The following is a 121,896-nucleotide window of genomic DNA, read 5'->3' as shown; positions in this document are numbered from 1 at the left end:
TTTCTCTCCCAAGGTTTTCTTTCTTTTAAAACTGAAATCTGTTTCTTTATCTGGTAATATTTAAGGTGCAAATACTCTAAAGGTGTATCTTCAACTTGCAGTAAAATGCTGACTGGGACTGACAAAACTGGCTGAACTATAACTCCTTAGCAGAGATTGAGAAGATGGTTTGTTCTAACATCTTGAATTACTTTGAGATCAGAAGGAATACTTGAAATGGGTTTCTTGAAAGGTCATTCAGACCAATCGCCAAATCTCATTACAGCAAAATTGCACCAGATATTATTTTCATGTCATGCTTAATTGGTGCATTCCTATATGCCCAGATGGTTCTTTGTCATTTAATCTCCTCTACTGCTGCTCAGCTCCCTGCCTGGTTCCAAAACAGTCCAACTTTTAAAAGCACATATGCTCTCACCTTAAAACTTCCATACCACCATAGTAATTTTACTACACCCATCCAAACAAATTTAGAAGAAAACGGAGCAAACTTCCTTTTTTTAAATAAAAGTTTTCCGAAACTTTTCTTCATAATTTTGAATTATTAGTATGCATTGCAAGGACTGCCACGTTGCCTTTCTTTTTGTTTGTATGTTACATTCTTAAAAGTTGTTGTGGAGCCTCTGTAGAGGGGGTTTGTTCCCTAGAAAAGAAGAAAAACACTATATGTAACAGAATATTTCACCTCTGATTTTGTGGCTTAATTAAACAAACCTAACATATCAACTAACAGGGACGTAGTGGCTCAGTGGCGAAGACGCTGAGCTTGTTGATCGAAAGGTCAGCAGGTCAGCGGTTAGAATCCCTAGTGCTGCATAATGGGTGCACTCCCGTTACTTGTCCCAGCTTCTGCCAGCCTAGCAGTTTGAAAGCATGTAAAAAATGCAAGTAGAAAAATAGGGGCCACCTTTGGTGGGAAGGTAAGAGCATTCCGTGCGCCTTTGGCAGTTAGTCATGCCAGCCACATGACCACAGAGACATCTTCGGACAGCACTGGCTCTTCGGCTTTGAAACGGAGATGAGCACCGCCCCCTAGAGTCGGGAACAACTAGCACATATGTGCAACGGGAACCCTTACCTTTATCTTTAACATATCAAATGATTTTTTTGGGAGGGGGTATGATTCATAATTTGCTGAATTTAAAATAATATTGATTTTAAAATTATTAAAACCAAACAGTAATATGGACATAGCTAGACTTTATCTATTCCTGTAATTCCTTCACAATAATTAAACAGCAAAATCTTAATCGGAGCCTCTTCAACAAAAAACTGTTCACAACGAAGAGCAAAATGGGTGCTGATCTTTCTTTTCACTCCCATTGTTGTTTGCACACCAGTGCCTGGGAAGCAAGAGGTATGGTGTGATGGGAATCAGCTACTCAGCATTATCAATAAAAACAAATAAAACCAACTGGTGCAGGCTTTCCTGTCCAGTATCTGTTGGGCAATGTTGAATTTCAGGGTTTAGTGTTTGTGGTGTAGGTCAGAGGTTCCCAGTCCACAGCTTGCCAGAAACCAGCTGTTGTGGTCCATCGGCAGCCTGTGGAGCTGGCAGCAGAGTCGGACAGTGAGGAGGCTGGGGAGGAACATGGGCCAGTCCTGGAGTCTGGGGAAGGCTCGGACGAGGGCTCTGTGTCAGAGGCAGAGATGGGGCCAGGGCCATCTGGGAGTTAGGTGCAAACTCCAGAGCCTCCAGAGTCAGACATCAGCGAGCCAGAGGAACAGGGGGAGCCTGTTCCCAGTGCACACATGCGCAGAGTTGCCAGAAGGCAACAACAGTTAAAAGGGATGACTTGGGAGTAGGGCTTGGAGATGATTGGCCCCTCCCATAAGACATAAAGGAGGAGCAAAGGCACATGAGCCTTTGCAGGAAGCAATGTTCTGCAACTCCATTTTGACTCTATGCTCTGTGTGGCCTTGCAAAGCAAATTGCCAATTAGATGTTGGCAGCGTTTCAAGGGAGATAAAGGTGGGTGCTTATCAGCCTTATCCCGAAGGACTGTGGCAGACTTCTGTTGGATTCTTTACGACTATTTGTGATTCATCTGTGAATGAACAGAGTGAGAATGAACAGAATTCACAGCCGTTGAAATATAAAGAGGGTATTTGGGACTAATTGTGTGCTTTTTACTGTCTCGGGAAGCCTAGGTCAGAACACCGGCCCCCAGGATGCAGGCAGTACACAAAATCACGCCCCCTCCGGTCTGTGGAAAAACCTCTGCCCATGGAATTGGTCTCTGGTGACCAAAAGGTTGGGGGCCACTGGTCTAAGTAACAGATTTCCTGAAATTCCATGAGGAACCAGCTCGGCCAGAAGTCAATTTACCTGGCTACAAAGGCAGAAGCCCAGTCCATGCCTGCTCAGTTGTCTGGGGTCTGCATAGCAAACCACCTTTGCCTCTGAAGATGCCAGCCAAAGTTGCTGGCAAAATGTCAGGAAATCTGTTGTCTAGACCACAGTCGCTAAACCCTGTAATCCAACCTGCCCCGAAGAACTGGAAACATAGGCTGCAGTTGGAGCAGCTGCCAGTGGAGCAGCACTTAAAAAGGAGGGAAAATGGCCTTGGGCTCCTGGGGGCTGTTTAATCTAAGCTCCGTCTGCTGTGCAGCTGGAGACGTGGGAAATGTATTCTCGTGTATGGTTGGGGCCTTGGTTGGCAAAGACGACTTATACTAAACATTTACTAAAACAAATAACTTTTTGCAGGTACCATTTATCCAAAATAAATGCTCATTTTTTAGAAACGATCTATGTCAGGTTTAAGTTCCATTAATGTTACTGACTTTTGCCATGTACGTGGCACTTTTATCACAAGTGCAAGCCACCTTACATGGCTGTGAAGTGTGAGGTAGATATAATAGCAAAGCATTGAGGATTCAGTTTCTTGGAAATAATTTAAATGCATTCTTGCATCTCTCCAGCAGGAGGCATTATATTACCTAGGACTCTTAGACTTGGCAAAAAGATTGATTGAGTGTGGGAGATCAGGTTCTAGGTTTACAAAACCGTGCATGGCATAAAATGGACAGGGATGTTTTACATCCTTTGCCATAACAATAGCCAGTGATTACAGCCAGTGATTACAGAAGACAGGGAGGAGATTTAGAACAGACAAAAGGAAGTTCTTCTTTGCATAGTACATAAGCAAACTTTAGATTTATTTTGGTACTAAACATGGTGATGGCTACTATTCTGATTGACTGTAAAAGATTATAGAAATTCACAGAGGACAGGTCTTATCAATGGCTATTGGATACTAAGGGGTCTTCTGCGTGGCAACACTAAAGCTGCTATTCAGCATAGAACTGGGAGAAAATTGCGCTGGCTTAAAGAAGAGTGAACTGTGCTTGCAATCCCTGGTTACCCTTTGTTGGCCACAAAGCACAACAGAAGTTCTGCACACACAAAAATCCAGGGGTAAGAGAGAAGTGGGGCAGATCATTCTTCCTCTGATTCCAGTCCTGTTGCAATAAAGGAGTCATTGCCCCCTCTTCCCTTCCCTTCTGTCTTCTACTTCAAACTTCCCAGCTGGATAAGTCCATTTCTAGGGGAAATGTCTGTCTGTCTGTCTTTCTTGCTCTCTTTTTCTTCCCTAGCATTGGCATTAGGGTTAGGATTAAGGTTAGAGTTAGTGTTTCTTGAAGTCCACCTCAAAAATCAATGGTTTTTTTTTTTTAAATTTGATTTATATGCCGCCCTTCTCCGGAGACTCAGGGCGGCTTACAATGCGTTAAGCAATAGCCTTCATCCTTTTGTATATTTATACAAAGTCAGCTTATTGCCCCCACAAACTGGGTCCTCAATTTACCTACCTTAGAAAGGATGGAAGGCTGAGTCAACCTTGAGCCTGGTGAGATTCGAACTTATAGTAATTGAAGACAGCTGGTGTTAATCACAATGCTATCAGTCTGCTGAGCCACCAGGCCCGTGTTAAATTAGGGTTAGGCATCCCTGATGTGACAGCCAAAAGCCAACATTAAGCTTAAAGACAGAATTAGGGTTGGCATTGACATTAGTGTTAGGAATAGAGTGAGGGTTAAGTTTAGGGTTAGCATTAGGTTTAGCATATTATTTATTTATTTTATTATATTTTTATACCGCCCTTCTCCCACTGGACTCAGGGCGGTGAACAGCCAAGAATAAAAACATCACATACAAAATTTAATTTTTTGTATTTAAAATTTAATTTTTTTAAAAAAAGAATTAAAAAAAGAATTAAACAAATTTTGGCCCAATAAATTTAAAACACCCCAACTAAAATCAATTAACAATTAAAAATATCTAAGGGGGGTGGGGTTAAGCCAGCCCGGCTTGATGAAATTAAAAAGTTTTAAGGGCACGGCGAAAAGCACGGAGATCTGGGATCCTACGTATCTCTGGGGGCAGGTCGTTCCAGAGGACAGATGCTGCCACAGAGAAGGCCCTCCCCCCTCCCCTCCCACCAGCTGACATTGTCTGGCCGACGGCACTCTGAGAAGTCCCTCTCTGTGGGAGCGTACTGGCCGGTGGGGGGATATCGGTGGCAGAAGGCGGTCCCGTAAGTACCCAGGCCCTAAGCCATGGAGCGCTTTAAAGGTGGCAACCAACACCTTGAAGCACACCGGAAGACCACTGGGAGCCAGTGCAGCTCGCACAGGAGGGGTGTCACATGGGAGCGCCCCATCGCTCCCATTATCCCCCACGCGGCCACATTCTGTACCAGTTGGAGCCTCCGGTTGCTCCTCAAGGGGAGTCCCATGTAGAGAGAATTACAGTAGTCCAGGAGGGAGGTGACGAGTGCCTGATTGACTGTGTGTAAGGAGTCCCGATCCAGAAAGGGATGCAACTGGTGAATCAGGCGGACCTGATAAAAAGCCCCCCTGGCCACGGCTGTCATATGCTTTTCTAAAGACAGCTGTACATCCAGGAGGACACCCAAGTTGCGAGCCCTCTCTGTGGGGGCCAGTAACTCGCCCCCAATAGCCAGCCATGGCACCAGCTGGCTATATCGGGATGCTGGAAGCCACAGCCACTTGGTCTTGGAAGGGTTGAGTCAGAGCCTGTTTCTCCCCATCCAGACCCACATGGCCTCTAGGCACTGGGACATCACTTCAAGGGCATCATTGGGATGGCCTGGGGTGGAGATGTACAGCTGAGTATCATCAGCGTACTGATGGAACTCCACCCCAAAACCATGGATGATCTCACCCAGCGGCTTCACATAAATGTTGAACAGGAGGGGTGAGAGGACCGACCCCTGTGGCACCCCACAAACAAGGTGCCTCGGGGTTGACCTCTGCCCCCCTACCAACACCGACTGCAACCGGTCAGAGAGATAGGAGGAGAACCACCGTAAAAAGGTTGCTCCCCACCCCCAACCCCTCCAACCAGCGCAGTATGATGGTATCAAAAGCCGCTGAGAGGTCTAACAGGACTAGGATAGAGGAACAACCCCTATCCCGAGCCCTCCAGAGATCATCCACCAATGCGACCAATGCTGTTTCTGTGCTGTGCCAAGGCCTGAAGCCGGACTGGAGCGGATCTAGATAGACAGCTTCATCCAGGTACTGCGGAAGCTGTTGCGCCACCACACTCTCAACAACCTTTGCCACAAAATGAAGGTTGGAGACTGGACGGTAGTTAGCCAAAACAGTCGGATCCAGAGAGGTTTTCTTGAGGAGGGGCCTCACCACTGCCTCTTTCAAGGCGGAAGGCAAGACACCCTCACTCAAAGAAGCATTAATAATCCTCTGGAGCCAGCCTCGCGTAACCTCCCGGGAGGCCAGCACCAACCAGGAGGGACACGGGTCCAATAAACATGTGGTCATGTTCAGCCGTCCCAGAATCCTGTCCATATCCTCAAGAGCCACAGGGTCAAACTCCTCCCAAATAACATTCTCAAGACCTGCCTCCATCATCCCGCCTGAGCCTACCCAGTCAGAGACCAAGCCTTCCCGAATTTGAGCGATTTTATTGTGCAGATACTGCACAAAATCCTCAGCCCAACCCTTCAAGGGATCCTCCCGTGCTCCCAGATGGAGAAGGGAGCGGGTCACCCTAAACAGGGCAGCTGGGCGATTATCTGAAGATGCAATAAGAGTGGAAAAATAATTACATTTTGCCGTCTTTATCGCCACTAGGTAGGTCTTAATGTGAGACGTCACCAGTGTTTGGTCAGATTTGGAACGGCTGCTCCTCCAACCACTCTCCAGGCGTCTTTTCCGGTGCTTCATCTCCCTCAGCTCCTCGGAAAACCAAGGAGCCAAGTAAACTCGGCGACGGGTCAGAGGCCGCAAAGGCACGACTCGGTCCAAAGTGCCAGCGGCTGCCCTGTCCCAGACAGCCACCAGCTCTTCAGCCAAGCCCTGAGTCAGAGCCTCAGGAAATGGCCCAAGCTCCGTCTGGAACCTATCAGGATCCATCAGGCGCCTGGGACAGAACCACCTAGTCTGTTCCGCCTCCCTGTGGCGGGGTGTGGCAGTTAGAAAGTCAAGCCTAAGAAGGGAATGATTTGACCATGACAGGGGCTCAATTGCTATATCCCCTATCTCAAGATCATTCATCCACTGACCAGAGACAAAAATCAAGTCCAGAGTGTGTCCTCCCGTGTGAGTAGGGCCATGAATTAATTGGGTCAGGTCCATGGCCGTCATGGAAGCCATGAACTCCCGGGCCGCCTCAGATGCTTTGCCGACAGATGGCAAGTTGAAGTCTCCCATGACCATAAGCCTGGGGGTCTCCATCGCCACCTCGGCAATCACGTTGAGCAGCTTGGGCAGGGCCGCTGACACGTGGCAGGGAGCCAGGTATGTAATCAGCAAGCCCATCTGCCTCCCATGTTCCCACTTCACAAGGAGGGACTCACATCCGGGTATCTGAGGTACAGTGGCCTCCCTCAGAACAAGTCCTTCCTTTACAAGAACTGCCACCCCCCTGCCCCTCCCCTGGGACCTCGGCTGATGGAATGCATAGAAACCCGGTGGGCACATCTCAATGAGGGGAACCCCCCCTCCTGGCCCAACCAGGTCTCCGTAATACTCACCAGGTCCGCACCCCCCTCCTGAACCAGATCACAAATGAGGGGGGCTTTATTTACCACGGACCTGGGGTTGCACAACATCAACCAAAGGCCCAGGGCCTGAGGGCCTGCACAACCTGGGGGAATGAGAACAGCATTGGGGACCGGGGCATGCCACCGCTCACAAACAGCGGGGGCGCGCCCCCACAGCAGGATACGGCCCCCTGCTCCTGCCATATCTGCCCCTCCCACCCACAGTACTGATGGAAAAACCCTCATTGGTACAAACTCTAGCCCCCTCTTCGATCCCCAATCCTGCACCCTCTAAGCCGTGCATAGGCATCAGACTTAGTGTTGGCATTGATGTTAGGATTTGAATTAAGGTTAGGGTTTGGGTTAGAGGCAGGTTTTGTATTGGCATTATAGTTTGGATTGGCACTAGGGTAAAAGTTAGGGTTGGTATTAGGGCTAGGACTTCTATTGCTGTTAGGGTTACTGTTAGCATTGGCATTGGCTTTACAGTTAGAGTTGGCATTAGGGTTAAGGTTGTGGTTAGTGTTAGGATTAGAATGAGGGTAAGGGTTAGGGTTGGCATTAGGTTTAGGGTTGAGGTTAGCGTTAGGGTTAGATTTTGACTTCCCTAATGTTACAGCCAAAAAGCAACATTAAAGTTAGGGTCAGGGTTAGTCTTCAGGTTAGCATTGGTCTTAAGGTTTGGATTACTGTGAGGTAAATTGGGATGAGTGAGAGAGTCATCTAGCCAGCTTTATGCCTAAATGGGGCTATGACACCCAGTCTCCTAGGCCAGTGGTTTTACCACTACACCAAACTGGCATCACTGTGGTTACAGTAGCAATTTTTATCTTGCTACTATTTACAATAATGTTATCCTGAATCGTGTTTTTTTTTTTAACATACCGTTTGCCATTTGGCCTTCGACCTTTCTGCTTCAAATTTAGCCACTTCTTTACGGTCTTCAAATGAAATAAATAATTTCCACATGGAAAGTAAAACAATCCCAGTGACGACTACTGCAGTAGAAACCCCCAACATAATCATTGTAATATTTGGAGGCTGTGGATAATCTGTAGGGAAAAAGAGCAAAAATTGTGAAAATTGTTAAATAAATAAATAGCTATTAATATGGGAAAAAGGGAAGAAACTTGCAACATAGGTAAATGTTACTTTCATCTATAATTATCAGAATCCTGGAAATGTTGGAAGGAAAAATTTGGAAAGTTGATGTGGACTTTTCAGTTTTGTATAGGTTTTGTTTAAAGATGGTTCAAATCCCAATCCTAAATCTTTTGTACACACGCAGCATTGGCATGTATGATAGCTGCCTCATTCATTTAGGTAGAGATGAGCTATATCAACAACCTCAGATATGCAGATGATACTACTCTAATGGCAGAAAGTGAAGAGGAACTAAAGAGCCTCTTGATGCGGGTGAAGGAGGAGAATGCAAAAGTTGGCTTGAAACTCAACATTAAGAAAACTAAGATCATGGCATCTGGCCCTCTCAATTCCTGGCAAATAGATGGGGAAGAAATTGAGGTAGTGACAGATTTTATTTTCCTGGGCTTCAAGATCACCGCAGATGGGGACTACAGCAGGGGTGAAATGCTCCCGGTTCGGACCGGATTGCCCGACCTGGTAGCAATGGTGGCGGGTGGTTTGGAGAACCGGTAGCAAAAATCCCTGCTCCCCCCATACCCCAGCTGAGCCCCGCGATCATCAGAGGCTTTTTTTTTAATTTTAAAAGCATTTTTTTTGCTTTTAAAAGATAAAAAAGCCTCTGACAATCAGGCAACTCAGCTGGGATCGTCAGAGCCTTTTAAAAGCATTTTTTCAACCTCTTCGGCAGAAGAGATTGTAAAACGAATGCTTTTAAAAGGTAAAAAAAAGCCTCTGACGATCACAGCTGAGCAGCGCGATTGTCAGAGCCTTTTTTTAACCTTTCAAAAGCATTTTTTTTACAACCTATTTGCCCAAATAGGTTGTAAAAAATGCTTTAAAAAAGTAAAAAAAAAAAAAAAAGTTGGCCACGCCCACCCAGTCACATTACCCCCCCACCAAGCCATGCCCACAGAACCGGTAGTAACAAATTTTACATTTCACCACTGGACTACAGCCAAGAAATTAAAAGATGCTTGCTCCTGGGGAGGAAAGCTATGGCAAATCTAGACAGCATACTAAAAAGCAGAGACATCACCCTGCCAACAAAAGAGTGTATAATCAAGGCTATGGCCAGTTTGACATCACTTGTGTTGGGGCGTCTGTGGCGGCTCCAGTGCTCTGCCAGTGAAAACGGGCTCCCGAGCTCTGTTTTCGGTTGCCATTGCTTCCTGCAACCCTCCAGTGAAAACGGAGCTTGGGAGGGCCGCATGCAGCTCTCCCGAGTTCCATTTTACTGGCAGAAGCACCACGGTTTGGTCCTTTGCTGTTTCCAGGGCAGCACCGCGGGCCAGATCTAAGTACCCCACGGGCTGGATCCAGCCCCCAGGGCCTTGAGTTTGACACCTCTGGGATATATTTTAGGAGGGTTCATATACACCGACTTTCCTTAGCTTACCAAGACTAAATGTCTTCTTACCTTTTTGCTTTATGTTGTGAATGATGACTTTCCCCTGTTCATTAGCTGTCATCAGAAATGTGACAACAGATTCATTTTTCCCTTGTAACACACAACGAACCCATTTATCTTCCGTAATATCTGAGGATGAGGAAAAACCCATTTTACAGTTCAGAGAGAGACGTCTCAGGCAGTTATTACGAAGATCAAACAATTTCTAACATCCGGTTATTTTTAACAGGCACTAAGAAACAAAGCTGGAAATATACTAAAGGATTTGCAAATAATTGTTCTACTGTTGGAGGGGGCGGTTTCCTTTTTTTTTTTTTGGTTGTTGTTACTCTTTGTATTGATCAGATGAGACGGTCCAGATGTTGCCAATCTGTGATGACCATCAAGTTGGTCAAGTATGGGAAATTTATTGAATTGGAAATGCTTCTAAGGAAGCTGCAAAAGCTATTGGGAATAGAGTACAGGTAGTCCCTGACTTACAGCAGTTCATTTAGTGACCGTTCGAAGTTACAACGGCACTGAAAAAAGTGACTTATGAACATTTTTCACACTTACGACCAGTGCAGCATCCCCACGGTCACATGACCAAAATACATACGGTTAGCAACCAACTTCTATTTATGCTGGTCGCAGTGTCCCTGGGTCTTGTGACCTTCTGACAAGAAAGTCAATAGGTAAGCCAGATTCACTTAACAACCATGTTACTAGCAATAGCAATAGCACTTAGACTTATATACCGCTTCACAGTGCTTTACAGCCTCTCTACGCGGTTTACAGAGTCATCCTATTGTCCCCAACAATCTGGGTCCTCATTTTACCCACCTCAGAAGGATGGAAGGCTGAGTCAACCTTGAACCTGGTGAGATTTGAATTGCCAAATTGCAGGCAGCGGCAGGCAGTAGAAGTAGCCTGCAGTACTGCACTCTAACCACTGCACCACGGTGGCTCAACAACTGTAGTGATTCACTTAACAAATGTGTCAAGAGAGATTGTAAAATGGGGCAAAACTAACTTAAGCAATGTCTCACTTAGCAACTGAAATTTTGGGCTCAATTGTGGTTGTAAATTGAGGACTACCTGTAATCTTCATTAGAGTAAACATGTCCTCTTTATCTTTTTGCTACTAGTAGAATATCTAGATGATGTTTCAGTGTACAGGATATTCCCTCATAAAAATACTAATCCTTTTCAAGAGAAATGCCATTTATTGCTGACAGAATGCTGCTATTAAAAAAAATTAACATCAGGTACCTAATAACTAAAAAGAAATCATGACAGGAATAAAGAATGCACTTCAAGGCAACACAGATAAAAGCAATGTAAGGTATTCCCAGATTGGTAATCAATGCTTTCACCTAAATTTCCTCAGACACAGTGCTTTTGATGTTTATTCAAGCGGCTTAAAAAGGGTGGAATATGCATGAGGGATCAGACAACATAAATAAGAACGGAATCTGCAAATGTAGACCCCTAGGCTAATACTACCAGAGATTCTCATGTCTCATCAATATAACTCAAAATAATAATAAAGTTTCTGTGAAATCTATAGACATGTTAGAAAAAGGATTCTATGGGGAGCCATTCTAAATAAAGTGATTTGTAAGTTTCATGTTGCACCACAGCTTATCTGTATTTTTGTAATATATGGCATTGTTCTCATTGCCTACCTACATTATATATTTTTTCAGAATAAGTTTTCACCAGTTATCAACCATACAGACATTTTCTCAAAGTTTAAAACCAGCAGGATATGTTTTTGAAAAAGTGAATAGGAAATAGAATACCCTTAAAAAAAAAGAGTATTTATCTAGAGAAAGGGACTTTTTAAAAATTATTCTAAAGACACCCCCACCCCCGTTTTTCTGGAAGAATTATTTTCATTGCTTTAGCAATGTCACTTGATCTCTTCACACTAGTTTTTTTTTGTTTATAAATTATGCTGATCCAGTCAAATAGTTGAGTATAATATCCTGTAATAGGTATATAACATGATATGCAGGTCATATAAACACTCACAAGATTATTTTACACCAAGCGGTTTTCTTTTCTCCAAATATTCTCAGGCTCTAAAAATAATATTTTTGTCACACCCGACATATTTAAACATTTGCATACCAGCACAACAGAATGCGTATATATTTTGGGTTGTTTCCATTTTTGAAAGTATGCTCTGCTGTGCTCTTAGCAATTTGTGGCAATCAGTTTCAAGTTGCAGTTGGTCTGGCAGCTGATTTGGATGTTGCACATTATTGTATTTGTCTGAATTAAAAGTGAGCTCATGTCTGCAAAGTGTGGATAGCAACTTTGATTGTCTTGCCTGCGACCAACCACTACAGTTACCTCTAGTATTCATTCTGATTACACATAACCTCATGTAGCAGATAAAATGTTCTCCTTTTTTCTCACTATTTAGAGAATTATATTTCTTGATTGGCAGATTAAGTCATATTTCTCTGGGAATCTCCATTGACATCACTGGTATAAGAACAACTGATGAATTTAGCTTGCATAATTTGAAACTCCCCTTAAATTGTGAGAGATCTCAAGAGAGTGGACAAACATCTAATTTGGAAGTATTATATTATATACCAGGGGTGTCAAACTCACAGCATCATGGCGTCATCACGTGACATATTGGGACTTTTTTCCCCTTCACTAAACGCGTGGGCATGGCCAGCACATGATGCATCTGGCCCGCGGGCCGGGAGTTTGACAGCCCTGTTATATACAATGTAACAAAGATGTAGATTGTAAAACACATCTTTCTATATACAACTATTTCAGGTATCACGGAGCATCATTTTTAAGGAGGCTGTCACTAGATAACTTAAGCGATAGTGGAACACATCACTGGAATCTTTTTGTACACTATAAAACACAGTAGTCTCAAGGATATTAAAGCAGTTCAGTGTGTTTGGATTAAGATTTACTGAACTGCTGGCTGCTATGGCTGTTGGCACCAGACAAGACTACATTTTTTTAAAAAAGCATCTGTTGTGTGGATTGGAACCTTTCAATCCGTGTGGTCAGATAAATAGGGTGGCTTACCTCTTCCTATACAAGGCCTCACTGTCCATCTCCCCAGAGGGGAGGCTGATGTAGCCGAGGCTTCCCAGAAACTCAGCACAACATGGTTGGATTGGATCTTTTTTATTACACAATAAAGTGAAAGCAGCTGGCAGTCTCAGATTATTAAGGCTAATTTCTTAATATTTAATTCCTTCCCTGAATTAAAAATCTATATCCTCTTCTCATATTTCCCCTTGTGTAACAATGGCTCGCTAGTCAATGTCCCTCCCTGGTTTATCTCCTTTGCATTCCTATCTGGGAATCTCTTGCTAGAAATGTAACACTGATGCCAAAGATAACGTCTGAGACAACCTTTAGGTTTGCCGATCACGCGCAAAGCGCGTGTGCGAAGCGAACCGGTGGTAACACTGGTTAGAACCTACCACTGCTTTACTCCTTTAAATTCTTTTAAACAGATAAGCATTGATTTGTAAATTCTTTCAAATTGCTGTTGTCCTTTATTCTGATTTCATTCTGTGCATCTTTTAATTTGCATTATTTACTTCTTCTTACATTTGCAGTACTGGTTTTGACTTTCCCTTTGTCCTTTCAACTGTTTAGGAGGTTTGGAAATATATTTCAATAAACTCAGCAAAAGAACAAATAATGAAAATTTGCTCTGTTCCTTTTTTTCTTTCTCACTAATACCCAGCTGAATTTTGGTCAATCTGGCACACTGAGAGGAAATATTTAATGTTTGAAATGTGGAAATAAAATCTGCCAGTAAAGACAGATTGAGAAGGGAGGAAGAGCAAGTAAGAGTAGATATAATAGCCCCGTTCCCATCTTTCATGTTGAAGTGAGTTTTCTGTGTACTTCTCCCTTTAGTAATAATCCATCTTTACAGCCAAGGATGTTCATAGCACAGAGATAGGGGGGAAAAACAGGACCAGACTGATTATTAGGAAGAGTAGGGCAACTATTCCATGCAAATGTATACTGAACACAGTTACTGATTCTTATTATTTTTTCAACTATTCAACTGTACTATGCAGTCCATCCTTGGATATATATTCCTACTCTGTTGTCTCAGGTGTGAAGAACACTATCTTATCTTATCAACATAGTTAATTAAAAAAAAAACCCTCAGTTGTCAGTCTTGTGATCTTTTGTATGCAGACTGAAGAGAGGAGGCAGCATTGTAGCCATTACAGCTTCACTTTCATTGTGATAAACTGCAAATAAATCACAGAAGAACATCAACAGACAAGCAAATGCAACATCGAAGCCCTGAGCCTGAGTAGCTTTAGCTTAATGCTATTGAAAAATGTTCCACGAGGGACAATTGAAAATATACATTTAAACACATATCCTATGTGCGCACCACACACACACACACACACACACACATACACACACACACACTCACCTATCCCATGCAAGCAGCAAGAACTAGTAAACTGATTGCTACAACTAATAATAGCCAAGCAATAAATTAAAGTACAGACCTTCATCATGACTGATCATTGCGTCAACCAATTTACATTTTTCAGCGCAGTCTTCCTGATGCAGTAGATCAGCAGAAGCTAAATAACATTCCACACAGCTCCTGAGAAAGATGGTGCAATGATTTATCAATTTCCTTTGCATTAAGAATCAAAAGAAAATACATACACAGTCGCCATTTTTTACCTTATGAAAGACCTGCAGTAATGAATAAGTAATTCTCAGCATTTAGAATGTACCACACAGAAAAGGAAAGAAAAAAATAATTCTGGTGGTAATAATAACCCTTACTCCTTTTCTCTCTTTGGATGCTCACCAGATTTAAAAAAAAAAAAAGCTTCTAAGGGGAACCAGAATTATTTTGGTTATCTTTCCTCATTACAATGATGAACGAGTTTTATGGTTGTAAAAACTGGACACTGGAGGGGAGTAGAGATTCTAAGAAGAAGAAGAAAAATGCACGTCTTCCTTTGTGCTGATTAACTTGGATTTACCAAATGATATAAACCGTCATAACATTGGAAATGTCAAAGGAGATTGTTGAAGAATGGACCCACAATTTAGTAGCCACAGTGTCAAAAGTGTCAATAATGATATCTGATGCTATGGATAAATTATATCCAAAAGATGATAATGAAGGAGTGACAGATGTAGAGCTAATTTTATTTGACAAGATGGAGAAAGCATGGAAGGTGGACTTATAAATAACAGGCCAAGAAAACAGTTTGGAAAGTAATGGTTTATTGGATATACAAAACAAATTGGCTGAAGTTTTGAAAATGAAAGCAAGAATACAAATGATAAACAAAGACGGTGACCTGGAAAATGTTTTCTTATTGGATCTAGAAAGAGGCTTATTAAATCCTTGAAGAAATCTGTGTGATCGGATAAAGAAGAATTGAAAAGAAATACAATCCTACCACATATTTGGATGAACTAATTATTACGTAGGTTAAAAGTAAAAGGAAAAAATATAAAGTTGGTTTAATTGAAAAGGATAAAATAAGGCTTTCTCTGTTTGCAAAGTTTTGTTACAGACATTTCACTGACATCAGGATTCAAAAATTGATGTTTTATGGATTTATTTTATAGATAAGAGATGGGATATGGGATGAAGAAATACTTGTTAATAACCTTACAGAGAATGAAGAGTTACTGAATTTGCCTATACTTGTAATTATGTCGCTTCTTTATATATTTCTTTTCTTTTTATCATATTTTTTCTTCCACTTTTCCTTCTCTCTTACTATTGCTTTTTTCCCCTTTAATTTAGTTTGTATTAGCTTTTAATACTGAAGTCTAAATCTTTAATAGAAAATTATATACAAGAACCTAGTCACGGCTGTGTCAGTACGTTATTGGTCAAGGAAGCATGCCAGACTGTTTTAAGATTCAGTAGAAGAGGGAAAAGACTATTTTAAAAATTGAACAGCTTAAGATGATTTTAACCTTCTACAGTATGAGCTGGGGATGAGAAGGCGGCAATTTCATGAGAACATGACACAAAAAACTCCAATAGCCATGGTACATTTGGCTTTGGTGCAGAGTAAAGAGGAAGCTTGATATCTTAGAAGTTAAAATTGATATATGATTTTTGAAAATGGATTGGTATGCTACATGATTTTCAGATATATAAATCAGCTGAATTATTTGAGCAGTAATCGAAATCCCTGAATTGATCCAACACCCACACAGGGTAATCAGAAAGTTTAATTAATGAGCAAACTGGGGTTAGAGCCAAGCCTGAGCTTTCTGGTTGAAAAAAAAAAATGGTAAAAAGAACAGAAAGTGGGCCAGAGTTATTCTCCCACAGCCAGTCCCAGCAATGACTAACAGTAATATCAGCTGGAGGTCAAGGAGGGCAGCACAATCCTCTCACTTCCACAACATGTTTCACTTGTATACCACCCAGAGTCACTCTGTGAGGGAGATGGGAGGTTTCTAAATGTGATATATAAATAAATAAACTATCAGCAGCTGTACTAGCAAATGTGCCTCACAGTCCTGGCTGATTGTGACTTGCCTGGAAAACATCCTGATGTCTGGCATTGCCATTATTTTGCAAATCAAGCTACAACATTGTAGTAGCATTGGCTGGTGTTTAGCAATATGGTTAAGATGTAAAACGAGTAATTGGAATTCGTCTGTGGCTTTGATTTAACAACTGCATTTATTTATAAAACAGCTGCCAGGCAACTTCCTCTCGGCTTGAACAGAAATAAATATCTGAAATTGTATCAGGAAATGTTCCCAGTGCTTCCGGATGTTTGAGGGGAAAAACAGCTTGGTTGTAGATGGGGAATGTAAAGTTCAGATAGGTTTAAAGAGGTCCAGTCTGATTTATTATTATTCTGATTTTGGCAAACTGGAAATACAGTACAAACTTTCCTGGAAATGTACACAGAGAATAAGAAAGCTAATGATGAATCTAGGAGGGCCCAGGTTCAGTTCCTCACACTTCATTGAGGAAAAAGATCAAGGGAAATCAGTAATAACAATTAGATTATGGATGTAACTAGGAATCAAATTGCTAACATAGAGAAAATGAAAATACTAGCCCTTTTCCTAGTTCACAGCAACAACAAAATGAAGTTTTTAAAGAGCAATTGAAGAAAGTAAATACTGTAGGGCTGCTTAAAGAAGAAAATTAAAATATCCTATACTGATGTCATTGATATCTTCATCATAAAAGACCTCTGGTGACATGGAACAAAACAACTGAATGAGCCTTTCTGAAGGCTGCTTTGGGCAACAGACTACAGCAGATTGGCCCATACCCAGTGGTGGGATTCAAGTAATTTAGCAACCGGTTCTCTGCCCTAATGATTTCTTCCAACAACTACTTTGCCAAACTGCTCAGAACTGGTTCTTCCAAAGTGGTACGAACTGGCTGAATCCCACCACTGCCCATACCCCATTCATTTCACTGCCCCTTGTCTCTCAGAGTAGTGGCTTCTAATTGGGTCTCTAAGCTTTGGACTTCTTGTGCAGCCATTTGTCACCCCAACATACTTTGAAGGGTCCTCAGAATTAAGTGGCTGGGCACCTGCCTATTGCTGGAGAAAGAGCAGGTAAAGAAGATCTGCCCTCAAGCGTCAGGTCTTCTTGGGTTGCATTTGTTTCTTTTTAAAAAGTATGCAAAAGGAGAGGAAGCCAATCCCAGTATGAGAAAAAAGTAAAACACCCTGTTCTCCAGCCATATTTTCCAGGCTGAGAATTATACATGATTAGCATGTCAAAGCCGAAGTTCAAAGAGTGGAAGATTAAAAACGACAGTTTAGCAGCAATATTTGGGAGGTATCTAGTATTTGCTGTATAACCAAGGCTTTGATAGGTGTATATGGGCCTGGGAAGGTAGGCTGTACCCCCTACTGCTTTACACCACTTCTCATTTTCTGACACAATACTCATGCATTGTTAGACATTTACACTACTTATAACCAACGTTACTGGAATTTCTCACATTATAGATTACAGTATCCTTTCAGGGTCAAATTACTCTGATTGATGAAGAAAACAATTAAAATGAACCTCAGCATAAAAAGATGTAAATACAAATAAATATATTAAATGTATAGATAAGAGAGTATCTAGAATAATGAAAGGAATACAAAATGTATTAGGATTTAATGGAATAAAGAATATACAATTACCAATATAAACAAGTATTCAGTTCCTCTGGAAACCTATTGTACATTCAGATATGTGAAAAAATAGACTTTTCTAACCATACACAAAGAAATAGCTTACCATTTAGAGTTGCAAGGATCATCATATGTAGGGTATTTTTCACAGATGTTGCCTGAAACCCCAGGATTTGTGCATACACATTTTCCACACACACATTTGCCTCTCCCACTGCAGATGATGCCATCATTAGAAATACAATTTTCGGTATCCGTGGTACAGTTACAATATTCACCTATCCAGCCATGGTGGCAAATGCATTGACCACAGGCACAGTTCCCATTGCCTAAGAAAAAATATGGAAATCAACCGTACTTCAAATGCCTTTCCTTCCTAATTCTTGAAAATTGCCAGCAATCCTCTGTAGAATATTGTGTCAAGACATTATTGTATATAATTGGAAAGAAACTTTCCAACTAAGGACCATATTAAAGTTTTTTGTTAAGACTACATAAAATCATGAAGTAGGGAGCCAACTGTTGAGTTTCAAACCCTATTTATTGGTAGATAGCAAGACAGACATCTCATGAGGTAGGTAGGTAGGTAAGTAGGTAAGTAGGTAAATAGAAATAGATGATAGACAGACAGATAGATAGAAGATACCGTATCTATCTATCTATCTATCTATCTATCTATCTATCTATCTATCTATCTATCTATCTATCTATATAAATATGACAGATATATAGATTAGATGATAGAAAGATAGATAGATGATAGATAGATAGATAGATAGATAGATAGATAGATAGATAGATCTCCTAAGATAGTGAGTCACAGAATGAAAATAAAATGGAACTGTTTATTCTACACACAGAGAACTCACCATGTTTCATTGCCTCACTGAAATAGCCTTTTACAATCTTTTGCCTTCCAAATATCATTGGCTATTTTAGCAATTCTAACAGTATAGAGTGAATTATATTTCAGCCTATCTACCAACCTTTGGTACATCTGGTGCTAGCTAAGATCTTTTCCACAGCTTACAGACCAATTCATATGACTGCTTATTCAGAGTAATGAAATTCAACACTCCAACCCTCAGAGAACTATAGATCTTCCAAAAGAAATCTGCACAAATGCTTTTGCTTCTTGTGGAGTAGTTGTGTAACACTACCAGCAAAGTGCCACAAGAGTAATGTGTTTGGAGCTACTATGAGAAAAGAGGACATTAAGGTTCAATCCTTAATCCTCAATTCAGCCAACATATCCAAATATATTTTGCAAATTCCTTAGCAATGCACAAATTCATTTAATATTTTCTTCCCAATGACCTTTTATCCTTCAATTCCTCCCTTTTGAAAAGATTTGAATACAGTGTTCAATCACTGTAATGACGTCATATTCCTATCAATTCCACAGAAAAATGGTTGTATTATTATTTTGTCATAATGTGAGCTCCTATATCTGTTTATCCAGAAATAAGTTCTGCTAGTTTCTATGCAGTATATTTCCAGATAGATGAAGGGAGACTAAATTTAGAAAAGCTTCCTTAGGAATATAAATGAAACAATACTTCATGGTTTCCAATAGGAAAAAAAAACATTAACATATTGTATATTAGAAGGTTTAGATCTTTGACTGCTATACCTTATGCACAATGAAACAAGAACTCTTGATCCACCTGGACATGTTTAAAAGCAAAATGAAGAAGTACATTACTTGAGTTTTTAAAAATAGTATTATAATTCAAAAGAAATTCAATGAGAAATTTCATAGTGGCCCTTCCACAAATATATACACATATTAACACAATGATTTAATTAATCTTTATTTAGTGGACTTTATGGTAGAAGAGCCCAGGTTTCCATCTGTGCATGGAAATCCCCAAATGACCAATTGGATTACACTTACATCAAATTAGGTTAATTGTGTAGCAATGTACAGTATATAAATTGGTGTGAATGATGTATTTTCTGATCATCAGGCTTTTCAGAAACATGAACTCCCATTCTCTGAAAGAATCCATTAAATCAAGCCTTCCTCAGCATGTCCACAGGCATTTATACATGATATACACAATTGCATAAGATTGTGTGTACCTGTATTGCATAATATAGGTAGTCCTCGACTTACAGCAGTTCGTTTAGTGACTGTTCGAAGTTACAACAGCACTGGAAAATGTGACTTATGACTGTTTTTCCCATGACCCTTGCAGCATCCCCATGGTCACGTGACCAAAATTCAGACTCTTGGCAACTGACTCATATTTAGGACGGTTACAGGGCCCCAGGATCATGTGAATAACTTTTGTGACTTTCTGACAAGTAAAATCAATGGGGAAACCAGATTCACTAACAACCGCATTACTAATTTAACAACTGCAGTGGATTCCCTTAAGTACTGTGGCCAGAAATATTGTAAAATGGGACAAAGTTCACTTAACAACCATCTCGCTTAGCAACAGAAATTTCAGGCTCAATTGCAGTGGTAAGTTGAGGACTATTTGTATATACACACTTTCAATACTTTACTGTATTCTTATTATGTAGTTAGAAGGAAAGTACAATTTAGAGCAGACTTACCTCCACAGACCAGCCCTCTAAATCTGCCACAAGAGAAATCATCGCATTCACAGTATGGCCCATATATATTTCCATATGCTGAAAGGTGGCAAATGCATTGTCCACAATAGCAGTCGCCTCTTCCGCTGCACAAGATCTGTTCTGGGAAACGTTTGCAGGACTCTGTACTCAGTGCATCTTTTTCGCTGCATTTACAGTCTGGACCCATGTAGCCAGGGTTACACACACATACCCCACACTCGAAAGAACCATTCCCGTAGTTGCACTTGGAGTTATTCACCTCCGCTTCCTTCTGACAATGACAGCTGCATTCGGGCTGGATCTCGATCTCCAACGCTTCGTTTAGACCGGTGGCCCTGATTAGGACTTTCCTTCTCCCTTCACCACAAGCCAAAGGGCTTAAACTTAAAGTCACATTGAAAGTGACCTAAATAAAACAGAGAGGAAAAACTATCCATGGGAATGACACTCTTCATCATTTTTGCATGCAAAGTAAAGATTTAAACGAAAACTAACTTGGAAATATTAACTGTATCAGTTTGTGAAATATAGGGTAGACATGTTTGACGTACTGTTTTATAGCATAAAATCTCAGAGCTGAGAAGTTAAAAGCTCTGGAAGTAGGCAACTCTTCCTGTATTGCTGCCAACAAAATAAGATAGATGCATCTCCAGGAGTTGAGATCAACTTGGGAACCTATTTATCTTCATTGGAATCTTTCTGGATAAAGATTGAAATATAAGTGTTTTAAATATATGGACACAAACCACAGGTTTCCCTGGAATCATCTGACCCAGGAGACCTGTGCATATGATGAAGTGAGTCCATGAAAATTTATGCCTTTTAATAAAATTTGTTGGTTGTAAACAAATAGTTCTACCAGAGTCCTGAATTTAGGTGACCTTATGTAGGAAAACTGAATTCCTGATTTGCTTCAATGAAACTTCAAGTAAAGCAGTCCATAGAGCAAAGCTACAAGCCAACCAACTCCCCATCCCATTTCCAAGCAATGGGGAATTTCCATTTTACTCAATGGGAAATTACATAATCTACTTACCTGTTCTCCGACTTTAATATGAGAGCATTTCTTCTGGTGTTGAAAGGCAGAACCGTGGCTGCAGATGGCAGTGAAATCAAGTTTTAATCCATCTGTGTCTCCCAACACCTCCAACTCTATCTCAGACCTGAGTGACTTAAAAACACCATATTATTGGAAAAGGAATGCCTTATAATTGTATAACCGATAACATCCTTCCTGGATCTGAAGATTGGCTGTGCCAGATCTTCTCTAAGAAAGAAAGTTCAAAGTCGCTGGCAGTCAGGCAGCATATAAATGTTGTTGTTATTGTTATTATTATTGTTGTTGTAGTTAAATATGGAGCAGCAGATGCTTATGGGAGACAAGGTCTTTTCAGAGGTGGCACCCTAGAAGAAGCACATAGTTTGGAATTGAACAACGATCAATTTTAAAGCATCTCCAGGTATTTTATCAGCGTTCAACTATTTTTGGATTCAGTGACTTTTAAGCCATATTTTATTTTTATTTTCTGTTTTATTTTCTTTCAAATAGTTTTATTTATAGTGAGGAGTTGCCATTGTTATACCTTCTGATAAAATATATACATATGAACAATGAAAATGGAAGTATTCTCCAATATGCATCCTAAAATGTTGTATAAACCTCAGAAAAAGTGCCAATACTTATAACGATCTTCTTGGTATCCTCCAGATGTGTTGGATTACAATTTCTATTATCCACAACCTGCATTACCATTTGGAAGGCAAGAGACTGAGAAAGGCTGCTTAGGGATGAGAAAGTGGATGGTTTCACAAACTGTATTAAGCCTAAATATGGCTTATTTGGCAAAGGACCATGTGAGAACATATTGTTTTTGTAAATCATAGTTTTATGGGTACTTTGTGTGAATCTCACCAATTCTGATTTATTCAACAAAGCAGGAGTAGAATGCATCGGCATTCTTTTGAACATTAACTGCTTAGTAAAAAGGAAATGTTGGAATAGCAGTCTTGCTCTTTTTAATAACTTGATTTTCTGCCAGTCTGGATTTTATATAGGGTAAACTTTGAATACTTCGAAGACATCAAACATTTGATTAATGTTCTTTACAGTTTTTCACTTCTCAAGGCATGTACTCATACGCTTGCTAAAATCTATGACTCAGATTGGAAGGGAGAAGACCGTACAACAAGTATTTTGACAATTCAGACTTCCCTCTTGTGCTTATTTTCTGTGGAATATTGAAAAGTCAACACATCTGTGAATAATAACCTCTTGAATTTCTGCCACAATTTTAAAATGCTTCTATCATTGGAGCAATTTTAAAATGGAAACCCCTAATCATTTAAGGAACTTTAAGTGAATTCTCTTTTTGAGTGCAAAGGACAATTGTGATTGCATTTTTAGAAAATGAGGCACAATATGACATTACTGTTACATTGGTGGGGGAGTGTCACAATATTTTTTAATAGCTTTAAAATACGAAACGTGGTGAAGTAGATGGGAATTACTTAGTCCATTAAGAATGGATGGCTGCCTGATGTATTAACAATGATTTGCCAACTCGGTTGTGGCTTCATGAATCATTCCCTTTCCTCCCTTTCACATAATGATGGAAAACTCTGTCTAAATGATAAGTTTTGCTATCAATAGCCATAGAACTGGCCTATGAAAATTAACAGATTAACAGAGTTGGAAGGGACCTTGTAGGTCATCTAGTCCAGGGGTCACCAACCTTTCGGACTTCAGGGACCACTAAATTCATAATTTTAAATCCTGCGGACCACTAATATGAATTTTTTAAAAAGATAAATAGTATTTAGTGCAATATAAAAATTGCAAATAATTTTTCTGCGGACCATCAAAATTTTCTCATGGACCACCAATGGTCCGCAAACCACCAGTTGGTGATCACTGATCTAGTCTAACCCCCCCACCCGAGCAGGAGACCCTACACCATTTCTGACAGATGGCAGTCCAGTCTCTTCTTGAAAGCTTCCAGTGATGAAGCTCCCACAACTTCTGAAGGCAACTTCTGTTCCACTGGTTGATTGTTCTCACTGTCAGAAAATTTCTCCTTATTTCCAGGTTGAATCTCTCCTTGATCAGTTTCCATTCATTATTCCTTGTCTGGCCTTCAGGTGCTTTGGAAAATAGATTGACCACCTCCTCTCCGTAGCATCCTGTTCTGTCCTCGTGTCACACACGCACACAAACAGATATCCAGGGGTTAAATAAAACTGGCAGACAACAAATTCTTTCGATAAGAGGATTGGCAGCAACCCAGTAGCTGCTTGCCAAGTACTTTATCCATAAAGGGAGGGGTTGTTTCTTTGACAGATTAAGCCAAACAAGATACACACAGTTCAAGAATTGTCAAGTCCAGTCCGTATTAATTCCAAGGCAGATATCGTTGTTGCAAAGATACAATGTGACTTGCTAGTAGTTAGTTTTGTCCATCACAGAGTCTGAATGGCCACCTCACCCCCTTATATCCCTGTGGGGTGTGGTCCAGTGACTCAGCTTAATCTCTGGAATGCCTCCTTTTCTGCTGTGTGCGCTTGTCTCTCCGACGCTGGCGTGGATCCAGCCAAGACTTATCTCCATCACTGTCCGACTGTGAGGAGATACCTGGCTCCTGGCCAATCTCTCCTCCCTCGGGAGACACCTGACACTCTGGCATTGCCAGAGAGGAGGGTCATGGAGAGGGAGGCCTGGCCAACTCCTCTCCTTCATGTTCGGAGCCTTCTCCCTCCGATAAGTCGGCCTCGGGGGTCGGAGTCACACATCCCCTCAAATATTGGAACACTGCTATCATGTCTCCCCTGGTCCTTCTCTTCACTAGCCTAGCCTAGCCTAGCCTAGCCTAGCCTAGCCTAGCCTAGCCTAGCCTAGCCTAGCCTAGCCTAGCCTAGCCTAGCCTAGCCTAGCCTAAATAAATAAATAAATAAATAAATAAATAAATAAATAAATAAATAAATAAATAAATAAATAAATAAATTCATGTAATTGAATTTGGCTCAGGTCAGCTCTGTAAGAGTAAGAGTCAACCTTTGCTCTGTATAGTCTGTTCTATTACTTAATACTAGAGATGTAAAATGTATCACTTTGGATTGAATGTTTTGAGAAAGATGAGATTCTATTTTGCTCCCAGGTCATACTGATCTGTTTGTTCTAGGGATGGTCCAACAGTTTTTTGGAAATAAATCTTCTAAAATGTAAAGTAGTTGATAGTGTTTCAGGGCCAGACCACATCCAAACCACTAGCTCCAAAAAAAAAAAAAGTTCAACAAACTGCCAGACCACCCTCAGTTCAGTATATCCGAAAGAAAAACAGAAAATGCAGCCAGTCTCTAAAATTTGACATTTTTGCACACCCGTATTTAACAGCTCATACCATCAGGAAATCCTTCCTAATATTCAGCCTGGATCTGTTTTCTTCTGCTTTCAACTGACTGGTCTAAAACATATTTTTAAAAAGACTAGGCTAAAGCAGTCATAAGAGAACTGTATAATATAGAAATAGCATTAGAAACTTTTTGCTTTATGAAATATTTTGCTTTAGAAACTTTATGAGTGGAGCCTCTGGCTAAAATCACATATTATGCTGAGAAAGGACTCTTTTTTTTCAACCATGATCCCCGCAACAAGCCATACTGATTTATGCTTGTAATCTATATTTTACAGTTTTTATGACTTTGTCTGAGTTTTTTATTTGCTAATGAAACATTGGACACAACCAATATTTCAGAGAGAGAAGAATGCTATGTCCAAATTAATTTATTTACATCAAAGTACAAAATATGAAATTTTATTTAGAGTATTATTTTATTTATTTAATTTATATGCCACCCATTTCCCCCCGATAAGGCAACTCTTATTAATTTTACATACCTTATATGCATCTATAATCAACTGGAGGACATTTCCAGAATCATGCTGTAGTGTTCCAACAGTAGCTCCAGGAATAAGATCCGCATATTGCTGCAAAATAGAATTATAAACTTCCCTCAGGGAAAAAAAAATCAAATATATAAGGTTACCTGATAGATTATAAAAAAATTAATATGTATCAATAAATGAGGGGACCAACTCTGATATTTTTTACCAGATACATATTGTTCTGCCCCAGCTACGGACCCCAAAGAACACAGCACACACAAAGTCTGTACCAAACTTAAATTTACTAAAATAACTCAGTCTTTTCCAAACAAAGGCTGTTAATAAACTTTCTTAACAGCCTACAAGAAACCAAAGATAAAGTAATCACAATCTTACTATGGTTGGCAGAAAGCCCAGAAGCAATTTGCAGAGAATCCAGACGTGAAGGAGAGTGAACTAAAGTTGTTCCCTACAACTTGCTTCAGTCGGTGTTCCTCCTTAAAAAGGCTAAGGTAGTGGCCAATTAGCCCCAAGCCTTACTCTTGAGGAGACCTTCTCCTGAGGAGCCACTCCTGCCTTTTGGCAGCTCTGTGCGCCCATGCATCGAGAAGAGGCTCCTCCTCTTCGTCCTCTTCACTTAAAGGAGCTTCTGGAGGTTCTGAAGGCCCTGGCTGAATCCCTGCCTCTGGCACCACATCTTCTCCAGCCTCCTCATTGTCTGACTCGAGTGCCAGCTGCACAGGCTGCTGGCGCAGCACCACACCAGCTTCCTCGTTGTCAGAATCAGTTACAATCCGCACAGCCCACTGACGGGCCACAACACTTATTTACTTCCAAAGTTAAAATAAAATTTAAAATATTAAAATATTTAAATTTAAAAGTTAAAATAAAATAAAATTTAAAAAGAAGGAAATAAGAGTAGATAACAACAAAAAAAGTGTATAAAACGGAATGTCAAACATGCACATAAAATCTCTCCCCTGGTTGAATACCTGGAAACAATCAATATCAATATAAATTGTAAGGATACAAGCAACAAAGTTACAGTTATACAGTCATAAGGTGGAAGGAGATGGGTGATGGAAATGATGAGAAGATTAATAGTAATGCAGACTTAGTAAATAGTTTGATAGTGTTGAGGGAATTATTTGTTTAGCAGAGTGATGGCATTTGGGAAAAAACTGTACTTGTATCTAGTTGTTCTGGTGTGCAGTGCTCTATAGCATCTTTTTGAGGGTAGGAGTTGAAACATTTTATGTCCAGGATGTGAGGGGTCTGTAAATATTTTCACAGCCCTCTTTTTGACTCGTGCAGTATACAGGTCCTCAATGGAAGGCAGGTTGGTAGCAATTGTTTTTTCTGCAGTTCTAATTATCCTCTGAAGTCTGTGTCTGTCTTGTTGGGTTGCAGAACCAAACCAGATGATCTGTCCCCGTCCACACACACACACACAAACACAGCCAGCCGAGGGTTAAGGAAGCACTTGGCACACACCCAGGTCTTTATCTCCAACTTGGCAGCGACATACACACCGTCTGCCAAGTGCTTTATTTCCACAGAAACAGAAAGATAATATACTCAGCGTACAAGAGTCCAACAAAAATAAATATTCCTCTCAGCAGTTTCGGACGAGGCTCTAGTGACTATCCAAGGTTTATTTTTGTTCATCACAGGGATCACTGGCCACCACCCTCTATTATATAGTCTCTGGGGTGTGGTCCAGTGACTCAGTTCTAATCCCTAGCACGCCTCCTGAGCTGCTGCAATCGATTATCACGCCTTTGGAGGCGTGCGTCCAGGAATGATGTCTCTCCTTCATTCTCATCCGAGACACCTGTCTCCCTGCTAATCTCCTCTCCCTCAGCCGGCACCTGAGACAGTGCCAGAGGGGAGGGGCCTGGAGAGGGAGGCCTGGCTGACTCCTCTTCCTCATGCTCGGAGCTTTCTTCCTCCGATGGGATAAGCTCAGAGGGCAGGGCCACAACACCAGACAGATGACAGACTCAATAATTCCTCTATAGAACTGTACTAGCAGCTCCTTGGGCAGTTTGAGCTTTCTGAGTTGGCGCAGAAAGAACATTCTTTGTTGTGCTTTTTTGATGACGTTTTTGATGTTAGCTGTCCATTTTAGATCTTGCGATATAGTAGAACCTAGAAATTTGAAGATCTCTACTGTTGATACTGTGTTGTCTAGTATTATTATTCCCCTCCTTGCAAAGCAAGTTCACAATTTATAACCTTCTACCTCTATATTTGCAAAATTACTACATAACAACAAAAAATATCACAAATGTAGAAATCTATTATCAATCAACTGATTTGACTTATTTAACTCACAGAAAATACACTAGCAGCTTCTAATCTCCCATAAACCTACTACAATCATTGTCTCTGATCCATCCAGAATCAAATACCGTAGGCTGATTCTTAACGGTAAAAAAAATCCTTCCAGTTTATCATCTTTACTTTCTTTAAAATTATAAGTGGGACCTTTCTAAACAACTGCTTCTCATTTCTCACAATTTCTCCATTGAAAATATCTCCATAACACTTGTTGTTCAGTTAATTTTCCTACAAATTGGCAGTTGTCTTCTGCTTGCATGTAGTAGCTTTATTCCACAAACTCGATCAGCTTCCTTTTCTTTCAAATCTGTTAATAGGAATTAATTTCCAGTCCACTGACTGCATAGCTAATTTAACTACTGTTGCTTGTATCTGGATATCTTCTTTAGGATGATCTGAAACTGTGGCAAATTCATGAAACCTTTTATCAAATTTTTCATTTAAAGTTTGTAATCAGGAAAACTTTTTTTTCCAAAATTTTCCAAAAAAGGCTTTAATGTGAAATCATCTAATTTTCATCTTCCTTTTATGTCTCTTTTTGGAAATATTGTAGAATCTATATAATATGTAATATTCAAAATCCTTAATTTATTGTTACTTTGATTTTAATATAGTCCAGATCTCTCTTATAGTCAAGCTTTTACAACAGGATGTAAACAGTTCCTTTCCCAAAACGAAGGAAGTAAATATTCCATAACAAAGTAACCAAAGAAGAAACTGGGATAAGAATTCCCACAGCAGAGAATAAATGAAAAAGAAAAAATTCCCAACTTTTAAAAATTAAAATTAAAAAAACAAGGATTTATGCAAAAATAAAATGAAGCAATGGAGTTCTTTTTTAAAAAACACGTAAAGTACAAAATCTTTAAAGCAAGAATCTGGTGTAAATCAAATCAAGTCATTTTCACTGCAAAGAAGAAAGGCCTCATAAAGCCAACTTCCTTGTGGTGAAAGAAAGTATTCCAAAGTTTACAGAAGAAAGTTCACAGTTGTAAACCAGCAAGAGAGTATCAGCATTCAACCAGGCTATTAACAATTACATTTCAAAGCTTCAAAAAGTGATACTAAAGACAGAGGTGCACCTAAAAATACAAACAGTGACAGGAAAAGATGGAGACCCAACCCTCCGGCTGCTCTTACTAAGAACTGCAAACCTCCCAGGCAAGTACATAATTGTCTGAAGGTCATTGTAGGTTGTTCCTAGTTGCTCTCATTCAAATCTGGGGACCCTATTGCCAAAGAACCGGCTTTGACAGCAAAGTCAGCTGTTTGTCAACAGGAAGAAAAAAGTGCTCTGCTGCTCAGTGCACCATTTTCTGGAGATCTCTAGGCACTTGTATTTCAAATTGTTCAAGCACTCCATAAGGCAATGCTGACCTTTGCTGTGAGTATTGTAAGATTCCCAGAGTCACTCTGGATAGTGAAAGAGTGACATATACATTTTATAAATAAATAAATTCATAATTCTAAGAAATGAGGGAGGGAGGGAGGGAGGGAGGGAGGAAGGAAGGAAGGAAGGAAGGAAGGAAGGAAGGAAGGAAGGAAGGAAGGAAGGAAGGAAGGAAAGTTTCCAATGTTCATTGCCAGCTTCCCAAGAAAACTCAATGGGGAAGCTGACAAGAACCTGGAAGCCATTCCCACTCCCACTAACTTTTTGCCTACCTGCGGTCATTCTGTTTTGCTTTTTTTTAGGTAAGAAAACATCTTTGAAAAGATGACCCAATGGATCATGGGCTGTCTAGTATTCTTTTAAAAGTACAAAATTAAGGAGCACTAGATAACTGTATGATACATCCTGTTAGCTATATTAAATGTACATTAGGAGCCATGTTTGAGTGAGTCTTATTCAGTGCCTTGGAATTGGAGAGATTTAACTAAGGCTGTAAGATTATATCCACATTTCTTGGAATTTGACTGAACTCAACTGGAATTCCTTCCATACAGATGTAGATAGGAAGGTACTATAAGCCACACATGGCATTGTTAATGAGGCAAATGTGGTTTGACAGTTTTCTCTGTAAAGCTTTCAGGCCATGATTGAACACTAAGGGAAATTCAGTCCATTCAAGAAATAACAGGCTGAGGGTGGGTGGGTGGAGAATGGATGGACAGGTTCTTAGATAAGGACTTTCTGGCTTTCTCTGTATATCATTTAATCTTAAAATAGTCACCATTCACTGATCACAAAATCACATTTTCTTTGGAATTCTACACCCTTTTCTATCTCTTTTGTACCTCCTCTATTATGTGAACAGTTTCATATTGCATTATTTTTATCATCATGCCAAAGTTCCCAGGTGTTGTTTTTTTTGTTTCCCAAGAACATTAAATCAGGTTTTGTCATGTTCAAAACTCCCATTTTTATTGTTTTCTTTGGATAGCTTGTTTGTTTCCCTTTTTAAAATGAAATCCCTGCTGTTTTTGTGTTTCTGCTATATCACTTTCCTTTCTACCATTGAGGGTGGAATTAGATTTAGTACCTGTATGTGTGCTAAATTTATCCTACTTCAATGAGATTAGGATTCTGAATCTAATAACATTCTGATTAGAATGTTGAATATTTTTTTTTGGTTACCATCCATCCCTTTCATCTTAATATTTATTTATTCGACTTAGAAGGCCGCTCAACTCTTTAAGTCTCTCTGTGTTGTATACCATTAAGAAAGTAGGAAGAACTTTGGCTGAAATACACAGTTCTTGTGCTAATGCTGCCTCTGCTTCTCCAGCTCCCCATTGCCTGTGGCTCTGACTAGTGATGGGATTCAGCCGGTTTGGGCTGGCTTAGGAGAACCGGTAGTTAAATTACTGACTGGCCCCGCCCCTCCCTGCCCCGCCCCTTCCAAGAATCCCCACGTGCCCCATTTTGGCTCCCAGGTAAGTGCAGGGGTGTGTCCCACCCCACCCCATTTTTGCTCCCGGGGGGTGCACAACCCCTGGCAATGCCCACCATGGCCATGCCCACCCAGCCGGTCATTAGGGCAGAGAACCAGTTGTTAAATTATTTGAATCCCACCACTGGCTCTGACCTACTCCTGTTTTCAAGTCAGTTGAGAACAAGTCAGTTGAGAACAAAGCTGTGATACAATGCCTTATGAGCCAATCAACTGTTCTGCAGCTAGCTAGCACAGCATAGTGGCAGCAATGGAACTGGCAGAGCTGCTTTTAAACCATTTGCCAGCACATTACTGACTTCAGGAGTTCAGGAGTGTGCAGGGACTGTATCAGTCTAATGTACGCTCCACAGTGTAAAAAAAAAAAGCCCGCCAAATTTTTCAGTGGACACCAGAAGACAGGCACTAACTAAATGATGTACTACTGGAGCCAAATATGGTGTCATAACCAAGCACCCACACCAAGGGCCATTGCAGAAACCTCCACAGTGTCCAAACTGACTGGGTCACTAGCTGAAATGGAAATCGAGATGTACCAGCCTTGGCATTGGCTCCTCAATCTTGATATCCACCAGGATAGTAGCCTTCGCCACAACTCAACGGGGGCAGGGCTACGGCCAGTGCTGCCAAATCTTTTGTAGTTTCCAAGGGTTCAGTTCAGCCCCAGTAATTCTTGAACTTCAGGCAACAAACAGTATGGCCCAACTTCAAATAATCTCAGTCCCCTTACCCCAAAGCATTTTTCAAACACCATCTTAAATGACCAATCTAAGAAGAATGTGAAAAGATTTGGAGATCTTACCTGATATAAATGAACTTGTTTCTTGGTGACTGCAAAAATTAATAGAATGTTGTTTTGCACAATCTTCTCTATCAATTGTCCTAAAGTTGGGTATTCCTGAGAAAATAAAAACGGAAAATCAATCTTTACATCAACTTTAAATTCAAAAATAACTTACTGGTGCATGGTAAGCACCTGGACAGTGCCAGATGAAAGGTTCACATATTGGGTGCAGACAGGACACAGTAGGTTAATCAAAGCATAGATCCTCCATAATACCTTCTTTCACCTTGCTAGAAGAAAGATATTAGGAATTAAACAAAGGCTACCCTTCCTTTATGGAAAATGTAAGTTCATGTTTAAGAAAAGCAGTATCCTTTTGGAAAAACACTGAGATTTCTATTAAGGAAGATATCTATCTCAAAGCTTCTTACAGGTTCTTATTAGGGAGTTTTAATGTCTAGACTCCTGGGAACAAGTCCTCTTGGTGGTAGCCCAATCCTCTATAGCAGGGGTGTCCAACTAGTATGGCTGGCTGGGGAATTCTGGGAGGTGAAATCCTCAAGTCTTAAAGTTCCCAAGTCTGGACACTCCTGCTCTATAGCCAGCATCTACAGATAAGGATGACCTTCATTCCTATCAGGGTTCTGGAAAGCAATGAAGAATTGGATTTTTGTGGATGGGAATGTAGGAATTGAATAGAATCCTGATTATTGCTTTTGAGTAAATGGCACCTTGTGGTGGGATAAGGCTGAACAAATTACAATTATTTGGTGATGTTTTTGTCTTGTTACATATTGTGTCTTTTACCTTCATACAGTATGGAATTAAAAGGCTTTGATGGGAGTGATATGGAAGCTTAACAAATAAATAAATACAGCTGTGTAGATAGAAAGGCAGGGAACAATACCTTATTTGGAGTTCATCTGCATCAGACAAACAAAATTATGAAGCCCAGGGGATAGAATTGAGGAAAGGCTGCATTCAGCACTTTCACACTTTCACAAATTTGGGGTGCTCATTGAAAAAGATTGTGTGAAGAAAAGTTCCTCCATCACACTTGGATAAGCATCCACACTGGAGCAAGAAATGACTTATGTTGAGGGGTCTTCAACAAATAATAAAATGTGTTTTTATAAAACATTCTTTAAAACCCTGAGGAAATCATTGAGAAGTGGACCTTCTATGCAAATGAATATGTATTGAAGGATTATAAAAATAGAGCAAGAAGTACAGTATAGGACATCCCCAACTTTAAGAATGCATGATACAAGAATGGAGTTAGAAGCCATCTCAATTTGATACAACAAGATGTTGCTTTTTAAACTAGATTTGGAATGCCTCTTATTTAGAAAATTAATGTCTCTGTAGTGGTAAAAGACTTTATTGCTTTCCATTCTCCTGAAGACAGGAGATATCCCTAACCCTGCATGAAATACAGTTCTGTGGTAAAAGGGTAATTTTATTCTAATTCATCTGAAAATGGCCTTGTACAAATTATATTTTCTCTGTTCATTTTAGAATACTTTAAAAGGCTGAGGTGGTGCAGTTAGAGTGCAGTACTGCAGGCTACTTCTGCTGTCTGCTGATTTCCAGCAGTTCGGCAGTTCAAGTCCCACAGGCTCAAGGTTGACTCAGCCTTCCATCCTTCCGAGATGGGTAAAATGAGGACCCAGATTGTTGGGGGCAATATGCTGGCTCTGTAAACCGCTTAGAGAGAGCTGTAAAAGCACTATGAAGCGGTATATAAGTCTAAGTGCTATTGCTATAATGCATGGAGTTATACAAATGCAATTTCTAACATGATTAAATGTACAAGACTAGAGAATGGGAAAGGATTGAATAAAATAAAATAAAAAGCAATTACCAAAACAGTTGACATGGAATATTCATTCTGTTGATCCAAGTGGCATTTTCCATCATTTGGAATAACTATTCCTGCTAATTTACTATCCATCCCAAAATGAGAATCAGCATCACTCACAAACACTAACAGATGTAATGAATCATTTCTCCAGCCAATTTTTTCCTGTAGTAAAACATTAATAAGTGATGACAGGGAAGATGGGGTAAAGCAATATATGCAATATTTTGGTATCACATGCAGAAATATGAAATATGATTTATCTTGTTCTGATGATTAAAAACATGCCAAGCTCTACTCTATAAAAGGATGAAAATTAGTATTCGAAAGAACTATCAGAGACAAATCATACGATTTTGCTGCCTGAGGTGAAGTAGTAAATACCACTCCTCAGTGAAACTTGTACAGCAATTAAGCTCAACCATATTATCTGAGTACTTGAGGTAAAGTATAATAAGTTATATACATAATTAGCAATTCAGAATATTATTTATTGGCTTTAAAAGGCTGCACAACTCTATAAGACTCTGGGTGGCATACAGCTTTTAGAGAAAAAGTAAAAATACAATTCACGTAATCTGCAAAAGGTAATTCTTTAAACAGATGAAATCCTACAGTTTAACACCCACTCTAACCCAAGAGTTGGGGGAACAGCCAGGTTTTTAAACTTTTTTTGAACATCGTGAAGTACTTTCAGATGGGATGTTCTAATCTAAAGTAAAGCTAGCAATAACAGTCTTCATTTATCCAAATCAACATGAAACACAGATATAGTTTCTTTACCTTACAAACAGTTGCCTGCATAATTGCATCAAATCCTCCTTCTGGAGTATCTAAATTTGCACTGATTTTCTGTTTTTTCACAATTTCATTGAATCTTTCTGCATCGTTTGTCAACGACAGAACATGCTTGTATCCAAATGTTGGCAAACAATCAAATGGGACATTTCTGTAAAGTAAAATGCTTATGTGCTTATAAATGACGATGGAGGTCACATTAAAAAGCTTTAGGGTTGAGGGGCATTTGGTATGGCCAAATGCAGTATTCAGCAGTATGATCTTCAGATGGATTATAGTATACAGTATATCTGTGATGGCAAACCTATGGTATGCGTGTCGGAAGTGGCATACAGGGCCATTTCTCCGGGCACACAAGCCATTGCCCATTGCTCTTGTTGGTTCCGGCATGCCAGCCAGCTGGTCTTCACTTACACGGGAGTGCCGAAAACTGGAAGAGCAGTTGCCCGGTGTGCATGTGCTAACCGGGCCAGTTTCCAGCACGCGCATGTGCACCAGCCCCCTGGCCTTCCGGTTTCTGGCACGCATGCGTGTGCGAAGACCAGCTGATACCGTTTGTCTGAAGTGGTGTAGGATTTCCTGCCTAAGCAGGGGGTTGGATTAGGAGACCTCCAAGGTTCCTTCCAACTCTATTATTCTGTTATTCCTTGCCAGATCAGAAAGTGGACTGTAGTTTCCTGTTTATTGAGATCAGTGGGATCCAGTGGGAACCAGAATAATTCTACAGCTGTACTCTCTATTCCTATTGTAGCTTTGAGTATGTTGAGGAATTCAATAAATCTTGTTAGTTCATAGACTCTGGAATGTCCTGTCAACATGTTCCACCGTAATTTCTCAGTGCCTCATGGAGTAGTTTGGTGCTGCATCTGATAAGTTTTCAGTTGCCCTTTCAAGGAGCACAGCATCCTTAGCTTAATTGCCAGAAATCTAGATAATCACCATCCCTACCCCTCCATAAATGAATAGCTTCTGGACAAACTGAAATAAATAATTATTATCCAGACCAGATTCTCTGGAATCTAGGCTAGAGACCATCCTAAGCGGAAAGTACTTGAATGATTAAAGCGGGACTGGAGACCCCATAAGGCCAATGTATCTGATCCATCAAAGCTTTCTGCAATCTTGAAGTTTTGGAAAGGATAATGAAAGGTGGGTCTAGAGTGTTGCCTTGAAAAGGGTTGATTTAGTATGCATTTTTTGTGTGCATAAGTTTGGGGTGGGGTGGGAATAGGATGGTTCTGGTTGCATGTGTATGAATGAAAGGGCTACTGGAGGTGACTTCTCACTTTCAGCAGCCCCTGACCTGTCTCCTGGGGGGGTGGGGAATCCCCTATTCCTGTATGAAAACAATGAATTCATCAAACTGCATTTAAGGGGAAACATCTCACTTAAATTCAAACCATATTTTTAAAGAGTCAGAAGAAATGTTTAAACTTTTCTACCAACCGGCACGGATTCTTCAGATCTTCCGTCAGAGTATTGATGAATGGTAAAACTGGTTTTTCAACAAAAGACCCGAAGCCCATCTGAAAGTTACTTGTGAGCTTAGACATTTCTTTGGACAAAGTAGACCCCAGTTCCTTTATGGTTTTCAAATCATCATCCATAGAAGCTGAAAGGTCCATGAGGTAGTAGAGATCAACTGGATAATCTTCAGTCTGACGAACATTGATCTGTATCGTTTCTTCATTTCCTTGTGGAGCCAAAGGGAAAACAGAAAACTAATCAAACCACTGTGGTTAAAAGGGGAAAGAGGAAGTACAAGTATTGACTGGGCTGCTTTATTCTCCATGCTGCATGGTGTTATTCTGTGACAAAGAATATCTTAGCAGTAGCATTAACTCTTTTAATAATTAATTGTCTGATATGGATAGTGAAAAACATCTGCAAAGTATAAATGCACAATATGCTTTATGGACAGACTACTACAAGAAACAACAAATTAAAAGTTGGAATGACTAGCTTGGTAAAAAAAAAATAAAACACCTGTCTTCCCCATCCCATTGGCCAGGAAGACTTCCTTGCTGTAGAAAACTTCCTTACTGTAAACTTTCTTACTGTCGAGTCCCCACGCGGCCCATTTTGGATGCAGGTAAGTGCAGGGCATGTGCGGAGGCTCGGGGAGGGTGATAAATGGGCCTACCGGAAGTTCAGGAAAGCCGGAAATGGGTCTGTTTCCGGCCTCCAGAGGACGTCTGGAGCCTGGGGAGGCTGTTTTCACCCTCCTGGAGACTTGAGAAAAGCCTCCAGAGCCTGGGGAGGGCAAAAATGCCTGCCCCCATGGTGCAGGTGGAAGACTAGGCCACGCCCATCATGGCCACGCCCACCCAGCAACCGGGCAGAGAACCCCTTGCTAAAAAATTTTAAGCCCACCCCTGACTGTATTTGATCTAATATTTTATGTTATTGGCAAAGTCCAATGCTACTAACTACTGTCACACAATAATCTTTGTGGCATTTCTTATCTGTCATGCACATCTTCAGGGGAACACCTGAGTGACAGAAGTGTACACATGTGATTCATTAATACTACATTAAATACAATAGATATGTATATATTTAATGTTAAACTAGTTAAATATTATCTTGGTACTCCCTAAATTCAAATACTAACATAAATCTATTGAAAACTATTTTCTGGTCAAGTAGTTAATGGTTTCCTCCATGTGGCACATAAAAACATTATACTCTGGTAACAGCTTTTAAAAGTTGCTGGAATGGAGCTGGTAGGGAATTCAGTGGCCATCTTAGTTTTATGAAATTCACACCTTGTCTTATGTTCCTTTTTACCCACACTGCCTCTCAGTGCTCTGGGGCTCCCATACTCAGTTTGCCTTATGGTTGCCTTATGGTCAGTTTGCCTTAACTACCATCAGGATTAGAAATTATTTATCCAAGAAATAAGGATCCCTGAACTCAGATTAGCAAGATTTCTTAGGAGTTAGAGTGACAACACAAGTGTTCAGTGAATAACATTACTTTCAAATAATAAATCCATATATCCTGTTCAAGAGAGCCAGTTTGCTGTAATGTTGAATACATTGGCTAGAAACTGGGAGGCCCTGAGTTCTAGTCCCCCCACCTTGGGCATAAAGCTAGCTGGGTGACCTTGGGTCATTCTTTCTCAGCCTTAGAAATATATCATCTATCTTCCTTCCTTCCTTCCTTCCTTCCTTCCTTCCTTCCTTCCTTCCTTCCTTCCTTCCTTCCTTCCTTCCTTCCTTCCCTCCCTCCCTCCCTCCCTCCCTCCCTCTCTTTCCCTCTTTCCTTCCTTCCTTCCTTCCTTCCTTCCTTCCTTCCTTCCTTCCTTCCTTCCTTCCTTCCTTCATTTTCATTTCATTTCATTTCATTTCATTAAATTTGTATACCGCCCTACTCCCGAAGGACTCAGGGCGGTGAACAGCCATGAAATAAAACATATAAATACAAAATTTAAAATAGAGATAAAACCAATTAAATAAATTTGGCTGAACCGTTTTAAAACCCCAATAATTTAAAACCAAATTTAAAATTCCCATTTAAAAGAGGAAAAGTTTAGGTCAGGACGGCTTGCTGGAATAGGAACGTCTTAAGCGTGCGACGGAAGGTACGCAGATCTGGAATCCTCCGTATCTCGGGGGGGAGCTTGTTCCAGATAGTAGGTGCCCTCACAGAGAAGGCTCTCCCCCTGGGGGCCGCCAGTCGACATTGTTTGGCCGACGGCACCCGGAGGAGCCCCTCTCTATGGGAGCGTACTGGTCGGTGGGAGGCTATTGGTGGTAGCAGGCGGTCCCGTAAATAACCAGGTCCTAAGCCATGGAGCGCTCTAAAGGTGATGACCAAAACCTTGAAGCGCACTCAGAAGACCACCGGGAGCCAGTGCAGCTCGCGCAGGAGAGGCCTTCCTTCCTTCCTTCCTTCCTTCCTTCCTTCCTTCCTTCCTTCCTTTCATCTGCCTATCTCCCTCATATCTGGATATTATGATGCTTAACAACCATTCACATTTATGAAGGTCACAGAATGAGTGCTTTACCGCTGTCATAAATAGTTGTGCCACTCCCCGCCACCCCCCCCATGGTTCACAAGTCAACATGTTGGGTATTAGGCAGCATGGGCAATTATGTGTCTTCCATGGAGTGCATATATTATACCTCTGCTTCATGAGCTGTATTGGTTAACAGTTTCCTTGTGAGTCCAATTCAAGGTGCATTTTTTAAAACAACAACAACAATAATTTAATGAGATTGAGTAATGTTGGCAAAGTACGAGAACATCACTTATTGAGAAATTATTTGAAAGGCAGAGAGTCTCTTTTGGAGAAAAAACATTAGTAAATTGTTTCTGCTTTCACCAATTACTATTTCCCCTGCTACAAATCTGTATATTTCTCAAATCTATTCATCAAATGTGCTGCAATCATAGCTAAACAAATAACCTATCGGGACTGAAGTAGCATTATAATATGTTCAGATGATAGATATTTGCTTGTAAGTTATGATGGATTCTATTGTTCTGTGCCATATTAATATTGCAGTAGGAAAAAAGGAAATTGCTAAAGCTATTGTGAACAAAATATTAACTTTACAGAAATGGTTCGGTGTCTCATACAGCCTCAGGTGTCACTTGATTAAAAAAAAAAATCCCCAGGTGTTTACTCAGAAATAGATTTCCTAAGTTGAACAAAGCTTACTCTCTAGTAAATAAAATCAGATATCTCCTTTCAAATCCTTACTGTATTTTTTGTACCCAAATTGTGCATTGACTTTATTGCCATGGCTTTTTCTAAATTCTTACAATTCATCAAGATTGAGGCAGTTCACAAATAAATAAATAAATAGATAAATAACCAGACTATTTAAAAAAGTTTTATAGATATGATGATGATGTAACTTACCTGGTCTCAGGAAAATAGTTATCTTTTGAGGAGAAATCTGAGTAACTTTTGAACCATTTATTTGTGGCCCATCACTCAGGGGCTTGTTTTCATGGATCTCTACTTTGGAAATGGGAAATTCAATTAAATTCAGATGGCATCCTTCTGAAATAAGCTTTTCAAGAGTGTCACACCTTTTATGAATTTCAGATGGATCAGTAAAATTCTACAAAGGAGTGGAAGAACAAAAAACAAACCGAGTAAAATACAAAATAGTTTAAATTAAATGATGGCTCTTATTATAAAGGGTATACAATAATGCTTTTCCATGAGATGCATCACGTTAGATGTGTATGTACTTGAGAGCATGAGACAAACAATGTGAAGGTGGATCATGTTGAAATTATCTTAATTTATAAATTGGTATATAGGTAGTCCTCAATTTATGAGCACAATTGAGCCCAATTGTTGCTAAGCGAGACATTTGTTAAATGAGTTTTTCCCCATTTTATGACCTTTCTTGCCACAGTTGTTAAGTGAATCACTGGTTCGTAACACAGTTGCTCAGTAAATCTGGATTCCCCATTGATTTAACCTGCAAAAGGGGATCACATGATTGCAGGACACTGTAACCATCATAAATATGAATCAGTTGCCAAGCATCTGAATTTTGATCGCGTGCCATCGTAAGTGTAAAAAAAAGGTTACAAGTCACTTTCTACAGTACTGTTCTAACTTTGAACAGTCACTAAACGAACCATTGTAAGTCAAGAACCACATGTAGTTCTAAGTGGCCTTTATTAATCATGTAAATGTGTGAGAACAAAGAAATAATTCTTGCAACGTGCATACAATGACATTTCATCATTGTGTTTGGGGACTTTCTTCGGGTTTCCTCCAGGGGTGAAATGCTCCCGATTCGGACTGGATTGCCCGATCTGGTAGCGATGGCGGCGGGTGGTTCAGAGAACCGGTAGCAAAAATCCCTGTGCGCCCCCCCCCCCCACGCCCAGCTGAGCTGCTCCATCATCAGAGGCTTTTTTTTTTACTTTTAAAAGCATTTTTTCTACAACCTCTTCTGACGAAAAAATGCTTTTAAAAGTAAAAAAAAAAAAAGCCTCTGATAATTGGGCGGCTCAGCTGGGATCTCAGAGGCTTTTCAAAGTATTGTTTTCTGCAACCTCTTGGCCGAAGAGGTGGTAAAAAAAATGCTTTGAAAAGTCTCTGACGATCCCAGCTAAGTTACCTGATTGGCAGACAGGCTTTTCAAAGCATTTTTAAAAAAGCCTCTCTGACGATCCCAGCTGAGTTGCCTGATCGGCAGAGGCTTTTCAAAGCATTAGAAAAAATGCTTTGAAAAGTAAAAAAAAAAAAAGTTGGCCACGCCCACCCAGTCACATTACCCCCACCACCAAGCCACGCCCACAGAACCGGTAGTAACAAATTTTACATTTCACCCCTGGTTTCCTCCCCTCTGTAGATGTAATGGGATGTGGGAATGACCTTGGAGGACATGGGGAAGCCTGGGCAATGGTAGGATAAGAGTCTGAAAAAGAGGTATGTGCATAGCAAGCATCCTAGTTTTTGGACTGTAAAGGTGAAGGAGTAGAAACGTAATTTCTGACTTGCCAAATTCTCTTAATGGAACCTTACAATAAAGTAGAATTAGTCTGAAAAAAAAAAGAAAAAAAAGGAGGGGTTTATGGATTGGATGTTTAGAAAGGGTAGATTGTGGAAAAAAGAAAATTATGAAGTAACACACACACAGAAAGAATAAAATAGAAATGTACCTATCACTGCTGTTAAGAAGATTGGAAGCCACCTCTTAATGACTTTTTCATTTTTTTTTTCATATTCTTTATTTTCTATTTTTTTTAACCTGCCAATTGCTTGTTTAATCTGAATGGGCTGGGACTAGGGAGGAAACATTCCATGTCCACCTATTTTCTTTGTTAAGTAAAGTTTGTCAACATCACTGTGTGGATGAAGGGCATGATTATTATTAGACCCTGTCTGGTTTTGTACATGTTTTCTTGTACAAGCAAAAAATCGTAATGTTCTGGAAGAACACTAAACCCACATCCAAAAGTAGTCCAACTATAAGCTCACATCAATTGATAATCAGATTCCTTTTAAAAGCATATACACATCATGATAACACTAACCTTGAAGTTTTATTTGTGTGTCCTTTTGGGGAAGGATGAAGGTTATTCTTCCCCCCTCCCTTCACCAATATTTTCCTACTAGGGCTGACATCCAAATATGAGTTTTCTTGGAAGTAAGCTGTTTTAAGATCCATGGAGGACAGATTTCAGCGGTAGAAACGTGCCTCAGGCTACACAATCACAACACAGGTAGGCAAAATATTTTTCCTATGCAAACCATACAAGCCTTTGCATGCCTTTAGGAATGAACTAAAACCAAGGATACAAACACTATGCAAACTTCAGTGAAGTGATTTTTAATGCTACCCTGGGAAGGTTATCCATGGAGTTGCTAACAGTTAACATCAACTTGATAACATATAATCAACGTTTTAATGATAATGATAGTCTAGGGAGATACAGAATCTTGAAAACTTGAAGAGGAATTTCCCAACCTCATTTATTTTGAGGTAATTAAGAAAGAGTCTCTCAGAATGATAAGCTATCATCTGACTTGCCTGCAGTTTCTTGTTTGTTTTGTCACCTCTCTGTTCCATTCCTTTCTCAGCCTCCCCACAATTTCTCATGCTGAGTGTGCTTCTTCCTTAATCCCCAGGTGCCTCTGTGGATGCCAAGGTCTCTGGCTACTCCTATTAAAACGGGAGGCAACCAAAGCAGAGAGAGTATGCCTGCAGCCCCTTCAAATGCCCTCTCCATTCCTGTCAAGGAACCATTCCAGATCATTCACACAAACCTGTGTTTGAAGAAGAGGGGAAATCGCCACTTCCAAACTGGAATGGCTACTTTGGAACATATATTATCTGCACAGTGGCTTGAGGAAGAGACAAAGTCAATGCCAGGAGGACATGTAATGTCCTTTAAAAGTGATTAATGAGCCATATTTAAGCTGCAGTTAGCAAGGTGTGAGGAAAAGCCCTAAGAAAATACCTTTAATCCCACAGGGGTTCCCACTTTAGGCACAAAGCCAGCTGGGTAACCTTGGGCCAGTCACTCTCTCTCAGCTCTAGATAAGGGGCAAGGGCAGGGGTGAAATGCTCCCGGTTCAGACCGGATCGCCTGATCCGGTAGGTTGGTTCGGTGAACCGGTAGCAAAAATCCCTGCCCCCTCCCCATGCCCAGCTGAGCCACGCAATCATCAGAGGCTTTTTTTTTTTTTTTTTACTTTTAAAAGCATTTTTTCTACAACCTCTTCGGCTGAAAAAATGCTTTTAAAAATAAAAAAACAAGCCTCTGATGATCGCGTGGCTCAGCTGGGATCGTCAGAAGCTTTTAAAAGCATTTTTTTCTACAACCTCTTCGGCTGAAGCCGTTGTAGAAAAAATGTTTTTAAAAGAAAAAAAAAGCCTCTGACGATCAGGCAACTCAGCTGGGATCGTCAGAGGCTTTTAAAAGCATTTTTTTACAACCTCTTGGGCAGAAGAGGTTGTAGAGAAAATGCTTTTAAAAGGCTCTGACGATCCCAGATGAGTTGCCTGATTGTCAGAGGCTGTTAAAAGCATTTTTTTTACAACCTCTCCAGCTGATTTAAAAATGGTTTTAAAAGTAAAAAAAAAAAGTTGGCCACTCCCACTCAATCACATTACCACCACCACCACCAAGCCACGCCCATAGAACCGGTAGTAACAAATTTTACATTTCACTCACTGGGGCAAGGGCAAATGATTTCTGAAAACCTTGCAAAGAAAAAGGATTTGTCCATGAGTTAACATTGACTCAAAGGCAAACACACACACACACACACACACACTTCTTAGGATTCTTTCTTGAACAGGGGAACTGCAGCACTATCCCATGCTTACTTACATTTATAGCATTAAGGGCTGTCTTGGCTATGGATCAGAAGAAGAAGAAAAGTTGCTCCACTGAGAAGGCATAGTGTATAAATATTTGAATAGAATATAAATATACCTTTACCAAGCTTACTTTCTCAACAACCCAATTTCTTTTAAGTCAAGATTGCCGTTGCTCCTATTCATGCTAAAAGCAAAAAAAGGGCCTGGTGGCTCAGCAGACTGATAGCATTGTGATTAACACCAGCTGTCTGCATTTACTGTAAGTTCGAATCTCACCAGGCTCAAGGTTGACTCAGCCTTCCATCCTTTCTAAGGTAGGTAAATTGAGGACCCAGTTTGTGGGGGTAATAAGCTGACTTTGTATAAATATACAAAAGTATGAAGGCTATTGCTTAACGCATTGTAAGCCGCCCTGAGTCTCCGGAGAAGGGCGGCATATAAATAAAAAATTTTTTTTAAAAAAATGTTTCTGAATTTATTCAAAATGGAAGTTGGCTTTTAGTTTTAGAAATCAGACTTTCAAAAAGGCATCAGACCAAATTGCCTACTGTTGGACTTCAAGGGAAGAAACGGAGAAGTGAGGATAGCTCTGCTAAAAGCACAGCCCAAGACAACGGTGGAATTAAGAGCCAGCAAGTACAGTAGCTCTTCATAATTCCTCTCTGGACAAGGAGATGACTTGAGATCACCTACAATTCATTAGTGGATTTCAAAATTTTTTACTGCTGGTTCTGTGGGTGTGGCTTGGTGGGTGTGGCATGACATGGCTTGGTGGGCATGGCAGGGGAAGGATACTGTAAAATCTCCATTCCCACCCCACTCCAGGGGAAGGTTACTGCAAAATCTCCACTTCCTCCCGATCAGCTGGGACTTGGGAGGCAGAGAATAGATGAGGGCAGGGCCAGTCAGAATTTTTACTACCGGTTCTCTGAACTACTCAAAATTTCTGCTACCGGTTCTCCAGAACTGGTCAGAACCTGATGAAACCCACCTCTGCTACAATTGCTCCGAACAATTGCTCCTTGCAAAGTCATTGCAAGATAGCAGTCTCTGGCAGGCTTAGAGTTCTGAGAGATGAGAGAATAGCCATATTTTTGCTGAAACCACGGTCAGCACCTTCAAAAGAACATTTGGTTCACATATTTCCTTTTGACTTATGGAAATAGCAACAGCATTTAGACTTATGTACAGGTAGTCCTCAACTTATGGCTATAATTGAGCCCAAGATTTATGTCGCTAAGTGAGAAATTTGTTAAGCGAGTTTTGCCCCATTTTACAACTTTTCTTGCCACAGTTAGTAAGTGAACCATTGCAATTGGTAAGTCAATAACCCAGTTGTTAAGTGAATCTGGCTTCCCCATTGACTTTGCTTGTCAGAAGGTCACAAAAGGGGATCACAGGACCACAGGACACTGCAACCGTCACAAATAAAAACCAGTTACCAAGCATCCGAATTTTGATCACATGACCATGGGGATGCTGCAACGGTTGTAAGTGTGGAAAACTATTATAAATAATCTTTTTCAGTGCTGTTGTAACTTCAAACAATCACTAAATGAACTGTTGTAAGTCAAGGACTACCTGTACTGCCCCATAGTGCTTTACAGCACTCTCTGGGTGGTTTAAAATGAAGAAGCATTATTTGCATATTGCTCTCAACAATCTGGGTCCTCATTTTACCAACCTTGTAAGGATGGAAGGGTGAGTCAACCTTGAACTGATCAGAATCGAACTCCAGGCTATGGGCAGAGTTTGCCTGCAGTACTGCATTTTAATCACTAAAGAATCAAGAAGAAGCTTCTTCAGCTCTGATAGGATGGTGGGGTATGGAAGGATTTATATTCCTTGCAGACAGCTGGTCATTTGCATTCTTTTAGAGGGTCGTTGAAGCACTTGGAGGTTTATCTGTGTCCTCAGGGTCTCCTGAGTAATGCTGCTGGTTCCTGTAACCCCACTATCCTGTCAGAGCTGAAGAAGCTTCTTGGATGAGAAATGAAACATCTTCAAGCAAGTCCAGTTGCCTCCTGAAAAAGCACCTTTGGGACAAACCATGACCTGGATGACTGAGAATCTCTACAGACTTCATGGAAAAAGATGTTACTCTGGAATCTGGACATACAAAAGAAACCAACTGATGTCTTAATAATTAAAAGGATAAACAAGCAACAAACCAAGAGAATGACCTGGATAATTTTCCTACATGGGTTGTACAAAAGAGGCTTGTTAAAATTTTGAAGAATTTTGTAAGAAGGACAAAGAAAAAAAAAAAGAAAGAAAAGAAATCAAGTTCTAAGCCATTATTTGAAAGAACATTAGATCAGGGGTGAAATGCTCCCGGTTCGGACCGGCTCGGGCGAGTAGGTAGCAATGGCGGTGGGCAGTTCGGAGAACCGGTAGCAAAAATCCCTGCCCCCGCCCCCCATGCCCAGCTGAGCCGCGCAATCATCAGAGGCTTTTTTTTCTTTTAAATGCCTCTGACGATCCAAGCTCTGACGATCCAAGCTCTGACAATCCCAGCTGAGTTGCCTGATCAGCAGAGGGTTTTTAAAAAAACCCTCTGAGGATCAGGCAACTCAGCTGGGATCGTCAGAGCCTTTTGAAAGCATTTTTTACATGGTTTTACATGTAAAAAATGGTTTTAAAAGTAAAAAAAAAACCTGGCCACGCCCACCCAGTCACATTATCCCACCACCACCAAGCCACGCCCACAGAACCGGTAGTAACAAATTTTAGATTTCACTACTGCATTAGATCAATAGATTATTAAAAGGAAAAGGAAGGAATATAAATTTGGTTTATTTTGATCAAGGTCAAAATAGATAGGTTGTTATCTCTGATACTCCTTAATGGACTTTTGCTGATCAGAACTAAATGATGAGGCTTTAAGGAAAGTTGCTTTGAAAGTGGAGATGGGTCACATATAAATTAAACAAACAAACAAACAAATAAGAATTCATTTAGAATTAAGAGAGGGGATAGGGCATGAGGCCATATCTCATTACATCAGCTGGTCCCACCTGGTCAGGCAGGGAAAGTAAATTGCAGATCCCATCAGCCAAAGGGTTCTGAATGCCACACTAGATCTCCATAGGTGGTCTTGCCATAGAGGTAGTTCTTGACTTATGATCATTCGTTTAACAACCATTTGAAGTGAGGACAGCTCTGACAAAAGTGACTTATGACGTGTCGCACACTTACGACCTTGGCAGCATCTTTGCAATCATAGTGACCATAATTCATAATAATCCAATTTATTTCCTCGTCATTGAGGTTCCTGATTTCCCCCCCCCCCCCTCAAGAGGACATTCCAGACAAAGGCAAAATTGTATAAGTCAAGTTTTCCATAACTAACTGTGAGTTTCTTTCACAGGGTCAGGTTTGGGATTTACCAAAACAACAAATGCCAAATAATGGAATGTGGAAACAGGACCAAGCATGATTTCTTCATTTGAAAATTTCTGAATATAAGAAAAAGTTTTACTGTTTTCTGTAAGCACAATCAAGATTGTGTAAACATTAAGTCATATGGTTACTTAGAAACAGTCAAACTGAAGCTACTAATTTTCTGCAGTTTTGAGCATGCACAATTTCACACAGAAGCTGGTGTCTGGCACCATATTTATATTATCTCATGAGTTCTGTTTTCACTTACAAAGCAAAGGAGATGCCCCAGTCTTGCTACATGAAGCATATTCCGTTCTCTATGACTTGGGCTCAAGAGAACCCAGCATATGCTTTAATCACTAGGTCAGCTGAACTGAGCCAGAGGTTTCTAATTTCTTTATTGGCAGAGACAGATGTGAAAATATTAGACAATTTCTAGGCTACAGTTAATAAATCCTAAATAAGACAATGTATTTCAATGTGTGTCCCCCTGGCCAGATATTAGACTTATTTCTTCTAATTCTTTATTGCATGGTTTAATGGACGCAAGATCAGATTCAGAATATTATCTGTCTGAGAAAGATGTTCCTTGGTAGAACATCTTTTTTTGGCTGTTATGTAACTTCTCTGTACACTAGTTTTTGCCTCAATTATATCCTATCTATTTAAATTGTCTCTTATTTTTTCCATAATATTCCTCTTTGCCCCAAACTTGTTAATTATACATATGAACAATCCTTTGAAAAGTGAGTTTGAATGTGATTAATGAGCCTGGTTAATAATCCTTAAAGCACATCACTGTGCAATTCAGGGTTGCTTTTCTTAAGCAGCTGCTAGGTCACAAATTAAAATTTTTGTTAAATGGAAAGGTGTGTAAAAAGCTTTTAAGATTGCTTAGAATCAGAGTTAGGGCCTAGAGATTAAAAAGAAAAGAAAGTAATGGATATGCTAATTTCCACTGATTCTAAAGTAGGCATTTTGACCCACTCTTTGAACTACTTTTCTCCTGAAAAATGTGGCTTGGAGCAGAGAGTTCAGAATATGAATAGTATGTTATTTAGTAAACATATCATTCGTAATTATATCAAATCATTATTTTTGTGTGTTTGAAATAATTCACCTCTTGGAAACACCAGCCGCAGCTTGGTCCAGAGAGCAAACAATCTTCACAGTTCATGGCACTCCCTGAATCACAATTTCCTACATGGCAAATCAAGGAAATGTATTAGATTAGCTCATACTTTAATTATGTCAGGTACATAACATTCTGGGCAGCGTTCTGACTTCCTCAAAGTTAGTTTGTCAGAGAATCCCGTTTTACTTGTTTGTTTGAAAAGCCCTTAGGTATTTACAGAAGAGATGGAAGCGATCGTTAAAATTTCAGTAATTAAAGAAATAAACCTTGTGGAGCAATAGTTTTAACTGGAATCAGTGTCAGGCTTTATACAAGAGGATAATTAGCATAAAGCAGCTTTTAATATTATTTTTATATTAATCCTTGACCTGGTCTGTCTACCTGACACTGAATCATTCTTCATAAACTCAGACCAAAGTCCTTAAAAATTTTTTTTTGGGGGGGGCTATATTTCTTTAAGATGTTTATCATAATTACAGCGATCAGATCCAGAACCACAAAATCACACAGCTCACATCAATAAATACACACTCTTAAATTTGTAATCCATATATAAAACGAGCCTTACCTTGTACATTCTTATTCCTTTGTAGAAATAGGAAAAAAATGCAGAGCAATTCAATCCCCATTCGCTTTCAGTTCTGGCTGCAGGCACAAAATATATCAAACATTAATTAAGCTCAGAAAAAGGAAAGTTCGGAAGCCGTATGGTATGGCTGAAGGTTTTCAAACTATGGAGGTTTTCGAAGACTGTAACAGAAGGTTACATTGGTATAAAGGAAACAATAACAACAAAAAAATCCTGGTACCTAAGCAGGTAGCCTGATAGATAGGCAAGCAGCATGGTTATGGAATTTAACACAGTCCTTTTACTTCCTGGTTTGCCTTATAAGGAAGAGAGGTACGCAGTGAAAGGTGGAACAATTCTCACAGGTGAAGTACTGAACTTTTTCTTTTCTTTTTCTTTTTAAGATCAGAGATTCGTTTTATAGAACTCCGAAAGGTTCGTATCTGCTGCCCATAAATATTGGAACACAATGCACGTAGTTTTCCTACGCAGGCCTACTGCTTTTTAAAGCTTAATACGTTAGCCAAACTCCCTAATTTCTTAGCTGAACTCCATTCTAGGGATTTTATTTTGAAAAGGAATCTATACGCAATCCTCATCTTCAATACGGTCATTTTAAAACATAATTGATAAAATCCTACCCAGTTTTGTGTTGTTTGCACATTGGATAGACTTTCTTTCCATCATCCATTGTCAAAGCCATTAACAAAAATGTGGAAAAATACCAAAGCTAGGACCAAACATTGTAAAAACCAGAACAATAGAAAAATAAAAAAACACAAACCATGCACGTCCTCAATCAAGTGGAATTGTACACTTAGCTTAGTACCCATCGTGATCCAAGGCTTGGTGGAATAGCCAGGATTCTACAGGCTTCTTGAACATCATCTGGGTGGAAGTCATATGAAACTCTGGGGTGGATCCTTTTCCCAGAGGACAGGTATCTCAGCAGAGAAACCATGTTTTGGGGGTGCCAATAGACAATATTATTTATTCAAGGGGTCCTGAAGCATTCCTTCTTTCCCTGATCATACAGGATGGGCAATTGGAGATAGGCAGTTCTGTGGATAACAAGGTCCTATGACATGATTGTAACAAGCACCTTGAATTGTATCTGGAAGCCAGCTAGCAACACTGCTTGTAGAGCAGTGGTGCCTTATGGGGCTATTGAGACATGCTCATGACCGAGTGCATTGCTGCGGCTGGCTTGTAGCAGTAGCATTCAGGTGGACTCAGAGGTAGCCCCATGTAGAGCCCAAAAGATGACAAAGGGGTGAGTGATCATTTTGAGAGCTTCCTGGAAGCTTTTCTTTCCCAGCTTTGTGATTTTGTTAGGCTGTATTCACTCTTCCTTGCAGTAAAGCATATGTCCAGCCAGATTCCAGAAGGATGACAATGGGAGTGGGCTGGTATTCAGTAGGGACTATGGTCACTGAGCACTGGATGTGTTGTCCCTCGGTTTCTTGCCTTCCTATCCATTTAGGGAAGCCAATCCTTGTTGGCTGTCACCTGCTTAGCTTTGTACAGTACACCAGAGCCTGCCCTTTTCTTTTAGGGATTTTTTTTTTAAAAAATGATTTATATGCCGCTCTTCTCCGGAGACTCAGGGCTTACAATGTGCTAAGCAATTTTTACTCGTCCCAGTGCTTTTCCTTTGTTTTCCCATGATTTTGCCCACAGAAATGTCTTGGTAATTTCCTTTGATACTCCCTAATGCAGACCCTTTCTATTGTTTCTCCCACCCCTAGCACTGCTTGGCTCCAATGCAACAGGAATCAAAGCCATAGGAAGCAGGTTGTTAGCTCATTCCTACATTCCTGTCTAAGCCCCTGGGAGCTTTGTAGCGAGGACAACTGGCACATCACCTTCACAGAAGCAAAGTGGCATCTTCCTATGTGGCAGCTGAAATGTCTTTTTTAAAGAGAGGAAAGAGAAAGAAAATGCACAGAACAGTGAGCAGGGAGTAGGAGAGCAAGGAAAGCATGCTTCACCCAAGAAGACTCCATAGAAACTGAAAAGGTTTCCATCAGGGCTAACTGGAGCACAAATCTCTAGGACTGAAGATGTGAGCCATTGCTGATTTAATTGCAAGATTTAAAACATTGCAGAGAATATTGCAGTCTGGAAACCCAGGATGAAAGGGCTACACAGTGACTCGCCATTAACAGAATAACAGAGTTGGAAGCGACCTTGGAGGTCTACTCTAACCCCCGCTCCTCAAACAGGAGATCCTATATCATTTCAAACAAATGGCTGTCCAATTTCTTCTTTAAAATCTCCAGTGAGGGAGCACACACAACTTCTGGAGGCAAACCTAATCCAAATTGGGGCTATTATTAAACAAAACAAAGCACTGGAAATGCCCTTTAGAGTGAAAGGGTCAGGAAACAGCAGTTTTGAATGAGAGCTGGAAACCACAAAAGAAGGATGATTTTGCAGTGCGCTGGGAGAGGGAGGAGGAGTTGTCGAGAGTGGCCCATACTGGTGAATGATCAAGCAGAGTGTGTGGATCTACTCTACATCTATGAAAATATGTTATAAACAAAGTTCTTAAAAACAACTTTACTTCTAGATAAACATTGTGCTGATCAGCATTAATACAAAGTCATACAATGAATCCATCTTACCCAATTAATATTATTAAACAGCAGGATCTCCAACGTCTCGGCAATTTCCCCCCCTGTCTTTGTCTATAGAGACCAAGGATTGAACTTGATTTTCAACTTCTAAATAAACATTTGAGTTATTGCTCCTCATACTTTTCGTGACTGATCCTCTAACAAACACTGCATATTTTTAAACTTCTCCAGAAGTGAATCCAGTAAATTGTCTTGGATCTAAAGGATCACATTATTCTGAAAACTTCTTGAGCTCTACTTCCTTCCTAGACAACCTGCTATTACAACTTCTACTTCATGTGTTATATTAACCTCTAAACAATTCTTTTATCACAATTCTGTTTAAATTATTCATATCACATTAAACTTGCTTTCCTATAATATTGCTCTTGACTCACCCATTGAAGCCTGAATAAATCAGAGATTGGGGCCCGTTGGATGACATGGCTCTCCATGCTTTAACAGGCTGGTGGTATCTGACTTTATAGAGTCAGAGTAGGAATGAGTCGAAGATTGGTGTCATGACAAGACTCATAGCTTACATAGCTTTACTGTGAAAGTCCCTTCAAAGCATCATCCATCAGACTTGCTTAGTTTTTGATCATTCATTTATTCATCCCTAATTATATCTGCAGTCTATCATATATCTCAAGGCACAATGATTTCTGGGCAATTCATAATAAAGCAAATATTCTGGACAAATTACAAGATGATCAGACAAACCTTTGTTCATCCACAGGCTTTCTCATTCTCTTTTCCCCATTTCATTTCCTCCCACAAAACTAAATATGAGGGGTCACACTTTAAATCCACGGTGAAGAATGAATCAACCATTCTTCATTTCTCTAAGATAAGTGAAAAATGCTAAGTAATTTAATATAACCTTATTTATCTATTCTTTTACACAGCAAATTTCTTCCATGTCAAGGTGATGCTTGTAATCTTTTCCTCACTGTTCATTTTATTTTTGCAGGTAGGTTAAACTGAAAGATGAATTACTACTTCTGGGTTATCCAAAGGTCTGAGGAGGGGATTTGAACCTGATTTTCCGAGATTCTCTGCAACTTTGCTAACAGTATGCCTATGCCACACATTTTCAGTAGTGATGCCATTCATAGTAAATGGTACAATCTTATTGAATGATATACTGGCCCTATTGTTTCATTCACCACAAAGGTTAGACTGACTAGTGGGGCTATGCAACGGGCCTTTTCTGGGGTAGCCCCTTTTGTAGAACAGCTTCCCCTAAATTATATCAGCAACTTTTGGTGGCAAAATTGGCATCATAATTTCAATCCATTTGGATTGATATGGTAGTGTGTTAAGGAAATGGGTATGGTTTCTTTGTGTTTACCATGTCATGTTTATTTTACTTCAAACTAAAATAAAAACTGCATTACTATATTTCCCCCCCAATTTTGGTGGTATGAATTTCATTATATTGGAGGACGATAAACAGAGTGCTGGGAGTTTGACTTAGTTTTGTGTCAGTTAAATGAAACTATTTTTAATTTAACCATTTTTAATTAACAAGAAATAAGATTCTCTAGTTAGTGGGGAATAAACTCTAGGAAGAATGAAGTCTATTGCTTAGGTTAATTCTCCATCTAGGGAAGAAGATGGGCGAATAAACTTAGCATCCGAGTTGCTTCCAATAGCAGATTGTCACATTAGATTTCCCACCTATTACTGGACTCCTCACAAGGTCTAGTGTGCCACAACAAAAAAATCACTAATAACTTCTTCAAACATATATCTATTTTCTTATCACTTGGGGAAAATGTCAAATTTGAGTGAGGAATCAGTTAAGGGATGGCGAGAGGGGCTCCTCCAGACACTGTTAAACGTATCATTGTCAACACATCATCTAGACACAGTTTTCATCATCATTGTCAACATGACCATTGATGAGAGATAACAGGTCCATTTGATTATAATTGAAAAAGACCGAATGCCTATAGATTATGTTCCCCCTAAATATATAAGTTGGGGGGTTGTGTTCCTAACAAAAACCAGACACTGCTGATTAAAAAAAGAGCTAAAAAGGAGAAAGTTTTTTTTTAAGTGTGAAAAATCAGAAACAATAATATGGACTTTTCCTGTCTGTGGGTCAAATTGCAAGCTTGATTGAACCTGCTTTGCTAACAGTATGCCTGTGCCACACATTTTCAGTAGTGATGCAAAATTGCCCCAAGTGATATTTATAATTACTAAAAACAGCACAACAGCAAAAAGACAACATATTGCTTGCAGCCACTCTGCCTATTACAAATCAACACCCTGAAAAAAAAAATCAGAATCTGAAAAAGCAGACATCAGGTGTGAGATGAAACCAGACAAAAATATATCCTCAAGGCATGTCTTTTTAAAGTATTTGATCTCCAGAGCTACCTGTACCTTCCCCAACAAGCAAGATCTTGTTTTATTCATTGATTCAACACCATTTGAAGCAGCAGAAGGTTGCATGCATTAAACTTCTAAAAAGGAATGTTTATTTGTTCAAGTACTAATTGCAATGTGAGAACATTGACCAGGTGCTCAATTTTCTTTCAGGAAAATAAATGAGATTTGAAAGTGTGCTCTGGTTGATTCATTGTAAAGCAGATAAACTAGAGCTTTATTAACAACTTCGGAAACAGTTGTAGTGCTGTATATGTGGCAATTTACAGAATAAAATATATAGCCGATTAATTAAAACAAGCAATTGACAAGAAAGCAAAACTAGAAAGGATGCTTGTTAGAGACTTCGTTATACTTGAAAATTTTTTAACTGTTTACATATAGTTCAAATGAAATCTCACTGCACCTAATGAGGTTTACTTTTAAAGAGAGAATAGCACTGTTTTTCAAACTTTAATCAATGATAGCACTTTTCACTTATAATTCTACAGAATAAAAAGAATGTTTTACTGGTGATAGTTAAGCATTTGTTGCAAGAACTGGAAAGAAATGCTTGTATATACAGTATGTATCTCTACCCAGTTTATCAAAATATTTATCCTAATTTGTGTATATAATGGGGAAAAGCTCTATTCATCTAAGGTGAATGATAAACAGCATACAAAGGAGAGCATATAAAACTCGTTAAGGAATAAAATTATGACCATTGATTAAAAAAGTACAATTTCTTTAGAAATAGGTCCTGATAGTTTGTTTGTTTTTTTAATTTTCAAAATACAGAAGAATAGAGATAGTTGTTCATTCCATCTCTCTGGCCTCATCATTCAAAACGAGCTGCAAATCAGGTAGTTGAGGGGTAAGCTAGGTGAGATATTGAGTCTTTGGTGCTGGTGAGATTTCCTCCCAATGCAAACAACAGCTTTGACAATACAATAGAATGTTTTTCATCAGGATCTCAGCAAAAGATTAAAAGGGATTAAATGCCCCCTTTCTGGTATGCTGTGATCTCGATCAGCCCCTAGCAGCTGCATGTAGGGTGCCTTAAACCAGTTAAATAAAAATAGGAGAAAGTGTCCAAGATAGCAAACAACTACATCCTTCTTCTATGTCTGGGATGCAAAATTCCAGGCAACCAGTAAATGGCAATAAAGAAATAAGGAACATCTCTTCCCATGCCTCCTATTAGACCGACAGCACCCCCAAATTATTCGTCTCTGCTCTTGTAAGCAGCCTTAAACCTGCTTTCTAAATCAAACCAGCTCTTACAAGATTGGCCACAGTTTCAGTACAGTATGTTTTGATCTCTTCTCTTTGTAGAAGAAAGTACCTGAGCTATGGAGGAACAAAGTTTATGGTTTATGAAATCTTTCAAATAATTTCTTGCACTGTTGCCTGGAGGGGTAACTACATTTGTTGACATTTTTAGGAAAGACTGTGATGTTATATTCTTGTCTTAATATATACACAAGCTGATAATCATCCAAGCAGACTTGGGACAGGCATGGTTGGGTGGGTGGGGCAAGAAAGTTAAAGTGCATATGTAAGGAGTGTATGAGTGTGTCTCTGTGTGTTAGTGCTTCTGCACTGTGTGTAAATGATTACAAGAGATTGTTAATGTTAGATGTATATGATCTGCATTCTAAATTGCCCTTGCTGGTTGAATGTATATTGTTCCAGAGGGAAGGGAAGGGAAAGGAAGGGAAGGGAAGGGAAACTAGGAGTTCCTGTCCAAGTCTCAGTTATGTAGAGCATGAACTGAATGTTGGAAGCATTACATGGCACCTCAGAGGACACAATGGGAGAATGGCTCTCCTTCTCTTACAAGCAGGAAGCCCATTCATTCCTAGAATTATTGCTTTTTGAAATCATCATACCCTATCTTCACCTCCCTTCCCTCTCCTGTCCTGTCTCACACCAATTTAACTTCTGCATCAATCTAGTCACTCTGTGCATCTTTTGATAAGTCTAGTGAGTTAGAAAAAGTGCAACTATATTCCTTCCAATCTTTGACCACCGTAGACTAACACAGTTAATCTGGGGCAGACCTTCTATCTGATTTTGGATCGGAGTCTTTGTACCTACCTTTCCTTCAGAATAAGGGTAGCTTGGTTAGGTATGCTTTTAAAAGTCAACATGTAAATAAGGTAAGTTGCAGTTTGGCTCTATGCACATGTATTTGTTTCATTCTTTACTAAGAGCATTTCTAATCTACTCTGATCCCAACGGAAGGTGGGCAGTAAAGAAGAAGAAGAAGACGAAAAAAAAGGCAGAACACAATATGCTAATAAAACTAGATCACACAATGTTCTATTCTTTTCTCCTGATGCCCATAATCAGGTTGAACTAAAGGCTTGATGGATAAAACCTCCTTTCACCTGCTATTGAAATGTACCTCTGTAGAGACAGAATTTCTCTAAAGTGTGACTCAGTACAGAGAAGGCCTATACCTTATTCATATCTCATGTATTTGCAAGAAATTTTTCTGATCTATAAATGTAGATCAGATAGGCAGGTTCAATTCATTTACATACCAGGACTAAAATTTTGAGGACTAATTTTGAGGGCATACCAGGACTAAAATTTAATCCTTGAGGGCTTTTTTTTAAGAAATCCCTTGAAAGGAGATAACCCTTTGAAAGTGACAACTTTAGTGGCTGACACTACAAAAGGTAGATTTTGTATGTTTATCAAATTTACGTATTGCCCATTCTCAGAATGACTAGTTCATTGGGATAGGAATTTTAGATACAGATAATTCTATGTTGTTGTTTTTTTCAAAAGTAAGACAAGCTATTTCAGTGGGACTTGGCTGCAGTTACATATAAGTAACACAGTCTAATTCACGTGTCTCGAGACTGGCATTAGCACACAGCACTAGCCATTTCCCCCCTAACAATAAATCTCTGTGTTTGGGGAATACACTCCCATCAACAACATTATCTCTGCATGACAAAACCTGCAAGCCACTTCAGTTTTGCCTGCATTCAGCTATAATGAAATAGCAGCTCATCATTGTCAGTAGACAGATAATGAAGATAAGTGTGAAGTATATTTAGCACCAAATCTGCAGAAATTGGGCATCCACTCAGTTAAATCTGACAAGCGTTTTTGGGTCCTGAGCACCCTCTCATGCCCACAAACACTCTCCTATACAAAAACCATGTTGCAATCCCACATGAGATCACAAAAAATTAGTGATGCCAGTGAGATTTGGAGAAATTCTGAAATTTGGATGACGATACCACAGTGATAAAGCATGCATCATGTCATCGTTGTCTCAGCTTCACTGTTGCATGCTTGTGTTGCAACATTCCATAAGAAAGTGAGGAGTTTTCATTGTGTTTCATCACACACATACACACACACACACACACACACACACACACACACACACACATCCTCATCCTCCTGTGGATATTTAGGAAACATGTTTGTGATGGTTTACCATCAACTTATTGCTTTGCAAGTTGCAGGGAGAATTGCTATCCGATTGGATTAAAGCTCCTCTTCTAACATTTGTTCACAGCTATTCCAGCAATGGTTATACATTGTTTACATCAGGGGTCTCTAAGCTTGGCAACTTTAAGACTTGTGGAGTTCAACTCCCAGAATTCCTCAGCCAGCAAAGTTGGTTTACATATTTACAAATCATGAGTGAATGCTAGCTTCACACCTACTAGTAGATCAAGAAATGTAGTAGTAGTAGTACAGGTAGTCCTCAATTTACAACCACTCATTTAGTGATCGTTTGAAGTTAAAACAGCACTGCAAAAAGTTGTTAGGTGAATCTGACCATTTTTCACACTTATGACTGTTGCAGCATCCCCATGGTCACATGATCAAAATTCAGATGCTTGGTAACTGGCATATATTTATGATGGACTTAGTGTCCTGGGGTCATGTGATTATCTTTTGTGACCTTCTGACAATGGGGAAGCCAGATTCACTTAACAACCATGTTACTAAGTTGACAAGTGCAGTGATTCACTTAACAACTGTGGCAAGAAAGATTGCAAAATGGGGCAAAACCTACTGAACAACTGACTCACTTAGCAACAGATATGTTGGGCTCAATTGTGGTTATAAGTCAAGGACTGCCTATATAATAAAGAGACAGAATAGGAGGAGGAAGAAGGCTGAACTAGTTATTGCTAAGAGAAAAGACCAGTTCCCTAGTTTGACAAGTTACAGAATATAGAATAACAGAGTTGGAAGGGATCTTGGAAGTCTTCTAGTCCAATTCCCTGTCCAAGCAGGAGATCCTATACAATTCCAGACAAGTAGCTGTCCAGTCTCTTCTTAAAAGCCTCCAGTGATGGAGCAACCACAACTTTTGAAGATAAGCTGTTTCATTGTTATGTCAGGAAATTTCTCCTTACTTCTAGGTTGCTTCTCTCCTTGGTTAATTTCCATCCATTGCTTCTTGTCTTGCCTTCTGGTGCTTTGGAAAATAGGTTGATCCCCTCTTCTTTGTGGCAGCCCCTCAAATATTTCCCTTATATTTCCCTTATATTGGATTATTTCCACTTTATTGGCTTATTAAAGTGGCTTGGAAATAATAATTTCCATTATACTGCCTGGGAATTTTGGAAATCACCCCCCCCCCCCAAGTGTATCTGAGGCAGGGGTGAAATCCAGCAGGATCTGACAGGTTCTGGAGAACCGGTAGTGGAAATTTTGAGCAGTTCAGAGAACCGGCAAATACTACCTCTGGCTGGAGTGGGGAGGGAATGGAGATTTTGCAGTATCCTTCCCCTGCCATGCCCATCAAGCCACACCCACCAAGCCACACCATGCCCACCAAGCCACGCCCACAGAACCAGTAGTAAAAAAAATTGGATTTCACCACTGATCTGGGGTTCCCGTGGAGAAGACCTTCTAGCCCAATGATAGAAGTTGAAAGTTCCATGCATCCCTTCCCTGAGAACAGATCTGCTGGCTGGCACGTCTAATTTTTAAGAACTGAACTAAAACGATTTGCTCCATCATCCTTCTCCATTTAGGTTACAGACCATTAGATTTACTCATTGATTGTATATTTGCTGCACTTTGAAGGTAAGAAACGAATATTCACAAATAGCAAAACAGAATGTTTCTTTGGAAAAGAAGGCCATAAACATATGAGAAAGAAATAAGGGGAGACAATATCATCACATTTCTATGCCGTCTTCTTTAAGGGCCTTCTAGTTATCATAAACCAGCAGGAGCCAAGATGGAACCCCTTGGTCTCTGCTAAGATGAGTAATTACACCTTGTCAACCGGAACCTGCTGAAATGGAAGAATATTCGGATGCTCACTGAACCTCACAGTAGTGACACTACATTATTCTCTAATTATTTTCATCTCAATTGATTGTACTTGTTTTTTGTTTTTTTGGCTAATTGTAATATTATTGTAATTTAAGGTACACCACACTGAGACTGCCTTTGTTGATGAAAGGAGTGATTTAATACGTTTTTATGTAAAAAAAAAAAATCGCTGATGAAGAATTTAACTTCTTCAAGGAAATTTGCAGGTTAAGAAGTAAATCAAAACTACAGAACCCATGATAACACTCTGTATCATGCCATCCTTATGTTGATAAAGACTGAAGATCACAAGCCAGACACCAACTGAACTTGGTAAGGCAGTCGTCAATGTCGTCTAGGAAAAGAGCCTCCTTCCTCATTTATTATGTGCTGCAGGAAAGAACTTCAGGAAGGAGCCATCTCTGTGGTTTGAACCATGATGTACATCATTACGTTAATAAACACAGCGAGACACAAAGTAGCCAACCACATTTTACTTCATGTTTTGCGTTAACCAAGCCCATGTGGTTAGTTTATGGCTCAGTCTATGGCGTAAACCCAGAAAATTCAATTAGTTCACTAAATCATGATTCAGTGAACTGTCAATAAGCAGGTCACGCAAACTTAGCAAACAAGGAGAGATGAGCCAGGATGAGATAATTCTGCATCGAACGATGGTCTATGATGCTAATGGATTCTATGGTGCTTTGAACTGTGAGCCACACAGAGTCATTTGCTGAGATGGGCAGCTATAGAAATCAAATAAGTAAATAATGGTCAAACTTTCCTACCTGAGGACCATTTAATTTCAACTTATTCTATGGAATGCACATTTTTGGCCCTTTAAAAAGAAATTTAACTGAAATATTACAGCAAATAATTTTTCTTCCATGTTTTAATTTTGGAGTTCTTCGCATGGAGGAAAATATCTATATAGGGGCTTCCAAGTAAAATAAAGGGGATTGCTGAAAGAGAGATTTTAGCAAGTGGAAAGTTATATTTTGCTGTACAGGTGGTCCTCAACTTACAACCATTCATTTGTGACTGTTCAAAGTTACAATAGCACTGAAAAAAGTGACTTACAACTGGTTCTCATACTTGTGACTGTTGCAGCATCCCCATGGTTAGGAGATCAAAATTCAGGCGCTTGGCAACCAACATGTATTTATGACAATTGCAGGTTCCTGGGCAGGGGTGAAATCCAGTAAGTTCTGACAGGTTCTGGAGAACCGATAGCAGAAATTTTGAGCAGTTCGGAGAACCGGCAAATACCACCTCTGGCTGGCCCCAGTGGGGTGGGAATGGGAATTTTGCAGTATCCTTCCCCTGGAGTGTGGTGGGAATGGAGATTTTGCAGGATCCTTCCCCTGCCATGCCCACCAAGCCATGTCATGCCACACCCACCAAGCCACACCCACAGAACCAGCAGTAAAAAAAATTGGATTTCACCACTGTTCCTGGGGTCATGTGATCACTATTTGCAAACTCCCTAGCCAGCTTCCAATAAGCCAAGTCAATGGGGGAAGCCAGATTCACTTAATAACTGCATGACAACATAGCAAAAGCACTTAGACTTATATACCACTTCACAGTATTTTACAGCCCTCTCTAAGCGGTTTACAGTGTCAGCCTATTGTCCCCAACAATCTGGGTCCTCATTTTACTGACCTTAGAAGGACTGAAGGCTGAGTCAACCCTGAGCCGGTCAGGATCAAACTGCTGGCAGAGGGAATGCAGAGTCAGACCTTCCTAGCCATGGCTGCCATTGGCTCTTTGAGCAGGAACCATAAATCCAGGAGGACCCACAGATTATGCACTGGGTCTGTCTGGGGTAGTGTAACCCCATCCAAGACCAAAGATGATAAACTCCTAAACACAAAAGAACTCTCAGCCATGGCCACTCTGTCTTCTCAGGGTTTAGCTGAAGTCTGAATATTAACCAAATATTCATTGTGTATGGTTAAATATTACACACAAAACCTGTCCAGACCTCACTGTCTTCACACCACACGTTTGTAATTATGAACATGACAGCATTCATAAACTATGTCATTTTTAAAGTCCATTTCGATCATTTTACTGCTAGCCAAACTCAACTTAGTACAAACTTAACAAAATAGTTATTAATAGCCAATTTCACAATCCATTGCACATGGTGGGCGCAATCTAACGTGTTAGTGGCTTTTTGCTAATGAAAGCTGGCATTCCTGCCTGCTCCCCGAAAACCCCTGATATCCCCAGAGAAGCAGGTGACTGCAGGAAGGGGAACTGATGCTTTTCTTCCATCCCTGCAAATTGCTTCTGTTGATAGCAACACAGAAGATACCCCCTTCACTGAATATACATAATGAGCAAAACGCTGAAAATGTGGATTATGAGACCTTTATTTTATCTCAAATGTTTAGTTCATTCACCAACACTGCATTGCTTCCTGCAACTACATAGAGATAAACCAGACATGCATAGACAGGTGCGAGTTGGGTACTCTGGAACCCCAAATAACTTGAATCAATACATTTCACTGCAAGCTTTTTTCCTGAAAAGTACGGGCAATTCCTTCCTTTGAACTGCACACCACTAGATCATACGTGTTTTATTTTTAAATTGTGGTAAAAAGGCAAGAATCTAAGCAACATTTAGTCTTAAACTGTACAATTGTTTTAAACATTCAACTTCAACTTAAAAGTCTGTGAAATGGTGAATGAAATAGTGGTGAAATCTAAAATTTGTTACTACCGGTTCTGTGGGCGTGGCTTGGTGGAGGGGGTAATGTGACTGGGTGGGCGTGGCCAATTTTTTAAAAAAACTTTTAAAACCACTTTTTCTACAATCTCTTCAGCAAAGAGGTTGTAAAAAAATGCTTTCAAAAGGCTCTGATGATCCCAGCTGAGTTGCCTGATCGTCAGAGGCTTTTTTTCTTTTAAATGCCTCTGACGATCAGGCAACTCAGCTTAGATCGTCAGAGGCATTTAAAAGAAAAAAAGCCTCTGACGATCAGGGTATGAGGGGGGCTGGGATTTTTGCTACCGGTTCTCCGAACCACCCACCTCCATCGCTACCGGATCGGGCGATCCGGTCCGAACCGAGAACATTTCACCCCTGCTACATATTTTTTGCTCCATAAAACCTGACCATAAGACGCACTCCCGTTTTTGGCCTCCACATGCAACCACACACATCCTTCGCAGAGGTTGAAAACAGGGTGCATGGAGGCCAAAAATGGGGTGCATGGAGGCCAAAAACGGGGTGCATGGAGGCCAAAAACGGAACATGCAGAGGCCAAAAACAGCCAAAGGGTGGGGGCTGGTGGATGGGCGGGGCTCTGGCAATATTCGCTCCATAAGATGCACAGACATTTCCACCCACTTTTGGGAGACAAAAAAGTACGTCTTATGGAGCAAAAAATATGGGTATATAAAAAGGAAAAAAATATTCGTAATTTATTTTTAAATTTTTATTTGTTCATTCTAGGAATGCTTAAGATTCTTCTTTTGGGTTCATAATGTATATCCTATTTGAGAATAAAAAAAAAATTCACACCATTAAAAACTGGATTCAAAAGTAATGCACATGGAGTATATTGCACCATTTGCTTAATAAGTAGTGAGGTTTAAACAATATTCCGGTGTCATAATAAGATATAGTACCCATATACCTACTTCTCCCAACACTTAAGTCTATAAGAGCTATGGGTACTATAAATCAAGTTCACTTGCTGCAATAAGTAATAGTTAACTTATTTTATTTTATTATATAAACTTATATTCTACCCATCTCGCCAAAGGTTTAATGTGATTTTATTGAACAAGCCAAAAATGGTTGCATTCATACAATATTCTAAACATAAACAATGCATTGGAAAGCCAAATGGCCACCATCAAACAACATTCTAAGCCAACAGTCAACTGCTAAATATACTAAAAATGCCATGTGAAAAAAGGTTGGTTCTCAAAAGAGAAAACATGCAGAAAGCGACTGGCTTATGGCCATCATTGAAAAAGAACTGTAATTACTAAAAGGACCCCTCCATTCCCCCTTCAGTTTCCTAATCTATTTTACCACTGCAAATTTAAGTATTAATGCCCTAATCACGAAAACAATATTGCACCAAACAATTACGACTGCAATGGGCAAAAACCTTTTGAATGTGAAATTTTATCACCAGTGAGAGGCAAAAAGAAAAAAAAGAAAAGAAAAGCCAGTGGAAGCATTATATTCACTATCACCTTCAGTTATACAAAATAAAGGTGGGATATAAATCCATTTAATTAATAAGGAAGGAAGAAATATTATATAATAACATATTACTCACTGCAGCTGTCCAGAGCAAATGAATGAATAAAACCTTTGCTTCTAACCTACTTTGCAACTCCTCCTCTCTGTTTGAGTTTTTCTTTTCAAGGATATACTATTTTTTAAAAATAATATGCTATGTGTACCATCGGAAACTTTGATCTGTGACTGAATTCAAAGTTTTATTTTGCTTCTTGGATAAATTCCATGGGCTGTATGGCTAGACCAACCATTAGCATTTTTATGACATGATCTCGCAAGAGAATACATGGAAATCTCTTTTGGGGTAGAGGGTTGTTTCCTTGGCACACACAGGTGGACAAAACTATGAACATTCCTAAAGATGGTAGTCAGAGCTGGATTTGTTCTTGTTTTAAATGATGCTGTAAAAAAACCCCAAACCAAACCAAATCTGGAGCTCTCACATAGCAACTCTTCCTTTGGGATCCTGCTTGGTATCAGCAGCTTTTGTCATGCTCAGTCATAATAATACTGTACTATCTATTGATGTATAGGGACATGGCTAAGACACTGAGCTTGTCCATCAAAAGGTCGGCAGTTCAGCGGTTCGAATCCCTAGTGCGGTGTAATGGGGTGAGCTCCCGTTACTTAATAAATAATTAATTTATAATTACTAATAAATAATTTTATTAGAAATTATTAAAATTATTATTACTTGTTCCAGCTTCTGCCAATCTAGCAGTTCGAAAGCTCGTAAAAAATGCAAGTAAAAAAATAGGGACCATCTTTGGTGAGAAGGTAACAGCGTTCCATACGCCTTTGGCATTTAGTCATGCCGGCCACATGACCACAGAGACGTCTTTGGTCAGCGCTGGCTCTTTGGCTTTGAAACAGAGATGAGCACCGCCTCCTAGAGTCAGGAACGACTAGCACATATGTAAAGGGGAACCTTTACCTTTACCTTTTATCAGGGCCGGATTTAGATGAAAAGAGGCCCTAGGCTATTCCACTTATGAGGCCCTTTCACCTATATTGAAAGTGTAATTTTAATTTTGCTAACAATTTGAATGTAGGCCCCTCTTGATCTTGAGGCCCTAGGCTGAAGCCTAGTTAGCCTATAGGAAAATCCGGCCCTGCCTTTTATCTATCTATATGCTACTAAAACTCTTGTGTCTGTTTGATAATTTGTAACCTTCAGCTAGGCATAATGGTGCATCAAGGACCAATATTTTTTTAATAAACGTACCTCAAATGTGCTAATTTACAGAATATATCCAAAATCTGGGACCCATGACTCCTGTGGGATTGAAATTTGGCAAAATTGTGGCTGCTTCAGTGCCACCATGCCTTCTGACTACACTTCACACAACCCATAGGTTGTGTGACGCAAGGAAAAATGGGGGAGACATATCCCTGCCTGCTTTTCTGCCTCCCCCTGGCCCCTGCACCCAAACAGCTGGTGGCAAGGCCCAATGGGTGAACAACTGCTTTGGAACCGAGGCTGAAATTTGAAATCTCTTTAGGGCAGTGACCAGGATGCCTACTGGCTGGGTGTGCTAATGTTTGATAGGTGAGTTCTCTTCCTCCTGAGGAAGATATCCTCCCAGGGACATGCCAGAGTAGAAAGTAGGGTGCAGTTTTCTTTGTGAGCTGCCGCTCCCTCTGTGGAAGGCATTTCCGCAGGTCAGAGGATGAGGACGAGGAGCAGAGCTGGATTTTCCTATAGGCTAACTAGGCTTCAGCCTAGGGCCTCAAGATCAAGAGGGGCCTACATTCAAATTGTTAGCAAAATTAAAATTACACTTTCACTATAGGTGAAAGGGCCTCATAAGTGGAATAGCCTAGGGCCTCTTTTCATCTAAATCCGGCCCTGACGAGGAGGCTTCATTGGGGGTCTACACAAGGTTCATGTACAAACCTATGTTATATGTAGAAAGAAGAATGAACTAACAGGTCATTGGGTTGTTCAGTATACTACTAAAACTCTCATGTTTGGTGCTTTGCAACTTTCAGTTGGGTGAAATGCTGCATCACAGGGTAAAACCTTGTCAATAAATGTACCTCAAATGGGCTAATTTAAAGAATGCTGAGACCCATTACTCTCAAGGGAATGAAATTTGAGGATTTTTTTTTTGTTTTTTTTGGCTGCTTCAGCACTGATTTACTGCTGCTGTTCAGCGCTGCTGCAGTCAGCCACATGATTTTCCTTATTTTCAACTGACAGCTTCCCAGACATTGATGGGGGAAATCAATGAAGAAATGGTGCAGACACTCTGCACTCACACACCTTGCTAGCCATTTGTGCACTCCCTTCTACCCTCTCCTACATGAATGCAGCCACACACTTGCCAGGGAAAGGGAAAGGGAAAGGGAGGGAGGGAGGGAGGGAGGGAGGGAGGGAGGAAGGAAGGAAGGAAGGAAGGAAGGAAGGAAGGAAGGAAGGAAGGAAGGAAGGAAGGAAGCTTTGAACATCTAGTATGCATTCCAAAGTTAAAATACTTTAAATGGGTAAAGTTATACATGGATAATTTATCCAGATGTTTTGTTTATCTTCAGGCAAGTCTATCAATTTCTCAGGCTTACATTGCTATGCTATGAGTTTTTCTTTTTTTCTAGCTGTGCTCTCACATCCATTCAGAACTCCTGCAGTTTACCAATTTTATCACTCAAACTCTTGGTGAAGCATTCATTTCATTGTTTGCAAGAGTATATATTTGTGCTCAAAATACCAAGTATGTAGGCAATGACTGAAAAAATGTACAGCTCTATTCATTTCCAATGAAAAGTTACATCCCACTGAGTTTGGTTAAGATTCCCAGGTAACTGAGTCTAAAAATTCAATATTGTTTATTGATTTAAACTTTTTTTTCATGTGAACTTTACACCTCTAAGTTCAGGAAGGAAGGAAGGAAGGAAGGAAGGAAGGAAGGAAGGAAGGAAGGAAGGAAGGAAGGAAGGAAGGAAGGAAGGAAGGTAGGAAGGAAGGAAGGAAATTCAACAAGGAAGTAACACTAAATCAGAAGTTGCTTCTGCTCCAGCTGATTTTTTGCCAACCTGTGATCATTTTCTTTTTAGGTAAGGAAACATCTCTGAAACAATGACCCAACAGGTCATAGGTTATCTAGGTTGCTACTAAATGTAATGCTATTCGGTCACTCCTTTTTTGAAGTAGGCAAATGGATTTGGATTAGAGGGTCATCTGCTTCTTCTTCAAAACTGAGAATTAGTTACAACGCCCTACTTCTCTGTAGAACTCCCCCACTTGCAAATCCTTCAATAAATTAGAGCAATTTAAAATAAAGTTATTTTAATGATAACGTTAACAAATATTTAATGTTAACATTTAAATCACGTTAATTTTGTTGTTGTTGTTGATTTTGGTTTCTACTGTTGTTGTGAGAGGCCCAGAGTTGCGTTTTTAAAATAGGTGGCCTTGAAAGTTTTATAAGTAAATAAGGAATAAATAATTATGGATTTCTGTCTAGATGAATAGAAGTTTCTTTTTTAATGAAATGGACCCATGAAAAGAGAAAAAATCAAGTATGCCAAGTTGTGTTGGTCTGAAGATAAGGAGAGTCAAGAACTCAAACAAATATTTTCCAATCAGATGCCCTGCAAGAGTTTGACTAGAATTACTTTATCGTTCTAGTTTGAGGAACTGTAGAGTAATATTTCAAAGGTTGTGAAAAAGTACTTAAAAGTAATTTCCCTGCTATGATAGGACCTTCATGAAGATCTTTTGGGATTGGTATTTGGAATTTGGAATGTGCCCACTACAGGAAAGCAGTTCACCCCAAACTACGATGTAGGCAGACAGTTGTAACCAAAAACAGCTGCAATTCCTATATTAGCACTCCAGGGGAAAAAAAACAAAACACCAGCCATGGGCCAATCCAGTCTTGCTTAAATCTTTTACTTCAGCAATACCTAAAAATACTTTCCATTTCCTAAAAGAAAGATAAGGTCAACTGTTGGGACAACTTGTTTTGAATTTATTCCAAATATAATAGCCCATAGTTAATGCCAAACTTAGATATATACTTGACAGATGACAGACAGACAGACAGACAGACAGACAGACAGACAGACAGATAGATAGATACCGTGTTTCCCTAAAAATAAGACCCTGTCTTATATTTTTTTGAACCCTGAAATAAACGCTTGGCCTTATTGCCATGTGCTCAAAAGCCCAATTGGGCTTATTATCAGGGGATGTCTTATTTTGGGGTAAACAGGGTAGAGGTAGATAGATGATAGATAGATAGATAGATAGATAGATAGATAGGTGGACGGACGGACGGACAGACGGACAGGCAGGCAAGCAGGCAGGCAGGCAGACAGACAGACAGACAGATATATAGATAGATAAGAAAGAGAGAGAGAGAGAGAGAGAGAGAGGATAGATACAGAATTAACAGATCTATTAATTTCCACTGGTTGAACCCTATATTTAAAAATATATAGTATTATAATTTACCCTATTCTGAGATTTTGAGTTTGTGCATTTATTTATTTGTGAAAGACATAAACTACTCCAGTCTCAAAGAAACTCTAAGCAGTGTGCATCAGACAGCAGCAGTGTAGCCAGTGTAAAACAATAAAATAAAACCTAATATCTAACCTTCTAAGAACAATCACATCTGTTAAGAATGACCTTGAGAAATTGCCAAGTCGAGCCCTGATAGGGAAATCACTCTCGCCTTGGGGCAGGGGGGCTAGCAAACTGTTCCATGGGTAGAGGATTCCCCTCTACAAAAGTGTCGACTTTCTGGGCTCCTCCCCATCCTTCCTCTCAATGGTTGGATAGAGACCATTAGAAGGTATTTTCTGTTCACTTTGACTGGCAGGCAACATCTGCCTGGGACTTGTAAAAACATCAATTTCTTTAAGAAAGATTTTGGAGTTAGATTTGTTTGTGTATTTGTATGATTTATATACTGCTTCAGACTGCATGTTATAATTACTGGGTCTTTTAAATGCTCGTCCAATGATTGATTTTTATATGCCTAGGTTTCTCTCTGTTATCTGTCTTCCTGATCCTAAATCATATGCACCCTTTTGTCTTTCAAGCACGTGCCCTCTCTTATTAGAACAAAAAGTCACTGGTGACTTTCCGTTATAAATTATATAAGGCAAATTTATATCAGCATAATAACCCATTTTTCATCACAGGGAATAGCTCTCAAAAGTACATAAATAGAAGGAAAAAAAAAACCCACAGAGGGAATATGGTGCATGTTCACTATCCCTCTTCTAAAAGCCTCATTATTGTTCAGGGCTTCAGCTTCTTTTCTGAAAGTAATTTAGAGACCTTCCAGTTAATCATTATCTGACGCTATGAAGAAAATTAATGCAAAGTCAATATACCAGAGCACTGTTTTGTTAGACAGGAAATAAAAGCAGACGGTTGACTCATAGCTCTCTGTTAAATGTCTCATAAAATCTGACCCGGAGGTTTAAAACATTGTTACCATCCTGTGCTTTTCCCCTCCTGATTTGGTTCTACAAAATTAATATTTGTTATTAATCTGTCTCCTCCAAAATCATTCTCAGAAGTTTCAGAAACATTAATGTGGATCAGAGTTTGTGCCCACTGACCCCTTGCTGCTATCACTTCTGTTTCTTAAATAACCCATTAGCTGTGTTCTCTACCAGGATTTTTCCCAGTTTCTACTCTCTATTTTTGGGGAAAAGGAACAAAAAAACCACCCTATATAATTTCATCACCCAAAATTGTCCCTGTTTAGTAAACTAACAGGTGGCAATCACCTGTTAGTGATTGAGTTAGAAAAATGTCCACAGAAGAAATGTAATTCCGTGAATATATGAAAATCACATGGATTACATTCAGTCTAAATTTCCCATTAAGGTAGATTGAGGATGTATACATATACAAAAATGGGATTTTAAGTAGGAAATGAGCTAATAGTCTGAGGGAAAGAAAAATAGTGGGGTTTGGGGGGCATTTATTCTTATTTTACAGAACTGGTTTCCTGATTTCATAGAAGGATGTTGAGATTCCAGATCCAGTGTCTCATTTGTTGTTATGGTGATCAGTTTTTCAGAAGAAGGAGAAAGGTTCAGGGTTTACTGAAAGCAATTCTTAAGCAAAGGCACAAAAACTCATCAACGGGTTAAAGAAGCTTGCTTCAACCACCACCTGAAACTAATTTCATTGTGAGGAACAGCATCTCTCAGTCCAGCCTTCATACAACAAAGATCAACAGACTAATAGGTAAAGGTGCTTTCCAGTTTAGCTTTATTCCTAGGAACTACATTCCCAGAGTTTTCTCAGTAGCGTAATGGAAGTGATTTACCACTGCCCTCTTCTGTTCCCTCTCCCCCCCCCCAACTTCCCAGCATAGCTGGGAATTTCCAGGTGCAACAATGTCCACAGAAAACTGCAGTGTTGCCTAAATGAATTGGTGCATCCATGTCATCACATAAGATTCTATCATTTGCTAGCCTTTTCTCCTCACCAATGATCATGCAGCCTCCCATGCAAGTGCTAACCAGGGCCAACCCAGTTTAGCTTCTGAGTTGTAGCCTTTTATTGTGATCCAGTGCTCTACATAAGATCCTAAATCCCCTGGGAGATCATGTGTTCACGGTGTTTCATTTCAGCAGAAGAGTGGGGTACTCTCAGTCATTAAAAATCATTGGAAAGGTGAAATAGCTCTTAAATCAAATTTATGTGTTCAAGTTTAGTTTCATTTATTTATTTGCATGCCACCTTTATTATTTTTACAAATAACTCAAGGTGGCAAACATATCCAACAGATTTCCCTTCCTCCTATTTTCCCCAAAACAGGATTGTGAGATGAGTTGAATTGAGGGAGAGTAACAGGGACAAAGGTCTCCCAGCTGGCTTCCATGGCTAAGGCGGAACTAGAATCCATGGCCTTCCAGTTTCTAGCCTGGTGTCAGGGGCTATTATCAGGGGATGTCTAATTCTGGGGGAAACAGGGTAGGATAACAGAGAGCCATTTTGATCTATTCATTAATAGATCAAATATTCACTAATAGATCAAAATGGCTCTCTGTTATCCTACCCTGTTTCCCCCAAACTTAGACATCCCCTGATAATAAGCCCAATTGGGCTTTTGAGCACATGGCAATAAGGCCAAACACTTATTTCAGGGTTCAAAAAAATATAAGACAGAATCTTATTTTCGGGGAAACAAGGTATCTTTCCTCTAAAAGTAGGAGTAATGGTTCTACATATAAAGCTAGAATGTATACAGATGTTATCAAATATGTATGAATAAGAAATAATCATTCTAGTTAACTTTAACTTTGGTCAAAATAATTGCTGAAAGCTCCTTAGTATACACGGGCCAGAAAGGTAACAGAGATGGAGCTTCCCTTAGTAGGGAATTTTTAAAAAGTGGGAGCAGACTGGAAGGCTGCTTGTTATAACCTCATCCAATCTGCCTTTGTCAGAGTTTAAAATCATGGCAGGCTTGCCGTATATGGGAGAATAGAGTCATTTAAAGAATGTATACATCAAATGCAACAGGCTGCATTGTATAGCTTGAAGGTTCCTCCTACTCAAGCACAAAAACTGAGCTGAGGGTTATATTCAGCAATATAAAATAAAAATGAACAAAGAAGCAAGGAGGTACAAACATCTGTAGATGTAGATGCCTTCGAAAAACATGGATGCCTTTGAAAATCATCTGTTGCTTAGGGAGGGCTGTTTGCCAGGTGAATCTAAGCTTTTTTGTACATAGGAACAGGAGTTCCCTTCCTTTTCCTGTCTTGTCCTCTTTGATTATCTTTTTGCCTTGCCTTCCTCCTCCAATTTTGTCCCATCCCTTCCTTTCCCTTTAGCCCATTTTGGCACTGTTCTTTTTTTTTTTTTTCTGCTACAGGAAGGAAAGAAGGAGGTCATGCATGTTTTGATGTAGGGTGGGTAATTTCTGTGTGAGAAAGACTGGTTGCTACATGTTGATGGGAGAATCTATACGTCTTATAAGCGAGGATCTCATTTTTAGTCATCATTAGTTTTAATTAGAAGCTGTTAATTAATTTCTTTTGTGCTGGTTTGCCTTGGAGGAAAGGGGAGAAAGCTGTGTGGAGGTGGATAGAGATAGACAGACAGATAGGTAAGTAGGTAGATAGATATAGATGATAGGTAGATAGGTATATAGATAGGTAGATAGGTAGATAGGTAGATAGGTAGATGGATGGATGGATGGGTGGATGGATGAATGGATGGATAGGTAGACCTCTGTGTGTGTGTGTGTTGTGAACAAATTATGTTTTTTAAAAAACCCATTGCAGATAGTACTCAATTTATGACTATCTGCATTTGAAGTTCTGATGAACGCCTTCAGCCTAGTTGAAAATTACAGACCAATCTCTTTATGCTGCATCACCTGCAAAGTCATGGAATCAATCATTAACCAATCCATTACCCTCCACCTAGAAACAAACAACCTACTCTCTATTAAACAATTTGGTTTCAGAAAAAAAAATTATCCTGTAATCTGTAACTTCTACACTGCAAAAACATATGGACTACAAATCTCGATCAGGGCAAAGCAATAGATGCAATTTACATAGACTTCTGTAAAGCCAGTGTAAAGTTCAGTGGTACATGACAAACTACTTCTAAAACTAAAATCCTATGGCATCTTTGGACCCCTACATAATTGGATAGCCGCATTCCTGTCTAACAGACAACAAAAGTGGTCAGAATAGGGAGTGCCCTATCAAATCCTGTTGTTAATAGCAGTGTCCCCCAAGGCAGTGTTCTAGGACCAACACTCTTCATACTATACATAAATGACCTTTGCGATCATATTATAAGCAACTGTGTTCTCTTCACTGATGATGTAAAACTATTTAACACCACCGACAATGCTGCTACCCTTCAAAAAGACCTTGACTTTGTGTCGGAATGGTCAAACAATTGGCAACTCCAAATCTCAATCAACAAATGCTCTGTCTTACACATTGGCAAAAAGAATCAGAACACAAAATACAAGCTGAATGGACACGATCTTGTAGATGACCCTCACTCTGTCAAGGACCTTAGAGTACTCATATCAAATGATCTAAGTGCCAAAGCCCACTGTAAGTATTGTAAACCTAACCTTCCATAGCTTCTTCTCCGGTAATATTACACTACTAACCAGAGCATACAAAACATTTACTAGACCAATTCTTGAATACAGCTCATCTGTCTGGAACCCACACTGCATATCAGATATTAATACAATTGAGCGTGTCCAGAAATATTTCACAAGAAGAGTCCTCCACTCCTCTGCTTGCAACAAAATACCTTATGCTACCAGACTTGAAATTCTAGGCTTAGAAAACTTAGAACTATTCCGCCTTCGGTATGACCTAAGCGTGGCTCATAAAATTATCTGCTACAATGTCCTACCTGTCAATGACTACTTCAGCTTCAACAATACATGAGCATACAATAGATACAAACTTAAAGTGAACCGCTCCAAACTCAGTTGCAGAAAATACGACTTCAGCAACAGAGTGGTCAATGCCTAGAATGCACTACCTGACTCTGTAGTTTCATCCCAAACCCCCCAAAACTTTAACCTTAAAATGTCTATCGTGGATCCCACCCCATTCCTAAGAGGTCTGTAAGGGGCGTGCATAAGCGCACCAGCGTGCCTATCGTCCCTATCCTAATGTTCTCTTTAATCCATTTTATGTATTCAATTCATGCTTATACTTATATATATTATCTAATACATACTTGACATAAATAAATAAATAAATAAATAAATAAATAAATAAATAAATAAATACTGACATTCACCCACCCATCTCCATAATCACATGACTGCATTTTGGGCACATGGCAATTGGCTTGCATTTATCTCCATTTGCAGTATCCTGTAGTCATGAGACCACAATTTACAATGTTTTTTTCCCCTGGAAAGCAGCATTTACTTACGATTTCCAGCAAAAAATACCCCCCAGTGATCAATGGGTTTGATGAATGACTACTGCAATAAAGGTCATAAAATTGGGCACAGTCATAGAGTGACCCACTTAATGACTGTCATGACATATGTACTATAATTATGGGCTCAAATCAAGGACTACCTGTACATACAGGTTCCCATAACAGTTTGTAGCTTTGCATGTGTCATTCTGCGTGTCCAAGTGAGGAAATCTTTGCCTGACTTCTGCCATAGTTTTCTTTAGGTTTGGCTGAGACGGCAAAGCACGACAAATCAAAGGTGACAATTTTCCAAGAGAAAATAAACTGTGGATTCCTTGGTGCTCTCTGAGCTTGGTAGTTTTCTTGCAGACAGTTCATTGGTGGTTCCTTGATTAAGCTGTTGTTTACAAAAAAATGACCAAGCTCAGAGAGCACCAAGGCCCCTACAGTTCAACCCTGAGCTACAAATATTCTCTTCTATTGGTAGAAAATAAACATGCCTGCAAGAATAGACCGATCCAGGAACTCAGCCCTATATTTCAGATGATTTTCATATGGATCTCTACAGAAACACATTTCCAAATGAAGAAGTGCATGTGATCCAGATTGAGAAAAGTGAGGCTATTATGAGGCTCTATTTGAGTTGCTTCCAAGGTTGTTATAAAAAAATCAACAAAATGTTAAAAAGTTGTGATATTTATGGAGTTACTCACCAAGCATATTTAAATTATATCAAATTAGCCAAAACATTTTTGCAATCCCCAAGGCATGTCACAACGTTTGAGCACCCCTAATGTTTGGAAATCGAAAGTTGAAAAAATTGACATGCCAAAATGGTTAATAGGTATCACGTTGTGCACCATGCAATAGGAACCTTAGCACCTTTCCTTTAAATTATTTAACTGCTGCATGGACAAATCCAGTGACTGACTCCAGTTTTAGCTGCCAGGTCGCCTTCTCTGAAAGAGGCCTACCGTCCCTCCCCCCACTTCCCCCCATATCTCTCCATGCTCACCACCAACACGATACCTTCAGATTCCTGACCTTATGGGTTGCAGGGATTGTCGATGCCACTGACAGTAAATGTTGGCCCACTGTATGTAGTCTTTTCCATGTCTCAACATCACTTTTGAATCAGTGGTACTTAAAAGCCTATTCTACCCATTAAATCAGAGCCAGTTGCCTAGAGGTAATGCCCTGCCTGATTAATAGAAACTAAATGCTTGAATAGCCAACACAAGTGAAATAAAACAACCACTTCATTTATTTATGTTTAAGCAAATCATTAGCCATCTGAGTCAGTTCTGATGCAAGACAAATGCGATAGTTTATACTTACGTTTGCACATGAGTTAGATGCTTAGATGACCATAATCATATTCTCAATATCCCCAGAAATGGCTTTGTTAGCAAATCATTTAGTATTTAAGTACTGAGACATACTGTATATTACTTATGTCCTCAAAGCTCAGCAACTCAAACAATTAAGTGCATACGCTACTAGTTTCTGATATGTTGACGTAATAGCCACTGACTGAGAAGAGAGATGACTATGTTCCTCAAATACCTGTAACCATGTCCCATAGAAGAATACCTCTTCTCTCTTCTTCCAAATCCAAGGAATGGATTTAAATTACCAGAACAAAAATTCCAGTGGAGTTTTAAGAAACATTTCTTAAACATAAGCATAATATAGCAATTATTCATTTAACTTGTGGGTGATGGGTCCCAAGCTAACCATCTATCTGGAATGCTTTAACCTGGATTTCTGCATTCAGGAGAATATTGGATTTTATTGCTTAAATGACCCCTTCCACATTGGTTTGAAATTAATAAGATGAACAGATCATACTCTGGTCCTATTTTGAAACATCTTGTATTCTCTCTTCCATATGGAAATGGTCTGGAATTCCCCATGAGTTCATTCTTGCTTTGTGGGCTGCCAGCTACCAAAGTAAAAGAAAAGAAGAAACACTATTATGTTTCATGTAGTTCTTTCATAATCTCTCCCTGAAATAGAGGAAATCAATTCTATAGCTGATTCGGTCTTTGTAGGATGAGGCAAAAAGATGAGAAGGACTTTGGAAATTTATGTCAATCTCAGAAAAGGAAGTTTGAGGAATGTTCCCTCATATATTGTTTTAGAGTAACAATGTGAAGGCTGGGGTATTTTCTCTCTAAGTTCTCCTTTCAGTTTATTTTGGAAGCAGAATTCTACCTATGCACAATGGGGGCACAGAAACAATGACCCTAATCAGATGGTATTTCCACATATGCACCAGTAGTGGGTTTCAATTTAGTTTGCTACTGGTTCGCTCATGCGTAGAAACGTCTGGACGGGTGGGAGGAGCCTCCCGCCGCCGCTACCAGTTCGCCTGATCCGGGACGAACTGGTAGCAACCCACTACTGATATGCACATGCTTTTAGATCCAGACTAGACCCATTGCCATCTGGACCACATTCTTAACACGATGGTCATTATAAGAAATTTGTGCTACTAACTATGCCTGATCAGGAATATTTCAACATATGGGAGGTAAAATTGGAAACAAATAAATGATTTACATTGATTTCTGTGTTACCATATTAACCCATGCTTCTCTCATCCCTTGTATTTTTTGATGAATGTCTCATTCTATGTATAATCTTGGATACCGCTCTCAGAATCTTGTTACCCTGAGATGGACAAAGAATCAACTGATACTAGATGCCAATTTTTAGCCGATTTTGGAGAAACAACAAGTTTTTAAAAAGTCAAATTTGTATATATATCCAGTGAACATTGAAGAATGAAGACTGCAACTAGTGATTTGGAAAGGAGTTTTATGGGCAGTTATGGGGAGTTAGAGGGAAGCAGACAGCAGGATACTAGGCACATGAAAGACTTCAGAAGGGGCAATTTTGAATCTACCATCACAGTATGCCAGTGATGGAAAATCTATGACATGTGTTGCAGATGACACATCATGCCATTTTGATGACACACCAGTCTTCTGAAGCCTCTGGAACTTGCCCCAAAAGACATTGCTCTTATGCAGGCTCTGTAATGTCTAAAAATTGTGTGTGCTTGCAAATTTTCTGAGGCTTCAGAGGCCCTGCAGGGTTTTCTCAGAAAGCTTCCAGAGGGTCCAGAGACGAGGGTCAGAGAGGCCTCTTTTGTTCAGGGTGGAGTTGAGGAATGGGGGTGTGACACGCCAGCAGAATCAACGTCGGCATTTGTTTGAATTTTTGATATGCCCAGCTCAAAAGCTTTGCCATCCCTGTACTATGCTATCAAATAGAAAGTGTCAAAGCTGAGCATCTGAATAGCCTCCTCATTCTCTCAGCTAGAATAATAACATAGGAGTTTTTCAATTACTTCTGCACAAATTAAGGAGATATATCTTAAATTTAGCCAAACTTCAGAACAGACCATAAAATGTGCTGTCACAGCAGTGATAACAAAGAAGCCAAATATGGCAGCCACACATAGCTTGGCACATAGAGAGGTGAAAGATCAGGGAATTTCAGAATCACTGTCAAATTTAGGCAGAAATCAAAGTCAGCTTTGCAACCAGGCCACCATCAAGCTTTCCAGTTAAAATAACTTGGAGATGCAAAGATTAGGACTAACAATAGCTTTTATCAGTTGCTTCGAGATGTGGTTCTCCCAGGCTGCCACCAGTCTTTTCTTTTTCTTTTTTTTTTAAATTTTTATTACATATATAAACACACAAAAAACACACACATACAAATGTGACAAATACGACATTAATTTTGATGTCTGATTTTATCCGACATCAATAACCTAAATTCCTCAATATATATTCCTTCCTCTCGCCTTATATAACGATATTATTTTTTAATCTTTAATTATGGGTTGTTATGTCTTATTTGGTACAGAATTTTGTTTTACTCTTTTAGGATCCTCTTTTGGTTTGGTTTTTCCCTCTAACCATTGATACCACCTTTGCCAAACCAGGTAGTAGTCAGATTCTTCCTTTCCTTGAATTTCCTTGGTGAGTCTGTCCATCTCAGCACATTCTTTTCTTTTTTTAATGGATTTTTATCCCATCTTTGTTTTCATATACAGTTCAAGGTGCCAAACAACCAATGGTCTTTTCTCCTCCTACTCTCCCCACAACAACAATCCTGTGATATGGATTGGGCTGAGAGAGAGAGGGTGATTGGCCCAAAGTCACCCACCAGTTTTTCATGCCTAAGGTGGGACTAGAACTCACAGACTTCTGGTTTCTAGGCCAGCATCTTAACCACTACAAGTAGTGTTTTATGAGCTAGGTAACCTAATCTAGTGTCTGATTAAGTTCATGAGAAAAGGAGTGAGTTAAAAGAGAACATTTCTATATTACTGTGTAATTCTCAAAAACTATTTTCGTTTTGTTCAGGAAGAGGCTTTGTTAAGAAATTCCTTTCCCTTTGAACAAATTGTTACTTTATCTGACTGAAATTTGGCACGGATAATCCTATGCACGGGGCTCCTGTCTTGGTTCATTTCATCACAATTTATACTAGTGCAATTAAAATACAAACTCTGCATTAATTTCCTCAAGATTCCTTCAGCTGTTGCCTAAGAACAACATTATAATTCTGTTCGGAAAACAAATGTTACTGCCTTTTGTGTCTTCCCTCTTTGGAACTGATGGACATCGAGTTAAATCAGGCTACCAAACGGCTCAATTTATATTGAGTTGTTTCAAGAGCTAGCAAATCTTACAGCACAGGTAGACAACCTTTTTAAGCTTGGAAAAAGCAATTAGTTTTTGTGTCTTCTCTGGAAGCTATGGGAGATGGGGCTAGTGATGATCCCAGAATGGTAATCAATTTCCCTCACTATAAACTATTCCATTCAGTTCTGTGATGTCATATATTTTGTTCCTACATCGGCTGTTTTGCAACTCTATAATGCTGGCCAGATCATGGGCAGTTGCTAACTGATATTATAAGTAAAAGTGACAAAACAGAGCAGGAGATACTGTTTATGACACTAGTGCATGATGTGAATCCATGATGGGAGTTTTTGGGTGCGTCCCTATGTGTCCCTGTGTCAATCTGTGTAATAATGAATAGGAAACTACCAATTAAATAAGAGTTGTACCTTGAAGTATTAACACTGGATAAAAAGTGATAAGCAAGAAATGATTGCTAAATATACTAGAAAGCTATGTTTGGGATATGTAGGAAGAATATAATGCATTAGCTTCACCATTGCAAAGTGATAAAGTCCAGAACCAGATATATTGACTAGCCACTTAGCCAGCTAACTATGAAATCTGGCTCTTATTCCAACTTGAATGCTTGCAGCCCATAGGGCAGCAAATTTGGAGAAGGCTATCTTTTCTGATCATTATCAGCATGCTATAAAATATATTAACTGTGACACCTAGGGTAATACTAAAGTTTGTTTCAAACTGCACAAAAACTTCCACTTCCTATGAATTTTTTTAAAAAAAGAAAGAATAGACTCAAAGAAAATCCCAATATGAAAGAAGCCGATCTCTCCTAGTGATGAGACAGTCCTCTGGGACAATTGTTTACTAGAATACAGATGATGAAAGTACTGCTAGAATGTTTTTGGACAGGATTCACAGATTAATACATTCCCATCTTTTCTTTCCGTGGTTTTATTATCACTACTAATTCCTTCCTTTGCTGCTGAATTCAATTATTTTATTGTGCAGCTTGTCAGGGTATAACACTGTTCAAAAGACAATCTTTTGACCAAAAGACCATTATTGCTTTTACATTATCAAGGCCTCTGTCTTCTGTGGAAATCAATGAACTTGTCATTTGTTTAATGATGATTAGCAGATAATTTTATTTATCTATCTAATGACTCTTAGGTAAGTAAGTAGACATCTTTTTTGCCACTTTGGGGACATGTGCTAAAGCACTGCAACTCCAAGGATTATGATATAAAAATACAGAGATATATGCTGAATCCTAGAGAGCTTGGAACTGCACCCTCTGATGAAGGGAAGAGGACAAGGAATGTGATCTTGACTCCATAATAATAATAATAAATCTCCACTTCCTTAGATTTTACATTTTACTTGCTTAGATTTTGTGTTATCATGCTGTCTTAGAATTATGGAAGAAGAGAGAGAAACTTCTGGCTATATTTGAAGGAAGGAAGGAAGGAAGGAAGGAAGGAAGGAAGGAAGGAAGGAAGGAAGGAAGGAAGGAAGGAAGCTTTGAACTTCTAGTATGCATTCCAAAGTTCAAATACTTTGAATGGGTAAAGTTATACATGGATAATTTATCCAGATGTTTTGTTTATCTTCAGGCAAGTCTATCAATTTCTCAGGCTTGCATTGCTATGCTATGAGTTTTTCTTTTTTTCTAGCTGTGCTCTCACACCCATTCAGAACTCCTGCAGTTTACCAGTTTTATCACTCAAACTCTTGGTGAAGCATTCATTTCATTGTTTGCAAGAGTATATATTTGTGCTCAAAATACCAAGTATGTAGGCAATGACTGAAAAAATGTACAGCTCTATTCATTTCCAATGAAAAGTTACATCCCACTGAGTTTGGTTAAGATTCCCAGGTAACTGAGTCTAAAAATTCAATAATGTTTATTGATTTAAACTTTTTTTTCATGTGAACTTTACACCTCTAAGTTCAGAACTAGGAAACCCTAGGAAAAGAATTGGTACAATGAAATTCCTTCAGGTAAGAGCTGGTGCCAAGTGAAGTCGTGTTTGTGCACACAAAATTAAATGCTTGCCCTTGGATATTCTAAAGATTTAATTGCAACAAAGCAATTCAAGTAGGGTTTCATTGTTAAAACTTCCTAATAGCGTTAAGCATAAAAAAAGAATAGACCAAGCTGTCTGTCCAGAGACACTGGGGAGGGGGGCATGGGGCAAAACAGGAATCAAAACATTGCAATGCACAGTGCACTTCTTGATCTTGTGTATTATGTGAGAAGAAGTGCTTGAATTATGATGTTACAAGGTATACAGTACAAGTAATGCTTGACTTACAACCATTCACTTAATGACTGTTGGAAGTTACAAAAGGAACTGGAAAAAGTGACTTATGACTATTTTTCACACTTAAAACCTTTGCAGCATCCCCATGGTCACATGACCATGGATCCTTGGCAAATTCAGATGCTTGGCAACTGAGTCATATTTATGAGGGTTGCAGTGTCCCAGTGTCATGTGATCATCTTTTGCGACTTTCTGACAAGCAAAGTCAACGGGGAAGCTCCACTGACATTTCTCTAATGATGCCCTGCTTGAAGAATTAATATTTGCAATATCCAGGGATATTGTGTTTGAAAACTTAACAATACATATTTTCTAGACAGATACAAGAAAACCTTTACAGAATTGTTATGATTGTAGTTGTAAAGAAGTAATAACTGTGTGCCAGGTTTTCTCTCTTTAATTTCCTGTCGGCATCTGGCAATACATTGTGCCAGTGATTTTTGATGATTTGCAGCCATATTTTGGCACCATAATCCGGAGGACTATACGGGTTACAAAAGAATTAAGAAGTTGCAAGATATCTGACCCTGAAATCTGTGAACCAGAAAAGGAAGAGAGTTTTAAAAAATGAAACTTAAGTGTGCCAGGTTTTTGAAGAAGAAATAATAATGGTGGTAATAAACAACTAAACTAAGGCATGAAAAGAATTCAATCCAGAGAAAAGTGAATGCTTTTAAATAAAGACAATGAGCAAAAAATAAAGAAGCAATAGGAAAAAGATAACATAAAAAGGCAATAAAAGAAACTTCAGCAAAACACAAGAGGGTCATACCACTCCACACAGATATTTAAGCCAAAAAGATTAATCAATGGGTGAACCTAAGAGTTAAATGTTGAAAGACATGCAGTTGAAGAACCACTATCAGTTAAGACAGATATAAATGTTGTCAGTGCATAAGAAATTATGAGCTGGGATAGCCATAACAACAAGTCAGCCAATGGGAACTGTTTGATGACTAAGAAACAGGATTTGTTGTGATGGCTCAGAGCCTGGGCATGGCTTAGTTTAACTGGTCTGTATATAAGAGTAGTTTCTGTGCTTTTGTGCTTCTGCTTCTTGTCCTTGTACTTGCTACCACGTTGCAAGAGCTGCATGGGTATTGTATACATGCATCATGCTTTATATTATTGTATATAAACAAGTTTCTTCTATAAATGAATCCTGCTGAATTATTTACTTGTGTGTTGGTTGGATCACTGCAAACTCTAACAAATATAAATGTTCATTAACAGAAATAAAAATAAATTAGAATGATGGGGGAGGGGGAACTAAGAACAGAATCATGAAATCCAAGATCACAAAAAGAAGACAGAGGTGAGAGAGAGAGGGAGGGAGGGAGAGAGAGAGAAAAAGAGAGATTGAGAGAGAGAGGAGGGGCGGCGGGCAAAAAGAGAACAAATTAATAATATTCCTGTGTAAATACGAAATGAGTTTTAAAAGATGGGCACCCACAGATCCACAGAAGGGGAGAAAAGCTGCTCCTCATTTCATCCCATTTCTACAACCTTTACTAGCCTTCCCAGGTAAACCAGACAGGAAACATAACTAGATGAGCTAATTCTACTTTTTTATGTAAGGCTACATTAACAGAATCTTGCCAGTCTGAAGGTACAAATTTCCTGCCACCACTTTTCGCCATCTGACCAGTTAGGTCATGTCCATCCTAAGTTTTTTTCCTCTGACCATTAAACCTCTTATCTTATCTGATAGTTTCCTAGGCAGAAGGTTGTTAAGAAGGTCGTTAAGTACAGCCTTATTCCCAGTGAGGATAATTTCCTTCCATCCCCCTTTGTAGGAGTAGAGATGGGATGAGCCTTGTTTGAGACCCATCAGCCTGGCCCGCTTCACCTGTAGCAGCTTGGAGCTGCCATAACTGATTTCCTACCTCTTGGACTGCAGAGTTAAATGCTTACTATGCCACTTCCTAACCTCTTGCCCTGGCTGATACCAATAGGTAGGGAATTTGTAAATGGTAGATAATTTGCCTACAGAGGTCTGACATGAGAAAGTTATGAAAAATAAAACACTAAAGGCAGATGCTGGATTGCCTTGTGTAGACTGGTACCATGAAGCAAAAAAGAAAACAGCATGATTTAACTTCAATTGAGTTTATTTTTTGGGGGGGAAATATTTTCTTTCCTTTTTGTATCTTCCCGAGCAGTTGGGGTTGAATGTAGCTGTTGTTGGCCAAGGATGATAGATAAATAGAAAGATGCTGAAACAAATATTTGAATTCCTTCTCTTGAACTTAGTGTAGATTTTCAATACATTTCAGTGCTGGGATATAGAAGGAAACTACCACCCCACCCCCAATATTGTGCTCCCTGCAACAAAACCGTAGTATTGGAACTTAAACAGTGAGTAATGTATCTCTGAAGACTTGTTCCCAATGAAATAGTAACAAGATCTTGTATAGGCGTCTCACTTCCAATAGCAGATAATGTTCAATCTCAAAACTTGCTCATTATACACTTTCTGATGGCAACACAGGGGGCTTAAACCCCACTCCAACATCTGGGTAAGAAATTAAAACTAGTCCTGAAGTTTCCAGTGGTTTCCTGACTCATATTCTTCACCATCTGGCAATTCTGAAATGGCTGCTGGCATTGGAAGGACAATCATTGTCTAGATCAGTGACACTAGGAACTGAAAGATCAACATTGATTGGAGAAAAGAATGAGAGGAGGTATGACACTTATCCTGGAGGATTTTTCATCCAAAGAAAAAGGAGACATGGGCAACTGGGCTATGAAAAAAAATATGGTCTAAATCTGGCAGTAAAATGCATTTAAGTAATCACATAGAAGAGGTATGAGCCACGATGGCGCAGTGGTTAGAGTGCAGTACTACAGGCTACTTCTGCTGACTGCCAGCTGCCTGCAATTTGGCAGATTGAATCTCACCAGGTTCAAGGTTGACTCAGCCTTTCATCCTTCCGAGGTGGGTAAAATGAGGACCCAGATTGTTGGGGGCAATATCTGACTCTGTAAATTGCTTAGAGAGGGCTGTAAAGCACTGTAAAGTGGTATATAAGTCCAAGTGCTATTGCTATTGCTATTTACAATTCAAAGTAAATAGCAATAGCAATTTGGTATTTGAGGACCCAGTTTGTGGGGGCAATAAGCTGACTTTGTATAAATATACAAAAGTATGAAGGTTATTGCTTAATGCATTGTTAGCCGCTCTGAGTCTCCGGAGAAGGGCGGCATATAAATCAAATTAAAAAAAAAAAGTAAAAGAAGCTCAAGGTGAGGACTACTTTCAGTGATAAGTCCAGTCTGGTACATCAAACCAAGAGATTGAATAACCAGATATCAAAAATGGTCCACAGTCAGGTTCAGAATGAAAAGATGAAATCTGGATCACAGAGCCAAGAGCATGGAACATAACTGTGTTCTATGGAAACTATGGAATTCTTACGAAGACAGTGAGGGTGTCACAAATCCACCATTTCAGGCAGACATGGCACATTTGTCCTTGCAGATCTTCCTTGTTCAAGCAAAGCACTTTCTGTAGTACTGTAATGGCCAACATGCTTGTCCTTTTGAAGATGTAAGTCAGCAGATTTCCCCTGAATTTGATTCTGCGTGTCGTCTTCTTTAAATGAGAAATCCTCTAGGAGAGGCATGACAGAAGCTTCCTGGATTGTAATAAAGTTTCTAAATATAGAATCTTCCCTTGGTGCAGCTCCTAAACTATAACAGGTGGGGGGAAAACACTTCCTGTTGTTGTGCAATAGGTTCAGGGAGACAGCCGGTAGATCTTGACAGCTCTTTTTGCCAGAGAGAACTTTAGAAGTGTTCTCTCCTGGGGGATATGTCTCGGTCTGCCACTAAAACTGGGAGTCATGTCCTTAAACTGAGGATGGATAGTGTTTCATCTAACCATCGTAGAGATTACTGCATCAGTAGGGACTTCCCATATCTCCGAATTTAAAAGTGGATGACTTGGAAAGAAGTTCATTAGTGGTGTCTATTTCCTATGTGCTCAAGAAGATTATTATATGGATTCCCTCTGGGAGATGAATTGCCCTTTATTTCTAATATCAATTACTCTCTTTGAATGTATTGGAGAAACACTGCTCTAACCCCCGCTGCCCCTGCTCTAATGTAGCCCTGATTGTCCACTAATCACAGGGGCATCCCTTACCCTAAAGAGTAATAGAATAATAGAATAACAGAGTTGGAAGGGACCTTGGAGGTCTTCTAGTCCAACCCCCTGCTTAGGCAGGAAACCCTACACTACTTCAGACAAATAGTTATCCAACATCTTCTTAAAAACTTCCAGTGTTGGAGCATTCACAACTTCTGGAGGCAAGTTGTTCCACTGATTAATTGTTCTCACTGTCGGGAAATTTCTCCTTAGTTCTAAGTTGCTTCTCTCCTTGATTAGTTTTCACCCATTGCTTAAAATATGGAAGACTCTAGTGTAAGACAAATACAAATGGGAGTACCGTTGTTATAGTAGTTATGGGCACCCCCTATTTCCATTGTAATAGGAATGGAACCTATTCCATTTTCTTAATGGATAAGAATAAGAAAAGAAAAGACTTAGCCTTCCTGGTTTTCTTTGAGCAAACCTCCTCTGACTGGGCACTACCCTGGTTCCATCTATTGGCTAGGTTGTTGCCTTAACTGTTAGCCTGCTGCTCTCATCCCTTGCAGGATACACTTCCCAAAAGGGATTGTAGGGGTCCCACACTAGTCTGCTGGGGAAGGGAAACCCCCAAAGAATTGTAGTGAAACTAATGCTCTAAACTCAAAGTTCAGAAGAAATTTGGGAGAGAAATGATAATAATGGATATTCACAAAAATGGACAAAACCATGTACTCTTTATGCAGTCACAAAAGAATTGGAATACAACAGGAGTAACCATGGTGCTCTGAATGCTCATTTACACTTCTAATTTAAAATAAAAATGGGAAAACGAAAATGTTCTGTTACTGAAAGATTGCCAAATTCTGCTCAACAAACCACCAAGACATGCACTGCAGAGGTGCCACAAATGTGAATTACAAGAGGTCACAAAATGCAACAACTGCAATTACCCCCAAGGAAGTTATTATTGGGTTTAAGAACACCCTCCTGCCCCAGGAAAATTACAGAAACATTTATCTGCTCCTTAGCTACAGTATGTCCTGGGAGAATTCAAGACAGCCTTTCAATTTAAAGATAAATCACTTGAGGAGAAGCAGATTATTCTTTGCAGGTAAGTACAATAGTATTTTCTTTATATATGGTTTAGAAAGAGCTGGTGAATAATATGCAATGAATTTGCCCTGATTGAAATCTAACACACTGCTGTGGAAATAAAAACCCCAAGTACATCAATGTAACAGGCAATTACATAAACAAGAGACTCATTTTTCTCTCTTAATATTGCTCTTTAATAAGCTTTCAAACAAGCTCATCTTGGCCTTGAACTCTTGACAGATAGATCACAGATTCTAATTAACTGGCAAATTCCAGAAAACCTACTCAAACATACCATTGTAATAATTTTAATTCATAGTAGTAGCCCTGGATGTTACCGTATCTTTCATGCATATCAAGTAAGTTTAGGATTGGTAATACAATCTTTATTTTACAAGGAAAAAAATAACACCTCAACAGTTGTAATAATCAAACTGGGGAAAATCTAAATTAAATGTAGTAATAATTCTCTTCAACCCACCCCATCTTGTTCCAGCCTTGTATTAGAGCTTTTTGCATCTGTTTGAAAGACAGAAAAACCATACCACAAATTGTTGCATTTGATTAAAGGGTAAATAAATAATTAAACAAATGTTGAATTTGAGATGTGAATTTCACAAACTAAGCAGTTCCATTAATTTTGCTCAGCCAAATGGTGTAATAAAACTAGCTGAAATGGAAATAAATGTTTTTTTTTTCATTTTATTTATTTAGATGTCACCTTTCTCGCTGTCAAGTGACTTTTTATTTTATTTTAGCCAAATAACTATTGGATTTTGTCTAGTCAGATTTGCAGTAGGTCTGCAGCAGATGGACATGCCTTCTTTGTTCCCAGTTTTTTAACAGTAAAAGCATAGAAGAAGAATTGGCTTAATAGTTTACCAGTTACCCAACAGATTAGGTGGTTGGTATGACTGGTTGGGAGAAAGAATGGAGAAAGGGACTATCAGATCCCTTTGGATCCAGAAATCCAGGCCAGTGTATCAGTGTATAATTATACGCTGCCAAGAATATTAACCATCTAGTCATTCTAGGGGACATGTAGGTCGGAGTTGGGCGGTCCCCTGCAATAATGCCGAGGAGAGGCTTGTGATCTGTAATCAGTTTGAAATGCCTTCCATATATACATTCATGGAAACACTTTATTCCCGCCACAGTAGCCAGCGCTTCCTTGTCTAGCTGCCCATAGTTCCTTTCCGCGGGTGATAATGTTCTAGAATAAAAAGCAATGGGAGCCTCAGTTCCGTTTGGCATCCAATGGCTGAGGACAGCGCCCACTCCATAAGGGGATGCATCACAAGTTAGTAAAAGGGGGAGAGTCTGGTGATATTGAACTAAGACACTTTTGGATGATAATAGGTTCTTTACAGCAGAGAAGACAACAGCTTCTTTTGGTCCCCAGTTCCATTGTGCCTTCTTGCCTAGCAGTTGGTATAACGGTTCAGCAATGGTCGCCTTCTGTGGCAAAAAAACACTATAGAAGTTTAAGAGTCCAAGAAAAGCCTGGAGTTCAGTCTGATTTTTTGGTGCTGGGGCCTCGTTGATAGCTTTCACTTTATTTGGGGTTGGGTGAATGCCTGACCCATCAATTAAGTACCTCAGGAATTCAACTTGTGGCACTCCTATTTTGCATTTCTCTTTTTTCACTTTAAGCCCCACTTCCTGAAAACGTCTCAATGTTTCTCTCAGCCTCTGGATTAATTCTTCTTTGTTGGCCCCAGACATGAGGACATCATCAAAGTATGATACTACCCTCTCAATGCCATGTAGGCAGCACTCCATTAAGCTTTGGAATAGTCCTGGAGCCACACTCACCCCAAATTGTAAGCGATGGCATTTAAATGCCCCTCTCTGCATTATAATGGCTTGTGCTTCTGCGGTGGCATCGTTTACCAACAATTGCTGATAGGCTTGTGCTAGATCTAGTTTTGCAAATATTTTGCCTTGCCCTAGGGAGTGCAGTAGGTGCTGAACAACCAGTTCTGGGTAAGGGCTTTGTTGCAAGGCTTTATTAAGGGAACATTTGTAGTCAGCGCAGATGCGGATAGATCTGTCTGGTTTAATTGGGGTGACTATGGGGGTTTCCCACTTGTGTGATCTACCAGCTCCAAAATTCCTTGGGCAATTAACTTGTCTAATTGCATGTCTACTTTGGGCCAGAGGGCAAGGGGAATTTTCCTTGCCTTCATTCAGATGGGGGCTACATTAGAGTCTAAGTTGAAAGAAATGGGTTTCCCCATGTACTTGTCCAAGGTCCCATCGAAAATGTCTGCAAATTCCTTCATCAGATCCTGTAGGGTGTCATCTTGGACCGTGGATGCCAGTTGCTCCTAAGTCCAGAGTTTTCAACCATTGTAGTCTCAATAGGCTGGGCAGGTCATTGTCTATGATGGTCAGTTGAAGCTTTCCTGTGAACTGTTTAAACTGGACTTGTACAGAGCCTATCCCCAGCACAGGGATACGGTTCCCTTAATAATCTTTAAGCACCAACTTCTGTGATTCCAACTGTTTCTTTTCTAGTTCTGGAACTGCTTTCTTGGTAGTGTTCCAGGATACAATAGTCAGGGATGACTCAGTGTCCATCTCCATGCTACATGGGAATCCTTCAATGAGGACTGTGATGTAGATTTTCTCTAGTTTGGGCACGTTAGAGTGGCCAATGGTTGTGTGTTGGTATTCTCTGGTGCTTGTGGCTCTGGGCTCTCTGCAGTTATTTCTTTGGAATTGTGTCTTCCTGAACCCAGGTTGCCCCTCTGGTTGCCTCGTGGGTTGGTGTGGGCAGAACATGGTGGATTGGTTGGTTCAGCAAGCTCTTGCGATGTGTGACCTCTTTTGTCACATATCTGGCAGCTTCCGGATCTCCCATCAACTTGTAGGCGATGAATTTCCTCATCTTCCTTGGCGAATCCTTCAGTCTCCCAACTCTCCTGGTGTACAGCGGCTGCACTTTGTGGCATGTTTAGATTTTCTGTCTTTTAGATTGCTGCAGCTGTTTTATTGGTTGCTTCAGATGCTCTGGCTTCTTCCAAGACTTTCTTAAAATCGAGCTTAGGGATAGATAGCAGTCTTCGCTGTAAGTGGAGATCTCTCAGCCCGAACATGAATCTGTCCATCATAGACTCTTCTATATTGCTGAACTCACAGTGAGCCGCGGCTTTTCGCAGGGCAGCAACATATTGGTTTATTGTCTCCCCTTCCTGTTGCTTCCTGTGGTAGAATTCATGCTTGTACACCATGGGAGAGGGTATCGGTGCATAATGTGTTTGTAGGAAATCTTGTAGTACCATCCACGTAACCATCTTTAGGGTTTCTGGTTCTGATAGCGCTTCAGCCATGTCGATGACTTCTGTCCACAATAACCGAGGAAAAGTGCTTTCTTCCTCACATCTGCCAAACCTGTTAGAGCATTGGCTTCCAAAACCCACTGAAATTGGGACATCTATTTGTCCCAGTTCTCTTTGGCCGGATTAAATGGAGGTGGTGGGGCATGTGTGGTCATCTTGATGGCCGATGCAGCATTTCAGTTCCTTCAGTGATGACCAATGCCACGTGGGGATGCCTGGTCCTCTTCCTTCGTCCTTTGTTCTCTTCAAGATCCCACTTTCATCGCCAGTGTTAGATCTGGAGTTGAATGAAGAGGCAGGACTCCAGCATAGTGACTTCAGCTCTTTATTGTAGTATAGGCAATACAGGTCAACCAGGCTTGGCCGATAGTGCTCTCTTTTAAAGGACTCTGTTCGGCAGCCTGGCCACTGACATAGTCTCATTTTCCCCACTGCTCAAGTAGACCAAAGAGCGATGGCATCCTAACTCTACTGTTTACTCAGATCAGAGTGAAGCCTTTGCTCCTGGCTTCACTTCCTATTTACATATTCAACACACAATATTTTCAAACTGGGTTGGATTGTCATAGCTTCCGTGGGTTTCAAATGTGTGATAGATGTTGGGCCTTGATATGACACTTTCTGAACTCATTTACTACCTAAACAGGGAATCTATCCCCAGACAATGTGAGAGCTTTATTGCCATATATTTGGTTGAATTATTTGATAACCTTTCAAAGGCCACATAATCTTGAATACCAGACTATGAAATATGAACCTTCTGACTATGCAGTGGGCTTTTGTTGTTGTTGTAACAAACCCTTGTGGAGTGTTCTAAAGCTTGAGGTTAGAGGACATTTTTCAGGGAACTGACCTTGTTGATAATCCCAGTACTGTTTTAAAGCAACTTGTAAATAATACATGTGAAAATGTAAATAATACATGAAAAGTGCTTAATAGAATGTAGAATTGTTCCAAAATTCCCAAATGGATTTGAATAACAATCGAATGAGACAGAACTGAATCATTGGCTGACACAGGTGCTTAATGTCCAGCAATGCCAATTAGAATTGGGCACATCTTTTTTAAAAATTATATCCAAAAGCCACTTATCTTTTTTTAATGAAAACAACATTATTTCGGAGTCTTCAGAGTCTTCAGAGAGGAGCGGCATACAAATTGAATAAATAAATAAACAAATAAATTTTGACAATCAAACTTAAACTGATTGGGTAATCCTTGATTTACAACCATTCATTTAATGACCATTTGAAGTTACAACAGCACTGAAAAAAGTAACACAATTGGTCCTTTCATTTATGACTGTTGCATGATCAAAATTTGGGGGCTTGGTAACCAGCATGTATTTACAATGATTGCAATATCCCAGGCTCATATGATTGCCACTATGACGTTCCCAATTTGACTTTCCAATAAGCAAAGTCAAAGGGGAAAGCTGGATTCGCTTAATGACTATATGATTCACTTAACAACTGCAGTGAGTTGCTTAACAACCATAGCAAAAAGAGGTTGTAAAATCAGGCACAACTCACTTAACAACCGCTTTGCTTAGCAATAGAAATTCTGGTGCCAATTGTGGGTCGTAAGTCAAGGACTTACGACCCACAATTGGGGATTAAAGATTCCAATTACTGGCAAATTATCATCACTCCCCAGCAGCCTATGGAATTCATGGTATTAAGCCTCAAATTAAAGCTAGAATTCTTGAAAGAACTCATTCATAGAAGCACCATGTCTTAGGATGTCATATTCTCTGGCAAAGGGCAGTAATATCAAGGATAAATCTATCTGTGTCGATTTTGATTCCACTGGTAGACTGGACCGTCTTCCATACTTATGCCAGGAATCTCCTATGGACTAAAATAAACCAAAATGGGATTATTAATAAATACATTGCTAGATTCATCCCTACTGACCCTGCAGGAAAAAAACCCCACTACTATCAAGAACAATATGCATTTAGCCACTTGTGCCATAAGTTTGGTGCATTTATAATAGTACTTACTTTTCAGGCAGGTATGCAGGAAGGTGCCAGGAGATATTAGCTCCATCCATCATCAAACGGTGTTTGCTAGGCATATTATTTATCCTTAGTGAAGAAAGAAGCCAGTTCCTAAATCTTTGGGGGGATGTTAGTTTGCAGTGAGTGAAGGAGAATTTCCGTTGAATGTTTTAGTTCTTTGGCTTAGCAGGACTGCATGTAATGAAGCATATTAAATTAAAGATTAATAAAATAAAAAAATAAGACTACATAAAGAAGAAAGAGGAGGGAACGACAGAATGGCTGGTTGTTTTGCAAAGGCTCATGCGAGAAAAGGTTAAAATTAGATTGACGAGCAAATGTGTTCGCTGACTGCTGGCTGACAAATGGCAAAGGCTCTCCCAATGTATTACTTATGCAGGAGATGAAGTGGAAGTGAGCAGGCGGCTAATAGCTCTGCAACAGTCATATATATATATATATTCAAACTTTGAGTAAAGATAGTTTGGGTGAGTCCACAACAGATGCCTGCTGGAGAGGCAAACGGTAAGTGGGTGCCGAGACATGGGCAGAGATATTACTCACATTTTTGTGGAGATGCCAAGGAAAGCTAGGTCATCTTGCTGATGGGAACATTCCCAGTGGATGACTCTTCCATTGCCTGGAGATAAACCTGTTCTACTGAACTTTTATGACTAATGCTCCATTTTAGAGAACTTAGATGTAAAGAGCCCAATAAAGGTGAGGGGTCTTGGGATCGTCTGAAGGTTGCTGAACTACAAATTGCCTCTGCATTGATTATGCCTGGAGATGGTCCTTGACTTACAATAACCATTGAGCCCAAAATTTACGTGGGTAAGCACATAAGAGACAGTTGTTAAGTGAGCTTTGCCCCATTTTACGACCTTTCTTGCCACAGATGACAAGTGAATCACTGCAGTTGTTAAGTTAGTAACATGGTTGCTAAGTGACTCTGGCTTCCCCGTTGATTTTGCTGGTCAGAAGGTTGCGATAGGGGATCATATCATCCCGGGGACACTGTAAACCCCATAAATACATGCCAGTTGCCAAGCAAACAAATTTTGATCACGTGAACCCTGAGGATGCTGCAATGGTTGTAAGTGTGCAAAACGGTCATAAGTCATTTTCTTCAGTGCTGTTGTAACTTAGAACGGTTACTAAATGAATCTGCATCTGGAATCCAGGCTAATTACAAAAACCACCAACCATTTGCTCATGACACACTGTACATTTTAGCAGCCGCCCAAATCGTTTCAGAGTCTGTTATGATGTTTTTCCTGAATAGGTTTGCAGGTGTTGTCTTGCCATGTGTGACTTGCCCTTTCCACAATCAAAACTACATGGCTCCTTTTGTGATGGTTGAATTCAGAAATGGCAAGCCTTGCCCTGAGGCAAGGGAGGTGTTGAGATAGGCATAGCATACATTTACAAGGGTCTGGATGTCCAGCTTCACTGGTTTTTTTTTTAAACATCATTCTAATTTTGGGGGGAATTTTGCTTGCATAATAGGGAATTTTGCTTGCATAATAGCTTCCTCCATAATTCCTCCCCGCCCCCTGTCCAGGCCATTCCTAAACCCTATTGACAGATTAATTATGGGTTTTGGATGGCAAAATCCCACGGTTTGGAAAGGTGCCCATTTCCTCAGCAAAATATGAAAGGCCAGTTGAAAGGCAATAGCCCCTTTACAACCTGTGGACTTCAACTCCCAGAATTCCTGCTGGCTTATCCCTGAATTAGAGGAAGCCATCTTGCAGTGTAGGTAGAATGAGGCATTTCAAACAAGTGTTTTGACTGGCCTTGTTTTATTTATTTATTTATCAATCAAATGTATAAAGTACCCATCTTGTCGTCAAAGTGACTCTTGAGTAGTTTACAAATAAAAAACCACAACAATCAGAAAATCCTTACAAAAGAGTAACAAAATTTAAAAAACAGAATGCCCTCAAACCACCAGCCACCCTCAGGGCTGTGTACCAGATCCCCAGGCTGGTTGACAGAGCCAGTTTTATTGTCCTTGATGGCCAGTTCTGTGAATTGGCAACAGTTAAACCCCAATTTATGAGTGTGTCCTCCACAACATATTTTCAAAATTCTAAATGAGTCCACCTACCCTAAAATTTGCAGATATGTATTCTTAAGGTATACAAACTAAAAAGCAAGATGCTTTCATATGAATAATAGCTGCAAGATCAAAGAGTGGACAAATAAACCTCCCCCCCCCCCGTATCTAAAAATAAGTCTCTCATTTGTAAGATATCTCTAAGCATTGAAGAAGTAACATAAGCAGAGCATTTGTGTCATCACCAATGGCTCATCAAATGCAATTCCTTTTCACATGTAGCTTGTTTTTCCTTTTTCCTTTTAGCTTCAAAAGATAATCATGTGAGGAAATACCAAGAAAATAATATCAAGATGCAAATAAGACTTAAATAACAATTGATTTACAAATTAATGAGGTTGGCAGAGGGAAAACATTCAACTGATAGAAAATGGAATCACGTGGCTGTCCATGGAAGTCAGGAAGAAATTTTGCAAAACAAAGATTTAAGGGGAAAAGTAGAGGTGGAAGAGACAAATATTTGAAGGGAATAACTTAAAAATCAGTCACTTGGGGCCCATTGTCATCCATCGTTGTAAGGGTCAACCATAAAACCCTCATGCATTATTTTTGCTGGAATATCCTGAACATGAACCGTTTTTCATGCTCTTGTAGTTTGTTTTCTGGCTGACCAGATTTAGGCAGAGGTAAATGGGCTATGCACCTGTGTTTTAAGAAGCCTACAACTACACTGCCTCCTAGAGGTAATGGATGCATCGATTCTTCTTGAACAATATTGTCTTTCTGCCACGTGATATCCCGTGTTCTCCCTTCTCAGCATTCTAGACAAGGTGGCATTTCAGCAACTTAAAAAAGCAGCATCTTGAAAATGAAACTCTTACTTTTCTATATAAAAGGTGTCTCTTTCCCTCCCCCCTTATGTAGGGTCCCTCCAAGCAAGGGTCGGAATTTGGGTGGATCAGAATTGGGTCATGAACAGTCTTGTACATGTCAAGATCCTTCCTCGCAAAATCTGATAGCTCCAAGAATGGAGATTTTCTTTCTGTTTCAAAAATAGTAATGCTGTGCTTCACATTGATGCAGTATGTGACATAGGTTGCTCTCTCTCTTTCTCTTTCTCTTTCTCTTTCTCTTTCTCTTTCTCTCTGTCTGTGCATGCAAACACCATATCACTTCAGAATGAGAAGAAAGATAGATAAGGTACTGCCTTGTCATCTGCTAACAGGGGACCCACTGTGGCTGTTCTAGCCATGGAAAGAATTGCCATTAGCCTTTGATCCAGGTAAAAGTATTACTTTCCTATTCCTACACAATAAGCACAAACAGCATGGGTGAAATTAATGTGCTGTGAAGAAGTGTTTATTTCTAATAGAATATTTGTAGCTCAGGGTTGAACTGTGGAGTCCTTGGTGCTCTCTGAGTTTGGTTGTTTGTTTGGAGATGCTTCATTACCCAACTAGGTAATATCATCAGTGCTGATGATGTTACCTAGCTGGGTAATAAAATGTCTGCAAGAAACCAACCAAGTATTTATTTATTATTGCCTGCTTTGTTTCGATAACAGCCATGACTATCATCTTGCTCCATTTGGGTTTAGGAGTCGGGTGTCTTGGAAAGTGGGGGACTTAACTGTCGCTTTCTGTACTGCAGTTCTGATGAAAAATAGCCAAGCAATTTCTGCTTTCCCCATAGAAGAAAACTACTCTGGGTAGTTTTGTCTTTCATAACAAATAGCAAATCTGGAGGAAGATTTTCCCTAGGCTTGTGGTACTGGCAATAAAATTATTAACCCTTGCTGATTATTGTATTTAAGCAGCTTCTCAGCTGCTGTTTAGGTTCTCTATATTTCTGTTTACTGCTTTTATTCTGTTTTTATTATTAGCCACCCTGTGTAATGTACTTGAGAGGGGCAACCATATATGCTCTTAAATAAAATAAAAAAATATTATCTAATTTGGCCCTTACCAGCAAACAAATAAGTATTTCCATTAAAATAGGTATTTTAGGAATGTTTTTATTTCATCCATTACATTATACTGCCCACCAGATTATACTCTTCATCTGATCAAGCTTAATAACTAGACAGATTCTCTATCTTCCACTCATAGCAATGCTTATAGATAGAGATGCCATTCAAAAATATTTCAGGATTTCCAGGCCATCTTTGGCTTACAGGCATCTGTCAGAAGACACCCAGTTCTTCTGGGAAGAGGGAGTGTGGAAATGACTTCCTCTGCATACCTTTTGTCATTGGAATCGTATTTCTGATAGCCTATCTAAATGCTGTCTGATGAGTTGTCTAAAGAGTATTAGACTATGTGAGATCTAGGGCTTCTCAAGGTCCAATAAAGAAACTTCACTATTAGAAAAGTATTTCTTTTTTTTCCTTCTGAGAAGGTATTTATTTAGAAATAATTTCTTGCTAGAAAGTGGCTGGAATTATGTAACTATTTTTTCACTTCTGTTAAGATTATTTCCTATCCTATTATATTTCTTTGTCTTCTTCTGCCTTGGTCTTTTCCAGAGTTCTGCCTGTTTTAGTCTACCTCTTCCAGCACCATATTGTTATGCTGATTAACCATTGACTTTACTTCTGCAATAGCAATAGAAATGTCACAATTTTGTATGCTTTCCTTTGGAATTACAATTAGCTGTTGTCTTGTGTTTTGCAATTGAGCTGATCCTTTTCCAAATCCATTGTGCTGCATCTGAAATCACACAGAACATAAATATCTACAGGTAGTCCTTGACATAGGACCATAATTAAGCCCAAAATTTATGTTGCTAAGTGAGACATTTGATAAGTGAGTTTTACCCCATTTTGTGACCTGTCTTGCTACAGTTGTCACTGCAGTTGTTTAGTAACACGATTGTTAAGTGAATCTGGCTTCCCCATGTATTTTGCGTGTCAGAAGTTTACAAAAGGTGATCACATCACTCTGGGATACTGCAACTATCATAAATATGAGTCAGTTGCCAAGTATCTGAACTGACCATGGGGGTGCTGTGACAGATGTAAGTGTGAAAAACGGTCATAAATCACTTTTTTCAGTGCCATTGTAACTTTGAATGGTTACTAAATGAATTGTTGTAAGTCGAGGACTATCTGTATAGCAAGAACATGATTGTGTCAAAATGTTAACATAAGCAGTGATCCCAAAATCCAAATTCTTTCCTTAAGTATTTACATCCCATTATCTAACACAAGCATGTAAGCCATAAGTTTTGCTTCATAATGTTGTGATAACATTCTGCCACTAACTATATCCAATATGGAAAATAGACATTCTGATATAAAGATTTTTTTTCACTGGCTACTGAACTCAAGGCGCTTTGTCTCTTATCAGGGGGTGAGGTGGGATCTTTACCTACAACTGAGAGAAATTGCCTCCTCAGTGGCAACATTCACATTTTTTGTTTTGAACTCACTAGGGCAGTGATGGCTAACATTTTCCGGACCAAAGCCCCAAAATGCAATGCACAAGTGGCCCCATACATGTGCTCCACCCCCGCACATGTGCACACAGTCCCCTGCATGCCTCCCACCCCCATGCATGCACATGCGGCTCCCCTGGACACGCCTCACCCCTGTGCATGCACATGCAGCCCTGCGCATGCACCCCACCCCCGCACATGCGTGGCAGAGACCCGAAGACGAGCTGGGCAGTGGGAGGCATGCACGCATATGTGGTGGAGCTGAACTGGGGTGACGGCTCGCGTGCCATCAGAGAGGGCGCTGCGTGCCACCTCTGGCACATGTGACATAAGTTTGCCGTCACGGCACTAGGATAATGAACATAACTGGAAGTGAAAACTAAAAAAAAATAAAAAGGGAATGTGGGGCATTGTTTGACTGCTTTCTTTGTGAAGTATTGATCAGCTGGAAGAAGTGATGCTGATTGAGTCTAGATTTGAAGGCCACTGCTGTTCTGCATTAAACTGTTTTTGGGAGTTTGGGAGGTGGAAGTGGTGGCAGTAGCACTTTCTGACCTACAAAAACTAATTTGATCCATACAGAAAGCTCACATATATAGTAGTTTTTTTACAAACTGCTGGCATTTCTTTTCAAGATTCTGACCCAGAAAAGAAGCTTGGAGAACTAATTCTCAGTTCATATTCTATTGGAACTGGGCTAGAAAAATAAACATTCAAATTTGTAGTTGATCAGGCTGAGCCCGGGGTGGTGGTGCATTGGTGGTTTGCTACCGTTCATCCCGGATCGGGGAAACCGGTAGCAGCGGTGGCGGGAGGCTCCGCCCACCCGCCTGGACGTCTCTGTGCATGCGGAAAAGCTTCTGCGCATATGCAGAAGCATTGCACGCACACCCACAATCGAACTGGTAGCAAATGAAATTGAAATCCATTACTGTGTTGGTGGTATCAAATGCATTACTGGTTTAGAGTCATTGTGTTCCTACATGAGACCTATGTCCATACCCACATGAATTCTGTTGACTCTTATCTAATGCCAATTTGCCTTGACCATTAATAGACCAGATTCTTGTGTATGGACTAAACTCACAGTACTTTTGAATTCTCTCCTGGCTCCTGGTTTTGGTGCCTGACACATTTTAGTTACTCCAAATTTCAATGTCTGCTATTATTAAAAGCGATAGCTATTGCTATTGCTTTTGGGGCTACTGTATACATAATCTTAAACTGTGAAAGAAGAAAAAGATAAAATATTTTGATTTGTTTATCTTTGCTTTAAATGATGGATTTTATTCTGAGCTGCAAGTGATTTTCGATACATTATTATATAATTGAAGCATGGTAATGATACCATAACTATATTTGAGTAACTCCTGGCACTATTACTAGCATTGGGAAATTCTACAAGTTTATTGAATTGTGTCGTTGTATAATTCAGCACTTTTATAAGGCAGTATTAACTTACACAAGCAATTTTAATGTCTCCAATAGAAGAGAATATCTGTAGCTCAGGGTTGAACCATGGAGAGTCCTCGTTGTTCTCTGAGCTCGGTTGTTTGCTTGCAGACGTTTTATTACCCAAGTTGATTATGATGATACCTATTTGGGTAATGAAAGGTCTGCAGGCAAACAACCAAGCTCAGAGAGCAACGAGGACTTTACAATTGTAATGTTTTCTTCTAATTCTCTTAAAAGATTATCACCTAGCAACCTTGCCTCTTTTTAATATAGGCTTGGCTAGACTGTTTACAAAAAAAAAAAAGGTGTTTGCAACTTCGATAGAAGCATTATAGCTTATTATCCGTCTCTTTCCCCGACACCCATTTAATGGGAAACTTTGAATCTCTCAGCCAGACGTAAAAAAAACAAAAACACACCAAATCGTGGATTGTTGCTTGTTAGTTGCCCTCTAGCGGCGAAAGGAAACAACACTTTCGAAACCACCCCTTTCTGAGAAAAGAGGGGAATTTGGGGTTCGGCGTCCTTTCTGTTCCCAAAACAACCAAGAGAGGAAATGCCTGCTCAGTCAGTAAAGCGAGGGCGCTTCAGGAATGAGCAACCCTGAGGGCAGAGAGGCCCTTCTGAGAAAAGCTTGACCTCTCCAAGTCTTTGCCTCGCAAGTCTCCCCTTTTAAGGTACCGGGGGAGGGGGGCAGCTTCCCGCCCTGAGCGCTGGAGGGAGGGAGGGCTGGTCACGTGACCGCCGTCTGGAATCAATGAGCGCTGCATTCCCCGCTGGAAAGGCGGACCGACCGCGGCTGGTACTTTTCTTCCTCAAGTAGTTTTCCAGGCGTTTTAGTGCGTCTGCAAAATGGTTCCAGGCAGAGAATTCACTCAGAACTGCTCCATCTCTCTCCCCCATCCACCCCCAACTTAAACTATCTGCCTTTTCTTCAAACTCCTTCAGTTTGTAAAAGACAGTCTGTCCTTCAAGGATGGACAGATAGGAATGTAGCTGGATTCTATTTTTTCATAGGAGCACATTTAAGTCAAAGAGGACTGACAGGATCTGTGAATATAGTAGAACGCTCATCTGTGCTTGGTCTTCACTTTTCATGCTGTGGACATCTACCCCCAAAATATTTTGATTCTCATATTTTGCTATTCTAGATTTGCTAAGTCAGTGGTTCTTAAAACTGTTTGACTCAACTAACCTTTTCCTGGGCTCCGATCCTCTCACAGAAAAAAGGAAGGAAGGAAAGAAAAAGGAAAGGAAAGAAAAGAAAAAAGAACCTGGACTCTAGTTTTATACCAGTGTCTGGGCAGTGGCAGCCTCAAATTGGATTCTTGATTCTCCAAGCTATGCCGTTTACCTTCTTTGGAGAAATTACCCGTTTAAGAATCATTGTGCTAAGCCATAATGTAGTGGTTGCTGTTGACTTTTTGTGTTGTGTGTATCAAGCCATTGTTGATTATGGTATTGTAGTGGGCAAATAACAAGCCCTGGTGGCGCAATGGTTAGAATGCAGTATTGCAGGCTAAATCTGCCCACTGACAGGAGTTCAATCTTGATGGGGCTTCAAGGTTGACTCATCCTTCCATCCTCCCAAGGTTGGTATAATGAGGACCCAGACTGTTGGGGGCAATAGGCTGACTCTGTAAAACTGCTTAGAGGGCTGTAAAGCACTATAAGTCTAAGTGATAGTGTTATTCACTGTAGAATATATGAAGTATATTCATACTTAGGAGGACAATGGATGTGCTCCTATAATACGTTAATAGTACCTTGATTCAGATGCAATCAGAATAAGAGGGTAGCCTAGTGATGGTAAGGTTCCAACACCACAAAAATGTTGTAATTCTGCTATTGATTGAAAGATTTACAAAAAAGATGGACAAAATCTGAATAACTTCTTAGCATTCTATGAGTCAAATACTAAGGCAAACCTCTACAAGTGGACCATGGTGTCTAGGAGCGACATCCAACGTATCTGGAAGACCCCGATTGGAGAAGTCTGTACTAGGGATGCACATATCCCTACAACAGAGAACAAGATACAAATAATACATAAAATATCAGAATGTGGGTGGGAAGGAGCCCAAGAGAAACAGCAGTAGGGTATAGTTAATTAGTACACTTAAGACAAACTATAAAAAGGCCACAATCAGCTGAAAAATTCTGTCCTACCCCATACTGAGATGTGGCAACACTCCTGTGTTGAAACTCTGTAACACCTTTGTCATAAACTTTATCATTGTTTTCTTTTGGTCTACCAAAGATGCTTAAAGCCATTTTTATTTATTTATAAAATTTAGGGCTGCCCACCTTATCACAGGGTAACTGGGTGGTTTACTGTAATAAACCGTAATAAAAAAATGTATCTATACATATAACATTAAAACATAAATTAAAATAATCCTCTCCCCCCCCCAATTTTTGGCACATTCCTCTCCATTCCCAGATTTGCCAAACTGGCTTGTAACAGTGGCAGCACATGGTGATGAGTGGCGGCTCCTATGCTTGATACCCACTTTGGGAAAAGAGCTGGATATGAATATTTAAACAGGAGTCCCCCATAAAAACAAGTAGATCTAAGGGCCAATCTGTCCAGCAGCTGTTCAGATGAAATCAGACAACAAAAGATAGTCAGGAACACAAGAATATTATGAGGTAAATTAATACAGAATACACAGACCAAAGAGGTGGGGGGGGGAGGGAAACTCCCCCTTTATATTTACAGCAACCAATCATAGTGTAGATTGCATCATGCATGAGTCAGCACTTTCTAACTAATCAACTACAGCTGTGTGTTCTGGCCTATTATACATTTTACGGTTCCAGCTACTAAATTCAATATCCTAACACACTCTCATATCCCCTTCCCCCCTGCTAACAAAGTAGAGATGTCCCAGCATCTCCAATCAGCAATGCCATTTTAAAGGAATCCACTAATAGTAGCTATGGGTGTCGAATTAGCAAGTCATTGCATCAAGGGTGTATTTTACATTGCTCTAGCCAGACAGCATCGTTTTACAGTTCTGTCCAAACTGCCAATTCCACCAGAATGCTCTCCTTGCTCACATGGAGACCCTTGCAGGAACATCTAGCCTGCCATATCCTCATCAGGAAGCTGAGTTAAGAAAGGGGGCATTTATTATTAAACACAATTACAAGCAAAGAAGGCTCTTAGCCTTTGATAGGAGTGGACTATAAAACACCCCTACTCCTAAATTTGTTTCTACCCATATTCACCTATCAACATCCAAGAATAGAGGAAACCCTTTTGTCCCTTGTGCAAGTTTGGCATTTCCTTTCCAACACATGGCTGAGAGGCTCAGGGAAACTAATTGGAAAATATGCCAGAGCATGCATTTGGAGCAGATGCTCATGGTACTTTGCAATCTGCCAGATTTCTGCCCTGGCTTTCTGCCCAGGGGAACCAAGTTATGCACACCACCATGTGCCCCATAATCTTTGTGCAAAAGCAGCTAGCTCAAGGAGCCAGTTTAGAAAGAAGCAAACTACTCTGCTTCCGAGAAGAATTGAAAATGAGGAATGTGACTGCAGCAATCCAGCAAGAATAAAAGAGCTCTCTTATATTTGGCCAACTATTAAAATTAAATCAGAAAACCATCTTCCTATTCTGGCAAAGAAAAAACTTTCAGAGACTCTTCCGTTTAGAATCCACAGAAACAATATTTTTACTGTAAATAATTCATCATCACATACAATGGTCAGGAAAAAAAAAAGGGGAACGTGGCTGTTTTCAGAACTGAAAATGTCTGCAGGAAGGAGGCAGACAAGCAATGTCACAGCCACCATGTCATCAACCATCACAAATTATATAAATTTGCACCAATCACATCAAGATGCAAATATGAATGATTTACATCTTTTGGACGATCTTGACATTTGCTATTTTGGTGTAGCTTCTACTTGGTACCTGTAATTTTGTCAATAATGTTTATTTACAGGTAATCCTTGATTTATAATCACAAGTGTGTCCAACATTTCTGTTGCTAAACTGGACAGTTGTTAAGTGAGGTTTGCCACATTTTACAACATTTTTGGCTAGGTGAGTGAATCACTGCAGTTGTTAAGTTAGTAATGCGATTATTAAGTGAATCTGGCTTCCCCACTGACTTTGCTTGTCAGAAGATTGCAAAAGGGGATCACATGACCCCAGGACACTGCAACCATCATGATTCAGTTGCCAAGCATTTGAATTTTGATCACTTGATCATGGGAATGCTGCAAGTGTGAAAAGTCATAATTCACTTTTTTCTGTGCCATTGTAACTTTGAATGATCACTAAATGAACTGTTATAAATCGAAGACTACCTGTATTTACTGTATATCCCATCTTTATTATTTTTATAAATAACTCAAGGCAGCAAATATATAACACACCTTCCTCCTCCTATATTCTCAACAATAACCCTGTGAAGTACATTGATTAAGAGAGAGTGACTGGCCCAAAGTCACACAGATGGCTTTCATGGCTAAAGTGGGATTAGAACTCACAGTTTACTTGTTTCTAGTCTGGAGCCTTAACCACTAGACCTGACTAGCTCCAATGTTTGGTGTTGGGGTAGGAACTGCCATGAAGCTCTTTCAAAATTGTTGAGAAAAAGCAAGCAAACGTTGCAAATATGGTGTACTTGTTCAGGAGTCAGAAAGGAGGGATGAAGGAAAAAACTTTCTAGATGTTTTGGGGCAAATTGCTGTATTTTGATTTTGATTTTTCTGGAAGGTAGTGAGCTTTGAACATTGCCTTTAGTTTTCAGAGGAAAATATTTTGATAGGTTATGTAAATATTACTGTCAGTAAAGCATATTCAAATAATGAGCAATATGTTGTAACTTTGTGAATGTTATAAAGATCACCTATGAGCTGTATCTATACTAGTTTTTTGTAAAAAGCATGAGAAAGTCTGGTTTTGTTTTGATATTTTTTATTCAAAAGTTTTCAAAAGAAATAAAACAGAAAAAAGCTAACAATCTAATCAAATTTACAGTTCAAAAATGTCTTTTGGCATTTAACAACAAGTCCTAGGAAACAAAATGACAGAGTTATCTTGAACCGGACAAATAAGTTACCACTGGCAAGTTTGTGGCACTAGTAAAACAAAAATAAAAAATTAACTCTCTTGATCATATAGATATCTCTATGAAAATCTTTTTTTTCAATCTGTACAAAAGGTCTTTCTTCATAAATTATTTTTTTATAATTTAATGGCTGTCTACTATGTGATGTTTAAGTAATCGATTATTTTTTTTTATGTACAGAGGATACATTTTGCAAATCCTACGCAGATAATGAGTATGGCACTTGGTTCAGATTTTCCAACAGCATCTATTCCTCCCACTAAACCCAGTATTTCTCAAACTTGGCAAATTTAAGATGTGTGGATCTCAACTCCCAGAATCCCATATCCAGTTATGACTGGGGAATTGAGGCAGTTGAAGTCCACACATTTTAAAGTTGCCAAGTTTGAGAAACCCTGTTTTAACTCAATGTTTAGCTAATTGAAAGAGAAGATGAAGTAGTAAATAACTCTTCTTCTTTTTTTGGAAACATGCCACCTCCAAGGAACAAAATGCAAGGAATCTGAACTCTGACAAAGCAGTCAATTCAAGGGAGCATAGAACCAATAATACCACAACTTTTTTTCTTTAAAAAAATAAAAAAATAGAAAACAAAAACAAAACGTATTTCTTATGTCTATGTAATTTATTAGAATCTATACTTCTCAGAGCAGCATTGACTTTTGAAACTATGAAATGTCACTGACATCTGTACTTGAATACTCACATAAAATTTAAAAACTAAAAAGGAAAACAAAAAGTGAAAAGAAGAATTGCTTAGGCCTAGCTCCTGAGCTAGGGTGATTTGGTCTGTGGTAACAGGGAGGGCCAGCAACCTGTCCCATTAGAAAAAGAAATAAGCCTTGAGGTAGATAACTGATCATACACAGTTGACCAGACAAGTACACAGTTTTGGAAGACAACTTAATTTACACATGCGATCATAATAAAAACGAGCTTTTAAGAGCAGTGAGTTTTTATCTAATACATTAAAAAGTACAAATAACAGTGTATTTGTGAAATCAGGAATTTCATAGTTTCAAAATTATTTTTTTCTTCTTCTTCTCTTTACACTGAACACTTGTAGTGATGATGTAAAGCGTGGCACTGCTTGGATCCAAGTCTTCCTTCATGCTTTTTGTTTGTTTGTTTGTTTGTGTCCATACATCAATTAAAAATTATAAAACCTAAATGCAAATGTACAAAAAAAGGCACATTCTTCTAACCGCAAACTGGTCCGGCAAAAAGAAAAAAAAATAATAAAAAATAAAAGAGTACAGAAGACATAAACTGCTGAGACAATTTAGAATTATTGGTTACTGGCTCTTTTGTTCTTTGGTAAAGTTACCTTTAAAAAGTGCCAAGTCTTTATTTACCTAATATAGAGAGCGAGTACCCAATCTCATTCGTTTTCTACTTAAATCTCAGCTTATATTTTGAAAAAAGTCTTTTAGCTTTTGCCTTTGCTGTAAAAGCAAATGCTTCTATTTGCTAGGTCTCAGTACAGCATTGTTCTTAAGCATTATCATTACTAGAAAGGACAGAAACATTCGGCAGATACCCTCCCCCTCCCCCACCCAAACTCCCCCACCCTACAACTAAAAACATAATTAGCTTCTGGAAAAAAAGGCAAAAAGTTTTTTTTTTTTTACATTGCATCATACAGCAGAGTTCCTAACTAGCAGAGGAAAACTAATTGGCATAAGGCCTTACAAACGATTTATTCTATTAAAATTTCCCCAGTCAGAAAAATGTGTTTCACACAAAACATTTCCCTATTCCCCAATCTTGCATTTCACAACCTTACATTATTATGTGAGGAAAAAAAAATCATTAAAAACACTTACTACACATTTTTAAAAAGCCAGATTTTTCAGCAATTTTTATCGACTACCTCTTAAAAGCCCTATCCTGCTGTTTTACAAGGCATAATAGACCAGCTTTGGTCAAAAGCATTCTACACCATTAGTTTGGACTACGTACTGAAACAGCTACAGCATTAAAAGAGTTAAGGCAAATTGGAATTGATAGAAAAAAGATGAGACACTTCAGACTACTTTTAAAGAAAACAAAAACAAAAACTGAAAGCTATGAAAACAGACCCTACAATTGCAACACTGCACTAGAGCGAGACTCACACAGCAAGCACAGAACATCAGCATGGATGTTTTACTAATTTAAACTTCAAAAAAAATTATACATTTTTTTTTTAAAAAGTTAAAACAAAATAAAAATAAACCAAGAGACGGATTCTGTCATGCACATGGATATGTCTCCATTTTGAGCTGTGCGTGACCGGAATTATTTTTAAAGGTTTTTTTTTCCTTTTTTTCTTTTTTCTTTTTTTTTTGCGTCATAACACTTGATAAAAAATTTCTTACTAAAATAAACCTGTTCGAGGGGGGAGGGGAAAGGGAACAGCTACTAGGATGAATTTTAAGATCTTTTTTTTCTTTTTCTTTATGCACCTTATAGAACTTATAGCAAAAATAGTTTCAGTTGATTTCATTATAAATAACGTTTTCAAGAACCTGTGCAAAACTGTCAATAATTTCTAAAGCACAATTGATCAGTAAAATCCATGATTGTTTCAGCCTTTGCATCCTTCTCTAGGCAAGGTCACCACCAACATACCTGGGGGAAAAAAAGAGTAAAAATACATTTCATTCCCAAGTACCTCATTCCTAATAAGTAGCCTGCTGTAGGAATTTACTGAGGTTATTAACTTAAAGGGAGAAAATCTTCTATGTGGAGCTTAGTTGACACTTTGCCCAAAGTTATGTATGAATGAAGGGCAATGAATATGCTATTGTTCATTTTAAGGAAGTATATCAGCTTAAACAAGGGCTTATTACTGGTTTACAAAGTAGACCTGTGAAGTGATTTGATATGCCAAAAAAGGACATGCTTTTGGTAGTTTCCCTGGCATTTCCAGGCCTTCATAACACAGTTCACAGAGATAAGAATGACTAAAAAAGAATTCCCAAATTGGTGATACAAGCCATGGTTTAGTTGATGCATGTAATCTACATTTGATATTACCATTTCTAAATAGATATGAGATCTGATAACAATATCTCATATTATTTATGTGGACTAAACAGAAGCATTGAGCTTCTTTTTCCCAAATATGTAAAAAAAACATTTATCCCAATTTCAGGTAGAGGGCAAGACATCTTGCAAAATTAAAACATAATACTTAGGGTAATTCTTAGATGTATTTTCCTAAAAAGTTAATTGGAAGTCAAGTTAAAAATCCAAGGAAATTCTCAAATTCAAATATCAAAATATGGCTTTATAAGAATGGGTCTCTATTTATAGATATTCTAGAGGTCAGTATCCTAAGCAACCTAATAAAAATTTACTACAAGAAATGTATTTTTCTATAATCAACAGAAGGAAACTTCCTTGACAAGTTCATGGTTGTAGCAGACAACTTTTGTTATTTTATTGTAGGAACTGAGAAAACATTCAGGGTACCAAATTCAGCATTATTTCCCACTGGCTTCATAAAATTATTAGCATTAGCAGTTCTTTCTATTTTGGGATGAGAAAATATTTTTTATACTTTTGAAGAGACATGATAACAATTTTACCTCACAATTACTTGTTTTGCTGATAAGTGTATGGAGAATGATCACTGGATGTTTCTACTGTAACTTGCTGCTGACCACTGGCCTCCTGTTAAAAAATATCACCAGCTATAGTATGAAAGGTATTCTAATTATTTCTTCAAATTGAGTTATGGAGCATATTTTATAAGAAAATACATCAAGACAGTTTCTAAAATTTGCGACATCATGTACAGTTAGTCCTTGACCTAGAACAGTTCATTTAATGACCCTTCAAAGTCACAACACTGAAAAAAAAGGGACATGACTGTTTTTCACGCTTACGACCATTGCAGCATCCCATGGTCATATGATCAAAATCCAGACAACTGACTCATATTTATAACAGTTGCAGTGTGCCAGGATCATGTGATCAACTTTTGCGACTTTCTGACAAGCAAAGTCAACGGAGAAGCCAGATTCACTTAACAACTGTGCTACTAATTTAACAATTGCAGTGATTCACTTAACAACCGTAGCAAGAAGGGTCATAAAATGAGGCAAAACTCACTTAACAAATGTCTTGCTTAGCAACAGAAATTTTGGGCTCAATTGTGGTTGTAAATCAAGGACTCCCTGTAGTATTATGTATTACAGCTGGGCATATTTCTTAAAAGACTCTGCATCACTGGTTCTCTACGAAGACTGTGCATGAAAGCACATCAACAAACACACACACACACACACACTCACCATAGTTGCTTTTATCCCACTCTATTAATCAAATTCTTAAGAAGGCATATGTAGAATTTTCATTTTATTTGTTTGTCAAATTTAGGCACCACCCATCTCACTCACAGAGTAACTCAAGGCAAAGTACAGTTAAAAACATAAAATGCCTAAATACCATTTAAAAATATGATGCATCAATAAAAGTAGCAAAAACAACAACAACCAAGAATTCACACCAATAATATAGTAAAGATTTGACTAGTAAAGATTTTCTCACCTCAACTGGAACAGCTGCAGTGGGAACATGTGTATACTGGGGAATATAAGCTCCTTGCATAGCTGTTGTGGCAGGCATGTACTACAAAAAAGGCAGATAATATATTCAGTTCAATGGAGCACAGACAAGCATGTTAGCATCTTTACATATAAGCACATCATGTTACCATCTGAGATATAAGGCCCAATAAATATTATGTCCACCACAACTTGCTTGGAAGAGTTCTCTTCTGTTTTTGCTTAGCTATGATTCAGGTTCACCTGAAACGCCAGTTGCGTCCCTTTCTGTATCGGGACTCCTTACGCACGGTCACTCAAGCACTCGTCACTTCCCGCCTGGACTATTGCAATGCTCTCTACATGGGGCTCCCCTTGGGGTGCACCCGGACGCTCCAACTAGTCCAGAATGCGGCCGCGCGGGGGATTATGGGAGCGACAGGGCGCTCCCATGTGACACCCCTCCTGCGCGAGCTGCACTGGCTTCCGGTGGTCTTCTGGGTGCACTTCAAGGTGTTGGTGACTACCTTTAAAGTGCTCCATGGCTTAGGGCCTGAGTATCTATGAGACCGCCTTCTGCCGCCAATAGCCTCCCACCGGCCAGTACACTCGCACAGAGAGGGCTTCCTCAGAGTGCCGTCGGCCAGACAATGTCGGCTGGCGACCCTCAGGGGGAGAGCCTTCTCTGTGGCGGCACTCGCCCTTTGGAACAACCTACCCCCAGAGATACGTATAATCCCGGATCTCCGGACTTTTTGTCGGGCCCTTAAAACTCATTTATTTCATCTAGCCGGGCTGGCTTGATCCCATCTTTCGGTTTTAATTCGTAATTAATTTTATTGGGGTGTTTTTAAATTGTGGGCCGAAACTATTTAATATCTTTTAAAATTGTTTAAAATTTTGTATGCTGTTTTTACCTTGGCTGTTCACCACCCTGAGTCCTTCTGGAGAAGGGCGGTATAAATATCAAATCAAATCAATCATCAATCAATAAATAATCAATCAATCATAGTTGAAATAGCAAACCATGATTAATGTAGGTTTAATAATTCCAAACAAAACATAGTGTATTTGAAAGTAGAAACAGCTTTCATCCAAATGTGTGATGGAGAGGATGGAGTAATGTAGGAAACTTGTTATAACTTATTAAGATAAACTATGATAAATTTAGCCAGTGAAGGTATTTATTTAATAATTAAGAAAATTTATATGGCCACCCAATTCATTCCCTGTGACTCTGTAGGCAGCTTACAGAGCTGTGGTAGTACAGTGGTTAGAATGCAGGCTAATTCTGCTGACTGCCAACTACCAGCAGTTCGATTCTCACCAGGCTCAAGGTTGACTCAGCCTTCCATCCTTCTGAGGTGGGTAAAATGAGAACCCAGATTGTTGAGGGCAATATGCTGACTCTGTAATCTGCTTAGAGAGGGCTGCAAAGCACTATGAAGCGGTATATAAGTCAAAGTGCTATTGCTATTACAGAAAAAGAATGCATGCTCTCAGATTATTAAAAAAAAATACAGGTAGTCCTTCACTTACAACAGTTTGTTTAGTGATGACTCAAAATTACAACAGCATTGAAAAAAGTGATTTATGACCATTTTTTATAGTTATGACCCATGATCATGTAATCAAAATTCAGATGCCTGGCAACTGATTCATATTTATGACCTTTACTGTGTCCCAGGGTCATGTGCTCACCTTTTGTGACCTTCTGACAAGGAAAGGCAATGGGGAAGCCAGATTCACTTAACAACCAGGTTATTAACTTATCCACTGCAGTGAATCACTTAACAACTGTGACAAGAAAAGTCGTAAAATGGGGCAACACTCACTTAACAAATGTCTCACTTAACAACAGAAATTTTGGGCTCACTTGTGGTCATAAACCAAGAACTACCTGTAAAAGTGTGGTTTTAGTTTTTTTTTTTGCTTTAATGTCATGGAGAAAGACATCAAGTGTTTCCAAAATCATTTTAACCAAGTCACTGGCAACAACGTTTTCGCTTTTTTCTTTGTAAGACATTTCATCTAGCAATGCAAGTTCTTGTTGGCAGATAAGAGATGAATAAATCATAGTAGATTCAAGAGCTCATTCACAATGCATGTTGACACTACTGGTATCAAGTGTTAAGATCATGTATTTTGGAGAAATATGGGAAGAAAAGCAGCTATATTCACCCTTCAAATCTGCGAATGTCCATGTTCTTCTCTTGAAAAAAATTACAATGGTAAACTTTAGGGATTTTATGAATGGACAGGGTTTCTAGTGGATGTACTCTTACTAGGTAGTGAAAATGCCATAAAACAGAAAACTAACTTTCACAGTGGTTATTAACCAGAGCTTATTGGAATTGGCTACGTACTGTTCCAGTGCTGCCCAATGAAAGGTGGCTCATCTGTTGGGTCAGTGGACTTATCATTGACGCCGGCTGCAAAGACATGGTGTGCTCCATGGAAGGAGTTAATACAGCCCCCTATCGGAATGAAAGAGACAGGTTTAAAACACTTCCTAATGTGGATTTTTCATTCTCTTCTAAAAAGGTTGCACATTTTTATAGAAAATAAAAGGTTTTGGGTCAGGACTGTTTCAGTATGATACATTTTGAACTTGGGCTAGTCATTCTCTCTTAGCTTACTTCACCTCACAGGGTTGTCATTGTGTGGAAAATAGGAGAAGGAAGGCAATGTTCTTGCCTTGACTTATTTGTGCAAATAATAAAGGCAGGATACAAACAAAAGAAATAAAGAAATTTAAAATCTTTATTAAAATGGCACACCTGGTTTCTGAAATGACTGGTTGAGAAAAGAGATGCTGGAAGATGAATATTATGAAATTCATATAATTATGAAATTGTTGTTCATTGCAAGATTATTACAATTTAAGGCAAGATTATCACAATTTAAGTAAATATGTGGGATTCTACTGAATGCTTTAGAAGGGGGAATCTTTCAATTCCTCAGCCATAGAAAAATGTCACCTTCATGGCATTTCCTGAGTGTTTTCTAACCTCTATAAAGGGCCATTTTTTTCTAGGTAAAACATATGGATCTTGTTACTGCAATAGTTGAGAATTCCACTTTGCACAAACTCCAGTTCTCCCCTCTCCTTAAACAAAAAACAAAATGGATGTTATGGTCACTGGCTCCATTTCACTGGTGAAGCTCTCTAGGAGGAAAAATGTTCCCAGAAACATCTGTCTGTCCAGTACAGAATTGGAAGGGACCATCTAAGCCAAATAACTCTTTGCAGCATGCAGGAAACAAGAAGCTGGATTAAATGGAACATTAGTCTAATCCAGTATGGTTAGTTTGTTCTATATGTAAGAATATTTCTGGTCAAGTTATTTTACCAGGGCAGTTAGTGAAGTATTTATAATGGGCTCCATATATGGATGTACAGACATCACCCAGCCCCAAATATAGACTTCAAGTTTCTCTAAACTAAATTCAGTGGGAGAAGTGAGCACAATACATTTCCTAAGTGAACTTCTAAGCTTCAGAAGTGATAGATTCTAGGATTTCCTGTCAGGAACTGTGTATCTAAAGATATGAGCACGCACGCACACACACACACACGTTTGTGCATCTATGTATGTATTTATAGCCATCCCCAAGTTAGTGCCTTTCAGGTATATAACCCATGATAAATCACTCTAGTATCTTCCAGGCAGTATACAGGACTCATAGGTTTTCATCCCAGTTTTACAGCTTTCCATCTTTGCTTCCCATTTACAGATATTATTTTGTTTCAACAGAGGTGGATAGAATTGATCCAACAGTCACTTGGTTATTTAGATGAGAGGGCAAAAATGAAATTTATCAATAGTGATGGATTATATAATGTTATATTAGATTGATGCCCGATTCACAGCAACTCTGGATGGTTGTTTAGTGTATGCAGGAGGTTGTGCCTGCTATAGAATATAGCTATATGGGTTTATATAGTCCAGCTCTGACTATATAAACCCATAAAAATAGGAACAATTCCCATTCTCTCCATTCCCATTCCAAGAACAGAGTCAGAGCAACATTAAGAGAAACAGTGCATGCTTACAGGATGCTGCATTATATATGGTTGAGGCTGCATCCAGGAGGGACTCTGCACCTGGAAAATAAAACAGAAACCACTTTTAACAAATTTGTATTAATTATGAATAGCTTATAGAATGTTCAGTGTATCTTCAACTCTGTAGCTTCCAATAATGCTAAATTCACAAATATTGTTGGATGACAGCTATCATCCTAAATTTGCACTGCACTTGACCATCTTCTGAAGCCTCAAGGTTGGAAATGGGCTTTAGTTGATTTATATGTTGGCTGCAAGAGGTGAAAATTCCAGAGCCAATATAGGACAACCTGGAAGACTGTGTTAATTCACACTACCCTTCACTTAGAAGACACCATAATCCCCTCTACCCAAAATGTATTAGTGTAGGACCTTCAAATGCTACAAATGATTAAGCTGTAAACAATTCCTCCCTTTTTTTTAACCATAAGCAGAAAGCTGAATACCAGCAATCCCGATCTGACATTGCAAGAGTACAGGATGTGATCTCCTCAGCAGAGCTTTCACAGACACCAAGCCGAGGGAGGGGTCTGGCTAAGCGGTAACATCTGTTTCCTTTTTTTTTTTTTTTTTAAAAAAGACCAATTGGGATTTACAGTAGAGGAGGTTATTTCTTGAGACTGAGCGTTGTCAAACTCGGACTGCAGTTAACTTTAGAAGTTCATTGTAAATATGACTTACATTTAGGATGAATACTCTGGATGAAAGGAAGTTAATAGAACTTAATCAGACAAAGGTAGAACTGGAGGAAGGTCTACCTCGGCTCTGATAAGAATCATCCGGACATTTTGAGAGAAAAAAAAAAACCTTGAAAGGTTTCTACCTAAAATAAATGTGTTGCCTATGAATGTCTTAATTCTATAATGACTGCTAGGTGTTGATACCTCCATCTTCTTTTTCAGTGAACTGTAAGACAGCATACTGAAAGATTCAGAATGGCAAGTTCCACAGGTTCATATCTTGTTTGGATAAACACGGGTACAAATTAAGTTGGCCTTTATGAACATGTAGTGCATACACACAGCAGGCTGTAAAGAAAAGCAATTCCACAACCACCTCTTTATTCTCTACATACGCGTGTATTATCTTCAAGTCTAGTTTTGAATGAGGGAGAACCAGAGCCATTTATCCACACCCCTTGCTCAAAAGCTCCATCTGGAGGAGGACTCAGAAGTAGCAGCCAGTGAAGTCTGCAAAAGCTATTAACCCCTACCCCCACCCCCTTCAGTAGAATGTGGGATTGATTTCCCCCAGCCTTCCTGTCTGGCAGGGCCTTCCTCCCAAGCACACTGGGCATTCACCAATCAATACCCTGAGCAGAGCCACGGGACTGGGCAGGGATCCCACACTGGCTAAGAGTTCCTTTGCCCTTAACCAAGCCAATTTCACTCTCTGATGGCAAGAGGAAAAGGCGGTTGCTTAGCCATTCTCAGTAACACTGTTTTTGTTTTCTTCTTTCTTTCCCTCTTGTAAACCAGTGAAGCTAGCACAGTCTCTGGAGTCTGATCTTACACAACCTTCCCAAGAGAGATGTGGGGTTAAAGAAAGTATGACATTGCTCACTCTCTTCCTCAGCCCTTAAGAAGGTTCCTTGGGTTTATCTCCCAATGTTTTGTCAGATCCTGCACTAAATAGAAAGGAAGTAAACAGGAAATCTACTTGAAGGCTTACAAAATAATCTATAAGCACTCCAGGGATCTTTCCTATAAAATGTACTAACATACAATTTTAGGGAGATTCTTTACTCTCGTAGTGAGTAAGCAAGCTTTTTGGGGGCAGGCCTGTTCTCTTTTGGCAAATTTGATAAACAATCTGAGGTTTTCAAAGTTCCCTCAAACACAATGCATTTTTTAAAGCAATATTTTAAGTGACAGAAGCTTTTATGCCCCCCTAATGCACCTATCAATTTCTATACCACAGGAAGCCAAGGAGCGAATTTTTTTGTGAAATTTACACTAAAGCTGTTCAATGTAGTACTGCATTACCTTTGGCATTCTACACCAGCTTTCCTCAACCTGTTTTCCTTCCAGATGGATAATCTTTAATTTCTATAGCTCTTATCAATGGGCTTTGAGGGAATTTGAGAACTGAGGGTTCCTCATCTAGATATGCTCAGATTTGGTAAAGCTTTTCAATATGTGTGATGCAGATGAGCCACTTACAAAGAAAACATAATTCTACTGTTAATTCTGCTAACCTTGAAATACACACCTGGTATGTAGAAACTGGAGAAGCTATATATGGCGTGATAGATGTTTGAGTGATCATTCTGTTTGTTGCAATACTGTATGGTGAGGGGTAAAATCTAGAAAATACATATATCTTCATTATTAACTTTTTAAAAGATACAGGAAAATCAACTGCATTTATTAAGTGCTTAATTTACATACCCGTTTTGTAAAGCAGCTGTAGTTGGATCGTAAGTGAGTGTCATCCCAGCCTTTAGGAAAAGGAGCAATTAATCATCAATAAGCAATGGTTAGTAACCCAATTGAAACATTAACCCCAGCCCATCAATTTGAATTAATAAAAAATGATACAATGACAGCAGAATATTTCAAGAAATGTTTTTTTACCATAATTGATATACAAAAAGTAAAGTATTTAGGAGTTCCAGTACTTATACAATGAAACAGAGTTCCAATCAAAACATGTTTTCATGTTAATTTAGCTTTGGCACTCAGCCGCATATCCCCCAATGAGAGTATTTGCAATGCACCACTGCACTGCCCTGACTTTCCACAAGCATGCTTTGATAGCCCAATGCAAATCTCAGCTACTATATCTCTTGTTATTTGCCGAACTCTTCAGGATATGCTGACTCATGATAGAAATGTGCTCATATAACCATGTGCCAGAATGTAGCTGAGCTGTTAAACCACACAATATGGACTGCACATGTGTGCAAGGAAAGAGGGTATTTTCAAGAATAGCAATAGTTGGAGCTCCTTCCCTTGAGAGGCACCAACTCACTAAAATACGAAGAGCCTTCAAACGTTTATGAAACTTTGGAGGTGTGTGTCAATGCTCCTTGCTTTTCTGACCTGACTTGGAGACTATTCTGCTTCACAGTGCTGTGATTAGGTTACGCTTTGATTCGATTAAATGTATTTGATTGCCATTTCCTCCCTTTGCTGACGTGCAATTTTGATTCTATTGCATTTTGTTTATTGTTCTTACTGATTCGACTCTTAGTCACAAAGCAGTAGACCGTTTTCAACAAAATTAAAATAAAATAAAACATTCCTAAAAAGGGATTGCATATTTATGATTTTAATTTCAATGTTTATATTATCAAGAAGGCAAATAGCACAGAATTGTAAAACCCTATTGCACAATACATAGGGATGGTAAAACAAGGTAATATTGCATTACTTTATTAATCTACAAACACATAAACATTAAAAGGTTGAAATGAGAACTTACAAGTCTCACCTCGCCTTCTCTGTGCCATGCTCTTCCATTTTGTATGTATTTGTTCTGATTCTGTCTCTTTTTTTGTCCTCCATCCGCAAACTTGCACAACAAAGGTTCTGTAGGAGCTAAACAAAATCCCTTAGGATTAATTTGATGTACTAGTCTCCGGGATTTCAAAATGATATATATTCTTCCCACCATCTGAAAAGGTCTTACTGCCATCTTATTTAGCTTAATTATCTAGATCAGCAACCTAGTATACATAAATGTGTGCAGATTCTTGAATTAATAGGACTATTATCTTTACATCCAGCCAAGTCAGTAAGACGAATATAGAGTAACAGGTAGTCCTTGACGTACGACCTTAACTGATCCTGGAATTATTAAACTGAGGCACTCCCATAAACAGAAATAATTTTCTGGCCTCCTTTGTGACCGTTGTTAAGTGAACACATTGATCATTAAGTGAATGTATTCATGTGAATGGGCAGAAACCAGCAAAAAACATAGTGAATCATAGTCACAAGAATGTAGAACATCATGGCCTATTGTAAAGCTGACCCATCCCACATGCATTCATGTGACTATAGGGAGGAGGAGAGACAATTTATGATAGCCAGGATACTGTACAGCCACCTTTCTGTGGCTGTGGAACTTCAAAGTCATAAAATAGTCATAAAACAACCAGTCATTAAATGAGGACTCTCTGTAGGAAAATGCTCATTTCAACTCAGTACATTTTCAACTACTGATTTTCCCCCTTCTGTTTATTGTACAATTGTACATTATGTAACGATAAAGGTAGACATATACACTAATAGAGGATTTATACACTGGCATAGAGAAATGCTCTAGACTAGAGGTTCTCAACCTGTGGTCCATGGACCTCTGGAGGGGCTCCGATGTCGTCACAGCGAGTCCACAAAGGCTTGAAGAAATGTTACAAATTTAAATCTTGAGTTGAGTCTTGGTGGTCTGTGGCCATGGTCCGTGGCCACAAAAGGAATTTAAAGGGGGTTTGTGGTGAAGAAAATGTTGAGAACCACTGCTCTAGTGCATTCATGTTAGAATTTTTCTCATTTGTTTTAAGGCAGGACTCTTTAAGACAGAAGTCGTCTATCTTCATATTCAGATATTCTAGCTTTTATCGAATTTACCCTTTTGAAAACAAGACAGGCATATGTGCACAAAGAGAGAAAGTTTGTGGAATCTGGATTCAGCAAGTATAAACCTGTAATATTTACTCTGTCATAAGTCTTACTGAATTCAACAGCTCCTATTGCTATATATATATATTCACAGGATACACCTATGCTGAAACAGAATCTTTCTAGTGCAACTGTTTTTGTTTTATTCTTCTTGCAAAAAGGAAAGGGGGAAAAATCATTTTAATCAACTTGCATTACAACCCAGTGAATTCAGCAGTTCTTAATCCAAAGAAAGTATGTTTATAAATTCTAGTCCTGCTTAGTCAACATGCTCCTCTCATTCCCCTCTAAATACAGACGATACACTGTAGAGCTTCCCTGTTTGTAGAGATTCTGCACCAGTTGAGGTACAGGTAGTCCCTGATTTACATCCAACAATTGAGCCCAACATTTCTGCTGCTAAGCAAGACAGTTATTAAGTGAGCGGTGCCCCATTTTATAACCTTATTGCCACAATTGTTAAGCATATTGCTGCAGTTGTTACATGGTCGTAAAGCAAATCCAGCTTCCCCACTGACTTGCTTGTCAGAAGCTCACAAAAGGAGATCACATCATGGGACACTGCAACCATCATAATACATGCCAGTTGGCAAGTACCTGAATTTTGATCACGTGACCCACAGGGATGCTGCAATGGTCATAAGTGTGAAAAACAGTCATAAGTCACTTTTTTCAGTGCCATTGTAACTTCGAACAATCACTAAATGAACGCTCATAAGTCAAGAACTACCTGTATCTGATTTTTCATCATACTCATCTGTATGGAGAATCTTAATGGATAGAGGATGCACTGCAGCTTTAAATGCTCACACATTCACAGTCTACACAAGGAGACTCTACGCAACAAGGGATAGGCAGAATAAATGCCCTCTTCCTGAGAGCAGTCTTCTTTTTTCTTGACTGGCAGTAACACTGCATTTCCTATCCAACAGTATCTTCCTCCATTACAATGAATTCCCCACACACCACATTTTACTGTTATTTGGAGGAAACCCCCTTCTCTTTCTTTTGAAAAAAATGTCAATAAGATATAGCTATGCACTGAATATACCATAAGAAAGGCTGAGCGTCAAAGAATTGAGGCCTTTGAACTATGGTGCTGGAGAAGATTCCTGCGAGTCCCTTGGACTGCAAGGCGATCAAACCGGTCAGTCCTAGAGGTCAACCCTGACTGCTCTTTAGAAGGCCAGATCCTGAAGATGAAACTCAAATACTTTGGCCACTTAATGAGAAGGAAGGACTCACTGGAGAAGAGCCTGATGCTGGGAACGATTGAGGGCAAAAGAATAAGGGTACGGCAGAGAATAAGGTGGCTGGATGGAGTCACTGAAGCAGTTGGTGTGAGCTTAAATGGTCTCTGGGGAATGGTAGAGGACAGAAAGGCCTGGAGGAAAGTTGTCCATGGGGACACAATGGGTTGGACACGACTTCGCAACTAATAACAACAACATGCACTGAATACTGTTTATCTAGGTATTCTGTTGGATTATATACCCGAAATTAAAACGGTGACATTATGAAGCACTTCTATGACACGTAATTGCTGCTTTGGCAGGTATTAAGATCTGCAGAACTTGCTTACACTATAGCATGCTCACGGTTAATTCTGCAAGATTCTCTTGGACGAAGAAAATTAATATTTGCAGAATTAACTGTGAGCATGCTATAGTGTAAGCAAGTTCTGCAGATCTTAATTCTATTTGTGTTCTCTAACAGCTCAAACAACCTCAGGAGGATCCAGCTGTATTCAAAGATTCCCACCTACACAGTGTTCTAGTAGCTAGGATTCCTGCTGAAAAGAATATTCCGAGATAAATTACATTCACACCTAAATGGTTTGAGGTAAATAGAGATTGTTTGACTGCAAATCCATCTATCCATCCATCCTTTTCTGTCCTTTAAATCAAAATTACAAAGACAACAACGAATGGAAACTAATCAAAGAGGGATTCAACCTATAACTAAGGTAGAATTTCCTGATAGTGAGAACAATTAGCCAGTGGAACATCTTGCCCTTAGAAATTGTGGGTGTTCCATCACTGGAGGCTTTTAAAAAGAGACTGGACAGCCACTTTCTGAAATGGTATAGGGTAGGAGTAGAGGGTTGGACTAGATGATCTCCAAAGTCCCTTCCAATTCTGATATTCTATGTTTTACGCGATTGTTAAAAGCCGAGGTGGCGCAGTGGTTAGAGTGCAGTACTGCAGCTACTTCAGCTGACTGCTAGTTCAGCAGATCAGCAGATCAAATCTCACTGACTCAAGGTTGACTCAGCCTTCCATCCTTCCGAGGTGGGTAAAATGAGGACCCAGATTGTTGGGGGCAATATGCGATTTAGTATACTGTCTTTGGTGTAAGCCGCCCAGAGTCCTCGGAGAGTGGGCGGCATAGAAATATTAATAATAATAATAATAATAATAATAATAATAATAATAATAATAATATAATTGTAATATGTAACATGTTTACTATAAACTGAAGTTTTTATCTAACTTCATAAACATGGTCAATGGCTAGGGATTCTAAGAAATTCTATTATAAAAAATCTAGTGAGTGGGGGAAGGTTGCTTCAAGCTCTGAAAGACCGAATCTTGATAATGCTTTAATTTTTAAGTATTTCTGTATGGGAAGATAGAATGATGAATGAATACCTGAAAATAGTCTGCAAATATAATTTGAACTGTAAAGTTCACGTTAAGAGGAATGTATCAGCTACAAACATGATGGGTGGAAGCTGGCAGATACAAAAAAAAAAAAAGGTCCTTTTTGGCAGTGACACTATATATATGGAATTTCTTTCCCCCAGGAGATGCAATTAGCTTTCTTCCTGTTGACTTTTACGTGGGCTTTTAGTGGCTCCATTTTTCTTCAGATTTTATCATAGAATGGCTGACTGAACAGAACTATTTTGACTAAAACACAGCTGTTCCTCCCTTTCCTTGTAATACACTTAATGACTCCGTAGAAGCACTACCATAAAGTCGGTTGTTAATACTTTCAGCTAATAATAATGTTCCTGCTTCGCTGATTTTCAGCAAACAACATCCCATAGACTATATAAACCCTGTCTCGAAATATAATATGAATGATGTAAACCATAAGCTTAAAAATTCTGGGATGTCTGATCATCCCAACCACTCCAGCTGCCATTTTGCATTAACAATGCAGTAAATTTGCATTTCACGTGGTGCTTTGAACTGAATGCTATTTATAATGATAGGACATGTTGTAGAGGTAATTATTTCTTTACTATACATTCCTACAGTGAACAATGCTAAAATTGTTCTGAACAATTGTTTTGTTGTTTGAGATTTCTCCATTATCTGTGAGTTCCGGTAATTTATCAATTTTCAGGAAAATCGGTTTGTTGTTTTTATAGAATATAAAGACAAGGATTATACTCAGATTACATTACTTGGGCTGGATATTCAGAAATATGTTCTCAGCCAGTTTCCTTACTAATACCTATTTGACCCTCATTTCCAGTCAAACACGCAGAAACTTTTTAGCAGAAAGATAATTCAGCAAGAAATATAATTTTAGCATACAAATTAGGTTGAAAATTATTTTATCGTGAAAGTGAGTGATTTGTAATCATTTTCAATGGTTCAGATGTTTAGTAACATAATCAGAAAAAGAATGTATTTCTCCTTCCCCCCTCCCCAGATTTTCAACTGTACATTATTAAACCATATTATGTTGCTTAAGGTAGTCCTTGAGATGTGACCATATGTTCAGTTGTATGCTGCAACAGCCGTTAGGTGAAGCGTCTCACTTAATGACCCCCCCCCATCCCTACTCTCCCCAATGAACTGTTAAATGAACATGCAGGTTGTTAAACAGAGCATGGGGTGCCTCAGGAATGGGAGAAACCCCTGGAGGCATAGCCCTAGACTTCCTTTTCACTATATGAAACTGGTTCCCTAGACAACACTGGATAGATCAAACTGGACTGATTTGTCTTTTTTAAAAAAATGTTTTAAAAGCAGTCTTGCATATTACAGCAAATGTGGGTATTCATCATTCTCCAGATGTTGCTGGATGAAATATCTCAGGAATAGACAAAGAAAAGCAGGATGTAAATGTAACTACTACTCTTCTTCTTCTCCTTCTCCTTCTCCTCCTTCTTCTCTTCCTCCTCCTCCTCCTCCTTCTTCATTGTAAACCACCCAGAGAGTGCTGTGGGGTGGTATATAAGCCTAAATGCTATTGCCATTATAGCCACTGTGCTTCCCTCCTTGTTGTAAAGGCATAAATCCCGCTTAACCTTGCATATAGAGAACTGAATACCAAGAAATCTGGAATGAAATTATACAAATTTCTGTCCTATTCCTGGCTACTGGATTACATGACTCTATGCCCCAACAGTTTACAATTTGTGTTATATCCCCTCATCAAGCTCTCCCTTCTCTGCTTGCTGCAGATTTCTTGAGTTCTACTCAATTGTCTGGTTTGCTCAGAAACAAAACATGTAATAGGACCTCAACCACAGCCTATTGACACCTATGTTCCTCTGACTGGAATTCATTTTAAGTAAGCTTAAGAAAACTGGATTCACGTATCAGGACTCCAAATTATTTTAAAAAACAGGAATAAGAGCAGTACCTGCCTCAATTATATTCCTTCCTTTTTCTCCACATTCAGGAACATTTTTGCCTTGTTTTAGTGCTGAAGAAACTCATTTGGGTAACAAGCCCCAACCATTATTTGCATGCTCTCCACCACACAATTAACACTATGCAAGTAAGTGTTTCCTTCTAGATTGCACATTATGGAGTAGTAGCAAGTGGGATGCCTAGAGAGGAAGCCTTAACCCTAGGTGCCTGTGGGAGGACCCTGAACAGTCATTACTGTCAATCACTGATGGCAATCCCTTTCGGTGGTTTTTTCAATACAGTGGATTACAAGAAAATGAATGGAGAGGCAAGGGCAAAACTGGGCTGGCTTTAGTCCTTATCTGAACATTGATTTCACACGTATTAAGTTGTGATTTCCTCATTTCTCTAAGTTTGTTCTTGTTTCCAACAATGGATCTTACAGCCTAACTCTGCAGCTACTGTACCTTCATACATATTCCCACTAACACTACCAACTTTCTTTAGTCTTACATCTATTCTATTCCAAGAACAGCAAGAATTGAATAGATTCTAATGCTTCCTTAGTTCTTTCTGAATAGTCCTAATACTGTAGACTGTCAGGGTTCTTTTACTTTAGAGGTTCCTTATTCTATAAGGTGATTTTAGAAATGTTTAGAGTGTGCTATAGTATGAATTGCTGTTTTTAGCCTATGTCTGTACGGTGCTAAGTTAAAGGCACAGGGTTAATAGATATACTACCACTATGATTGTCACTTGCCTAGGCTATTTTATTCTTTTTAGGAACTTCTACAGTTGTAGCTTTTTTGTGAATGGGACAGATGCCCAAAGCTTCCAAGTACTTCATTTGCACACTGTAGTATAAAAGCTAAATAAATGCTTTTTACAAAGTTCAATAGAGTAAAAAGAAAAAAAAAAGAGAAAGAGAGAGTCTGGCCTGATTTTCTTAGAAATGTTTGTTCAGCATTTCCTGAACATCTTGCTATCCGAGAGTCCCAGCTTTTTCTCCTGTCAACCTATCTGGCCATTTTGCATTTGATTCCAGATGTTTTTTTCAGCTTAGATATGACAGCATGGCTTTTTTAGATGGTTTTCCATCCAAATCTGTTCAATAACATGTTCTGACTTCTCTGTTCTTGCAGACTTTTCTCATCCAATCCAAGGTTGCTGATTTAGCCAACAGTCCTCCATTAACAGGAATTTGCTTTTTGGCAGATTTATTTTATCCTTGTCCTACACAGAAATAAGCTGTACTGCTAACAGACAGTAACTACTGCCTCTTCTGAAGCTGGAGTGAAGCAAACCTTGCCCTTTTCACTATGCCAAGGAGCAAATCTGAATTTAAAAAGAAGCCAGCCAGACATCAGAAGAGTATACAAGACAGGTCGTAAGTGGCAATGTATAAGACGTTCTGAATGCAAACCATTTTGAATTCAAACAGCTGTGTTTTGAGTTCAAAATAACTATTTGAAAGAATCTATTTCTGTCATTCCAAAATGGCCCAAAACAATCCATTTAAAGAGCAAAACAACTGTTTTGAACACAAAACAGCTGTTTCAAGCTCAAAACAGAGATATCAACTTCAAACAGTTCAAATTCAGATCATTAGTCAGAAACTATGTGGAGATATATACACAAGCAGCACAGGAAAAAAAGACAAAAGTCTAGAGAGTTGATTGCATCATATGCCAGTCAGCTGGGTATTAAACTAATATGTAAGTTTGATAATTAGCTGAATTATTACTATTAATAATACCTTAATAATAATATCCCATGCCCTTTACATGGACGACTTGAAGCTGTATGGAAATAATACCATCTGAAATAGAATTGCCGCTCAACATGTCCACAGAGGTAGTTAAGATATTGCAATAGAGTTTGGACTGGACAAATGTGCCCTGCTTACCATCAAATGGGAAAAATGGTGAAAGCTGAAGGAATCAAGATGTCCTATGTAAATAACATGAGGAGTCTAGATGAAGATGATCACTATAAATACTTGGGCATCCTTCAGGTTGACATCAAGCACAACAAAACCAAGAAAAAAATTAGAAATATCAGAAGAGTGAAGAAGAACTTAAAGTGCAAACTCAGTGGAGGAAATACCATCAAGACAATAAACACTTGGCCAATTTCAGTCATTAGATACACAGCTGGAATGGTAGACTAGACTCAAGCGGAATTAAAGGAGCAGAAAAATAATGACAATGAATCATGTCCTTCAACC

General features: G+C 39.4%; 2 protein-coding genes across 8 annotated transcripts in view; both read right to left on the bottom strand.

Annotated features, from left to right (window-relative positions):
- Nucleotides 1–327: 327 nt before the first annotated feature.
- On the bottom strand, nucleotides 328–89,847 carry ITGB6 (integrin subunit beta 6). Its single transcript, XM_070956984.1, has 16 exons — nucleotides 89,807–89,847; nucleotides 47,790–47,866; nucleotides 47,207–47,286; nucleotides 38,766–38,970; nucleotides 35,339–35,585; nucleotides 33,878–34,043; nucleotides 33,098–33,259; nucleotides 31,252–31,347; nucleotides 25,228–25,317; nucleotides 21,373–21,507; nucleotides 20,316–20,742; nucleotides 17,854–18,076; nucleotides 14,106–14,206; nucleotides 9,598–9,717; nucleotides 7,920–8,086; nucleotides 328–643 (listed from the first exon to the last, which is right to left on the bottom strand). The coding sequence occupies exons 2-16, from the start codon at nucleotides 47,848–47,850 to the stop codon at nucleotides 545–547; spliced, it is 2,379 nt and encodes a 792-aa protein (XP_070813085.1). The 5' UTR covers nucleotides 47,851–47,866; nucleotides 89,807–89,847; the 3' UTR covers nucleotides 328–544.
- Nucleotides 89,848–103,444: 13,597 nt separating this feature from the next.
- The window catches only part of RBMS1 (RNA binding motif single stranded interacting protein 1), a 180,557-nt gene continuing 162,105 nt past the window's right edge, over nucleotides 103,445–121,896 (bottom strand). For 5 of the 7 annotated variants that reach the window (XM_070939284.1, XM_070939426.1, XM_070939132.1 and 2 more), the window contains 8 exons: nucleotides 113,876–113,991; nucleotides 112,840–112,889; nucleotides 112,661–112,754; nucleotides 110,438–110,488; nucleotides 108,747–108,857; nucleotides 106,385–106,465; nucleotides 105,421–105,505; nucleotides 103,445–104,458 (listed from right to left, as the gene is read on the bottom strand). In XM_070939284.1, the coding sequence (XP_070795385.1) occupies nucleotides 105,428–105,505; nucleotides 106,385–106,465; nucleotides 108,747–108,857; nucleotides 110,438–110,488; nucleotides 112,661–112,754; nucleotides 112,840–112,889; nucleotides 113,876–113,991 (581 nt within the window). In that variant the 3' untranslated portion in view covers nucleotides 103,445–104,458; nucleotides 105,421–105,427. The remainder of the gene's footprint in view (nucleotides 104,459–105,420; nucleotides 105,506–106,384; nucleotides 106,466–108,746; nucleotides 108,858–110,437; nucleotides 110,489–112,660; nucleotides 112,755–112,839; nucleotides 112,890–113,875; nucleotides 113,992–121,896) is intronic. The other 2 variants (XM_070939207.1, XM_070939093.1) reach the window with 1 other exon arrangement.

This window comes from Pituophis catenifer, unplaced genomic scaffold (genome assembly GCF_029215685.1).
Source record: "Pituophis catenifer annectens isolate HBS135680 unplaced genomic scaffold, rPitCat1.0.hap2 SCAF_1, whole genome shotgun sequence".
Taxonomy (NCBI): domain Eukaryota; kingdom Metazoa; phylum Chordata; class Lepidosauria; order Squamata; family Colubridae; genus Pituophis; species Pituophis catenifer.
The sequence above is the reverse complement of the archived record's forward strand: the minus strand, read 5'-3'. Positions and strand labels throughout refer to the sequence as shown.

Excerpts from the sequence above, each read along its gene's own strand:
- ITGB6 (XM_070956984.1), bottom strand. The coding sequence starts at position 47,850 with ATGGGGATTGAATTGCTCTGCATTTTTTTCCTATTTCTACAAAGGAAT. Across the intron at positions 33,260-33,877 it reads TGCAGGCAACTGTTTGTAAG|GAAAAAATTGGCTGGAGAAA; the intron begins GTAAAGAAACTA and ends GTTTTACTACAG. Across the intron at positions 31,348-33,097 it reads ATTCCATGTCAACTGTTTTG|GAATACCCAACTTTAGGACA; the intron begins GTAATTGCTTTT and ends TTATTTTCTCAG.